Source organism: Python bivittatus, unplaced genomic scaffold, assembly GCF_059951505.1.
Source record: "Python bivittatus isolate LINGU-HERP-01145 unplaced genomic scaffold, Pbiv_v1 ctg000290_np1212, whole genome shotgun sequence".
NCBI classification, from domain to species: Eukaryota; Metazoa; Chordata; class Lepidosauria; order Squamata; family Pythonidae; genus Python; species Python bivittatus.
The window spans coordinates 400062-532112 of NW_028277068.1; the positions used below are offsets into that span (position 1 = coordinate 400062).

Consider the following 132051-nt stretch of genomic DNA (forward strand, 5'->3'; position numbering starts at 1 on the left):
AACCCAAGAAACTATATTAATAAAATATTTCAGGTTGCATTTCAAAGGCAGTTTCACAGTTTATGAGATGAAAAGAATATTTGGAGGGGAGAAACACTTCATCCCCTTTTGGGATGGATTGCTTCCTCTCTCGTTAGAAGGGTGGGAGAGATCCCCAGAGATCTCAGAATTGTTGAATGGTGAACTTGGAAAGGATCCCATAGGCCACACTCACTTCCTCACACAAAATGAACAGCTATTACTATTAACAAAGCCAGTAAGTTTTCAATTTCTGGATATGTTTACATTTTTAAGTCCCTTGTCCAAAATATCCTGAAAGAAGATTTAACTTACCTCATTTATAATGCAGGGGGGAAAATGCAACATTCCTGCGTTTTCTGTCCCTGATGAACCGTATGAGGGGCAGAAAGGAGGAACCACCCTCTCTTCTCTATCCACCCCCTGTCTCTGCTCTGTTATTCAACATCAAGCAGAATAAATAATCCCTGCTGTCTGTCCAGGAGAACTGTAACTATAAATTTCCAGGGAGGGTCATCAGCTGCGTGGTGTGAAATTGTTTCCCAAGTTGAAAATTGGACAGAAATGGAGAAAGAAGTAGCAGATCAAGAGGAGAATGCTTGTTAAGATCGGAGGGCTGGACTTTAGAAATCAGTCAGAAAGGGAGTTTTACCATGCAGAGCAGAAAGATGGACTTACTTGATCACTTGGGTTGAAGGAGTTGTGTTGAAGCTCAGTGGCTGAAAATAAACCTTTGCTGCAGAGACAATGCCGCCAATGAGAAGCTCTCCTGGCCTGTAATGGTTCTGTGAGTCCACCTCATCCCTCTTCAGAGTCAGGGGGCATTTGCTTTGAGCCTCCCAGAGGCTCCCTGGGGCCACAGAAGCAGCCCAAGCAGCAACATGACCTGTGTTCCTGATGGCGCCTCCAGCCCTGTGTCTATTTGGAAGAAAAGGCTTGAAGAATAGATGGAGGAAAGCAAAGCCCTCTTCCGAAACAGAAGCCTCAAAGATTTCCTAATCCAGACAGTGTCCAGACGAGGTTTCACATCTGAAGGGGAGGGGAGTAGACCCAGCACCTGCCTGCCCTAAACACCTCCCCAGGCTCTCTCTTTCTCCAGACCTCCATTTATCCACCCCATATTTTCCTGTGCCATGACATCAGCCAGCAAGGCCCTAGTGTGATGTGTTTGTGTCAAATCTTCTGAAAGTTTCCAGAATAGTCTCTAGAGATTTAGCAGCAAGAGAACCAGGAAATCACTGTGATTTGGCTAATGGCAAGGAGGAGAGAGATCACCTCTCTGAACTCTGAATGAGTCAACAGGCAGATGCCTAAAGGAGGAACTCACAGATGGGCTCAAAACTTTCTAGGTGAGCCAATTGGCCCCAAACCTCTCAAAAAGCTTCTGTAGTACCATCTACCAGGCTCTAAGATGGGCCCCATGGCCTTTGCTGCTCCCTCTTCGGAGGGGGAATACTTGGGGTTTGCTGGTAATTGTTAGTTGGGTACTAAAACCAGGACTCTGGGCAGCTCCAGCTGGGCGGCTTGTTCAGCAGCTCCGTCTGCCTTATTATTCCCTTTTGCAATCTGAGGCTCTTCTCTGGAATGACGAGAATGACTGCAATTTCTGTAGCACCTTCTACAGCTGCTGAGTGTCCTAATTTCATTGGCATATTTAACAGAATGTCCTTTAGCAGTTAAAAGACCTCGCTCTTTCCAGAGGGCCCCATGGGTATGTAGAGCTCCCAAAGCATATTTTGAATCAGCATAGATTCTTTGCCTTTCCCAAGTATAGGGCTCTGGTGAGGGCCATCAACTCTGCCTTTTTGGCTGAAGGATTTCAGGGAAGAGGATTTGCCTCTATCATCTCCCCTAATGTCACCACAGCATAGCCTGCCCTCCATTTGCCCTGCTCAATAAAACTACTCCCATCTGTAAGGAATTCCACATCAGCACCCTGGAGAAGTTGGTCCCTTAATCTGGTCTCCTCAAATGCACTTCATCAACCCTTGCAAACAGTCGGGTTTCACCTCCAGTTCGACCTGTGGCAGAAGGGTGGCTGGCTGAGCTTATGACTGGTCACCAAGGTAACATTTGGGGGACCTAACAGTACTGCCTGGTACTCAGCTAATCTACTCCCGGGGAGCCAATGGGCTCCCTTCTCTTCTAAAATGGTAATGACCGAATGGGGCACCTGTATTGCAGAGGCTGTCCCCATGTGAGTTTCTCTGCCTCTTGGACCAGAAGACTGGCAGCGCCCACTGCCCACAGACACACTGGCCATCTCATAGCCACAGAATCAGTTGGTTTACTCAAATAAGCAACTGGCCTTTCCCAAGACCCTAACATTTGAGTCAATTCTCCTGTGGCCTCCCCAGTTCTTTTGTGTACAAACAGAGAAAAAGGTTTACTTAAATTGGGTAGCTCCAAAGCTGGAGCACTAGAAAGTAGCAGTTTTAATTCTTCAAAGGCCTCATGACATTCCTTAGTCCACACAAATTCCTCATAATCACTGCCTTGAATGGCCTCATAGAAGGGCTTGGCTATGAGGCCATAATTTGGGATCCAAATCCTACAAAAGCCAGACATCTCCCCAAATCCCCTTAACTGCTTTCTTGTCCTTGGGGAGGCATACAACAAATCATCTCCACTCTTCCTGGTAGCAACTTTCACTGTTCCTGGGTAAATTCAAACCCCAAATTCTTGACAGTCTTTTGTACCATTTGAGCCTTTTCTTTTGACACTTTATACCCACTTTCTCCCAGGAAATTTAGAAAGTCAGTGGGGTTTAACTTGCACTCTTCAAATGTAGGGCCCCCCAACAACAAGTCATCTACATACTGCAATATTGTGGCTTGGGTGTGTTTGTGGGGCTTCCAGTTTTCTGGAACTTTGCTCAGGGCGACCCCAAATATGGTCGGGCTACTTTTGTGTCCCTGAGGTAAGGCCGTCCAACACATTTGGGTTTCGCTTCCCGTGTCTGGGTCTTCTCACTCAAAAGCACAGATCTTTTGGCTGTCTTCTGCTAAGGGTCTGCAGAAGAAGGACTCCTTTAAGCCTCAGGCAGGAAACCAACAATCCTGAGGCGACAAGAGAGTTAGTAGCGTGAAGGGGTTGGACACAACTGGGTGTAGGGTCACAGTGACTTCATTTACCCTCCTTACATCCGGCAGAAACTGATCGCTCCCATCGGGCTTCTTTACTGGGAGAATGGGTGGGTTGAAAGGGGACTGACCTACTCAGATAAGCCCCTAATTCTGAAATTGATCAATGATTGGTTGCAGGTTTCTTCTGGCCTCCAACTGAATTGGATATTGTCTGAGGGAAGGGACTGAGATATCATCCTTGAATTGGACTTTTATTGAGTCAACATAGTTTGCTCTGCCAGGTGGTCCGGTGGCTCACCCCAGGGCATTCCTGCACCCCCAATTTCCTTTCTTATTGTTTCTTCGCTGCCAGATTGTGGTTCACTTGGCATTGAAGGGAGAATTGTTCTCCATGCCTCATGGTTAGGAATTTTCATGGTTATGCTTCCTGAGTCAAAAGTAATAGTAGCCTGTAATTTACTAAGGAAATCCCTCCCCAATAAAGGAACTGGGCAGTCTGGCAAATATAAAAGTTTATGGACCACATTTTCCCACCTACTTTGCATTCTGCAGGGTCCAGAAAGGGGCGTCCTTGTATTTTCCCAAAGGCTCCAGTTACTGACACTGTCTCAGTAGTTGGGGGTGCTATTTTCCTTTTTACTACTAAATATGATGCTCCTGCATCTATCAGAAAGGTTTCCTTCTGATCCCCTATTTGTATTTCCACCAGGGCCTTGGGGATCGAAGGACTGTTAGGTCCTTTTGACCCTGGACCCCATCGCTCCTCTTCTTCTCTCAGATTTAGTTTGTCCCTACATTTTGTTAAAGGGACACTCATTCTTTCAGTGGCCCAATCCCTTGCAACAGCCACTTTGATTCTCCTGTAGTCCCATCCTCTTAATTGCTACTTTTGCCCTCTCAGACCATAAAACCTCCTCTAAAGCCTCCTCGCCCGCCTCTTCTGCAAAAACCTCTCCCACCCCCTCGATTTTGGTGCAAAGCTTGGGCAAGGAATAGAGCTGGCTCTTTTTCTTCCTTCGGTTTGCTGTTTTCCAAAACTGCATCTCTGTTAGTATAGACCTGATCAGCTACGTCTACTAATTCTCAGATTGGTTTTCCTCCCACTCCTTCCACCTTCTGTAACTTTCTCCTTAGGTCTTCTGCACTTTGGCCAATAAACAGCATGTTTATCATCCTCTGATTAGCTGGTTCTTCAGAATCCATGTCTGTATATTTTCTAAATGCTGCATATATATGTTCCAAAAACAAACTTGGATTCTCAGCTTTTTCCTGTGTAATTTCCTAAATTTTTGCTAACTTCTTTTGTTGGAAAAATTTTGTAAAAACCATGCTACTCTTTCAAGCGCCCCATTTCCTCCGGGGTTAACAGGACATCAAGCATTGTTTGAATGTCAGCCCAGCTCAGATTATGAGTCCAAAAAATGGAGGAATATACAGTAAATTAACTATGTAAGCTGGATCCTCCCTATAGCATGGGGCATTTCTCTTCCAGTTGTATAGATCAGCAGTGGAAAAGGGAGAACAGGTTAGGACCACCTGGGGCTGACCTCCTCCAAGGGGGGAGTCCCTTAATGGGCAAAGGGAGGTTCTGGGGGTTTCTGACTAGCCTCTCAAGTCACAGTGATGAGGAGACTGTCCTTTGGGGCAAGCTGTCTCCTTCCCAGCATGGGTGGGTGGGAGTCCTGTCAAATGAGGCCTTTTGTGATTAGTATCTTGGGGGCCTGCCAGAAGAGGGGGATATAAATGATCAACATATGGAGGTGGTACATAGTCATCTTCTACTTCTGGGATTACTTTCATCCTTCCACGTTCATTCCCACTCTTTTCAACAGTCATTACCATTATTCTACAACTCTTTTGTAAATCAGGTCTCCTATACAATGTCATAAACGGTTCTGCACACATACGCTCTTCCCATTTCTCAGCCTTTCTGCAAAATAACACTAAGTGCAAAATTGTATAATAATCCAAACTCCCTTCATATGGCCGCTTTCTCCCATCCTCTCATGGATAGACAGGGCAATCGTTCTGACAATGTGAAATTAACTGCGACTTACCCAATGGATCTCCTCCCCACAGCATGGCAAAACCTTTCAACACCCCCCCCCCCCCATGGTGTCTTCTGTTTTTGAGGGGTCTTTACATGTCCATTGCATGTGATGAAACATTCCTCCTATATCATGGTATTTCCAATATTTATTACCATAGGATTTGTCCATCTTAGATATTATTGGTGGAGTTGCATACTATCTGTAAAACAGTTTGTACCAATTTTCCTTTTAATTGTAACTTGGTGTAAACATCATAGATTTATTCCAAAGTTCTTCCCATTGTTGTATTGTGACTGTTTGGTTGAAATTTTGCATCCATTTTGTCAGAACTTTTGGCTTGTTCTGTCTCTGTCTCATATCTAAGTGAAAGTTTATAACAGGGCTGAGATCCTGTGGGAGTTCCAGATCCGAATGGACAGGCAGGGACTGGCCAATGAACCAGATATCGTGGTAGCAGACAAGGACCAGAAGATAGAGGTGGTGATAGATGTAGCGGTGCCAAGTGACAGCAACATCAGGAAGAAGGAGTATGACAAGCTGGAGAAGTACCAAGGCCTGAAGGAGGAACTAGTTAGGATGTGAGAAATCAAGGCCAAAGTGGTCCCAGTGGTGGTAGGAGCGCTCGGGGCTGTGACTCCTAAGCTGGGAAAGGGGCTCCAACAGATCCCAGAAACAACATCAGAGCATGCTAGGAACAGCTCAGATCCTGCGCAGAAACCTTGAATTCCGAGGCCGCTGGTAGAGGACCCGAGATTGAGGAAGACACACACCACCCATGAGGGGGAGAGGGGAATTTTTTATTATTATTATTATTATTATTATTATTATTATTATTAGTAGTAGTAAATACATCAACCATGGTCTCTTCTGGCCTCACTGAGTACTTCTTGCTGCCTTTTAAGTCTGTTCATAGAATCTGAGTGGACCAGGTCTGTGTGTGTCATCACATTATTATGCTGTAATTATCTTCAAAATGAAGAACATTTGAAGGAGAAGCGAGAGGTGAAATTGCTGGGCTTATTATTCCCTTTGTGGAATTCCATTCTTTTCTCAAACTCTGTCTAATAATGTGTCCTTTTAAGTTCTTAACCACCTTTGTGTCTCTGAATCATAAGTGTCCATGAAGCTGAGCCATGGCTGAACCAGCTGCTTCCAAAATTGCCTTTCTGCTTTTTGGGAATTTTATCTGCTATTTTATCCATGTTACACAGTTTGAGATTTGGAAGGCAAGACCACCTCTCCTGAATGGGGTCACAAAAAGTCAGACACGACTTAATGACTGAACAACAACCACCTTTCCCACTCCATATAAATTGATGGATGGTTTCTTGCCATTTTTGTTCCTAAAAAGTTCTCTCTGAGATTCTGACTGCTGCCATTTCAAATAAAGAGTTTATCTTGGTTAGTAGATTCATTCTGATGATTGCAGTTGATCCTAACCAGATAACTTTAGGTTCCTCTATCTTTCAAGGTCTCTTTTCATCTCTTGCCATAATTTAACATAGTCCTTTGGATTATTTCCTTGATTGTTTCATGTCTTGAAACCAAGTTATTTCACTTAGTGGGCTCTCTGAGAGCCAGATCCTTCTTGCAAAACTTAATTTCTTCTTGTGTTACAAGTCTAGTGATTGCTTGTTTTTTGAACATATCCAGAATATTCTCCATAATATGAATTGTTTTGATTAACTTGTTTATTTCTTTTTGTGATTCTATGACGGCTAATATTACAACATTTGCATAGCATTTAAGCTTTTATTCCTCTCCGCAGATTTGAAGACCTGTTATTTGTTTATCACCTCAAACGTTTTCTGCCAGTATTTCTAGCACAACCTTAAATAGTAAGGGGGAGAACGGACATCCTTGCCTTGTTCTTTACATTTTGCCATTGATATCTACTTTTAGCCCAAGCTTGAAATTCTTCCGCAGGGTCCATTCCTCCTCCTCCTCCTCCTCCTCCTCCTCCTCCTCCTCCTCCTCCTCCTCCCCCTCCCCTCCCCCTCCTCCTTTTCTCTTATGTTAATTAGAAACCTACTGTTGTCCTTTATGTTTCTTTTTGGGAATAAAAGAACTTTCCTTGATATGTGTAATATCTGCCATCAATCAGCTAATACTGTGAGAGTCCTGTAGTCTATGTTCAGCAAGGAAATTAGCGTATGACTGTGATTTCTCTGAGTTGTTCCCTTCTTTATGAATCACAGTTATATACACCTCTCCCATATTGTTGGTATGCCTTTGGTTCTTTGATTTCATTCATCGTATTTGCCAATCGTTCTAATAATTCTTCTTCCAACTCTTTGTAATTTTGAGATATCCGCCCATCTTGACCTGGTGCTTTTCTTCATTTAATTTGTTTTATGTCTTTTTTCATTTCCTGAACGTTTATACTTATACTTAGGAATTCCCTGTGTTGATCATTTGAGAGGGTTGATATTAAACCGTTTAATAAATGATATATCAATATATTTTTTCAATTTATGCATTCAATATTTAGACTTGAAATGTAGTGTGAAGACATTAAAAATAAGAAAACAACAAAAAAAGAAAAATAAACAGTAAAAATAGGAAAAATGACAAAACCAAAGAAAACAATCTGCACGGTCTGAAGGAGGCCTCGGTCACCCTCGCCAATGCCTGGACGAAGAGCCGGACCTTCAGGGCCCTTTGGGGGTTCTTCAGATCTCAGGGGGATCCTCGTTCCAGAGGGCAGGCACTGGTGAAGAGAATTCACACTTCCGGGGTCCCAATAGATGGCATTTTTAATTGAAGAAACCCGGATTGCACCAACCCTGCCTGATCGGATCAGCTGGGCAGACACTTTGGGAGACAGGTGGTTCCTCAAATAAACATGCCCAAAGCCACATAGGGCATGGAAAGAGTAGAGCAGACGTATTCCCTCCCACCATGTTCCCAGTCCAGACTGGAGGACCTTCTAGTTCATTTTGGCATCAGTGGGCAGAATTCTTCCTGTGTGGTTCTGCAAAACATACTTTTTTTTCTGGTTCTTCCTCCATCAGAAATCAGGACCAACTAAGTTCACATCTTAGTATTGGTGTGTGAATAACTGTTCAAACCATACTAAAAATCTCTTTGATATTGATTATGGTATTTTTTTTACAAAGGTTTGGGGCCAAATTCTCCTGTCTCGCTCCATGGCTCATCTTCAGAGTTTGAAGCCCATCTGTGACTTCTCCCTTTGCGTATCTGCCTGTTGACTCATTCAAAGTTCAGAGAAGTTATCTCTCTCCTCCTTAATATGACCGAAATCATAGTGATTTACTTATTGTCTTGGTGCTTAATCTCTAGGGACTTTTGACAACATGTCTCAATTGTCAGGTTCGGTCAGCACGAGGTTTCAGGGAAGCACGGGGCTGCAGGGAAGCTCGCAACCAGACCACGCGGAATCCACCGGCGGTAGCTAGCGGGGAAAAGAGGAACCGAAAGCGCCGCTAATTAACGAGCCACCTGCGGCCAGCTAAACAGGAAAACCGCAGCGGAAGCTTTTAATTACGAACTGATAACGGCGCGAGCAAGCAAGGAACGGGGCTGCAGGGCAGCGAAACAAGATCGCAACGCAGCACAGAACCTGCGGTCTGCACGTAGCAGGGAGGGGCCAACCCAGCCGGAGGGGGACTGGCAATCAAGGACAATGGACTCTGACCGACCCTGCCATCATGAACGATCAGGGGGGACATTGGGGGGCCTAATAGCCTACAGCCGCAACGCGATCACGAGGCGGGAAAAAGCGCGGGAAGGGGGGAATATAACAAGTGATGCAATTGTACCAAGCCAGTCCTGGCTTTGCTTGTGACTACTACGTTACGCATGAGTAAACCTTCTTTGTGAACCACACGTGTCACGAGAGTTTCTCTGTCGAACGGGGCAAATCTCACATAAAGCCAGGACTCACCGTCAGCGCTACCCGGTACCACCGAGGAGCGTTTTCTTTCTCAATACAGGCATGACCAGCGACGAGGAATCCGTGGGTCAGCTGGAGCGCGAGGGATCCAGGCTCGCGGAAGGGCGGTCGGAGCCGCCCGGGAGCGACGGGGCAGCGGCCAGGGCCGGGCGCACTCCATCCGAGCGGTGGTCGATGGGCGTGAATCAAGGACCAGACGATTCGGGCGTTACGATGACCCGGGGTTCGGGGTTCCGGAACCGTGAGTGGAGCGAGAAATTCGCCCGACTAGAGGAGAGAGTCGAGCGACGCCTAGACGCCGTGGAGGCGATGCTCCAGACCCTACTACAGAGAGTGGGGCCACCGGCGGTGAACGAGGAGGCGAGCGACAGGGGGGCGGTCCGACACCCCCGCCGGCACCACCCACGGCGCCCCGGTCGGAGGACCAACGGGCGGCAGACGCCCTGAGACTTCGAGGTATCACTGGGAAGTTCTCAGGGGACCCCGAACAGCTGCCGCACTTTCTGACGCACGTCAGGGGGTTCATGCAGAGGGGTGGTCACCTATTCGCTAGAGACGAGGACAGGGTATCCTACGTGGCCGAGCTGCTAGATGGCCAAGCCGCCAGCTGGGTGATCGGGCTGTACGATGCCAACGCGGCGGAACTACGGAGTTTCCCGGACTTCATGCAGGCGCTCCGGGACAGATTCGAGGACACATTGAGCGCCAAGCGGGCGGAGGACGACATCCTACAATTCAGGCAGCGGGGCAAATCGGTATCGGAATATGCCCTGGAGTTCCGGAGGTTGGCCGAGAAGCTCGCGGACTGGCCGGAGTCCCTGAAGGTGAAGTATTTTAAGAGGGGACTCAACCCAGAGATCCTGGAACGGGCACTGGGGCGGGACGACCCGGCCACAGTGAAGGATTGGATCTGGCTGGCCGGAACGGCGGAATCGGCGTGGCGGCAGATCCAACAGAGCACAAGACGACGGGACCAGACGAGGGACCGGCCGAGGGAGAGGACCCCGAGGAGAGACGGAGCGGTCGACGGCAGTCCACCGGGAGGCGAGAGGCGACCAGAGCCCCGAATCTGTGTTTCCGATGCGGAGGCAGAGGCCACCGAGCGGCGCAGTGCCCGACGGAGCGGGAAGGCGCCCCACCACGGCCCGAGGTCAAAACCCCGCGTGCGAACGGGAAAAGGACCGGTGACCGACCGCGGAAGGGGGCAGTGGCGGCGGTGACCGAGAAAGGACGCGGGTGGTGGTCGACCCCGTAGACAGCATCCTCCGGAGAGGACGCGGAGCCGTCGGGAAACGAGGCGCGCTCGCACTGAACGGCGTCCCAGTGCGAGCAGGTGAGTCGAGGCGCGCGGACCCAATAGGAGACGAGGACTGCCCACCGTTCCGGGTGAGGATACACGTACGGGGGTGAGATCCGGAGGGAGGCGCAGCTACGGGCGCTACTGGACTCGGGCTGCACCCACTGCTTGATGCACCCAGCGGTGGTCTCGGGGCTCGGGCTACAGCTGAGGCGCCTCCGGGAGCCCATTTCATTCAGCCAGTTAGATGGCACGCTGGCAGGGGGAGGACCAGCTCAGTATTACACCGAGCCGGTCCAGATGACGATCGGGAGTCACCGGGAAGAACTGAGGTTCGTGGTGGTCCCGGTGGCCGACTACGCGGTGGTACTCGGCTTGGCGTGGCTGCGGCGGCGGAACCCACGAGTCGACTGGACGGCGGAGGCAGTGCGGTTCGGGGTCGACAGACCGGCGAGGGGCGAGAGCAGAGGGGACCGAGCCGTGGAGACGGAGGCAGCCGCAACCACCGGCGGACAAGCGGCGGGTCCGGGACACCGGGAGACGGGGCGAGAGCAGATGGGGCCCGAGACCCGGGCGGCAACAGCAACAGCAGCAGCAGCAGCGCCGGGACCCCGGAGACCCGCCACGATCCCGAGGCGAGGGGAGGCAGCGGCGACTGGCGAGGCAACCGCAAAGCGAGGGGCCGGACCCGGGGAACCCCCGACGGGCGGCGGAATCCCGAGGCAGTATCGAGACCTGGCGGCAGCGTTCGGGGAGAAGGAGTCTGACCAGCTCCCACCACACCGGCCCAGTGATTGCGCCATCGAGCTAGAGCCAGGAGCGACCCTGCCTAAGCCAAAAATGTACTCCCTGTCGAGGAGGGAGATGGGAGCCCTGCGCGAGTTCATAGACAAGAACCTAGCACGGGGATTCATCCAACCCGCGAAGTCACCATTAGCGGCCCCGGTGTTATTCCGGGAGAAGAAGGACGGCTCGCTCCGTATGTGCGTAGACTACCGGGGGCTGAACGCAATCAGCACGGAGTACAAATACCCCTCCCCCTGATGAAGGACTTGATGTCGCATCTGTCGAAGGGGAGGGTGTTCACAAAACTGGACTTGCGCGAAGCCTACTTCAGAGTTAGGATCCGCGCAAAAGATGAGTGGAAGACGGCGTTCAACACCCCGCTCGGAAGCTACCAGTTTTCCGTGATGCCGTTCGGATTAAAAGGGGCCCCGGGGTATTTATGCAGCTAATTAATGAGGTGCTGCACGACCTACTCTACCAGGGCGTCCTGGTCTACCTGGACGACATCCTCATCTACACCGAGACCCTGGCGGAGCACGTGAGCCTGGTGCGCACGGTGCTCCAGAGACTGCTGAAGGCACAGCTGTACGCAAAGCTCTCGAAATGCGAGTTCCATCGAGAGCAACTAGACTACCTCGGCTACCGAATATCCAGCCGGGGAATTGAGATGGACCCGGCGAAAGTAAGGGATGTCCTGGGCTGGGAAGCGCCGCGAACCCGGAGGCAACTCCAAAGCTTCCTAGGGTTTGCGAACTTCTATCGTCAGTTCATCCCGAACTTCGCCCAAATCGCCCTTCCCCTAACCGACCTGCTAAAAACCAAGGGCACTGGGAAACCCCCCAAGCCCAGCATGGAACTCGCGTGGACTGCAGAATGCCAGGGGGCGTTTGAGGAACTAAAGCAGCGGTTCACCGCGGAGCCGATCCTGCGCCATCCCGACCCAGACCGGCGGTTTATAATCCAAGTGGATGCATCAGACGTGGCAACGGGAGCAGTCCTGCTCCAACCCAGCCCGGAGGGGGCCATCCACCCGTGCGCCTACGCCTCCCGCAAATTCACCGAGACGGAGAGGAGGTGGATGGTGTGGGAGAAAGAGGCGTACGCGGTCAAGTGGGCGCTGGCCACGTGGAGGCATCTACTGGAGGGGGCAACTGAACCGTTCGAGGTGTGGACGGACCATAAGAACCTCGAGGCCCTGAAGACCCCGCGTAAGCTATCCCCCAAACAGGCACGGTGGTCCCAATACTTCGGGAGGTTCAGGTTCACACTGAAACACATCCCCGGGAAGCGCAACTTCTTAGCGGATGGACTGTCTCGCATGCCCCAGCACGCCAGCCTACGGGAGGAGATCGTGGACTCCGTCATCCCCGCCAGCAGGCTGGCTGCAAAGGCGGTGACCCGAAGCCAGACCAAGGGGGAGCGACGGGACGCGGCGTCTGAAGTAAGGCAAGGGTTCGCGGAGGCAGCGGAGCGGGACGGTTGGCTCAAGCAGAACCGAGAGGCGCTAACCGGCCAAGAGGGGTTGTGGTGGCACGAAGGAAAGCTGTACGTGCCCGAGGGTTGCCGACGGGAGGTCATGGAGAGAGCCCACGACAGCCGGAGCGCGGGGCATTACGGCTTCGTAAAGACACTCCACTTAATCCGGCGGCAGTTTTGGTGGCCCACGCTCCGGAAGGACGTGGAGGCGTACTCGGGGGTTGCCCGGTGTGCGCAACAGCGAAAGGAGCCAAAGGCAAACCTAGAGGCCTACTCCAGCCGGTAGCGGAACCCGACGGCCCTTGGCAAGAGGTCGCCATGGACTTCATAGTGGAGCTCCCGGAGAGTAAGGGGAAGACCGCCATTTGGGTGGTCACGGACTTATTCTCCAAACAAGCGCACTTTGTAGCGTGCCGGCGAGTCCCCACGGCCGAGGGGCTGGCGAAACTGTTCGTGCAACATGTCTACCGACTCCACGGCGCACCTCGACGTATCGTCAGCGATCGGGGCGGCAACTTCATCGCGCGGTTCTGGCGGGAGTTCCTGAAGCGGGTGGGGACGAAACAAGCCCTATCCTCCGCGGCGCACCCGCAGACGGACGGAGCCACGGAACGCCTGAACGGGGGGCTCGAACAGTACCTGCGCTGCTACGTGGGGCACCAACAGGACGATTGGGCGGAGCTACTACCATTCGCGGAGGTGGCATACAACAACGCCGTCCACAAGAGCACCGGGTTCTCTCCGTTCAAAGTAGCCACCGGGAGAGAATTCGTCCCCATGCCGGAGCTGCCTCAGCCGGAATCCCAGATCAACTCCCTGGACGCCTGGTTCGCCCAAATCGACGAGACCCGGCGAGCGGCGCACGCGGCATTGCAAAGAGCCAAAGCCGACTACAAGAAGCACGCGGACCGCAAGAGGCTCCCCGAGGAAAAGTGGAAAGTGGGGGACCAGGTGTATCTGTCAACCAAAAACCTAAAGACGCACCAGGCATCGAAAAAACTCAGCCCGAGGTTTGTGGGGCCGTTCCCCATTTCGGAGATCATCAATCCGGTGACCGTCAGGCTGACGCTCCCGAAAAGCCTCGGGAAGATCCACCCGGTGTTCCATTGCAGCCTGCTAAAGTTGCACCAGCCGGGGAACGCCTGGCACAAGGCGGAGGGAGTACCACCACCCATCATGGTCGGTGGGGAGCAGCATTTCGAAATCAACCGGATACTGGACGCCCGGAGGCACAAGGGGCAGACCCAGCTCCTAGTGCAATGGAAACATTTCCCCAAGTCCCACAGCGAATGGGTGAGTAAAACCCACATAAGGGCGCCGGACCTAGTGCGGGACTTTTACAGTAAATACCCCGGGAAGCCGAAATAGGACCGAGGGGGGGAGTTGTCGTCAGGGGGGCGGCATGTCAGGTTCGGTCAGCACGAGGTTTCAGGGAAGCACGGGGCTGCAGGGAAGCTCGCAACCAGACCACGCGGAATCCACCGGCGGTAGCTAGCGGGGAAAAGAGGAACCGAAAGCGCCGCTAATTAACGAGCCACCTGCGGCCAGCTAAACAGGAAAACCGCAGCGGAAGCTTTTAATTACGAACTGATAACGGCGCGAGCAAGCAAGGAATGGGGCCGCAGGGCAGCGAAACAAGATCGCAACGCAGCACAGAACCTGCGGTCTGCACGTAGCAGGGAGGGGCCAACCCAGCCGGAGGGGGACTGGCAATCAAGGACAATGGACTCTGACCGACCCTGCCATCATGAACGATCAGGGGGGACATTGGGGGGCCTAATAGCCTACAGCCGCAACGCGATCACGAGGCGGGAAAAAGCGCGGGAAGGGGGGAATATAACAAGTGATGCAATTGTACCAAGCCAGTCCTGGCTTTGCTTGTGACTACTACGTTACGCATGAGTAAACCTTCTTTGTGAACCACACGTGTCACGAGAGTTTCTCTGTCGAACGGGGCAAATCTCACATCAATAACATGTTTTCACCTGAATGCCAGACTAAAGCCTTGTTGGCTGATGTCATGGCATTGGAAAGTTGTGGGGGCATAAACGCTTCTGGAGAGCAAGGGGAGCATTATGTGGCAATCAGGGGCTGTATTTACTCCTCTCCCCACCAAATGTGCATCCTTCTAGGAAAGCCCCAGAAGCTTCTATGTCATCTTCATCTTTATTCAGAGCAGACACAGAGCTGGAGGCTGAGTCAGGAACACAAGTCATGTTGCTGCTTCTGCTGCTTCTGTGGCCCCAGGGAGTCTGTATGAAGCTCAAGGCCAAATGCCTCCTGACTCCGAAGAGGGGTGGGGTGGACCCACAGAATCGTTACAGGACAGGACAGCTTTCCATTGGTGGGATAATCTCGGCAACAAAGGCTAAGTTTCAACTATTAAGCTTCAACACAACTCCTTCAAATGAATTTTTGTGGTAAGTGAACCTGCCTGCATTTCATGAAAGCCACCCTCCAGTCTTACATGGAACTGTCCTCTTGATCTCCCACATGTGCTATCTCTCACCTCACTTTCCTTGACATCCTTTGAGTAGAACAAGACTGCGGGTGGAGAAGAGAGGGTGGTTGTTCCCTTCTCTTCCTCCCTTGCCCCCAAAATTGGACAACATAGTCCCCAAAAGGCAGGAATGCTTTCTTTGTTCCCTGCATTGAAAATTCACCTTATTTTTTCTGGAGTAAAATTGACTCTGAATATGAAGGAATCACAGATGAAAATGTGTTTAGTCATTGAATTTCCAAATGTCTTGGAGTCCCATTATGAATTGATACAAGGTATTGTAAATTCATCATGATTTCAATATAAGTTAAGTCTCCACTCAAGATCTTTGAAATCTAAACTTGCCCAGAGATTGATAACATATTGGCTTTGTTAACAGTTACAGCTGCTCCTTGTATGTGTTCGTTTGTATGTGTCTGAGTGTGCAGATGGTGCTCTAAGTGGCCTTTCCAATTTTAGGATTAATGATTCCATGTTTTATATAGAGGCATAGATCAAACTTCCAACTATTAAGTATTGCAGAAGGTAACTTCCATCATAAAGTGGCATCTTGTCTTTGAAATTGATCTAATATCTTTTATTAATGTACTTTAATTTTTTATTTTCTTTAGTTAATATTTTTAAAAATAATGTAATCCATCCAGAGGAATTCTTGGCTTTGGGTGGATTAGAAAAATTATATTTTATACAGAAGGATAAGTAAAAGATTATATTTTGCAGAAGGTAAGTTCTTTTCCACTCACAAACTGGGATCATGTCTTTGAAACCAATCTAATTATATCTATTAATATGGTGTAATGTTCTAATTGTTTCTATGTTATTATTTTTAGGAATATTGTAATCCATTCAGAGGGACTCTTGAACTTGGGTAGATTAGAAATATCATCCTAGAAAAAGGTTAAATAAAATGCTCTTTTTATTGACTATGTTCTAATATATTGATACTTGCAGGAGAGTGTTTCCGGAATCCTGGAAAATGCTCTCCTTCCTTTTGGCCATCCAAGAGATCAACCAGGATTCCCACCTCTTATCCAACATCACCTTGGGTTACAACATTTATGAAAGCTACTTCAGTGGACAAATGACTTCAGATGCTTTGCTGGACCTGCTTTCTGATGGGGAGGCCAATGTTCCCAACTACAGCTGTGGAAGGCCAAGAAATACAGTGGCTCTTCTTGAAGGGGCTGAGATTGACACCTCCATCCAGATTTCAACCATATCAGGCATCTACAAAGTCCCTCAGGTGTGTCTTTGCTGGGAAGGGAATTTTTAGTTGTGTAACTTTCAGCCAGAGTTCCTCTACTGCAAGTGGAGAAAAGAGTTACGTTACGGTAATGGGAGGCATTCAGGATGAAGGTTCAGGTTATACAACAGGAGGGAAGAATTAGAGCAGACATATTCCCTCCCAGTGTGGTCCCAAGTCCAGATTGAGGGATCTTCCATTTGCAACAGTTTGAAAAATTCTCCACAGAGGAAGCAAAAGTGAAGGGAAGCAATTGCGAAAGCAACAGGTGAGTAGATAAGCCTTCTTGGCTAGGAGTGGAATTATGTCTTCATTAAGGCCAGAACTGTTATCTTTAACTGGGGATGCTATGGGCATCAGATAAAACGACATCTTTCCTTGCTTTTCAGATCAGCTACACTTTTGTTTCCCAGACTTCCAGTGAAAAGACTCAGTCCACTTTCTTCTACTCAGTGCTCCCTGCTGAAGGAGTCCAGTACCCAGGGATGGTCAAGGTGCTCCTCCATTTAAGGTGGACCTTGGTGGGTCTGATAGCTCCAGAAACTGACCAGGGGGAGAGGTTCCTGAGGACCCTGACTTCTATGTTGTTCAGGAATGGCATTTGTCCAGTTATCTCACAAACCTTTTCCAAAACCATCTATCATGTTTCCATAAGTGATCATCCATATCGGAAGTGGAGACAAGTGAATGTCTTTCTTTATGGTGCTGAGGATTATTCATTCAATATAGGGATAAATATTATACAAGTTGTATTTGAAACTTTTAAGGAGCCTGTTACAGGAAAAATCCTGATCACAACAATCCGATGGGATTTCACCATTTTTTTGACAGGTGATAACTTTCCTATTCAATTTATCCACAGCATTTTTTCCTTTCTGATGAAGAGAAACCGCATGGCAAAATATGGTGGGTTTATGCATTTTTACCTGACCTTACAATACCTTGCACAGACATCTTTTAGATGCTCCTACACCAAGGATGCCTTTTCTGTGAAAGTCTGGAGACGGTGCAGAGAGAGAGAAGAGCTGGAGGCTCTGCCTCAGCAGATAACAGATCAGATCCTGTGTCTGGACAACTATTTCATTTACAACACCATCTGGGCTGTAGCACGGGCCTTACATGCAGCCTATTTATCCAGATCCAAGAGGACAAGGATCAGCGGTGGGAAGAACTTGGAGCCTCCACAGCTGAAGGCTTGGAAGGTATTTCTTTTCTGCTGTGCATCTCTCTTCTGCAGCTTAGAATCAGTTTTACAAATGTAAGACTTAGGCTCATATCCTCAAAATAAAATAAAAAGTAAATTCAAAGACAAACATGACATTGAATCCCAACTTTCCATTCCTCTCTCTTTTGAATCCCCTTCACTTTTTCCCTTTCTTTGCCAATAGAGTCTCCTTTTAAACTTCATTTAGAAGAAATTATTTGGAATTCTGCATTGTTTAGCCATCCTTTCCCTCGTCCATCCAAAAATCATTTTGTTGTTGTTGTTATTGTTCAGTTGTTAAGTCGTGTCCAACTCTTCGTGACCCCATGAACCATATTGCGCCAGGCCTTCCTGTCCTTCACTGCCTCCCTGAGTTTGCTCAGTTTCATGCTCATTGCTTCAGTGATGCTATCTAACCATCTCATCCTCTGCCGTCCTCTTCTCCTTTTGCCTTCAATCTTTCCCAGCATCAGGGTCTTTTCCAAAGAGTCCTCTCTTCGCATTAGGTGACCAATGTGTTACTGCTTCCATTTCTCCGCCTTCTATTTGCCAGCAATGGTTTCTTGGTTAATCTATTGTTTGCTTGTGTGTCTCCCTTCTCTGATTTTTCTCCTGGCAAGCAGGAGCACCACCATCTCCCACCCAATCCTTTCCCCTCCATTCTAGTGATCTGGGGGCTATATTAGACAGTATCACCCTTCTGACCCCTTCCCTGCCATGCTGCCCCTCTGCTCCAGGACTGCCTTGGTCCAGACACAGTCCCCATTTCTTGGTTAAAAAGTTTTATTGCTTTGCCACCCTGTTCAGTTTTCAGGAGAATTGGGGAAACAAAATGGAGAAGAGTCTCAGCAAGTTGCCAACCTTTTCCAGACTGATGAACTGTGTAGGCTGAGACTCAAGGCAAGCCAAGATTCCTCTCTTACTGAGCTTCCCATTCACCTGGAAACCTCTAGATAAATGGAGCAGTGTTGTGTCTCCATAAAGAGATTTGTGTTTCATTTTGGCTTCATTGGGAAGAATTTTTGCAGTGTGGTTGTGCACAACATACTTTTTCTTCAGGTTCATGGTACGGTGTCCTTCAGTCTGCCTTAAAGTCCTGGGAGACAAAACAAAGAGAAGGAAAAGTTTCTGCTTTGCTTCCACAAGGTTCTTAGGATTTGACCTTCACCTTTTCTCCAGACTCAAGGTGGGATCTGGATCACTAACTCCTCCAACTTTTTTCCCACAACAACCCTGAAGACAAATGGGCTGACTCAGAGTAAGCAATTGGCCTGACCTCCACCAGGGAGCTTCCATGGCTGAGGGGGGCTCTTAATCCTTGGTCTCCCCAGTCCATGAACCTCTACACAACCTTGGTGAACGTTGAAAAGGAACTTGCTAGCACATTCAGCAGTTGGATTTCTTCTTCTTAAGGGCAGATTTGAATTGCTTCTTTATGAACTCCATATAATGCCTTTTCTGCCTGTATGGGGTGTGTGCCTGAATCTGTATTCCTGCTTGGGAGTTTATCAGCTGAGAGAGATTCTGCAAATGCCAGGATCATTCCTTTCCCCATTTCTCCACTATCTTCAACTCTCAGCTCTTGAAGCTTATTTTGCATCTTTTTCTGAAAAAGACTTGCATCTTTTTCTGAAAAAGATACTTTCATACTGAGAGAAGATTTATCCTACCACACCTTCTTCCAGCTACAGTAAAGGCAAGAAAAGCTGAGAGTAAGAACTGGTTGCAGTGCCTTCTGAGCGAGAGAGGACACTTATTATTATACAGAAGTATAATAGAGGAACATCATCAGGATCACCTAGAAAAAGAAGATTATAGTTCAGAAAGAGCAAATTAAATGGAATCAGAGACATTCTCTAATAGCTTCTTGCTTTGTTCAACAATGGATCTCATTTGAACAGCTTTTGAGAAGTGTTTTCATGGTCGTTATTAAGATCTGGATCCTCTAAGAACACAGTTCTGTTTGGAAGATAATTTTCTATGTTATTCCATGGGCTTGTGCATTGAAGAAGACCAAACCAAAATAATAATTAATAACCAATCAGTGCTATTTATTCAATCAGGTAGAGATAGTTAATCCTTTATGAGAATTTACCCCATTATTCACTTCAAGGAGAGAAAGCATGGAATTGAGAGGACATGGGAGATTTTTCAAGAATGATCATTGGACACTATGTTCAGCTATATGAGCAGGCAGAAAGGGGAAAATAGGGACTCTTGGCGCAAGACAGCCCACCAGACGTTTGGAAGCTGTCTGGAGAAGCAAAGAGGACAATCGGACTGCAAGATGCAGCATTCACCCTGAAGACATATGGAGACACACACATCAGCTATGAGGGAGTAGTTTCTTAACAAGCAGAGTACTTCGGTAGTACTAATGGAACAGAGAGAATGTTTCTGGATTGGAGAGAGAGGGAGAGGGAGAGGGAGAGGGAGAGGGAGAGGGAGAGGGAGAGGGAGAGGGAGAGGGAGAGGGAGAGGGAGAGGGAGGGGGGAAGGAGTCACCTTTCCCTGCAGTCCTGGGCTGCTTCTGGGCTACAAGTTTTGGTTATATTCAGCGGATGGAACAATGGGAAAACACGTGGCTGAAAGGATTGAAATTTACATTCTTTTGTAATCTTAAAGAGAATTTTTATCAAATCATGTATCATTGGTATATGTCACTGGAGAAATTGTCTAGAATGGGTAAAGGCACTTCAAATTTTGGTTGGAAATATGAACAAAAAGATGGATCATTTTTATCATGTTCAGTGGACATGTAAAGAAGCTTGAAAATTCTGGATTCAAATACATACACTAATTCAGAGGATTTTAAAGATCAATATACAATTGAAAGCAGAGATTTTTGTTTTCCAATTGATGGACAAACATCTGCAAAAAAGTCATGGAACTTTCTTTTTGTACCTGATCACTGCAGCGAAATTATTGTGCGCACAAAGACGGAGAAATTTGGCAGTACCCAGAATGCAGGAACGGTTGGTAAAGATGCTGGAACTTGCTGAGATGACTAATGTGGCTTGTTGAATCAGAGAACAAACAATATCTATGTTAATTGCTGACTGAAAACCTCTTATAGATTTTTCCCATGAAACCAAAAAAAAAAATGAACTTATGATTTATGGTTTTGACAATCAGACAAAACAGTTTTTAATTTAATAGAGTTATGTTGTAAACATAGAGTAAGAGGTAAATTTGTAATTGTACTTAAAACTGCTGTGAAGATCGGAAGGTCCTTTTTTGTAACTTTTTTCTTTCTTTTCTATATTTTCTTTACTTTTTTCTTCTCTTGCACTTTTAGCTTTCTCTTTGATTTCTTTTTCTTTTCTTTTTCTAACTTTATATTAGTTTGTACTTTTTTTAACCCCCTTTTTAAAAATCTTTAATTTAAAAAAATGTAGGAACAAAAAACAAAGGTCCTTTTGACGTGTCTTTTTTTATCTGTTGCCACTTGACAGGTAGATTGTAAAGGAACTGAGAGGGATGAAGGTAAGGAATAAACCATCAAGGAGGAACTGGTAGGTGATTACATAGTCCAGAAGAAGATTTGGGAAATAAACCCAAATAACCCTTGCCTGACTTTGTTTAAAGTAAATTGGGAGAGGGAGAAACTTGGGCAGCCTGTCAAGGCTGATGTCACCCCTCCAGGTAGGACAGGTCAAGAAACAGACACTGCAGAGATTCCAGGAATGCAATTTTATTGTTATTGGGCATAATAGAATCTTGAAAGCCTGTCCAAGTTTCTCTCTCGGCCATCTCAATGTTTGTCCAGTTCTTATATAATTAAAGTAAGTTTTACAATTCAATTATTTATAGATTGTGTCTGGAAGAACTTGGAAATGAATCTGATATATTCATTTTGTATATCGACAGAGAAATCTTCAGTTCATCCCCAGCACAAGTGAAAGGGTCCTGGGTGCCCTGTCTAAAAATACTCTTTTTTCTTCTCCATTCCAGCTTCATTCCTTCCTTCAAAATTCTCAGTTTTACAATAATGCCATAGAAGGGGTGTATTTGGATGAAAATGGAGAGCTGGCATCAGACCTGGACATTGTGAACTGGGTGATTTTCTCCAATATGACTGTTAGCAAAGTGAAGTTTGGGAGTCTTGAACGACAGGGATCCCAGGATTTCACGTTCATGATGAACCCGAATGGGATTGCAGAGATGGAAGGGCTGAACAAGGTGAGAAAATGTTTATTTCATTCTCATCAAAGCTCTTACCAACAGGGTTGCATTGTTTGGGCAGAAAGCGGTTTTGAAGGTCATCAAAGTTCTCCAAGAGAATTCCCTGTTTAGATTTTGAGGCTTCTATGAGAAATATAATATTGAATGTTTTAGTAAACTATTTATTAGTCCTGTGCAAATATAGGTAGATTTGATCCATGGGGCAGCAGGATTAATTCTGCCAAAGCAAAATATCCATCCAATCATTTCTGGAGTAATTTAGTATATAAATTTAGATTCTGAAACTATAAATTGTGGTGTGTGAAAAATTAGAAGAAAAGATAACACAGAAGCAACAAGCAGCTGAATCTATCTGATGAACTCCAATTTTTTATAGGCTTGAAACTAAGTAAAGCTCAGTCTTGAATTTCAGACCACTAAGTCATTCCTCCTTTGCATCCTTTTGTGAAATAAATTCACTTCCTGGGTGTTTTTCCTCTCTCTGCTCAGCCCCTGCCTCCTTCCAGGTGTGTGGAAAGCTGTCGTCCCGGATTCATGAAGGTGGCTCAGGAAGGAAGGCCCAACTGCTGCTACGACTGTCTTCCTTGTGCTGAAGGAACCATCTCCACCATGGAAGGTGGGTGAGATCAAAGGAAATGGAAAGGCTCTTTACTGAGACATTTTCTGTGCAAGGGAGTTTTGAAAAGCATTTCTCAGCTTTGGTGCCTCTTCTTTTTTTGAAATCTTCCTTGCTGTGTTCATGAAACCTTGAGTACAGCACTCCCCAAACTGAGCCCTGCACTGAACAGGGATGGTAGACCTGATGGTCTCCCTGGCCGTTCCAACTTCTGGATTCTCACTAAGAGGAGGCAAGATGAAAACAACAACAACAACAGGATCACACACACTCCCTTAATTTTCCTTGTTCCAGTTGAAAGTAGAGGGGTTTTTTTTTAAAAAAAAAAAAACCCCTTCTGCTGAGATAACTTGTATATGCTTTCTGGGAGATCTTACTCTTGCTTTTTTCAGATGCAGAAAAATGCAACAAATGTCCAGAAGATCAATATCCAAACATCCACCGAGATCACTGTATACACAAGATTATGACCTTCCTATCCTATCAAGAAAATCTGGGGATCATCCTGGCTTCCCTTGCCTTGTTCCTCTCATCAATCACAGGCTTTGTCTTGGGAATCTTCATTAAATTCCAAGACACCCCGATCATCAAAGCCAACAACCGGGACCTCTCTTACACCCTCCTTGTATCTCTTCTGCTTTCCTTCTTGACCTCCTTCCTCTTCATTGGCCGACCAAGGAGAGCCACCTGCCTTCTTCGTCAAACAGCCTTCAGCATTATTTTCTCAGTGGCTGTCTCTTCCGTCTTGGCCAAAACAGTCACAGTGGTATTAGTGTTCTTGGCCACAAAGCCAGGGAATAAAGTGCAGAGATGGCTGGGGAAGAGCTTGGCCAACTCCATCGTCCTTTCTTGCTCTGGTCTCCAAGTTGTCCTCTGCAGCATCTGGTTGGGGACTTCTCCTCCCTTCCCTGAGTTTGACATGAACTCGCAGTCTGGAGAGATCATCTTGAGATGCAATGAAGGTTCTGTTCCCCTGTTTTATGGTGCCCTCGGCTACATGGGCTTCCTGTCTGCTGTCTGCTTCTTAGTGGCCTTTCTGGCCCGGAACCTCCCTGGGGCCTTCAATGAAGCCAAGCTGATCACCTTCAGCATGCTGGTTTTCTGCAGTGTCTGGATCTCCTTTGTGCCCAGTTATCTGAGCACGAAGGGCAAGTACATGGTGGCTGTGCAGATCTTCTCCATCTTGGCCTCCAGTGCTGGGCTTCTGGGCTTCATCTTTTTCCCCAAATGCTACATTCTCTTTCTAAGACCAGATCTGAATACAAAAGAACATTTGATGTCAAAATAAAATAGTACTGTGAGTGTGGGTATGTGGCTCCCAAAAAAACTAGTTAACAGTTCCAACAAACTCTATTTAGCACTTTAATGTTCTTTTAATTAAAAAAAAACACCCAAACCCCTACCCACCAAGTCCTGTTTTTTCAAATCTATAATGTTGTGATGGAAAAATAATAAAATAAAGCTGGAAACTGTCCCCCTTCCTCCTCCTGCAACCTCTTTTCTCCACTCCCTTCTGCCATTCTTTGCTCATGCAGAACAGGATCAGCTCCAAGCCATTGCAGGACCCAAGAGTGGCCATGTTCCACTGACATAAATAGCCCTCTTAACACTTTCATACTGAAACAATGGGAGGGCCATCACCTGTCTGTTCTTATCTCACAATTGAAAAACCATTTCTCCCCCATTTAACGTCTATCTAAACCTATCCTCCAATCAGATCCCTCAGATTTCCTGCCTCTTAGCCTCAAAAGTTTATAAATGCTATGCTTTTCTCTTGTCCAGGATCCCTCTTTCTTGAAAGCAGGCACCCGATGATCATTGCAATAAATGGGAGAATGTGAGAAGACTAAGGAGGCAGAGGGGTGAGAGGAGGAGAAGGAAAAAGGGTAAAAGCAAGTTTTGGCGTGCGTGGGCTTAGTCTTGGCAATGCTTTGGATCTGTACACTGATTCTCAATAAATGAACTTTCTTCTGAATCATGAATGGTTGCCGGGAGAGTTACTGTAATTGAGAGCTGAAGGGGTCAGGTCGTTACAGTTTGTGAGGGATTAGTGCATCTTGTCTTATCTCGTGTCAGAAATGCAGGAACTAGAAAAGGGAAAATTATTAATCTAAATTTTAAAAAATCGAAAACTTTAATAAAAGTATAGAGTTATATAATTTTTGTCCAAGGCCAGGCCACACTGATAGCAAAAATATTTCCCACCAGCAAGTCATTCTGTGTGCATGTTGGTCCCAAGGGACAGTGTGAAACATATGTGTCAAACTCAGGCCCGCAGGCCACATCCGGCCCGGCGTGTAATTATATCCGGCCCACGAGATCATTTTATATATTATTGTTATTAATGGCCCGGCAATATGAAGCGCTGGTAACACAATAAACTACAGATCCCATAATGCAGCGCTTCAGCTGCCTTGCCAAACGCTTCCCGTGTTAATCAAGTCTAACTTATGATGCTGCAAGTTATTCCGAAGCTAGCCCTCACGATGCCGAAGAGAAAAGTTGATTCTGAAAACAGAGCCTTTAAAAACTGATGGGAGGCTGAGTATATGTTTACTGACATTGCCGGTAAACCCGTGTGTCTCATTTGTGGAGCTAATGTGGCTGTAATTAAAGAATTTAATCTAAGACGGCACTATGAGACAAAACATCAGGATAACCTGAAAGACCTGAATGCAGAGCAGAAGATACAGAAAGCAGAAGAGTTAAAGAAGAATCTGACACTTCAGCAGACGTTTTTTACCCGTGCAAAATCACAAAGTGAAGCTGCTGTGAAAGCAAGTTTTATCGTGGCAGAGGAGATCGCCAAATCAGCCAGGCCATTTACCGAGGGAGAATTTCTGAAGAGCTGCATGATCAAGGTGTTTGACGTCTTATGTCCAGACAAAAAGCAGATGCTGGCAAATGTAAGCCTGAGTAGAAATACGATTGCTGATCGAGTTTGTGAGATGGCCACTGATTTAAGAACACAGTTGAGTGAAAGAAGCAAAGACTTTATTGCATACTCTCTTGCTGTGGATGAAAGTACTGACATGACTGATACTGCACAGCTGGCCATCTTCATCCATGGAGTGGACTCCAATTTGCGCGTTACAGAGGAAATAATGGACATTAAATCGATGCACGGGACAACGACTGGAAAAGACATTTTTGAAAATGTATGTCAAAGTATAACCAACATGAAACTGCCCTGGGACAAACTTATTGCACTTACAACTGATGGAGCACCATCTATGTGTGGTGAAAAAAGTGGACTAGTGGGAAGGATGCAAGTAAAGATGCAGGAGGAGAACTGTACTGGTGAGTTAACGGCATATCACTGCATCATACACCAGGAAGCACTATGTGGCAAAGTCCTGAAGATGGACAATGTAATGAGCCCTGTAACACAAACCATAAACTTTATCCGAGCTAAAGGTTTAAATCACCGGCAATTTCAGTCCTTTATGCAGGAGATAGATTCAGAGTTTGCTGACATTCCTTATCATACAGAGGTGCGTTGGCTAAGTCGGGGAAAATTTCTCAACAGAGTTTTTGAGCTCAGCAACAAAATCTGTCAGTTCATGGACAGTAAAGGAAAAGACTCCACTAATTTTAGGGATGAAAAGTGGAAATGCGAGTTGGCATTTCTGGTTGACATAACAGCTCATCTCAACGCCTTAAACCTCCAGCTCCAGGGACGTGACCGCATGATCACTGACATGTATGATGCAGTGAAGGCATTTCAAGTGAAGCTGCTTTTATGGGAGACACAAATGCACCAGTGCAACTTGCCCCACTTTCCCTGTTGCCAAGTAATGTTGAACCAAGTCGGCACAACGGTGTTCCCAAATACGCACTTTGCTGATAAACTGAGCGCACTGCGCACTGAGTTCGCACGGCGCTTTGGTGACTTTGAAGGACAAATAAAGAATTTTGAGTTGCTTCGCAACCCATTTGCCATCGATGTGGAAACCGCACCTGTGCAGATTCAGATGGAGCTGATTGAGCTGCAGTGTAATGGCACACTGAAGGCAAAGTACGACACTGCATGGCCCGCACAGTTTATTCACTCCGTTCCCGCAGAAATGCCCCAGCTCTGTCTACATGCGGCTCGAACCTTGTGCATGTTTGGTAGCACACATCTATGTGAGAAGCTCTTCTCAGTGATGAAGACTAACAAAACAGCACACAGGAGTCGTCTCACTGATGAGCACTTGCAGTCCATCCTGAGAATCTCCACAACACAGAACCTCACACCAAATATAAACGAACTTGTTGCCAAAAAAAGATGCCAGGCGTCCAGCTCCGATAAAATGACATAAGAGCAAAGACAACTGAATGATTTGATTTGTTATTGCTGAAAAACACAAATTTTATTTATATTTCCAGGTTTTGTTATGCAGCATGTTTTGAATTTGTATAATTTTAACAGGATATATTTTTATGGAGAGCAAAATCTTTTGGGATATTTAAAATTTAAGTTTATTGTTTATATAAAATGACATAAGAGTAAAGAAATTTGAATGTTTGTTCTTTTAACGTTTACTTTATTTCTAACTTGTATAATTTAGACAGGATATGTTTTGGAGAGCAAAATATCATAAATTATTTAAGGTTTGAGTTGATTTATTCCGGAATAATATTCCTGTCTGTTTTTATTCATATTTATGTTCAAAAAAGTTAAGTTTTAAAAGTTTTAAAGTTTTAAAAGTTTAGTTTTAGTGGGTTCAATAAATGTTTATCCTGTTCGGCCCATGACCTAAAGTGTGTTTTGGATTTTGGCCCCCTGTGCAATTGAGTTTGACACCCCTGATGTAAAAGATGGATAGTTGTTTGAATAGCACCACATCCGCAGTAAATAAATAGTGCATTGGGAATGGGGAAGATGAAGGTGGGTGTGTGTTCACTGGCAATTCTGTCTGAGGGGCTGATCTCAAGGTGGGAAGGCAGTTGATCTAAATGCAGAGTTGCAAAAAGCAGCTATAAGCTATTTGAATGGCCCACCAGAAGCGCTACCAAAAATTGGCCCAGGAAGAAGTGAAGGAGTGCATGTTCTTCTGTTTTATTTTCTTTCTTTCTTTCTTTCTTTCTTTCTTTCTTTCTTTCTTTCTTTCTTTCTTTCTTTCTTTCTTTCTTTTGGGTGCAGGAAAACATCTGGCCAGAAGTGAAGGTAGGAGTAAAAGTCTGAAGGCTCAAATACTACTGTAATGGCAAACATCTTTGCAACACGCTCCAACTGTTGGCAAAATTTGAGAGTTCCTGATTCTCCCCAGTTAGGATTCAGTCCAGCAGAAGATCAGACACGAAAACACCAGCTGAGATTTTAAAGTTTTATTGAAAGCAAGCCAATAGAGTCAGCTGGGGTCTCCCCTTAAGGCAGAGAAGCACCCCGGTAACACTCAAAGAAGATTTTATACATGTTTCTTACACAGAGATACAGCAATTGACAATTGATTGACTAAAATTGGCATAAATTCGGGATCCTCCTTATTACTGGGGGAAACGTATCTCCTCGATGACCATTGGTTGCCAGTCAAAGTTCGGGGCACCCCCTTTGATCTTCTGATGTTTATTGTTTCATGGAATGCAGAGGCATCCCCAGAGCAGCTGAAGGGTGTTCTGGAGGCTATCAACTGGGGTCAGTTCCTCCCATATCTTTATGGCCTCGACACTTAAGGAGACAGGATGTCTGCCCAATGTCTTTCAACAATAACAGAAATGAGAGGAATGTGTGAAGGTTCATGAACATTAGTTTCCTTGTCCTCCCTTGGCTCCCCAAATGTAAGGAAAAAAAGATGAGAGAAACTGAGAGCCCCTTTTCATAAGGTTTCACAACGATCATTGCAATAAACGTGGTTCTTCTGCTCAGAGTTGTGCTCTTGGGCAAAAATTCCATGACAGTTCCCAGATAATTCAGCAGGGCAGATATAACCGCCTTCAGTCTGGCTTTTAAGGGGGCCTGAATGCCAACAAATATTGCACATTAGCAAATGTATAGAAAGGGAGGAGTGAGAAATCAATAGGTTTTTTTCTTTATTATTATGATCTTTTTCTCCCTATTTTATAGGCATTTGAACTTTTAAGTATTTTAACTTGTGTTAAAGTTGCTTTGTTTATTTTATTTTTCCTTTTATCAACATACCAATATATATATCTATATATACCAACACACACACACACAAACACACACACACACACACTAAGTAACAATGCAATGGAGACCTTAGTATTAAGTAATATATCAAATATCAATATCAACATCAAAACATATATATCAATATATCAATATCAAAATATATATCTATGTATACCAACACACACCCACACAAACACACACACAGACTAAGTAACAATGTAATGGAGATCTAAGTATTAAGTAATTGGTTCAGGACTGAAACTCTTATCCCACCACGAATACTCTGATGTGAAGAGCAGCGGCCCTCTGTTCTTTATCATTTCTTCTTCTTTGGGTGAACAGTTGAACTGTCTCATGCTTGTAACACTGACCTCCTAAATGGAAGTTAATATGGATAGAATTTTTACTTTTCTCTTTTTCAATACTTTAAGCTTTGAAAGAATAGAATGTTAATCATTTTTGCTCATATTACTGCAATGAAATCTGCATGGAAAAACTGCAGGGCACCATGATTTACTGCGCTCCTGATGGCCTTTGCTGGCTCTCGCTGGGCAGAAGAGGGGCTCCAAAACTGAGGGCAAGGAGGGAAACCAGGGCTAGCGATCAGAACCAGCCAAGGCCGAGTCTGCAGTTAGATTGGTGAACTATTGTGGCCTTACGACAGAAGCACCCGAAAACCACACCTCCCAGGTTATTATAATTAGATTATGCTTGCACCCCAATTGTATATTATGGGAAAGGCAAGGTGTTATGCCCATGTGCAATTTGTATCAGATTTTGACCAATCATATTCTTTCTCCCTGTTTGAATCCTGTATAAAAAGGCTAATGTGACAAGTGCTGAGTGCGCTCCCTGCGTAGGGACCCTTGGATGCGTCCTCCTTTCTTGCTGCAGTAATAAACAAGTTGGGTTGGGTTTCTCTTATCCTGCGTGTTATTTGGAGACCCTCACGCCAGATCCTCGAACCTACTCTACACCGGTTTTCCAGCCAAAAGTTTTGGTGAGCCAGCCAGGATATCCTCATCTGGTTTTCTCTGGAAGCGGCCTACTTCTGTTTAGGATTGAACAAGGTGCACCCCGGGCAACTTTGATAACTTGGTTGGCAGAAGTGTAAATGGTCTCTCCTGTTGGTCTTTGTCCCGCTGTCAACCAGGACTGAGCATGAGGCTGGTTTCAGCTGCCCTTTGGCCCTTGCGGGGCTATCTGGCTGTTGACCAAGGGTGTCTGAATTGCGAGGGAGGCCAGTGGAACTCTCTGTCCCCACAGGCTGCATTAGGAAGTGAGTTGGACTATAAGCCAAGTTGGGCCTGCTGTTTGTCTTATTCAATTCCGATGGTGAGACTCCATAAAAAGAGAGAAATCCATGGAATTGTGGTCCGATTGCGGTCTTTGTCATGGATTTTCTTTCCATCATTGGTGGATCATTGCAAATTGGTGAGGGTTAATCTCAGTAAATTCTCCAAGGAAAGGAGGTCACTCCTTCAGAAGTCAGGGAGGCCGAGGAAAATCGGAGTGGCCCTGAGAAGTAGGGAGGCCAGCAAAGTCCGGAGTGGCTCCACGAAAGGAGTATGGGTTGTGGCCAGAGTAAAAAACCAAAACAGAAGACACCTTTGGGGGGAGGGTGTTGAAATGTTTTGCCATACTGTGGGAGGAGATCCATTGAGTAAGTCGCAGTTAATTTCACATTGTCAGAACGATTGCCCTGTCTATCCATGAGAGGATGGGAGAAAACGGCCATACCAAGGGAGTTTGGATTATTATAAAATTTTGCAGTTAATGTTATTTTGCAGAAAGGCTGAGAAATGGGAAGAACATATGTATGCAGAACTGTTTATCACATTGTATAGGAGACCTGATTTACAAAAGTGTTGTGGGATAATGGTAATGACTGTTGAAAAGAATGGGAATGGATGTAAGAGAGAGTGTGGAAGAATGAAAGTAATCCCAGAAGTAGAAGAGGACAGTGTTGTTGTTGTTGTTTAGTCGTTAAGTCGTGTCCGACTCTTCGTGACCCCATGAACCATATTGCGCCAGGCCTTCCTGTCCTTCACTGCCTCCCTGAGTTTGCTCAGTTTCATGCTCATTGTTTCAGTGATGCTATCTAACCATCTCATCCTCTGCCGTCCTCTTCTCCTTTTGCCTTCAATCTTTCCCAGCATCAGGGTCTTCTCCAAAGAGATCTCTCTTCGCATTAGGTGACCAAAATATCTGAGCTTGAGCTTCATTATCGATCCTTCCAATGAGCAGTCAGGGTTGATTTCCTTTAAGATTGACTGGTTTGACTTCCTAGCAGGAGGACAGTGTACCACTTCCATATGTTGGTCATTTATATCCCCCTCTTCTGGTAACCCCCAAGATACTAGAGATACTGGAGGCCAGAAGAGGCCTGCAACCAGTCATTGATCAATTTCAGAAGTAAGGGCTCATCCAAGTAGGTCAGTCCCCTTTCAACCCACCCATTCTCCCAGTAAAGAAGCCCGATGGGAGCGATCAGTTTCCGCAGGATGTAAGGAGGGTAAATAAAGTCACTGTGACCCTACACCCAGTTGTGCCCAACCCCTTCACGCTGCTGACTCTCTTGTCGCCTCAGGATTGCTGGTTTAGTGTGTGGAGCTTAAAGGAGGCCTTCTTCTGCAGACCCTTAGCAGAAGACAGCCAAAAGATCTGTGCTTTTGAGTGGGAAGACCCAGACACAGGAAGCGAAACCCAGATGTGTTGGATGGCCTTACCACAGGGACACAAAAGTAGCCCAACCATATCTGGGGTCGCCTTGAGCAAAGTTCTGGAAAACTGGAAGCCCCACAAAGAGACCCAAGCCACAATATCACAGTACATAATTTGTTGTTTGGGGCCCCGACGTTTGAAGAGTGCAAGTTAAACCCCATTGACCTACTAAATTTCCTGGGAGAAAGTGGGGGTAACGTGTCAAGAGAAAAGGCTCAAATGGTACAAAAGACTGTCAAGTATTTGGGGTTTGATATCATCCAGGGACAGCGAAAGTTACTACCAGGAAGAGTGGAGATATTTGTCGTATGGCTTCCCAAGGACAAGAAAGCAGTTAAGGGGATTTTGGGGGATGTCTGGCTTTCATAGGATTTGGATCCCAAATTATGGCCTCACAGCCAAGCCCTTCTACGAGGCCATTCAAGGCAGTGATTACGAGGAATTTGTGTGGATTATGGAATGTCAGGAGGCCTTTGAAAAATTAAAACAGCTACTTTCTAGTGCTCCAGCTTTGGGGCTACCCAATTTAAATAAACCTGTTCATCAGTTTCTGCATGAAAGAACTGGGGTGGCCACAGGAGAATTGACTCAAACGTTAGGGTCTTGGGAAAGGGCAGTTGCTTATTTTAGTAAACCAACTGATTCTGTGGCTATCAGATGGCCAGTGTGTCTGTGGGCAGCGGCCACCGCTAGTTTTCTGGTCCAAGAGGCAGAGAAACTCACATGGGGACAGCCACTGCAATACAGGTGCCCCGTTCGGTCATTGCCATTTTAGAAAATAAGGGAGCCCGTTGGCTCCCCAGGAGTAGATTAGCTGAGTACCAGGCAGTACTGTTAGACCCCCCAAATGTTACCTTGGTGACCAGTCATAAGCTCAGCCAGCCACCCTTCTGCCACAGGTCGAACAGGGGGTGAAACCTGACTGTTTGCAAGGATTGATGAAGTGCATTTGAGGACACCAGATTTAAGGGACCAACCTCTCTGGGATGCTGATGTGGAATTCCTTACAGATGGGAGTAGTTTTATTGAGCAGGGCAAACGGAGGGCAGGCTATGCTGTGGTGACATTACGGGAGACAATAGAGGCAAATCCTCTTCCCCAAAATCCTTCAGCCCAAAAGGCGGAGCTGATGGCCCTCACCAGAGCCCTAGAATTGGGAAAGGCCAAGAGTCTATACTGATTCACAATATGCTTTGGGGGCTCTACATACCATGGGGCCCTCTGGAAGGAGAGAGGCCTTTTACCTGCAAAAGGAACTTCTGTTAAATATGCCAGTGGAACTAGGGCACTCAGCAGCTGTAGAAGGTGCTACAGAAATTGCAGTCATTCTCGTCATTCCAGAGAAGAGCCTCAGATTGCAAAAGGGAATAATAAGGCAGACGGAGCTGCTGAACAAGCTGCCCAGCTGGAGCTGTCCAGAGTCCTGGTTTTCGTACCAAACTGTCAATTACCAGCAAACCCCAAGTATTCCCCCTCCGAAGAGGGAGGAGCAAAGGCCATGGGAGCCATCTTAGAGCCCTATGAATGGTACTTCAGAAGATTTTTGAGAGGTTTGGGGCCAATTGGCTCACCTAGAAAGTTTTGAGCCCATCTGTGAGTTCCCCCTTTGGGCATCTGCCTGTTGACTCATTCAGAGTTGATCTCTCTCCTCCTTGCCATTAGCCAAATCACAGTGATTTCCTGGTTCTCTTGCTGCTAAATCTCTAGAGACTATTCTGGAAACTTTCAGAAGATTTGACACAAACACATCACACTAGGGCCTTGCTGGCTGATGTCATGGCACAGGAAAATATGGGGTGGATAAATGGAGGTCTGGAGAAAGAGAGAGCCTGGGGAGGTGTTTAGGGCAGGCAGGTGCTGGGTCTACTCCCCTCCCCTTCAGATGTGAAACCTCGTCTGGACACTGTCTGGATTAGGAAATCTTTGAGGCTTCTGTTTCGGAAGAGGGCTTTGCTTTCCTCCATCTATTCTTCAAGCTGGTGTGGGTCTTCTGGGCTGTGTGGCCGTGGTCTTGAAGTTTTGTTTCCTAACGTTTCTCCAGCACCTGTGACCGGCATCTTCAGAGAGCAGGAGCACAGACAGGAGCAGTTCTCTCTGTGCCCAGGGTGAAGTGACCCTTCTGTGGGTATTTGTAGAGATCTGGGGGGGGGGGGGGATGGGTGTGTGTGGGTGGGGCTGGGTTACTGAGTGGCTGTTTGTTTTGGTGTCAGCATCTGTGTGTATTTTCCTGGGGATTAGGTAGGATTTTTTCTTCTACTGAATTGTTAACGAGGGGCTGCTGGGGGTGATTAGCAAGTTCATTGTGTGAACTGTTCACATGTCCTGGTGGTTGAGCTGAGTTCGTTGACCTTTTGCAGGCGGTATTTTTCAGGATTGGTAGCCAGGTTTTGTTGATTTTTAGACTCTCCTCTTTTTTATTGAAACTGTGCTGGTGTTTGTGAATCTCAATGGCTTCCCGGTATAGCCTGGTATAGTGGCTGTTGGTGTTGTCCATTATCTCTGTGTTTTCAAATAGGATTTTGTGTCCAGTGTGCTTGAGAGCATGTTCAGCTACTGCAGATTTTTCTGGTTGCTGTAGTCTGCAGTGTCTTTCGTGTTCTTTTATCCTGGTATGGATGCTGCGTTTTGTGGTCCCGATGTATACTTGCCCGCAACTGCATGGTATGCGGTATACTCCTGCAGCGGTGAGGGGATCCCTTTTGTCTTTTGCTGATTTTAGCACTTCTTGTACTTTTCTGGTGGGTCTGAAGATTGTTTGGAACTTGTGCTTTTCCATGAGTTTTCCCATGCGGTCTGTGACCCCTTTGATATAGGGCAGAAATACTTTATTGGTGGGTGGCTGTTTTAATCACCCCCAGCAGCCCCTCGTTAACAATTCAGTAGAAGAAAAAACCCTACCTAATCCCCAGGAAAATACACACAGATGCTGACACCAAAACAAGCAGCCACTCAGTAACCCAGCCCCACCCACACACACCCATCCCCCCCCCCCCCCAGATCTCTACAAATACCCACAGAAGGGTCACTTCACCCTGGGCACAGAGAGAACTGCTCCTGTCTGTGCTTCTGGTCTCTGAAGATGCCGGTCACAGGTGCTGGCGAAACATTAGGAAACAAAACTTCAAGACCACGGCCACACAGCCCAGAAGACCCACACCAGCCATCATATGCCGGCCGTGAAAGCCTTCGACAATACATATTCTTCAAGCCTTTTCTTCCAAATAGACACAGGGCTGGTGGCTCATGTTGCTGCTTGGGCTGCTTCTGTGGCCCCAGGGAGTCTATATGAAGCTCAAGGCCAAATGCCCCCTGACTCTGAAGAGGGATGAGTTTGGCCCACAGAACCATTACAGGCCAGGAGAGCTTCTCATTGGTGGCATTGTCTCTGCAACAAAGGCTTATTTTCAGCCACTAAGCTTCAACACAACTCCTTCAACACAAGTAAGCAAGTAAGTCCATCTTCCTGCTCTGCATTGCAGCACTTCCTTTCTGAATGACTTCTAACGTTCCAGCCCCCCTATCTTCCCAGGCATTGTCCTCTTGATCTGCTACTTTTTTCTCCATTTCTGTCCAATTTTAAACTTGGGTAACCATTTCACACCACACAGTTGACGACCCTCCCTGGAAATTCACAATTACAGACATCCTGCACAGACAGTAGGGATTCTCTGTTGTGCTTGATTTTGAAGAACACACATCCACTTTGCTTGAGCAGAGATAGGGGGTGGAGAGAAAAGAGAGGGTGATTTCTTCCTTCTGCCCCACATATGGTTCATCAGGGACAGAAAAACACAAGAATGCTGAATTTCCCCCCCCCCCCGCATTGTAAATGAGGTAGGTTAAATCTCCTTTTAGAATATTTTGGATAATGGACTTGAAAATCTAAGCGGTTAATAATCACAGCTGTTCATTTTGTGTGAGAAAGTGAGCGTGACCTATATGATCCTTTCCAAGTTCACCATTCAACAATTCTAAGATGTCTGGGGATCCCTCCAACCCTTCTTAGCAATCCATCCCAAAAGGGGATGAGGTGTGTCCCCCCTCCAAATATTCTTTTCATGTCATAAACTGTGATAGTGCCTTTGAAATATAATCTGAAAAATTTTGTTAATGTAGTTTCTTGCGTTTTAAAATGTGTTTGTTGTTAATGTTTTTAGGAATCCTTTATGGCATTCAGAGGAAGTCTTCAACTTGGATGGATTAGAACTGCTTTTCTAATAAAAAAAGGTTAAATAAAATCTTTTAATTAATTATGTTCTAATACATTTGTACTTCCAGAAAATTCTCGACAGAAGAATGGAAAATCCTATCCTTCCTTTTTGCCATCCAGGAGATCAACCAGGATTCCCATCTCTTACCCAACATCACTCTGGGATACAATGTTTAAAAATTATTTTCATGCAGGAAAAACTTCAGATGCTCTGCTGGACCTGCTTTCAGATGGGGAGGCCAATGTCCCCAACTACACCTGTGGACGGCAGAGACACACAGTAGCGCTTCTCGAAGGGGCTGAGACTGACATCTCCATGTCAGGATCTACGCAAACCAGATTCTTCAATTGTTTTAATATGCTTTAATTACTAATTATACTTTTGCTTAATTGCTAAACATAGATCAAGAGTGTAATGCTGGGAATGTTATTCTAACCGTTTGCTTGACCTGCCATAAAGGGGGGGAAGGAGGAGGCCAGGTGCCGTTATCTCTATCTTGAGCCAGACATCCAAGGCCAGGACGTGTGAGAACTGGAGGAAGGTGCAAAGAGCTGCAAGTGGGAATAGAAACCTAGAAGGGGGGGAAGTTGGGCTTAAAAAGACAAGGCTTTGCTATGTTGAGGCAGACTCAACAAACTATGGTGCTGTGCGCTTCTCCTAAATAAAGAAATCTGTAATGGAACTCTTTGGACTCCAGAGGATTTACTGAACTTTGGGATTGAGTGTGCAGACTCTGACACTCCATCCAGATTTCAACCATGTTGGGCACCTACAAAATCCCACAGGTGTGTCTTTGCTGGAGAGACAGTTTTCAGTCACATAACTTTCAAACAGAAGTCCTCAGTTGTAAATCAAGAGCCACATTTTATTATGAAAATGATAGACATTAAATTTTGGATGTTAAACTTAAAATACCGCCATCTTTCATTCTTTTCAGATCAGTTACAATTTTGTTTCCCAAATTCTGATTGATAAAACTCAGTTTCCTTAATTCTACCCAATGCTCCCTGCTGAAGGATTCCAGTATTCAGGGATGGTCAAGCTGCTCCTCCATTTCAGGTGGACCTTCGTGGGTCTGATTGCTTCAGACACTGACCAGGGGCAGAAATTCATGAGGACGATGACCTCCATGCTGATAAGGAATGGCATTTGTCCTGTTTTATCACAAATCCTTTCCGTAATGACCTATCAAGGGAAGATATATGCAAGTCCATATCACAGCCGGAAACAAGTGAATGTCTTTCTTTATTGTGCAGAGAGAGATTTCATCTCTGGGGGAATATTCTTTCTACATTTCGTATTTCGATCCTTTGATCAACCCATTAGAGGAAAAGTAGTGCTCACAACGTTCTGCTGCATCTGTGAGCGGCATCTATTTATAGAGATCAGCAAGGGTGCCTTTGCTGACACCAAAACAAGCAGCCACTCGTTAACCCAACCGCCCCAACCCCCCAACCCCCGCAATCACCCCCCCCCCAGGCACCCTCGCTGATCTCTATAAATACCCATTAGGGTCACATCATACTGGGCACAGAGAGAACTGCTCCTTTCTGTGCTCCTGCCCTCTGAAGATGCTGGTCACAGATGCTGGCGAAACGTTAGGAAACAAAACTTCGAGAACATGGCCACACAGCCCGGAAGACCCACACCAGCCATCGAACGTACATGGGCATTAAAAGGTACTGGACCAAGGAGGGCTTAACATGATAAAGAAGATGGCTTGCCTTTCTCTTCAATTTCAAAGCATACCTTTCAATTTTTAGTTCACTATTCACCCCCTTCCTCATGACAGAGAGATTTTCCAGGGTTCCAGGGCATGAGGACATTGGGATAAGAAAAGAGGAGTCTTAGTCAGGGTTGATCCATGCTTCCTATTTGGCCTGAATTGATTGTTTAGGATTCCACCTTCCCACCATCTCCAGCCCAGCCTGAATTACTTTGCCTCAACTTCTTCCCATTGTAGGGAGTGTCACCTGACATCCATGCTGCAGATTCAGCTTTTTTTCTGTGTGAAAGTGGAAAAAGTTAAGCTAATTTCCCCTTATGGCTTAAGTGACAAGAATAATGCTTAACCTGTTTCCTCCCTCCTTCCCTCCCTCCCTCCCTCGCTTCCTTCTTTCCTTCCTGAGAACATTTTTCATTTCTTCCCTTTCTGGCTTGAGTGAAAGGAAGAAGCATCGAGTACTAGTTGGTTTGTCTCATCAGTCCTCCAAAGACATGCCCAAGGAAAAGGAAGTGATTGGTCCTTCCTGTCAAAGCATGGGTGGGAGGGGCAAAGGAGCAGAGGAAACTACCAATCAGGGTAACCACTGACCAGACAGAAACACGGACCATCTCCAGGACCAAAGCAGGAAATGACATTTTAAAACCTGGCTTAAACCACCTCTTTTATACAAGAGAGACAAGTGGCTGAGTTCATTAGAGATAGAGATGCCCTTTCAGACGAGTCAGACCTGGGAGGGCCATTAAGTCCATGAGACAATACTTTGCTCATTTCAGGAACAAAAATTAAAGCATTTAATAGATGGCAGCCAAGCCTCCACTTGAATGGTGGAGGGGAGCCCCGCTCCCTTTGGGGTTACTTCTTACTATATCCATGTACAGTCATTCACACAAAGCCCAATTTCACCCAAACGAGGCATTAGATTGAACTCACTCATTTATGGGAGATCTTATTCTTGCTCTTTTCAGATGCAGAAAAATGCACCAAATGTCCAGAAGGTCACCATCCAAACATCGATCAAGATCACTGCATCCCCAAGATTAAAATTTTCCTTTCTTATCAAGATAATGTGGGGATCATCCTGGCTTCTCTTGCCTTGCTCCTCTCTTTAATGTCAGATTTTGTCTTGGGAATACTCATTCAATTCCAGGAAACTCCAATTGTCAAAGCCAACAATTGGGACCTCTCCTACATTCTCCTCATCTCCCTCCTGCTTTCCTTCTTGACCTCCTTCCTCTTCATCAGCCAGCCAAGGAGAGCCACCTGCCTTCTTTGACAAGCAGCCTTCAGCGTCATTTTCTCACTTGCTGTCTCTTCTGTCTTGGCCAAAACAGTCACAGTGGTGTTAGCCTTCTTGGCCACAAAACTAGGGAATAAAGTGCAAAGATGGCTGGGAAAGAGCCTGGCTAACTCCATCATCCTTTCTTGCTCTGGTCTCCAAGTTGTGCTCTGCAGCATCTGGTTGGGCACTTCTCCCCCATTCCCTGACTCTGACCTGCACTCCCTACCTAGAGAGATCATCCTGCAATGTAACAAAGGTTCTGTCTCCATGGTTTATGGAGCCCTTGGTTACATGGGCTTCTTGGCTGCTGTCTGCTTCATGGTGGCTTTCCTGGCCAGGAACCTGCCTGCCTGGGGCCTTCAACAAAGCCAAGATGATCACCTTCAGCATGCTGGTCTTCTGCAGCGTCTGGATCTCCTTTGTACCCACCTACCTGAGCACCAAAGGCAAGTACATGGTAGCTGTGCAGGTCTTCTCCATCTTGGCCTCCAGTGCTGGTCTGCTGGTCTGCATCTTCATCCCCAAGTGCTACATTATTCTGTTGAAGCTGGATCTCAATATGAAACAGCATTTGATGTCAAAATTGCATTGAATACTGGGTTTGGGATGAAGTATTTTCCGTACTGGTCACTTATTTTCAACAAACATCTTTTGATCTTTTAATGATCCTGATACAAAAAACAAAAGATCAAGTCCTGTTTTTCATCACCTGATAGAAACTGACCATCACTCTTTAATAAATATGATTTCCTCCTTTTATTTTGCTCTTGAGTGTATATTAAGCTGAGGTGGGTGGGTGTATGAATGCTTTAGGTGAGTGTAAGATAATTTTCTGAAGGATGCTATTGGACTAGAGACTGGGGCCCAATTACTTTGGAATAGAAATTGGTGTTATTGACTGCACTGCAGATAAGAGAGGCCAAAAGAAGGGAGGGTTTATAATCAATTTAATGAACTGGTGCAAATTAGAGGATATATTTGAGTGTCTACAGAAATATCATTGGGTGTAGACAAGAGGAAGTATTGGGTATTTCTCATCCTGTATCTAGTGGGGTCACTAAAGCAAATGGGCTGCATTTAGTAGGCAACTGGAAGGTATACAAGACAATGGAAGGCTTGAAAGAATAAACAAGGATTATGGATAGAATTTCTTGCTAGAAAGTTACTGCTATCAGATTTATCAAGCTGTCCTTGATTCCCAGAGTCTAGGGTCATCTTCTGCGACCTTTTCCCAGTCTCTCAGCTTTCCTTGGCCTTCTGAATGTTTTATGTCTGAGCTGAGAGCTTTTTTGTTATGTGTAAATAATGTACAGGAGAGGATGAATGACCTTGTGCCACTTCCTCTGCAGACAGACAACCAGCCCCAGACTTGGTACTTCCTAGGTGAGAAGCTGAAGGAGGACATCCCATTGCAGGAGAAAAAGGAGCCAGATGCAGAGTGTTTATATTCTGAGAGAAGATTGACTTCAGCTCCTTTAGGTAGTCCAGGCCAGAAAATCACCTGCACAGGAAGACGAGAACTCTATTTTATTCAGATAAGCTATAATAACAGAATCTTGCAAGCCTGATGATGCTTTACGTCCTCCCCTCTGATTCCCCAGTGAATCAGGGATGAGCCTTCCTGAGCTGCTTCCGAACCCTTTCTTGCTTCCCAGAACGTAAAGAATGTTTCAGTTTTCAGCACTTTTTGCTTCTCTAACATTTCTTGCAACTTGAATACTGTTCTCGAAATGTAATATACACATTTGGCAAATAGTTGCTTTTTTAAAAATGCAGCAGAGACTTACCCATTGCAGATAACAGACAAATGGTTGTTTTTTGTCTGTAGTTATCCCTGTAGAATTGGTATCCATATGCTCTTCATCACCACTTACATCTCTAAGCAGTACTGTCAACATAGACTCTATTTGTCAGCTGGATGATCTGGATCACAGAGGCCCTGTCTAAAAAAAACACATCAGACTGTGCCGGCCTTGCAAGGCAAACAGAGATGTTCCAAGGAACCCCTTTCTGCATTACAGTGCAGTCTCCAGAGAAGAAATACTAACTGTCCTTCAAGGATCTGGTGGGATTTCACCAACCATGGCAGACTCCATCTACACCTCTCCTGCCCCAGCCTTATCCCCTTGCCACCAATCCAGTGTGCACCATGGACACAGTGTCCAGAGCAACAGAAAAACTTCAGACTTTCTGAAAACATTTTTGGGCCTCAACATCACTATGATATGTTGTTCCCTGTTCATTTCTGCTTCTTGGCCATCCGATCCCATCACATTTTCCTCCTCGATATTTCCAACTTTGGCCTTCCACTCTCCATCCACAACCAGCACTTCTTGCTTGCATGTTCTGTTCATTTCAGATTCAGCTTGACCTACAAGTCATCAACTTCCCTTCTTTGAATCAGCAGTTGGAGCATAAACTTGGATAATCATCAGGCTAAAGGATTGTCCGCAGTCTAATGGATATTGTTTGATTTCTGGCTGAACTGTATCCAAGTCCTCTCCTTGTTCTGACCCTCCTGAGTAGGAAAACTGTGTCCTTTGTGGAAGGAAAGACTCAAGGTTGCTGGTGTGAGTGTCCTTCCTTGGCTTTGTGTACCCTGGGGCTTTCAGAGAGCACAGATAGCTTGCATATAAGGGCTTCCGGTGGAGGACAAAATGGTGGAAGGTCCCTCTGGCTGCAGTTCCTCTGAAGCTGGAGCGTTACATGTGGTTAATTCGGTGTCTCATGAATTTTTTCTGAGACACGAACCATTCTCCAGGAAGGGGAAGCCATCGAATCGGATCACATGTCTTCCGGACAGCTATAGCTTATCGACCAAATGCGGGTCACGAATGAATGGTGAGCAATCAGCTGGGAAGTGGGCAGATCAGCTTGTAGGCACTGCATTTGAAGCCTCTTAAAGAGACACTACTTCCAACCACCCCACCTCTAACATCACTTTTGATGTAAGTTATTTAAGGAATTTAAAGAGGCTATCTCCACTACAGAAATATTTCTTCTCTTGGTTGGACTTTCGTTATTTTCTGGGACCTTTAAAGTGCATTGTACTGGATTTGAAGGATTGAAATAAGAACATGCAATCTGGAAGTTGTAATGTTTTTAAAGAAGTTTTCTACCCTTTTAGGAGACTTATCTATATTTTACTTTTGCTTTTAAAAAGGAAGAATTTTATATAAGTTTTTTTTCCCTCTCTTTCTTTTTTTCTTTGTGGAATTGAGAGAGATTTATTCTTAAATGCTGTGGGAAAGTTTTGGTTTGGCGATTTTCACAAGCTATGATTGGCTGCAGATTTGACCTTCTTTTGTTTTGTTGCTAGTTTGTGAGAAAGCAAAATCTGCCTATTTTTCTAAACCAGGATTAGCTGCTGATTCCCCCCCCCCCCCCCCCCGCCCATCTTGCTGCTTGTTGTGGCTATCCAGTTACGTTTGCATTTAGGAATTATCACTTTTGGCCACAAGAAGGAGCGAAAACATTAAATTGGACATTATTGAAAGTAAGAAACAGCTTTCCTTTTTTCCTTTCTTTAATTTTTAACTAATGGTGGAAAGAAGAAGAAACAGAAATAATGGCCACCAGAAAGCATATAAGGCATGGATTTGGTGAACCTGACTGGATGAAAGGCACGTTTGAAGAATATACTCTCAAAATCACACAAACCATTACTCAAAGTGTTAACCAAATATTTGATCTAAGATTTGCTGATCTTGATAAAAAGCTTGACCTAAAACTGGACAAAATTGAAAGGGAATTGGAAGAAGGAAATAAAAAAGTTAATGACATAGTTAACTTGTTGGAAAGTGAGAGGGACAAAGAGTTGGATAAAGCTGTACCACTAGAACTGAGAGATAAAGAACTTTGTTTAAGGTCCAGGGAAAATTTTGAGATTAAGGGAGAAAATTTAATAAATATGATGGACGAAATAGGGAAATTCTTTGTATAAATTCTAAGTATGCAACCGTATATGCTAAACCAAGAGATGTGTTGGTCTTTCAGATACACTTTGATTTTAAATTTAATACTGAAAACGTGGATATAACTAGGCCTAAAGAAATATCAGAAAGGATTTTAAGGAAGGGAAAGGATTATGCTATTTTGATAGATACTTTGAAAAAGAATAAAATCCTCTCTTGCTGGGAAAAATTAGAAGGGATAGGGTGAATTAAATTTTAAAATAAAAGAATAGCTAGAGATAGAAGGCTTTATATCTTATTCATTTACTTATATGCAACTGTTTACATGTTTTTGTATAAATGATGAAAATGTTATTGTTAAAATGCATAAGATGTTATTATAGATGAATCTGGAAGATGAACAAGCCAAGAAAGATGGAAGATCCCACAAATACCTACAGCAGAATGGATTATCTAATGGACTTGGTTTAAATAGCAAAATGAATAGTATTAATAAGAGATACCCCTTCATGGATCACTGCCTTGTCGTGGCGAAGGGGCTTACATAACTCAGTGAAGCCATGAGCTATACCGTGCAGGGCCACCCAAGACGGACAGGTCATGACAGAGAGTTCTGACAAAATGTGGTCCACTGGAGAAGGAAATGGCAACCCACTCCAGTAACCTTGCCAAGAAAACCCCATGGACAATGTTAAAAGGCTAAAAGATATGACACCAGAAGATCAGCCCCTCAGGTCGGAAGGTGTCCAATATGCTACTGGGGAAGAGCGGAGGGCATTTCCAAGTAGCTCCAGAAAGAGTGAAGCGGCTGGGCCAAAGCCGAAAGGACGTTCAGCTGTGGATGTATCTGGAAGCGAAAAGAAGGTCCGATGCTGTAAAGAACAATATTGTATAGGTACCTGGAATATAAGATCTATGAACCAAGGCAAGCTGGATGTGGTCAAACATGAGATGACAAGATTGAACGTCGACATCTTGGGAATCAGCGAATTGAAATGGACAGGAATGGGTGAATTTAATTCAGGTGACCATTATATCTACTACTGTGGCCAAGAAATCCTTAGAAGAAATGGAATTGCACTCATAGTCAATAAGAGAGTGGGAAAGGCAGTAATGGGGTACAACCTCAAAAACAACAGAATGATCTCAGTGCGTATCCAAGGCAAACCATTCAACATCACAGTAATCCAAGTCTATGCCCCAACCACTGATGCCGAAGAAGCTGAAGTTGACCGCTTCTATGAAGACCTACAACACCTTCTAGAACTAGCACCAAAAAAAGATGTCCTTTTCATCATAGGGGATTGGAATGCTAAAGTAGGAAGTCAAGGAGTAATCGGAATAACAGGCAAGTTTGGCCTTGGAGCACAAAATGAAGCAGGGCAAATGCTAATAGAATTCTGTCAAGAGAACAAGCTAGTCATAGCAAACACTCTTTTCCAACAACACAAGAGACGACTCTACACATGGACATCACCAGATGATCAATACCGAAACCAGATTGATTACATACTTTGCAGCCAAAGATGGAGAAGCTCTATACAGACAGCAAAAACAAGACCAGGAGCTGACTGTGGCTCAGATCATGAGCTTCTTACTGCAAAATTTAGGCTTAAATTGAAGAATGTAGGGAAAACCACTAGACCACTCAGGTATGACTTAGATCATATTCCTTGTGAGTACACAGTGAAGGTGATGAATAGATTTAGAGGATTAGATTTGGTAGACAGAGTGCCTGAAGAACTATGGACGGAGGTCCATAACATTGTACAGGAGGCAGCAACTAAAACCATCCCAAGGAAAAAGAAATGCAAGAAAGCAAAATGGCTATCTGATGAGGCATTACAAATAGCTGTGGAAAGAAGGAATGTGAAAAGCAAGGGTGAAAGGGAAAGATATAAGCAACTGAATGCAGATTTCCAGAGAATAGCAAGGAGAGATAAGAAGGCCTTCTTAAATGAACAATGCAAAGAAATTGAGGAAAACAATAGAATGGGGAAGACTAGAGATCTCTTCAAGAAAATTGGAGATATCAAAGGAACGTTTAGTGCAAAGATGGGCATGATAAAGGACAAAAAAGGCAGGGACCTAACAGAAGCAGAAGAGATTAAGAAGCGGTGGCAAGAATACACAGAAGAACTATACGAGAAAGATCTTAATGTCCCTGATGTCCATGCTGGTGTGGTCACTGACCTTGAGCCAGACATCCTAGAGCGTGAAGTCAAGTGGGCCTTAGGAAGCATTGCTAACAACAAAGCTAGTGGAGATGACAGTATTCCAGCTGAGTTATTTAAAATACTAAAAGATGATGCTGTTAAAGTGCTGCACTCAATATGCCAGCAAGTTTGGAAAATGAAACAGTGGCCACGGGATTGGAAAAGGTCAGTTTACGTTCCAATTCCAAAGAAGGGCAATGCCAAAGAATGCTCAAACTATCGCACAATTGCACTCATTTCACATGCTAGCAAGGTTATGCTCAAAATCCTACAAGCTAGGCTTCAGCAGTATGCGAACCGAGAACTACTGGATGTACAAGCTGGGTTTCGAAGAGGCAGAGGAACTACAGATCAAATTGCCAACATTCGCTGGATCGTGGAGAAAGCACGAGAGTTCCAGAAAAACATCTACTTCTGCTTCATTGACTATGCAAAAGCCTTCAGTTGTGTGGATCACAACAAACTCTGGCAAATTCTTAAAGAGATGGGGGTACCAGACCATCTTACCTGTCTCCTGAGAAATCTATATGCAAGCCAAGAAGCAACAGTTAGAACCAGTCACGGAACAACCGATTGGTTCAAAATAGGGAAAGGAATACGACAAGGCTGTATACTGTCACCCTGCTTATTTAACCTATATGCAGAGTACATCATGAGAAATGCCAGGCTGGAAGAATCACAAGCCGGAATTAAGATTGCAGGGAGAATCATTAATAACCTCAGATATGCAGACGATACCACCCTAATGGCAGAAAGTGAAGAAGAACTAAAGAGCCTCTTGATGAGGGTGAAAGAGGAGAGTGCGAAAGCTGGCTTGAAACTCAACATTAAAAAAACTAAGATCATGGCATCTGGACCCATCAATTCCTGGCAAATAGAAGGGGTAGAAATGGAAGCAATAACAGACTTCATTTATTTGGGCTCCAAGATCACCGCCGACGGAGACTGCAGCCATGAAATTAAAAGACGCTTGCTCCTTGGGAGGAAAGCTATGGCAAGCCTAGATAGCATATTAAAAAGCAGAGACGTCACCTTGCCGACAAAGATCCGCATAGTCAAAGCTATGGTTTTTCCAGTAGTAATGTATGGCTGTGAGAGCTGGACCATAAGGAAGGCTGAGCGCCGAAGAATTGATGCCTTTGAACTGTGGTGTTGGAGAAGACTCTTAAGAGTCCCCTGGACTGCTAGGAGGTCAAACCAGTCAATCTTAAAGGAAATCAACCCTGATTGCTCATTGGAAGGAGTGATAATGAAGCTCAACCTCAGATACTTTGGTCACCTAATACGAAGAGAGGAGTCTTTGGAAAAGACCCTGATGCTGGGAAAGATTGAAGGCAAAAGGAGAAGAGGACGGCAGAGGATGAGATGGTTAGATAGCATCACTGAAGCAATGAGCATGAAACTGAGCAAACTCAGGGAGGCAGTGAAGGACAGGAAGGCTTGGCGCAATATGGGTCATGGGGTCACAAAGAGTCGGACACGACTTAATGACTGAACAACAACAAATAAGAGATAATATTGTTTTTTAAATTTGTCTCCTTATGGTAACCCTTCTTAGATTATATGCTGGGGGGGGGTAAACGGAAGTGTTGATTGTGGGTTTTAATAATTAGGTGGTTTGTGTTGATAGAAATAATGTGAATTTGGATTAACTAGTGGTAAGAGATTAACTTTTTTTAAAATTTGTATTTATTTCTGTAGGAGATAGTTGGAAGTCGCTTTCCGTTCTATTCTATCTATCTTCACTATTTTAGTTTTTGTCTTTTTCTTTTAGTTCTATTTTCTATCTTTACTGTATTCTCTTTTTTGTTTTTAATTGTATTCTTAATATAATATAATATAATATAATAAAGTTCTTATAAAAAATGATAGCTTGCATATAATAGGCTTAACACCCAAGGAGAGTATCATTTTTATAACAAAACGTCCTCTTGTGAATATGAGAGGAGAAGCAATCAGCCTCTGGATCTGTGGTTTGTATGATCCCTTAACTTGACCCTGCCACACTCTAGTATCTAAATTATCATCTGTGCCATCTGGCTGGGAGTTTCTGTCCCATACTCTGACCAGCACTGCCAGCCTGGAGAGATCTTCCTGCAATACAATGAAGGCTCTCTCCCATATTTTATGGTGCCCTCAACCACATGGGCTTCCTGGCTGCCGTCTGCTTCACGGTTGCTTTCCTGGCCAGGAATCTGCCTGGGGCCTTCAACAAAACCAAGCTGATCACCTTCAGCATGCTGGTCTTCTGCAGCATTTGGGTATCCTTCCAGGGCTGTCCTCCTGGGCTCCATCTTTCTCCCCAAGTGCTACATTTCTTTTTTCTCAAATCATGATACAGATTGAGTACCACTTTTTAATAAAATTATTTCCCATTTTCTCTCTGTTGCTCAGTCTATAGAACACAGTGCAAGTGTGTATGAGTGTGTGCAAAGGTACTTAAGTTGAACAGGTTGTGTCAGGAGTTATCCAGTGCTATTCATACTCCAAAATTTTCGCTAATAAATGTGACACTGAGGTTAAAACATGTTTGTAGCTCTCCCATGAAAGAAATATTCAAAGCCTTGCAGGAAATGAAATATTTTGGCTGCTTCCAGTTGGAATTTGGGCCTAGTTTTAGCACTGAGACTGTCTTGTTTCCCTCGTGAATGGTCTTGGCAGGGTCAGGATGGGGGAGTGTGACCAGGTAGTTGTTTCTTGGTCCTTCAGAGGCTTTCAGTATCATCACTCATGGCTTCTTCCAGCACTGCCTCTGAAGACCTGTGTGGACAATGACGGTTCTCCTCCTTCTTGAGGGGATGGTTCCAGTAGTTGGTTGTATGGAGGAAGAGGCCACACCAAAGCCCCTCAAGTATGATATGCCATGGGGCTCAACATTCTCTCCGGTCCTCTTCAATGTGGTGGAGATTATCTACTGGCATGGGCTTAAGGCTCGAGTATGCTGATGATTGAGTTTTGATTGAGTGTTATTGTGAAAGATTGGGGGTTTGTTTTGTCTTTAGTGTTTTGCCTGCTACCCAGGATTGTTGCTAAAATACGGGCAGCTAATCAAAGGTGGCTTAGGAGTTCATGGCCACAGCCGCAACCATATATGTGATGCAGATTATTGGAGGCTACTCATAGGAAGTTGGGGGTGGATGTCACACACTAGATCTGATTTTGATTAAGGGCAGGGGCAAAATGATCTGGTATTTCAGGATATTGAAATCAGTCCCTTTTCATGGACAGAACATTCCCTCCTCACTTCAGAGTTCCCAGTCACTCCCTTTCCTCCCTCTCCATTCCTATTTGACATAGATATGAGCCTCTTATGAGGTCATCTGTCAACTTGGGATGAGCTATCTTCATTTTGGTCATGATGCTCAGTTGAACACTTCTGCCCTGGGCTGTACAAGTAATGCTGTAGAGGTGCTTACAAATTGCCTGGAAATTGTAAAGGTCTGGATGGAGATTGCAGGTTGTTATTGAACCCTAGGAAGAACTGTTTGTGTCTGGGTTTGGGAGCACCCTGATTCTGGAGCAGTTCCATCAATAACTATGGATAGGATAGTATCCTGCAGGGAATGAATTGGTGCACAATCTGGACTCAAGACTCCTGCTTAAGGAGGAACTGGAAGCCCTGGCTAGGAAGGCCTTTTCAAAAATCCATCTTAGGAGCCAGTTTTGCCCTTTCCTGAATCAGGAGGTTCTGCTCATAGTCATTCACATGTTAGCCTTTTCCTTTCTGGATTATTGCAACAAACTCTACAAGGGGGTGCACTTGAAAAGCAGTTGTAAGATTCAACAGGTCCAGAAAGCAGTTGAGTGTGTAGTATTAGGTATACCAATATTCACCTTTGTAATGTCTCTGCTGTGTGATTTGCACTGGCTTCCACTAGGTTTCTAGGTGCAGTTCAAGGTGCTGCTTATCCTCTTTTAAGACTTTGAGTTATTGTCCACCATCTCACTATGGATATCATGAACATTACTGTGGGCCTGCTCATGTGTCGGTGTGAGTGTAATGATTCTATGGAGGGATATTGAAATCAAATTATAGATTTGAAAAAATAGGACTTGGGGGGGTTGTAGCTGTTTTTTTTTTTAATTAAAAGAACATTAAAGTGTCAAATAGAGTTTGCTGGGATTGTTAAGTAATTTTTTGGGGAGCCACCTAACCAAAATTCACAGTACTATTTTATTTTGACATCAAATGTTCTTTTGTATTCAGATCTGCCCTTAGGAAAATAATGTAGCATTTGGGGGAAAAAACGAAGCCCAGAAGGCCAGCACTGGAGGCCAAGATGGAGAAGATCTGCACAGCCACCATGTACTTGCCCTTCGTGCTCAGATAACTGGGCACAAAGGAGACCCAGACACTGCAGAAAACCAACATGCTGAAGGTGATCAGCTTGGCTTCGTTGAAGGCTCCAGGGAGGTTCCGGGCCAGAAAGGCCACTAAGAAGCAGACAGCAGACAGGAAGCCCATGTAGCCGAGGGCACCATAAAACATGGGAACAGAACCTTCATTGCATTGCAAGATGATCTCTCCAAACTCCAAGTTCATGTCAGATTCAGGGAAGGGAGGAGAGGTCCCCAACCAGATGCTGCAGAGGACAACTTGGAGACCAGAGCAAGAAAGGACGATGGAGTTGGCCAAGCTCTTCCCCAGCCATCTCTGCACTTTATTCCCTGGCTTTGTGGCCAAGAACACTAATACCACCATGACTGTTTTGGCCAAGACGGAAGAGACAGCCACTGAGAAAATGACACTGAAAGCTGTTTGTCGCAGAAGGCAGGTGGCTCTCCTTGGTCGGCCAATGAAGAGGAAGGAGGTCAAGAAGGAAAGCAGAAGTGATACAAGGAGGGTGTAAGAGAGGTCCCGGTTGTTGGCTTTGATGATCGGAGTGTCTTGGAATTTAATGAAGATTCCCAAGACAAAACCTGTGATTAATGAGAGGAACAAGGCAAGGGAAGCCAGGATGTTCCCCAGATTTTCTTGATAGGATAGGAAGATCATAATCTTGGGTATACAGTGATCTCGGTGGATGTTTGGATATTGATCTTCTGAACATTTGTTGCATTTTTCTGCATCTGAAAAAAGCAAGAGTAAGATTTCCCAGAAAGCATATACAAGTTATCCCAGCGGAAAGGGGGGAAAAAACTCTACTTTTGACTGGAAGAAGAAAAATTAAGGGAGCGGGGGTGACCCTGAGTTGTTGTCGTTGTTCTTATTTTCATCTTGCCTCCCCTCAGTGAGAATCCAGAAGTTGGAAGTGCCATTTAAACCATCAGGTCTACCATCCCTGTTCAGTGCAGGGACTCAGTTTGGGGAGTGCTGTATTCAAGATTTCATGTACATAGCAAGGGAGAGTTGAAAACAGAAGAGGCACCCAAAATCAGAAATGCTTTTCAAAAACCCCTTGCACAGAAAATGTCTAAGTAAAGAACCTCAACCTTTACTCAGGTCTCACCCACCTTCCATGGTGGAGATGGTTCCTTCAGCACAAGGAAGACAGTCGTAGCAGCAGATGGGCCTCCCTTCCTGAGCCACCTTCATGAATCCGGGACAACAGCTTTCCACACACCTGGAAGGTGGCAGGGGCTGACCAGAGAGAAAGAACACCCAGGAAATGAATTTATTTCATCAAAGGATGCAAAGGAGGAAGGACTTAGTGGTCCGAAATTCAAGACTGAGCTTTACTCAGTTTGAAGCCTATAAAAAATGGGAGTTCATCAAACAGATTCAGCTGCCTGTTACTTCTATGTTATCTTCTCTTCTAGTTTTTCGCACACCACAATTTGTAGATTCAGTATCTAAATTTATGTACTAAATTACTCAAGAAAAGTTTGGAAGGATACTATGCTTCGGCAAAATTAATCCTGTTGCTTCATGGATGAAATCTACCTACTTTTTCAGAGGACTAATAAATAGTTGTGATGGAATGGAATTATGAAGGCCAGGCTCAGGCAGAGAAACATTTTCTTAGCTCGCCGGAGGAGCATGGGAGATACAAGAGGATGAGACTGGCACCTCCCTGAGGAATTCACAATGTTGTGGCTGGCTGACTTGGGAACTGGGGTTTCAGTCTGGGAAGATTCTTGCTAGAGATTGTAGCTAATAAACATAGCTGAACTGAATTTGCATGGTCTCTTGGAGTTCCTTGGGCTAGGCCTGACATCAAAAATGTTTTTCTCCCTCAGCCTGGCCTTCATAATTCCATTCCATCACATAGTTTACTTAAACATTTAAGGTTACATTTCTCATAGAAACCTTGACATCTGAACAGGGAATTGAGAATGAAATAAAATTTTCCCCACCTTGTTCTGCCTTTCCATCTCTGCAGTCACATTTGGGTTGATCGTAAAAGTGAAATCCTGGGATCCCTGTCGTTCCAGACTCCCAAACGTCACTTTTCTAACAGTCATATTGGAGAAAATCACCCAGTTCACAATGTCCAGGTCTGATGCCAGCTCTCCATTTTCATCCAAATAGACCCCTTCTATGGCATTATTGTAAAACTGAGAATTTTGAAGGAAAGAATGAAGCTGGAATGGAAGAGAAAATGGGTATTTTTAGACAGGGCACCCAACATTCTATGGTAGGGTCACTTGGGCTCCAGAGGAACTGAAGATGTATCTGTCCATATACAAAATGAACATAGATTCATTTTCCAAGTTCTTTAGTAGTTGATCTACAACCTGCTAACTTACACTTTAATTATATATGAACTGGACAAACACTGAGATGGGTGAGAGAGAAACGTGGACTGGCTTTCAAGATTCTTATATGCCCAATAACAGTAAAATCGCATTCCTGGAATCCCTGCAGTGTCTCTTTCTTGACCTGTCCTACCTGGAGGGGGTGACATCAATCTTGAGAGCCTGCCCAAGTTTCTCCCTCTCCCAATTTACATTAAACAAAGTCAGGCAAGGGTGATTTGGGGTTTCCTCCCCAAATCTCCTTCTGTCTCTGGACTATGTAATCACCTGCCAGTTCCTCCTGGATGGTTTATTCCTCACCTTCATCCCTCTCAATTTCTTTACAATCTACCTGTCAAGTGGCAACAGAAAGTAAAAAACACATTAAAAGGACCTTTCTTTTCCTTTTACTTTTTTTTATTACAGATGTTTTAAAAAGAAGAGAAAAGTAGTATAAAGTAATATCAAGTGAGAAAAAGAAAAGAGAAGGAAAGAAATCCTAAAAGTGCTAAAAAGGAAAAAAGAAAAAGAAAAATAGAAAAGAAAGAAAAAAGATACAAAGAAGTAGCTTCCGATCTTCTTTACAGCAGTTAGAAGTACAAGTATAAATTTACCTCTTACTCTCTCCTTACTACGTAACTCTATTAAATTAAAATATATTTTGTCTAATCATCAAAACCATAATCAGAAGTTCATTTTTTAATGTTTCACAGAAAAAGTCTATAGCGGGTTTCCAGTCAGCAATCAACATAGATATTGTCTTCTTTCTGATCAAAGAAGACAAATATTCATCCCAGCAAGTTCCAGCATCTTCACCCACCGTTCCTCCATTCTGGGTACTCCCAAATCTCTCCATCTTTGTGCATGTAAGAATCTTGTTGCAGTTATCATGTACAAAAAGAAAGTTCCATGACTTTTTCCAGCTGTTTGTCCATGAATCCCAAAGAAAAACCTCTGGTTTCAGCTGTATGTTAATCTTTAAAATCCTCGGAATTAGTGTGTATATTTGAATCCAGAAATTTCTAGCTTTTTTACACATCCACCAAACATGATAAAAATTACCCTTCTTTATGTTCACATTTCCAACATAAATTTGAAGTGCCTTTATACATTCTAGACAATTTCTCCCATGAAATATACCAGCAATACATCATTTGATAAAAATTCTCTTTAAGATTACACCATAATGAAAATTTCAATCATTTCAGCCACATGTTTTCCCATTGTTCCATCTGTATATTATAACCAAACATTGTACCCCCCTTTATCATGCGTTCTTTCATTTGCTCTTCTTTTGTTCTAAATTTCAATAAATGTTTATACATTTTAGCAATTACATGTTCTTCATTTCTACACAATTCTATTTCAAACTCAATCTTCAAAAGTATAAATTATTTTATCTACTTTAAATCTTTCTAATAATTGTAAATAAAAGAAGCATTGACAACTATATCCCTCTGCCATGAGTTCTTCTCTTGATTTTATTTTACTTTCCCTTTGACAAAATTCTAATATCTCATGATAAATTAACCATTTATGTTTGCCTATTATTTCACATTTATAAAATGCTTCTTGTTCTCGCAATTCTTGAGTTTATTCTATATACTTTATCAATTTTGGCCTCTGTATCCTTGTATTCCCAATCCAAAAAAAATTGCCAAGACTTTATCTTTTCTGTAATATCTTAACCAGAGTCCCCTGGGGTTGCTCTCAATCTCAAACAAAATTCCTTCTCTCTCAGTTCCAAAACAGCCAGATTATCTATTTCTCTTTCCAACTCTCTATCTATAACTTCTGTCTTACTCTCTAAAATTTCCGCTTTGTCATTAATTTGTTTTATCCCTCCAGACACTTCTTTTACAGAGCTTTCCATCTTCTTAACTTCTCCTTTCATCTCCTCTTTCATCTTTTCAAGTTTTCATCCATTCCTTTCCCCAAAGCTGTCAATTTATATCAAGTGATTCTAAATTATTGCCCATTTGTTCAAATAATTTCTGAAGCATATCTGCTCTTTCCAAACAAAAATAGTGCAGACATCTCCTTCAACTCTTCCCATTTACACAGCTAATTGCTGCATTTGGTAAAGCAGTAACCATGTGGCAATGGTTATCTGCATAAAGGCCGTTCCCCAAGCCATGAACTCTTCCTGGACCATCCCTTTCGTTACTCAAAGCAAAGCACCAGGAGATGAACATCCACCCTCTCAACTGGTTTGAGTCCTCTGCTGTCTCAAAACAGAGGTTTTAGAAAGTCAAGAAACACACACTGAAGAGACCCAGGGAAAGAGCACTGACATGAAGCCACAATTAGAGAAGCCCTCTCTTCACTCCCCTGTGAGTGTTGGTGGAACCATCACTGATCCTTTAGGACCAGACTTGTCAGCTGAAGCAATCCAGCACTGCAAGGAAAGGTGACTCTTTTCTCCAATTCTCTCTCCAATCCAGAAACATTTTCTCTGTTTCATAAGTACCACCCAAGTAGCTCTGCCTGTTAAGAAACTACTCCCTCATAGCTGATGTGCGTGTCTGCATATGTCTTGAGGGTGAATGCTATATCTTGCAGACAGATTGTCCTCATTGCTTCTCCAGACAGCTTCCAAAACTCTGGTGGGCTGTCTTGTGCCAAGAGTCTCTATTTTCCTCTTTCCACCTTCTCCTATAGTTGAACATAGTATCTCCTTGCTTCTCCAGACAGCTTCCAAAACTCTGGTGGGTGCCAAGAGTCTCTATTTTCCTCTCTCCGCCTTCTCCTATACTTGAACATAGTATCTAATGATCATTCTTGAAAAATCCCCCATGTCCTCTCAATTCCATGCTTTCTCTCCTTGAATTGAATAATGGGGTAAATTTTCATAAATAATTAATTATCTCTACCTGATTGCCTTATACATGAGTCTCAAATATTCTTTGTCATAAACTTCCCAAAACCTCCAATTATGTTATTCTTTGACTGCACTCTATATCATTAGCTTCAAATATTAATGAATAAATAGCACTGATTGGTTATTAATTATTATTTTGGTTTGGTCTTCTTCAAAGCACAAGCCCATGGAATAATGTAGAAAATTATCTTCCAAACAGAACTGTGTTCTTAGAGGATCCAGATCTTAATAACCACCATGAAAACACTTCTGAAAAGCTGTTCAAGTGAGATCCATTCTTCAACAAGGCAAGAAGCTATTGGAGAATCTTCTTTTTCTAGGTGATCCTGATGATGTTCCTCTATTATACTTCTGTATAATAACAAGTGTCCTCTCTCACACAGAAAGGACTGCAAACACTTCTTACTCTCAGCTTTTCTTGCCTTTACCATAGCTGGAAGAAAGTGTGGTAGGATAAATCTTCTCTCACTATGAAAGTATCTTTTTCAGAAAAAGATGCAAGTCATTTCATGGGTAAAATAAGCTTCAAGAGCTGAGAGTTGAAGATAGTGAAGAAACGGGGAAAGAAATGATCCTAGCATTTGCAGAACCTCTCTCAGCTGATAAACTCCCAAGCAGGAATACAGATTCGGTTACACACCCCATACAGGCAGAAAAGGCATTATATGGAGTTCATAAAGAAGCAATTCAAATCTACCCTTAAGAAGAAGAAATACAATTACTGAATGTGCTAGCAAGTTCCTTTTCAACCTTCACCAAGGCTGTGTAGAGGTTCATGGACTGGGGAGACCAAGGATTAAGAGCCCCCCTCAACCATGGAAGCTCCCTGGTGGAGGTCAGGCCAATTGCTTACTCTGAGTCAGCCCATTTGTCTTCAGGGTTGTTGTGGGAAAGAAGTTGGAGGAGTTAGTGATCCAGATCCCACCTTGAGTCTGGAGAAAAGGTGAAGGTCAGAACCTAAGAATCTTGTGGAAGGAAAGCAGAAGCTTTTCCTTCCTTTGTTTTCTCTCCCAGGACTTTAAGGCAGACTGAAGGACATTGTACCACAAACCTGAACAAAAAGGATGTTGTGCACAACCACACTGGAAAAACTAGTCCTGGAGCAGAGGGGTAGCCTGGAAGAGGAGGGGTCAGCAGGATGACACTGTTTAATACAGCCCCCAGATCACTTGAATGGAGGCGACAGGATGGGGTGGGAGATGGTGGTGCTCCCGCTTGCCAGGAGAAAAGTCAGAGAAGGGAGACACACAAGAAAAACAATAGATTAACCAAGGAAACCTTATTGCCAGGATATGAAATGATATTTGATTGAATTAGGGAAAGGATGGCTAAAAAGTGAACAAGTCCAAATTATTTCTTCCAAATGAAGTTTAAAAGGAGACTCTGTTGGGAAAGAAAGGAAAAAAGTGAAGGGAATTCAAAAGAGAGAGGAATGGAAAGTTAGGATTCAATTTCATGTTTGTCTTTGTCTTTGAATTTTATTTTTTATTTTATTTTGTAAATAGGAACCTGATTCTTACATTTGTAAAACTGATTCTTAGCTGCTGGAGAGAGATGTGCAGCAGAAAAGTTATACCTGCCAAGCCTTCAGCCTTGGAGTCTCCACATTCTTCCCACCTTTGGTCCTTGTCCTCTTTGATCTGGAGAAATAGGCTGTGTGTAAGGCCCGTGCCACAGCCCAGATGGTGTTGTAAATGAAGTAGTTGTCCCAAGAGAGGATCTGATCAATCTTCTCCTGGGGCAGAGCCTCCAGCTCTTCTCTCTCTCTGCACCGTCTCCAGACTTTCACAGAAAAGGCATCCTTGGTGTAGGAGCATCTGAAAGATGTTTGTGCAAGGTAATGCATAGTATGGTAAAGATTCATAAACCCACTGTATTTTGCCATAGGTTTTCTCTTCATCAGAAAGGAAAAAATGCTATGAAGGAATTGAATGGGAAAGTCATGTGTTGAAAAAATGGTGAAGTCCCATCGGATTGCTGTGATCAGGACTTTTCCTGTAACTGGTTCCTTAAAACTTTCAAAGACTAGTTGTATAATTTTTAGCCCTGTATTGAATGAATACGCTTCAGCACCATAAAGAAAGACATTCACTTGTCTCCAATTGCGGTATAGATGATCACTTATGAACAAGTGATAGACAGAGTAGGAAAAGGTTTGTGAGAAAACTGGACAAATGCCATTCTTTACCAGCATGGAAGTCAACGTCTTCATGAACCTCTCTCCCTGGTCAGTGTCTGGAGCAAGCAGACCCACCAAGGTCCACCTGAAATGAAGGAGCACCTTGACCATCCCTGGGTACTGGACTCCTTCAGCAGGGAGCATCGGGTAGAAGAAAGGAGACTGAGTTTTATCGCTCGAAGTCTGGGAAACAAAAATGTAGCTGATCTGAAAAGTAATGAAATATGTGTTATTTGATGCCCATAACATCCCCAATTAAGGATAACAATTCTGCTTAAGGAACCCATAATTCTACTCCCAGCCAAGAAGGCTTATCTAATCCCCCATTGCTTTCTGAATTGCTTCCCTTCCCTTTTGCTTCCTCCATGGAGAATTTTTCAAACTCTTGCAAATGGAAGATCCCCCCATCCCCATGGACTTGGGACCATGCTGGGAGGGAATATGCCTGCTCTAATCCTTTCCTCCCTTTGCATAACCTGCACTTTCTTCCTGAATGCCTCCCATCTCCATAACGTCACTGTTTTCTTTACCTGCAATAGAGAACCTCTGACTGAAAGTTGCATGGATCAAAATTCCCTTCCCAGCAAAGACACACCTGTGGGACTTTGTAGATGCCTGATATGCTCGAAATCTGGATGGAGGTGTCAATCTCAGCCCCTTCCAGAAGAGCCACTGTATTTCTCGGCCTTTCACAGCTGTAGTTGGGAACACTGGCCTCCCCATCAGAAAGCAGGTCCAGCAAAGCATCCAAAGTCAATTTTGCACTGAAATAGCTTTCATAAATGTTGTAACCCAGGGTGATATTGGGTAAGAGGCAGGAATCCTGGTTGATTTCTTGGATGGCGAAAAGGAAGGATAGTATTTTCCAGTATTCTGATGATGCTCTTCTGCATGTATAAATGTATTAGAATATATTTTATTTAATCTCCTTTTGAAAAATACCTCTAAGCCAGCCAAGGCGAAGAGCTGCTGTGAAGGAATTACAGCAATTCTAAAATTATTAAGGTAGTTTTTTGCATATTTTCTTGTTGTGTAATGTTTTTGTTTACTTTTGTTTTTGTGCATGGTAAAATGTTTATTTTCATTTTACATTAATTTATGTTTGAAAATGGATTAATCAAAACTATCGGGTAAAAACCAATCAAATACATTAATAGAAGATGATATTACAAAAACAGTCTCCCCATTTCTGAGCAGAACAGAGCAGCTGAGCAGGGTCTGAGCATTTCATCACCTGTTTGGATGGACCTCTGGGATTCTTTCAATTTATATTTCATTTTAACATACTGAATGCATCTTACGTGTATTTATTGTTAGTGTTGTCAGTATCCTTGCAGTTGGACTGAGATTTCAGAGTGACTTTAAATGTTCTCTCTCTGTCTGTCTTTCTGTCCCTCTGTCTACTTATCTGCTCCAACATGTTAGAGTTGAAAGTTCCACCAATAATCCACATTAAATATTTAATCATTAAATCATGAAGTTATAAACAGAAATTTAGGCCATCACACTTATACATACACACACTGAGCTGTTGTGACTGTTAAAAAATGAGTAAGTTATCAATTTCTGGACGTTTTTAGATTGGAAGTCCATTGTCAGGAGTCTCAAATGGAGACTTAACATGCCTTTAAAACACATAGGATTAGGTACCTGACATCAATTCTGAATGGGAATCCTGGACATTTGGAAACTCAGGGACTAAATATATTCTGATCTGGGAATCATTCATATTATGTGTGAATTTTGATCCGGGGGAAATATGTAGAGGGTATCCCAACTACAATGTGGAGAAAGATACAGCATTCTTCCACTTTATACCCTTGTTGACCCCTTATGGGGCAAGGGAGGGGAGAAAGGAGGAACCACCCTCCAATCTCTATCCACCATCTTGCTCAGCTCAGACAATGTGCAGGAAACTGGATGTTTATTCTTCAAAGTCAAGAAAAACGGGATCCCTAATTGGTGATTCTACTTGGGAATTTTAAGGGAGGCTCATCGGCTGCAGGGTGTAAAATGGATCCTGAAAGATGAAATGGGACAGAAAGACAGAAAAACTTGGAGATCAAGGGGACGATGCCTGTAAGATAGGAGGGCTGGACATTATGAAATAAGCCAAAAATAGAGCCAGTCAGTCTTTCTGCACCATCTAACCCTGCTCAGATGATCTCAAAGAGGGTGAATGTTTATTCTTCAAGGTAAAACAAAAACCAAATCCCTACTTGATGACTATCGCTGGGAATTTGAAAGGAGACTCATCAGCTGCAGGGTGGAAAATGGATCTCCAAGGACAAAGCAGAATGGAAAAAGAGAAAAACTAATGCCTGGTAAAATAGGAGGGCTGGAAATTATGAAATCAGTCAGAAATGGAGTGGTTGTGATGCAGTGCAGGAAGATGGGCTTACATAGAAAATTGAGTTGAGGGAGTTGTAGTGAAGCTGAATGGTTGAAACAAAGCCCTGGTTGCAGAAATTATGCCACCAATGAGAAGCTCTCCTGGCCTGTAATGGTTCCGTGGGTCCACCTCATCCCTCTTCAGAGTCAGGGGACATTTGGCTTTGAGCCTCCCACAGACCCCCTGGGGCCCAAAAAGCAGCACCAAGAGAAGCAGCAGCCACATGATGTGTCTTTCTGTCTCTTTTGAACAGCAGTCAAGAAGAAGAGATGGAAAAAAGCAAAACCCTCTTCCAAGACAGAAGTTTCGGTGGCTTTCCTAACCCAGACAAAGTCCACCCAAGGCTTCACTTCTGAAGAGGAGAGAAGTCAACACAGCCCCTACCTGTCCTAGAAGCCTCCCCAGGCTCTCTCTTTCTCCAGGTCCATTTATGCACCCAAGACTCTCCAATGCCATGACATCAGCCAACAGGGATTTAGCATGATATGGTACTAAAAGCATGTTATTGACATGTTTGTGTCAAATCTGGAAATTTGTAAGAAGGCTCTAGTGATTTTGCATCAAGACAACAAATCACCATGATTTGCTTAATTGTAAAGAGGAGGGACATCACCTCTCTGAACTCTGAATGAGTCAACAGACAGGTGCACAAGGGGAGAAGTCACAGATGGGGACCAAACTTGGAAGCTGAGCCTATCAGTGAGACTGGAGAACATGGCCCTAAACCTTTCTAAGAAAAAGGTTTTATACAATCCACTATCAATAGAGGTTTTTAGCATGAGTGTGAACAGTCACACACCAATATGGATCTGGTTGGTCTTGATCTGTGATGGACTTTGGATACATTTTCCAAATTAGCCCAGCCTCTGCTGAGATGGGTGGCTGTTCTTCTTTTGAACTCAGCCAAAAATGGGGACTAGAGAAACGATTCCTGTTTACTTGTCTATTTCTTGTTGCTTGCCAAACTAAAGCAAAAGTCCTAAGAACAATAACTTTTGTGTACTATTAGGCTCATCGACAGTGTGGCTTCAGATTCTATTATTGGGCTATTTCCATTTTTTAACAAAGCAACTATAGGACAATACCCATCTATCAAGGAATGGCTTAAAATTGCCTATAGCCTGCTCCCTGAGAGCAAGTCAAATGCTTTCAAAAATCAACAAACGTGGCATAAAATTAAGGATGTGATGGCTTGGTGTATTTTCCCGCATTAAATGGGAACATCAGGCTGGGATCAATTGTTGCTCTACTCCTCGGAAGCCTTCGTATTTGGGATCTATAATGCTCTCCTCAATAGCCCACAGGTTTCATTTAATGCAGAGGTACCACGCATCTAACTTGCTAATTTTACTTAGAAGGTTAAAAGATCCATAGCTGTCCAGATTATCCCTATCACCCTTTTTAGGTAAGAGTTCAACTAGGGCTACCCCCCCCCCCCATCATCCAGAATCCTGGCTTTAGGATTAATGCAGGTAAATAAGGAACTAGTCCTGGGGCCACCACTTTAAGCTAGATTGGATGCACTCTGGTGGCATCTTGCCATTTCCTGGGCCTTTGCCAGTTTTCAGCTGCCCTTTCAGGGGGGAAACTCTTTGCTCCTTCCAGGAGGCCAGTTGGGGAGCTCAGCCTGGAAAACCCCTAAGGGAAGGTCCCCCCTAACTGGGTCTACAGCTGGATCTGCAGAAGGTCTTTGAAGCTTTTTCCCAAAGCCCAGCTGCAATTCCCCACCAGAGGCGCGAAGGGCTTGCTGCCATTTTGGCTTTTGCACCTGGCATTTCTCTGCCTTCAAGAAGGCTTTGCTGACAATGCTGGTTTTAGTTCTGGCTTCTTCTTTTTAACATTAAGCAACCAGCTGGTTGTACTCTCTAGCTCAGATCATGCATGCGCCGCCAGTAATGCCTCTCGTGACACAGACGCTGTCGAAGCGTCCTTCTGATTGAGCCCTTGGCTTCCCATGGTTGGCATCTTTCTGGCTCAGCGTGGCTTGTAGCCTCAGTAAGTGAGGAGCTCTCTGGACACCAACATCTAACCAGTGGTAGAGACCCTGAGCCCTGAGCAAAAGGTCTCTTGGCCAGGAAAAGCACTCCGGACCAGCTGGAGACTGGCCAAGTTAGTTTGCTACATCTTTTTCCTCTCTCCCTCCATGTTAATACTGAGATTCAGGAGAAGAAATTAGTCTATCCTAATATTCGCAAATGCTTATATCCTGCCGAGAACTATCAGTCCCCAAACCAGGATTGGTGGACATATTGGACAATGCAGTTGATACCTTAGAAGATAAAGGCGGGAGGGTGGAGTGTCCGAAGAACAGTGGAAGAAAGATTACAAGAGGCGATTTGCTCCCTAGCCCATTCCATCCCATTTCCTGCCAATTTTGGACCTAGGGGCACTGCATCCTGGCCCCATCTCAGCAAAAGGAGTTGAATCTTGGATACTGGCCTTTCCTTCAGGCAAACCCCCAAAAGATTGATTATAAAGGTAAAGAGAGGGATAAGTTGGAGACCACCAGCACCAACCTGCCTGGTCGAGCATGGTGATGGTGGTGAGGAGCCTATTGAGTCCAGAGGAGAAAGTGGTGGGAGGATGTTTATGAGGCTCCCCAGGAGCGCAGCAGCTCCAATCTCTTCAGCTCCAATCTCTTCCTGTCCAGGGTGCTTTGGAGTCCCAGGGTAAGGGATGAGGCAGGGGATTACGGGGCTCCCTCTGTGGGGAGAGGCAGATGGGGTGAAGCCCAGCCAACTGGAAGATGAGTGAGAGGGTGTTGGAGGGCTTTGAGGCTCTAGTTCTGTGACATAGGAAGGGTGTCAACATTGGTGCATGTGATCCAGCCCCACCTCTGTGACCTATTTCATGCATCATATTAAAACAGGGTTATTTTACCATGATTTATTGAATAAAGATGAACTGCTAGGTTATGATGTGGTTTTCTTAATTTTGGTTGAAAATATTATTTGAACTCAGTCACCGGATCCAGTGCTTGGGCATCTCCTACAGTGGGTCATTTCAAGTGACATCAAATTTGAGTTGGGCACACTGTCTCTGTTCCAGGCCTTCCATAAAAATCTCCTCTGGGCCAAGCTTGGCTTGTGGCAACTCCATGGACCCAACCACGTAGCATTCTTGGCCAGAGGGCAAAATCTAGGAGATTTTTCCCAACACTCCAGCCTAGCCTAAAGTTCTGACATTTTCTGATTGTCTCCCATCCTGTCCAAATAGTATCCTGGCCTGTCTCTGCTTACTCTCAGATCCCAAGAAGGTCAGTCATTCACGTGTTAAAAAGTGTTGTGCAAAATGAATGGTTTTATTCAGAGAGTCTGGTGGACTCCAAAGGGACATCATTTCTCCCTCAAATCAGTAAATTAACCTTTCCCAATACAGATGAGGCTTAGCTGTGGCTCTAAATCCCAAGGGAATTGCAGTAAACAGCAGACAGGCTGAGCCTCTCCTGCTTCCCCTGACTGCCAGAGGCCCTAAAGCTCAGTCTTCCTTCCCAGGAGCTCAAAAAGGAATTTCCCTTTTATGCAGTTGTTGAATTCAACGTTTGTGGCTTTGGGGGGCTCAGAGACAATCTTAGTCAAAAGGAAGAGTCAGGCACCAGCAGAAAGAGAAATCAGCTGCTGTGCCTGGGATAATGACAGGGCCAAAGAGCCTCTCCTGGTCTTCAGGTGGCTCCAAGCACAGCTGCATCCCTAGGGGGCAATCAAGGATAATGACCCACTTGAGTCCATTCCCGGCAGCTGCTCCTTCTTCTGATGACAAGCAATTTCCTGCAGAAACACCAAGAGAAGCCAGAAACAAGGAACAGATGTGGGGCTTTCATGCCTCTCCCAATCCAGGGCCCTCCCAGAATCCCTCAGACAATATGGTGTGTCTCTGATGCATCACAGAAGATGGACAATTCTTTCTTGGATTACATGAGCACAGAAAACTCCCTGGGTTATTTTTCTGGGGTCAGAAAACACAGCCCCTCTGTACCCATTTTGTCTGCTCTGATGAATCAGCAGGGACTCCCCAAAATCTCAGCTGAGCAGGATCTTCTGGGCCTTAGGCTCACTCTCTCATTTCCATCCATATGCAGGCTTGGAGGCTGATTTCTCCAGCCAACTTTGCTGCTGGGAAATCTGTAAAGAACCTGTAATTCCCACTTTCCCGTAAAAGATATCGATTGGATCCATTGGTTCATTAAGCCAGAGTTGGCTCTCCTGAATAAGCCATTTGTGGATTCCCAACTAAGCCAGGATTCATATCAGAGAAAAGCCACTGCCTTCAGGAAACCACTCATTAGCTTGACTCTTGAAGTGGGAGAGCTCCTGGGGAAGCCTGAAAAAAGTTGGGTTGCTTTAATGAACAGTAAAGAGGTGCTGCGCTCACCTGTGGTCCCAGGCGTTTCTTCCTGATCATTCTGCAAGCATGCAGGTTTTTCTCTCAATAGCTCCTGACCATACTGGCCTCCAATAATGGAAGGAATTGGGGCAGCACAACTGCATTCCCATCCTGCATCTGGACATCCCCAGGTGTATCTGCTGGGTCGATGTGAAATATATGCAGGGAAGTCTTAGAGATTGAGATACGGAGTGCCCTTTGGGGAGAAAGGAGTATCAACATCAAACTCATATGCCTATGTTGAATATCTCCTTTCTTTGCAGGAAGGAAAAAGTTATCCCTGAGAATCAGGCATTGGATCTAGTCTCAGGAGCCAAGCAATTTGGTTTTGAGAGCTTTCTGGAAATCTCTTACACTGAGTTACATCAGTAGTTCTCCAGCTGGGTCCCAGCACCTGGGCTCACCCCGAGTGGAGGATTTTGCAAAGATCCTATTTCTCCATATAATTATTAGAATGATAGTGATTTCTTTCTTGCCTTCAGGTCAGATGTCATGGGATTCTTTTTTTCCCCTGGAAATTCTCTGGAAGAGATCAACAGACTCAGGAGCAGCATGTAGTAATGTCTACATCAGGAAAGTTAAGTGCATAAATTGTCTTGTGCCCCTGGGAAGCTGGACTGAGCTTCACAGCCAGCCAGGAGCTGTGCCTCTGTGTTGGCCCATGTCTCCGTCATTTGGGAAGTCCTCTCTGGACTTAATATTGTATTAGAAAAGCCACCCAAACCCACTCTTGTTACAATCCGCTTTCAACTTCTCCAAACTCTTCTGCTCTACTAAGTCTAAGATCGGGTGCAAGGTGGGAGATTCACTCAGTTAAACCAGAGATGGACCTGCTGCTTCTGCTTCTCATGCAGCTTTTGTTGCCCCAGGCAGCCTATGGCATGCTCAGCACCAGGTGCTCTTTGACTTTGGAGAGGGATGCGGTAGACCCTTTCAATCAGCACAGGACAGGAGACCATCTGATCAGTGGAATCTTCTCTGCAACGAATGCTCACAGATTTGAGCTGTACAATTTCAGGTTGAGTCCTTCTACAAAGGCTTACGAGTAAGTCACAGAATGTTGAACGATGTAATATTATGTTGCCTTTGAGGAAAAGTTGGGGCAAGTTACATTTTATGTCTAGATGCACAGAACAGTTTTGAGACCACCTTGAGTTATATGTATACTGAAGTGAAAGACATTCAGCAGATAAAACACTATCAAGCTTTAATCCTCAGCCCCCTTATATCCAACGGATCCCTATATGGACAACTTGCTTTGATCTTTCAAGGTGATTAGCTTGGGAGATTACAATCATGGTTTCAGCAAAGAGAAGGACAGGAAGCTCTAACTGGTCAGACCCAGGTGAGAGAAAATGCTGATTTCCTTTCTGAGTCTTTCCTAGGAGACAGTTCAGTATCTTTAAGAAGGAGAGTATCCACAAGTCCAAAGACATTAGCAGTCACCTCTGGTGCCTCCAGCCTTTTTTCCAGATAGTCTCTCAGTCATGGGTTTCCTCAATTTCCCCAAACTCCCCACTCTCAGATCAACCAGTTGTTGCTTCCCAGATGTGAGCATGGGCATCTTCAGATGTTCCTTCTTGACTCACCTCTGGTTCCACTGATACCAAAGTGTTTTAAGCAGAGTCCTTTGTCCTCTCCCTCAAGCAATCAAGGATCAAGACCATTCACTCAAGAGAAAACTGGAGAAGCTGGTGCTTCTCTTCAATTCTTAAGTGGTTTCCTTTCTGCCCATTCTTCACACACACTATGGGTGTACACGTTTGTTTTGTCCTTTGAGTCAATCTTGACTCCTGGTTACTACATGGACAGGGCCATGCAGGATTCTTGGCAACCCTTTCAGAAGTGATTTGCCAATACCTTTTTCTGGTATGTTTTTTTTTTTTTTTTATAATGTTTTTTTTATTTTTACAACAAACACAAGACAAACATGAGCAAACAAAAACATAAAAAGGCATAAAAAAGCATCTTCCATTTTATACCGTGTGTCAACCAGTTAAACTCGTTGGTGCCCCTTTCATAATCTTAAATTCTCATATCATCTATTCAAAATATACTTGTATACTTATCAATTAACAATTATTAATCATTCATAGCTAATCTATAAAATCATATATTACAAAAAATTTTAACTTTCAATAGGATTAGTAATACATCTCCATCTATCTATTATATGTGTATATATATAATAATTAATATCAAATTTCTATTATAAAATTTCCTAATCTATTACATTACTATATTTTCTCATCTAATCATTAATAAAAACAAATCCCGTGTCATATAAAATTGCTTATCTTCTTACTCTAATTTCAAATCTCAATTTAACTCATCTCTGCACATTCCATAATTTTGAATAACTTCCTCCTGCATAAGTACTTTTTAATTTTTCCAATTCTTAAGAGTTACAATTCTAACCAATATCAGTTACAGTATCAATTACAATTCTAACCAAGTTACAGTTCTAACCAGATTTCACTACATGTTATACAATTTTTAACTATATATCTCAAATTTATACTTTATTCCAGCGCTTGCATAATTTTGAGTTCACCCTTTTCATTCAATATCCCAAAATATCTGGCTGTTCATTCCTTTTTTCTATATTATTGGATAAGAGAAAGCAATAATAAGTGTCCTTTTGAACATTCTGCTTTTGGAAGCTTCTGTCAGTTCCATCATTGTTGTATTCCCCTGATTTTCTCTTTAAACATCTGCAATAGTTTCTTTCAATATTGTTTTACTTCTTCTTTTGTACATTCTCTTAGTACGATTTTCCATTATAATCTTGTATAATCTTTTTCTCACCCTCAGTGCCAAGAACAAATCTGTCTCTCTTCATTTATCAGTTGATTAACCCTTTTAATTCTCAGTTTATAGGCCTCACAATAATTCCGTTTAATGTTTCTGATTTCTTGTACTATTTCTTCCTTTTCCAATGATCCCGTTTTATGTTTAATTAAGTCCATTTTAGCTTTAATATCTTTTTTCTTTTTCTTTTTTTTTTTTTTTGAGAATTTCTGCAGCTCTTCTTCCAATTTTTTATAGTCATCCTCAATAGTTTAAAGATCTTTTTCTGCATTGTGTTTCTCGTATAGTCTATTATCTTGATAAACCTTCATTGAGTCAAAGGATTCTTTATCTTTGTTCTTGCCAAAAATAAGAGAAAAAAAGAAGCAAAAGGAGAGAAAAAAAAAAGAAGGAAAAATAAAAAGAAAAGGAAAAGAAGGAAAAGGCTAAGCCTCTTTAAAAAAAAAATCCATCTGGGGGAATAGAGAGCAAAGCAGAGCTTCTAGCAGAAAAAAGAGCTACTGCCACTAATCAAGGCTCTTGTGACTGGCTCAAACTTTCCATCTTAATGTTTTCAAAGTCGCTTTCAACTCCACTTTCTTGTTTATAGTTACGGATGGCACCTGTATAAACATGCACATCCCACTATCTTTTTAGAAAGCACAGGGTCTTTGAGCGTGCGTCACAATGAAAAAAAAAAGCACTAAGTCGCGCCTCTAAATGGCAGTGCAACTTTCTTTCATTTACTTTCTCTTAACTCCACTTTCCCCATTTCAAAGTCAAAAAGATATAAATTTCTTATAACAATAAAGAAATCTTAGTAAAAAAAAAGGCTTAAAATAAAGAGTTATTGAGTATTAAAAAGAGAAAGCCAATCCAGTTAAAAATATTTTTTTTTAAAAGAAAAACATCTTGTCAATTCCACTAAAAAGGGAAAGTTGAAAAGAAAAATTTTCTCCCCCTTCTTTTTTTTAATAGGGTTCAATCTCGCCGCTTAATCCACTTTTCTTCACTTTTAAAAATCTCTTTAAGTTACTTAAGGTGTTCTCTAAGAATAGTTGAATAGTAAAAGTCCATCTCACCCAGTTGACACCCTTCTCTTCCATCTTCCTTTGGAGCTGTCCCGGCTTTCGCAGCCATTTTTGGCTGCCTCTCCTCCGCCGGCTTCAAGAGCTTCTCCCCGGATCGATCTGGGACTTGCGGCGTCCCTGAGATCCGCGGGATGCGCCCTTTGCGTTCGCCATCTCTACGGGACGGCTTAGGTCCATCGGGACCGTCCGGGAGAGGAGATATCGGCTGCCATCCTGGGAGCCCAGGATCGCCCGCCGTATCGCCGCGACGCCAGCTCCGCCCTCTCCTTTCTGGTATGTTTTTTGACTTCTCAGTCTGGGGCTGAGAGAGCAAGAGAGCAAGTGACAATAATGCACAGATTGTCTGGAGATTTACTGTTTTGGTTTTCAATCAGCATAAACAGAGATGCAGAGATGAGGAACTTTGGGGACAAAGACCTGTGCAGTCACTGAATGCAGCATCATCATATATTGCATGTATCTTTTCAGGAAAGGCAATGTGATGTACTGGAAAATTCTGTCCTTCCTTTTTGCCATTGAGGAGATCAATAAGGATCCCCACCTCTTATCCAACATCACCCTGGGCTACAACCTCCATGACAATTTTTCTAGCAGAAGAATGACTTTGGATGCTCTGGTGGACCTGCTTTCGCCTGGAGAGGCCAATGTTCCAAACTATAGCTGTGGAAGGAAGAAAAACATGCTCGTTCTCCTGGAAGAGGCCAACTCTGACATATCCATCCTCACTGCTGCCATGTTGAGCATCTACAAAATCCCACAGGTATAGAGCAGGTGAATGTAGCACAGGTTAAGATGAACAATCCATCTTTGTTTCATCTTTCAGTCTCCCAAAAAGACAAGGGCAAGCACAGGGACAACTACAGTTAACAGTTACAAGTGAGCAAAAATGGTCATTCATAATGTATACCTGCTCAGATCACAAACTATTCAGGCTCTTTGGAAGTGTGGACTTTCCAGAAGAGGAGATCTGGATTGCCTCTATCGTTAGCCATCCATTGATGACCGTTGCTTGTTTACATTCTCTGCATTTCTGCTTTCCCATTAAGTCCACCACGTTAGGCTGGAATATTCCAACCACTACCTAACCTCTGACTCTATCTTTTCAGGATCTAATAGCTGGGGTTTTCACGGACACAAAATAACACACAAACCTCCTTTTTTTTCTTTTCAGATCAGCTACACTTTTATTTCACCATTCCTAAGTGATAAAACTCAGTTACCTTTTTTCTACCAGACCGTCCCCAAAGAAGGTGCTCAGAACCTGGGGATTGTTAAATTGCTTCCGTATTTTAGGTGGACATTCATTGGAGTCTTTGCTGCCGCCACTGATAATGGGGAGCGTTTCATTAGGACTTTCCCTCCTGTGCTGACTCAGAACGGTATTTGTGTTGTTTTTGCACAAATCACATCGCTGAATATCAAGAACATCAACTATCTGATTTCTGTTTTCTACAAGTGGAGCCAAATCAATGTATTTGTTTACTATGCAGAGTTTACATCCTTCTTAGATGGAGAATGTATTCTAGAAAGGGTATTCAGGTTCTTCAGAAAACCTGTTGTAGGGAAAGTTTGGATCACAACACCTTTGTGGGACCTCACCATGGAGTTATCATACAGTAATCTCCCTTTCAGATACACCCATAGCATACTCTCTTTTGTTATCCAGACAAACAAAAGGACCAAATATGATGATTTTAATTATTTCTTCTTTCTTATGGAGCAGCTCACTCTTAAACATTTTCACTGTTCATATGCAAAGCCTGCCTTGTCTGTGAAAGGCTGGACAAGGTGTTCAGAGAAAGAGAACTTGGAGACTCTACCTCAACAGGAGATTGAGCAGATCTTCTCTCTAGACAACTCCTTAACTTACAACGCCATCCGGACTGTGGCTTATGCGTTAAATGCGGCCTATTCATCCAAATCCTGGAGGACAATAATGGGGAGAAAAGACAGGTTGGAAGTTCAAAAGATCCAGCCCTGGCAGGTAGTCCCTTTCCCATTCCATGCATAATGCTATGCATGAAATATGTGTTGAAAATGACAAAACAGCAAAAGCTCTGAGAAAATGTCAATGTATTGAGAAAACTACTTTTTATGAAACATTTCCTTTAATAAAATTCTTTGTTCTTTTGTCCACTTATATTTGGCCTCCATCAAATGCTGAATGGCAAATTGTATCTTGGCTGTATTGTCACACACCACTACAACTCTCCTATCTCATGTGCTTTCAGCTCATCTTTCTTCAGTTTCTGGAACTGGATGCTTGTGGAAAGGGATTTGGAGTCTCTCCAAATATATTACAGTCTAACACAACATTGTATTTCATTGCATAATTGTCAGTGTATATCCTTTGAGTGGCACCCAAAGAGTGCCAGAATCAATAGGTCAGATGCTCCTTACTTGGTGGTGTTTCTTCAGATAACAAGGACATGGAACAGTTGATTACAACTATTGACATTTGCTTCCCAAATTCCTAAAGCCAATTAATATTTCCGGGACTGAAATGTCCAAACTGATACTGCATCTTCTACATTGTTCCATCTTCTCTGTGTAGCTTCACCCTTTCCTAAAGAAAACCCAGATTTACAATGACACCATGGATGGAATGTATTTGGATGGGAATGGAGATTTGATGGCCGACTTTGACATCATGAGCTGGGTGTTGTTTCCTAATAAGTCAGCCACCAGAGTGAAATTTGGGAGTCTAGCAAGAGAAGGATCTGCAGGAGTCAAATTCAGCATCAACAAGGAAATCATCGTGTGGCCCCAATGGCTCAACAGGTGGGGAAAAAGATTTCCCCTTTCTTTATATTTTGTTCTCGAGTGGAAATGCTCCCTTCTGCACAGGGGATGCAGTCATAGCAGCAACATGGTTTTCCCTCCTGGACCACCTTGAAGTATCTGGGCTGACAAGCCTCCACACACTGGTAGCAAGGCAAGGGCTGAAAGGGAAGAAAATCGGCATTCAGAATCATCTGCACAACTGATCAGCTACCAAATGAGACACAGAGTTGGAAGGAGGTCAACAAAATAGGTCCATGCAAAATGGACTAGAAATGGAATGTTCTGTTTTTCCTCCAGACTAAGTTGTGGTGGCCATTTCAGGGGTAGTCCAACAATTTTGGGTGTCCCCTCCCTTTCCAAACTACGTATCAGAATGACTGCCTTCAAATGCAGGCTTTGGACTTGTGTTCTTTTAATTCAGCACTAGGAAAATGGACAAGGTGTTTTGTGGCATATTGAAGGCATCTGCCCCAAGGACACAGAGAGGAATGGCATGGTGGTGAAGGGAAACGGGAGCAGCATTTAGGAGGAGGGAAGAAATAAAACCACTTAAGAGAAAACATATTCATTTGGACATGAATAAATTCAAGAAGTTGATGCTATGGCCAGACATTTGGTAGTACCGATGTGCAAAACCAGAATTCCAGGAGAATTGCTATTTCTCCTCAGGATCATACCGATGTGGTTGTTCCAGAGTTGCTTGGGCAATTTTCAAGTCAGTCCCCCAAAATGGAAGTATCTCTGACTATCACAAACTGCTTCCAGTTTCAAGAATAACTTTCTAGAAAATTATTGGACTACCCCTGAAATGGCCACCACAACGTAGTCTGGAGGAAAAACGGAACATTCCATTTCTAGTCCATTTTGCATGGACCTATTTTGTTCACCTCCTTCCAACTCTGTGTCTCATTTGGTAGCTGATCAGTTGTGCAGATTATTCTGAATGCCGATTTTCTTCCCTTTCAGCCCTTGCCTCGCTCCCAGTGTGTGGAGGCTTGTCAGCCCGGATACTTCAAGGTGGTCCAGGAGGGAAAACCATGTTGCTGCTATGACTGCATCCCCTGTGCAGAAGGGAGCATTTCCACTCGAGAAGGTGGGTGAGAAGAGTTAAGGCAGTCCTTGGGAAGGCAGCAAAGGTTCCTGCAGACCTTTTCTATGTAGATGTTTTAAATTTGGATAATTGGGGGGGGGGATATTTATCTAATAACCAGAAATTATTTCACAAAGTGGATAACAAAAACATGACCTAGGAGAATCCACTGCAATGAGATTTTGAGATGTAAAGGAAACCTGGCAGCTAACTAGAAGCTTCTCCAGCTTTGTGAAGGGCCAGTTGAAGTGACACAAAGTGGGCTATTGCTCTGAAGTGCTTCACCATGACAGAGAACACAGCATTGCTTCTACAATATGAAGCTCTCTGTCAAGGTGAATTAAAGCCACCTCAGTAAGACCTAGTCTGTCATCCTGGGATCTTCTTGGTTCCAGTATGGACTCAGGATATCCATACTCTGCCTCTCCATCTTCCTCCAAAATATCCAAGGAGTAAGCAAGCATGGTGTTTCCTGTGGAACATCTATTTGGGGGAATAAACTGGTAGTCCACTGGAGACCTTCCCAAATGATATTCTCAACTTTTGCTCCTTATGGTGTCCAGAGATGCAAAACAGCAGGAGAAAAATGTGAACCATCTCTCCCCTCAAACTTTGCCCCTTCTCTCAACTACATTTTCTCCTTTTATCAACTTTGGACACTTAATAGTGCACATACAGTACTGTGCAAAAGTTTTAGGCAGGTGTGAAAAAATGCTGTAAAGTAAAAATGCTTTCAAACATATATATTGTAATTGTTTATAACTGTTATAACTGTTTGTTATAATTGTTTGTAATTGTTACAAAATGCAAAGTGAGCGAACAGAAGAAAAACCCAAATCAATATTTGGTGTGACCACCCCTTTGCCTTCAAAACAGCATCAATTCTTCTAGGTACACTTGCACACAGTTTTTGAAGGAACTCAGCAGGTAGGTTGTTCCAAACAACTTGGAGAACTAACCACAGATCTCCTGTGGATGTAAGCTGCCTCAAATCCTTCTGTCTCTTCATGTAATCCCAGACAGACTCGATGATGTTGAGATCAGGGCCCTGTGGGGGCCAAACCATCACTTCCAGGACTCCTTGTTCTTTTTTACACTGAAGATAGTTCTTAATGACATTGGCTGTATGTTTGGGGTCGTCTTGCTGCAGAATAAATTTGGGGCCAATCCGACGCCTCCCTGATGGTATGGCATGATGGAATACATCTACATACAGAAATACATCTGCCTGTATTTCTCAGCATTGAGGACGCCATTGATCCTGACCAAATCAACTCCATTTGCAGAAATGCAGTCTCAAACTTGCAGGGAACCCCCACCATGCTTCACTGTTGCCTGCAGACACTCATTATTGTACCGCTTTCCAGCCCTTCGGCGAACAAACTGCCTCCTGCTACAGCCAAATATTTCACATTTTGACTCACCAGTCCAGAGCACCTGCTGCCATTTTTCTGCACCCCAGTTCCTGTGTTCTTGTGCATAGTTGCATCGCTTAGCCTTGTTTCCACGTTAGAGGTACGGCTTTTTGGCCGCAATTCTTCCACGAAGACTGGTTCTGGCCAGACTTCTCCAGACAGTAGAAGGGTGTACCTGGGTCCCACTGCTTTCTGCCAGTTCTGTGCTGATGGCACTGCTGGACATCTTCCAATGTCGAAGGGAAGTAAGCATGATGTCTCTTCCATCTGCTGCATTAAGTTTCTTTGGCCGACCACTGCGTCTGTGGTCCTTAACGTTGCCCATTTCTTTGTGCTTCTTCAAAAGAGCTTGAACAGTACATCTTGAAACTCCAGTCTGCTTTGAAATTTTTGCCTGGGACAGACCTTGCTGATGTAGTATAACTGCCTTGTGTCTTGCTGCTGTGCTGAGTCTTGCTATGATGTATGACCTGTGACATGAAACTCTCTTCCACAACCTCACCTTAGTAGCAGAGTTTGGCTGTTCCTCACCCAGTTCTAAGCCTCCCTCACAGCTGTTTCTGTTTCAGTTAATGACTGTGTTTCAACCTACATATGAAATTGATTATCATTATCACCTGCTTGGTATAATTGGTTAATCATACACCTGACTCTAATCCTACAAGATCCCTGACTTTGTACAAGTGTACAAAGTGTGCAAGTGTAAGAATTCATGCTGGTTTGAAGCCAAAGGGTAGTCACACCAAATATTGATTTGGTTTAGATTTCTCTTCTATTCCTCACTTTACATTTTGTAAATTGATAAACATAAACAATTACAATATATATTTTTGAAAGCATTCTTACTTTACAGCATTTTTTCACACCTGCCTAAAACTTTTGCACAGTACTATATGTACATAACCACAATACTCCTAGGTTTATCACTGCCCCCAACACACAAATTAGGTTCATGTTTTCTTATTTCAAAGTATAACGCCCATCCTATAAATTATAACACCCATCTTATACTTTTGTGGAAGATGCTACACTTGTCCTTTGCAGATGCAAACCACTGCACCAGATGTCCACAAGATCAGCATCAGAACAAGCACCAAGATCAATGTATCCCCAAAATTGTCATCTTTTTGTCCTATCAAGAGAATTTGGGGATCATCCTTACTTCCTTTGCCTTATTCTTAATCTTAACCTCAGGATTTGTTTTAGGAATCTTCATTAAATACTGAGAAACTCCCATTGTCAAGGCCAACAACCGGGAGCTCTCCTACGTCCTCCTCATATCCCTCCTGCTTTCCTTCTTGACCTCTTTCCTCTTCATTGGCCGGCCAAGGAGAGCCACCTGCCTTCTCCAACAAACAGTCTTCAGCATCATCTTCTCGATTGCTGTGTCTTCTGTCTTGGCCAAAACAATCATGGTGGTGCTGGCCTTCCTGGCCACAAAGCCAGGGAAAAGGGTGAGGAACTGGCTGGGGAAGACTTTGGCCAACTCCATCAACTTTTCTTGTTCTAGCATCCAGGTTGTAATTTGTTTCATCTGGTTAGGCGTCTTTCCACCATTCCCTGATTCTGACATGCATTCCCAGCCTAGAGAGATCATTCTGCAGTGCAATGAAGGACCCTCTCTCATGTTTTACATTGCCCTCAGCTACATGGGTTTCCTGGCTGCCGTCTCCTTCATGGTGGCTTTCCTGGCCAGGAACCTGCCTGGGACCTTCAACGAAGCCAAGCTGATCACCTTCAGTATGCTGGTCTTCTGCAGCGTCTGGATCTCCTTTGTGCCCACCTACCTGAGCACTAAACGGAAGTACATGGTGGCTGTGCAGGTCTTCTCCATCTTGGCCTCCAGTGCAGGGCTTCTTAGCTGCATCTTCACCCCTAAGTGTTACATTATTTTGCTGAGGCCAGATCTGAATACGAAAGAGCAACTGATGCTGAAAAGTGAAGTAGAAAACTGATTCTGATGGACATTCTTGGGGTATGATTCCCACCCAATATTTTAATTCATCATTAGCTACTTTTCAGGGGAAAACACTAATTCTCTGGCTGCTTTTTAAAGTGATCTCCTTCTGCTAAAGCCCAGTTTCTATCTCTTTATGTTTCTGTGTCTGATAGGAGAAAGAAGGCTGCAATGCAAAACGGGCATCTTGTTATAAACTGAAGGACTATTTTCTCTCTCCTATCATTATTTACATGTTCTCCCCTGAAGAGGCCAAACCAATTGCAGATAGCTTGCTCAAGTGTGTCACTCTTAGCCACAGCTCCTAGCACTGGGAACTCATCTGCTGACCATTTCTTTCAATACCTTTCACTCCGAAAGGCTACAGTGGACCCACCAACATGTGAGGTCTTGTGCTCAGAGAAAACCTGCATTGAAAATATTGGGAGAACCTCAGAGATTGACACCTTTCTCCTGGGGCTTACTTAAACCTGAGATCATTCACACAACATCCTGCTGGTGGAGCTGGTCCTTTAAATCCTCCCTGACTTATGAAAATGTAGAGTAGCAATTAGATTACCTCAGAGAAACACTCTCATTACCACAGTTGTTTCCTCCAGCTCATGGTGATGGAGCTACACCCACTTCCAGGTGTGGCGCTTGTAATGAGAGTCATATCCTGGCTTGGTTCCCAAGGTCAATGAATGAGGCATCTTTACTTTAAGAAACAGTGGACCCTGCTTTGTAAGCATGGTGGTATTACAAAAGAGGAACATATTCTAATCTTGAATACAAGAAGAGAAGTTGCTGAGATGTCCAATATGCAAAAGGCCATTTCTTTCAAATTAACAAGAAAAGTCTTCGTATCAACATCAGTGGGAAATGACTTTCAAGGCTGTCCCATGGAAGAAGTGGGGGACCTGTTCTCTGTTGAAACCAATAGCAGGACAAGGCCAAAAGCTTGACGTTCAAGAAAGGAGATTTCAGGTGTATCTTAGGAGGCCTTTCCTGATGGGAAGAGCTGTTAAGCAGTGGAACCATCTGCAGAGAACAATAATGGGCTCCTTCCTAGAAGGGATGATCTACTGGACTCCTGCACTGAACAGAGGGCTAGACTAGATGATCTAGAAAGCCCCCTTCCAAGTCATCCATGTTTTAGTTCTCTTTTTGTAAAATAAAATGAGATCAGATATAGATGTCTTTGTCAATAGAGCTTCATGTGCAACCTGGACACTGCACAATTCCTAGGTAAGACTAATCCTTCTAAATCTGTCACCTCTACCTGCTTCCTCATTAAAATTGGAACTCAGTCTAAATTCACTGGCCTCAGTGTCGAAGTAGCTTCCTTCAATTTTTTCCACAGTTTGCTTTATATCCAGCCCAGTAGAGAATTTGAAATCTTGGAACTGTTGTTTCTCTTGATTTGGAGAGTGTAATGAATTGTATCTTGTCCAGATCAAAGTGGTGGGGAATGTCTGTGGTTATAGCAGCCCTGGAAAGTGAGGAGGTGGTTCAGAGAAGGATCATTGGGTCTAGAAATGGATCCCCCCAAACATGCTAGAGTAATTCAATCTCAATGAGGGTGGACCCCTGTGGTTGTGTGTTCAGCAATTGGATCTGGTGGCAAAACATAGAGGGTTAGGAAGATCTAGCTGGAGATCTAGATTGGCACTCAAACATTTCTGGGGACCCTGGAATATAACCTACCTAGCTGCAAGGTTTGGAGCACCTAATAAATTGTATCTTATCCAGATGTGGGATGTTGTGGGAAAGGTCTAAAGCAACCATGGAAGTCAGGAGGAAGTTCAGAGGAGGAGCATGGGGCCACTAATGCATCTCCTCAAACCACCACACAGAGCTGTTGGCAAATGGCTTTAGGAACAGTTTTTTTTAAAGAATATAGATATAGATGTATAATAAAAACACTAAGGCAACCTCGGTCTGCACTAGCATGAATATCAGCTGGTCACTGTTTCTCAAGAGCAGGAACGCACAAGATAGTCCTCTACCTGCCCCCAGCCTACAAGGAAGACTATCTCCACCCATCTTTTCCTGCTAAACTTCAAAAGTAGCATTTTTTATTTGTGCTGACAGAAACTGTGCTGTCCCCTTTGCCAGCTGCCCTTCATTCATTGTTGGCCAAGGTCTCCACTCCAAATGGCTGCTAGTCATTCTCCTCCACAGCCATTTTGTCCTAGGCTCCTGGACTGCCTGCCACTTCTGAAGGGACCTTGACCAGTGAAGCTGGGCTTCTTCCTTCAGTGCACCGGCAGATGGTGAAGCCTGCACCTTTCTCCTCTCTTTCTACATCCACCTCTGTTCCTTCTTCTGCTTTGTTCAGCCGCCTTTTCAGCTGAATCCCTAGCAATAAATTATGGCCTTGGGTGGAAAAGGAGCCAAGGAGCCAAAAGAAGGGAGCTGGACTGCTGAATCTGGGAAATGCCAGGGTGTTCTGGGTGCAAACTGAACTGGAAATCGCCCACAGTAGTTCAACCACAGCAAGGTCTTTGGGACAGAGTTCCCTGTCCTCTGCTCTGCAGTTGCCCATCCAGAGGAGACCCAGCTGCCTCCATCCATGCTTTCACCTTCTGCAAGGTTCACCATTCATCTTCTCTTCTGTTGGCTTCTTCTCAAGGCCTCTGATGCACCATCCTTCTTCCAGCCCTCATCCTCTTTTTTGTCATCCAAACACTCTCTCCTTACCTCTGCTGAAGCCGACACAAACAATTCCTGCTATGCAGTCAGAAGAATAAAACAGAGCTGCTGTTATTATAAAGGTTCTCATCATTAATTAGATTTATAAGGCCACCAAATCAGAGGGACTCCAGGAACTCCAGGAAGTTCTCCAGGAAACTCTCTCCTCTGACAGATGCCTCAGTGCAAAGTTATTGCTCTGCAGACAGAAACCAGTTCACGCCCTGCAGCTTGTCAGGCTTCGTTAAAGAATTAGCCACAGTTTAGAAGTAGTGGAACAAATTGAGACAGCCTCAGTCATCTTGGTGATTGACTAGATCGGGGACATACAGTATATCTTTGCTGATTCTGCTGCATTTCTCAGCTGCTTTCAGTTCCATTGATCCTGGTATTTTTCTAGATGGATCCCTTATAGGGATGGATCTTGAAGGCAGGGGCCTGCGGTGGTTGCAGTCCTTCCTGGAGAACCACTCTCAGAAGACAGCGCACCCTGTAACTGGGAGAGGCAGTCCCTCAAATAACCTGGCCCCATGCCATCTATGGTTTTAAAGCTCATCGCCAGCACCTGAATTGGACCAGGAGTCAAACAGGCAGCCAACGCAGCTCACGGACCTGAAGTGTAAATGTGCAACTTCTTGGGGCACACGTGACTTCCTGCGCAACTGCATTTTGCACATCCTGAAGCTTCCAGATTACTCATCAAGGGCAGCCCCATGTAAAGCGTGTTAGAGTAGTCCATTTGGGAGGTGACTAGGGCACGAATGACTGATAGTTAAGCCTCCCAATACAGGATTGGGTGCAACTGGTATACAACATGAAGCTGTGCAAAGGCCCTCCTGGCCACAACTGCCACCTGCTCTTTGAGCAGGAGTTGTGAGTCCAGAAGGACCCCCAGATTGTGCACCGGGTCTGTTTGGGGCAGTAGAACCCCATCTAGCATCAAAGATGGTATATCCCCAGATACAGAAGGTCCCAAAACGCAAAGCTACTCAGTCTTGCCAGGGCTCAGCTGAAGCCTGTTGTTCCCCATCCAGATACCCACAGCCGAGAAAGGACATTAACAGCATCATTTAGCTCACCAGGGGCAGAGATGTACATCACCATACTGATGGTACCTCACCCCATCCCGATGGATGATCTCAACCAGCAGCTTCATGTAAAAGTTAAATAGGAGCCAAGAGAGAATTGAGCCCTGTGGTACTCCACATAGTAGGAGCCGAGAGCCAGAACTCTTACTCCAAATCAACACCAACTGGAACCAGCCTTGGAGGAAGGAAGTGAACCAGCACAATACCATGCCACCCATTCCCAATCCCCAAAGGTCAATGGTATCCGCCCCCAATCCAGAAGGATACCATGGTCAATGGTATTGAAGGCCATTGAGAGGTCAAGAAGAGCAAGGATGGATGCATTACCACCATCCCGCTCCCACCAGAGATCATCCAAAAATGAGACCAATGCTATTTCTGTCCCATATCAGGGCCTGAATCCTGACTGAAAGGGGTCCAGATAACCCGCTTAATCCAGGATCCTCTGAAGCTCTTCTGCAACCACCTTCTCTACAACCTTCCCTAAAAAGGGGAGGTTGGGTACTGGATAAAAATTGTCCAGGATGGTGGGATCCAGCGAGGGCTTCTTGAGGAGGGGGCAGACTAACACCTATTTAAGAGGTGGAGGAACAACCCCCTCCCTCAAGATAGTCATCACTGCCAGAACCCACCCACATGTCACCTTCTGGGTGGCCTTGGTCAGCCAGGAAGGGCGTGGACCTATTTTTAAAAAACAATTGTTACTGAAGTTTATATAAACCAGATAAAACTAATACAAAAATCAAATACAAAACTCATTTTGACTGGGAGCACCTTTGCACAGAGGCACTTTGTGCACCAGTTGCACCTGTTCCTAGACAAGAAGGTCTCAGTCACTGTCACTCACACTTTGGTCACCTCCTGTCTGATTATTGCAATGCACTCTCCATGAGACTGCCCTTGAAGACCTCTTGAAAGCTGTAGCTGATCCACAATGCAATAGTGCAGTTCGTTATGACCATGACTCAATATGCCTGCTATTCTGTGAGCTGCATGACTCCCAATGGGCCTCCAGGTGCAATTCAAGGTGCTAGTTATTACCAAAAATCCATTCATAGGGCCAGATAACCTCCCTCTGCCAACAGAGTTGGCATGTTCCATGTCCCTTTTATTCAACAGGATCATCTAATAGGACCCAGGAAGCGTGCCTTCTCTGTCATAGCACCTGCCCTATGGAAAATCAGATCCCACAAGATTCAGTTTGGCTGGCCCTGACCTTGCTGGCCTTTCATAACAAAGACCCCGTGCAGATGTTGCACAGCACCAAGTGTCTTTCCAAGTCTCTTCTTCCAACAGTCAAATCCGTCATTCGCTGCAAACAGAGATCTATCTTTTAAAAACTGGATTGGAATTGATCTCAAGATCCTTCTTTTGAAGTCAAGTCTTCAAAAGTCAAGTGAAGGGACTCCATATTGGAGCCAATCTTCTCACAGCCACCTTAACCAAAGAGTTAAGAGTGACAGTTATTCTCACACAGATCACCTTATTGCTTTGTACAGTCCAAAGGGGAGTATTTTAGGATGGCACTCAGATCCCTTTGGAGATTAAGATCCCAGATTCAGCATTTCAGCATTTCCTTGACCATCTCTGAACTTAAAGAAGTCATAAACTCTACCTCTGTAGTAAAGATAAACCACTCTGTCAAAAGGATCTTAATAGACTTGAACATTGGGCCCTATCCAACAACATATGGTTTAGTAATGAGAATTGTAAGGTTATACGCTTAGGTTGGAAAACCAGATGCCCAGATACAAGATAGGCAATACCCAGCTTGATAGTTGTACTTGTGAAGAGCATCTGGGCATCCTGCTAGCCCACAGATTAAGCAAGAGCCAACAGTGTTCTGGAGCTGCCAAAAGAACCAATGCAATCTTGGGTTGCATCAACAGAGGTATAATGTTGAGATCAGAGGAGAAGGTAGTATGGCTCTATGCTGCACTGGTCAGACTGCACCTGGACTATTGTGGTCCAGGTTTGATCACCACAATGTAAGAAGGACACTGAGGACCTTGAAAGAGTTCATAGGAAAAAAAAATAACAAAGATGGTCTTTGCTTGGGCTAGGTATGTTTAACCAGAGGAAGAGAAGCATGAAGGAATGTGTGACAGCAATCTTCTCATATTTAAAGGGCAAGTCACAGGGAAGAGTTATGGATTTATTCTCCACCCAGACAAAAATCATCAGGTGGAAACTTACAAAGGAGATCCAAACTTGAATTTAGAGGAATTTCTTGATTGTGAGAGCTATTAAGCAGCGGAACAGCTTGTCTCCAGAAGTCACGGGGACTCCATCACTGGAGGTCTTCAAGCAAAGGTTGGACAGTCATTGTCTGGGATGGTTGAGGATTCCTGCCCCGGGCAGGAGGTTAGATTTAAATACTTCCAAGGTCCCATCCAACCCTAGGAGTCTATAATTCAGTCCATGTTGCCTCTGGATTTCAGATGCAGGCTCACTTGGAACTCCAGAACTCTGAATAGGCTGGTGTTTTTTATTCCAGCGTACCAGCAGTGGATGGAGGCAAAACGCACATTACATTTCCTTTCCCTGAACAAGGCTGGTTTTAATTTTGTCTTGACAAACTCTGACGACCTGGATCCTAGTTTGGGGGAACTTATTTCATGAACAAAGATCCTGACCCTTATTAATCCATGTCAAGCCTAACAGAGTTGCATCACTGAGCTCTTGCAAACATGTTTTTCTCCAGATGTACCTGTGATCATGGAGTGACAGAGAGAGATGTCACCAAGGAGAAACTTCTCCTGGTAATTATCAAAAGCATAGCAATTGTTCTTTCTCCTGCTCCTCACCAACCCTCCAGAGCTTTCCCAGAAGAGCTTGGCATCTACAAGCTGAACCTCAGACTCCAAAGCAATCCACGTGACAATTTGCATCAACCTGGAAAGCAAGGGAATAAATGCCTCCCATCCCATCTGAGAGCTGGGATCGAGTTTTTCAAAGACAGAGCTGACTTTCTCTCAAACCCTTAGTTATGAGGAAGCCATGGCTGGCTCCATCTGCACTGAGAAAGGCACTGAACTGCCTTGGTCTTACACAGGGACTCTGGTTGCCTCCAACTCTCCTTCTGACTGATTGAGAAGAGGGGTTGCAAGGTCACAGAAAGAATGGTCCTGCTACATCTGTTTCTGATGCTAACTCTTCCCCACACAGCCTGTGGGATGCAGAGGGTCAAATGCCCTCTGACTTTGGAGCAGGACGGAGTAGTCCAATTGAATCACTACAGACCAGGGGATTATCTCATTGGGGGCATCCTGCCTCTAAGAAAATCTCAGCTCCGACTGTACAGTTTCAATGACCCTCCCTCGAATAGGCATCTTGTGTAAGTGTCCCCTGGTACTACTGGTTTCAGATAGCTCTGGTCCTGCCTTATCATCAGGAATTGTCCCCATGATTCTGTGCCTGCCTTAGGTAGCAAAGTCCTCTGTTGACTTTAGGGAAATTTTAAGCCATGAATGCAGCATGCAGAAAGAAGGATTAATTAAACCCTGAAGTACAGTGAGATCTTTCTGCTCTTAATCTGATTAGGATCCTCATTCCCTGAATCCATCAGAGTTTCCAGTGTTAGACTGGGGGGGGGGGGGGGGCATGCTTTGCAGAATGGTTGAAAAAGAAATGGTTAGTGTAGAAATGAAAAAGACCTGCCCGTCTCCAGTGGTCATCCAGGAGATGGAGCTAATTTTTGCTCTGTTGCTCCAAAAGGCAGAGCAAGATCCAACAGGGAGAAATATAAAGAAGCAGATTTCTGCAAAACATTCAGAGTTCCTTCATCATGGTGGGAGTTCAGATAAGCCTAGCAGATGCTTAAAATGATATTGCCCACCATTTCTTCCCATGGGTGAATGTGTCTCAGGCTAATACAAGCTGACATTTGACATGGTTAGGGAACATCAGATGGTTTTCCACTAAGTATGAGAATTGAGGCATTGGAACAGACCTTCAGGAGGAGGAGGAAGGGGGGTAATTGTGGGCTCTCCCTCTTGCTATTTTTAGAAAGACTGGCCTGATAGTTTTATTGCAAGAATTGGGGGCAAAGCACAGAATCTAGAAACTGGGATGGGAACTTTCAGCTTTCTTTTATTACGAAGTTCATTAAGGTAGAATCTTATTGAACATTGTGAATCTCGTCTTCCCAGGCCCTTGGCAGCCTGAACTGAGATGCCATTTAGGAAATACTTTTCTGACAACCTCCTTCCTACCGCTTGGTTGTCGATGACTAATATCCCTCCTGTTATTTTCCCAGCCTCCCCATAATCTCTCAGATGGATTAGGAGTAGGGATATCAGGGTCAAGTCCACCCATCACCCTGGAAGCTCAGTGGATGACTTGGGCTAATCCTTAACTCTGCCTAACCTACTTAGCAAGGCTGTTGTTGTGAGATAATGCTATATATGTCATCCTGGGCTTCTGGGGGAAGGGTGGTGTAGTGGTTAAGGTGTTGGACTGACACAGGAATGAAAGAGTCAGGTTCTAGTCTCCCCGCAACTATGGACCTAATTCCTTTGGGCCAGCCCTTCTCTCTCAGCCCAACCTATCTTGCAGGCTTATTTGTGGTGGGGATGAATTGGAGGAGGCAGCAGTATGTATGAAATAAGCAAGAATTTAAGATTCTCTTTTCACTGTACTGGAGGACCATGAGATGAACATTATTTTGCAGGAGTGAAGCCATGTTTCACGGGAACTTCCTATCCCTCTTGTTTGCCCTGCGAGATGTCAACCAGGATTCCCAGATCTTGCCCAATGTCACCCTGGGCTACAATCTTCATGAAAACTATTTTGATACAAGAATAACCACAGATGCTTTGTTCAGTCTTCTCTCAGCTGGACAGGCAAACATCCCAAATTACAAATGTGAAAGAAGCCAGAGTCATCTTCTGGCTGTCCTTGAAGGAACTGACTCTGATATCTCCATCCAGGTTTCAACCGTGCTGAGCATCTACAAAATCCCACAGGTATTGGGCGGGGGGGATGGGAAGGGTGGCATTTGCAAACTAATTCCAGTCCTCATTAGGCATCTCCTTGTGTCCCTGCCTCACCAAAGGTTCAGGGCCCTCCTCCAAACCCCTTCCAGCCTGTCAATATCCTACTGGAGATGTCATGCCCAGAATCTTACACAGTACTGCAGGTTCATCCAGGCATGGATATACATGTTCCAAGAGTGGGGCACCACTCTACCTTCTCTCAGGGTAAGACTTGAAGTCTTGCTAGGATAAAGTCTAATAAATAGCTGCATTGAAGAAAACGGGAAAGAAGGATGAGATTATGGAAATTTATTCCATTACAGAGACAAAACAAGATTCTGCAGTTTGCACATCTTTTTTTATTCAGCGTTCCAACAGTTTAAATCTTGAAGTTTGTTATCAAATGAAAGCAGTTAACTGTTATGAAGTATAAGCCAGTCGTCTTTTGGAAATAAGTGAAGAATCATAGAGTCATATGATTGCAAGAAATTTTCAAAATCTTCTAATGCAACTCCCCCTCCCCATCCATGGAAGGAATCTTCATCCCATTCCAGACAAATGGTTTTGTTTGAAAAGCTCCAGTGATGTAATCCCATGGCTGGGGGAGACAGGCTATTCCACTGCTGAAGAGCTCTCACAGTCCTCCTTATTTCAAGTCCGACTCCTTCTGTAAAGCTTCCATCTGTTGGTTTTTGTCTAAACCTCAAGCACTATGGAGAATAATTCCATACCTCTTCCCTGTGACATCCCTTCAAGACTGTTATCATGTCTCCCCTTAGCTTTCTCTTCTTAAGGCTGAACATACCCAGTTCTTTTATTTATTTATTTAATATCCAATTTGTCACCACCCATCTTGTTAAAAAGTGACTCCAGGTGGTTTACAGAGAAGATCAATGAAAATACAATATAAAAGCACTCTTAAATAAATAATGAATACATTCCAAGAATTGATGGAATTGGTGAGTAGGTCAGGGGGTGTCTTTTAACCATTTTTCATAGAAATATGCTTCCAAGCCACCTACCATCTTCCTCGCCCTTCTCTGTGGTTTTTCTAGTTCCTCAGCATCCTTTTTGTATTTTGCTGACCAGACCTGGACACCGTATTCCATATGTGATCTGACCAGTGCAGCTACGAAGAGAACAATCATATCTTGTAACCACAACACAAAACCCCAAATTCCATTGGCTGTTTTGGCAGTTGCAGCCCACTGCTGGTTCATGCTGAATCTGTGATCTACTTGGTCACACCCAGAAGTATGAATGAAACATGGAGGATGCTTTTTGATTTTTCATTTATGCCAGTTGGAAGGGGATGAGGAGTGTCACTGGGATGAGAAGGGAAGGAGCATTCTCAGCCAAGGGAAGAAGCATTCCCCACAAAAGGAAAAATGTTCCCCTCCAAAGATCTTCCTGGCAATGGAAGCAGCTTTCCACCTTCATAAAGGTCATCATTTTTCTACCTCACAGTTTGACATAATTCATAGGTCAAATAATTGAAATAATCTTTCCCTTTCTTTGCCAGGTGACTTATGCTTTTGTTTCTCAAGTTCTGAGTGATAAAAGCCAGTTCCCCTTTTTCTACCAGACAGTTCCTGAAGAAGGATCCCAATATTGGGGGATTGTCAAATTGCTCCAGCATTTCAGGTGGACATTAACTGGACTCATCGCCACTGATACAGACAATGGAGAGAGGTTCATCAAGTCCTTCTCAGCTCTACTTGCCAGGTCTGGGGTTTGTGTTATTTTCTCCAAAAGATTCTCAGTACTGAATAAGAACATTGTGGTCCAGAACCATCCCACTCTGTTTCATAAGTGGAGGCAAGTCAATGTATTGATTCATTACACTGAAACGTATAACTTCTATGATGGACTACTGATGATTCAACAGCTGAATGCTGACTTGGTAAAACCCGTAGTAGGTAAAGTGTGGATCACTACAGCTTTGTGGGATCTGACCTTGGACTTGACTCATATTGCTCTTATTGCGTTTTCGCTTTTCCAACACATCCATGGTATTTTTTCCTTCTTCATCCAGACAAAGCAAAGGACAACATATGACAATTTTTTAACCTTCTATTGTTCTTTTAATCAGTTTGCATCTTATGCATTCCATTGCTCAAATACAAAGCACCCTCGGTCTGTGAAAGCTTACCCAAGGTGCACAGAGAAAGAACTGGAGACTCTCCCTCAAGCAGAGATAGAAAAGATCCACTCCTTAGACAGCAATCGCATTTACAATTCCATCTGGACTGTGGCAAGGGTCTTCAATGCAGCCTATTCCTCTCTCTCCAAGAGGATGGTCAAGGAGAGTGGAGACAGGCAGAAAGTTCGAAGGATGCACCCATGGCAGGTATTCCCCTTCTCAGCACAGAGTCCTCCAGGGAACAAAGAAACAAATAGATGATTCTACAACTGTGGCCTGAAAAACCTAATCAACTATAGTTTTCAGGTCCAGCCCAATCACTGGGCAGACTAAGAACTTCCTTTCCAGCCCTCCTCAGATTGGACTGAAAGAAAGTCTTTAAAGAGAGAAAAATGGAAGGTATTACATTTAGGAAGAAAAAAATTCAGGACACACATAGAACGGGATTCGTGGCTTGGAAACACTGCATCTGAGAAAAACTTGGGTGTTCTCATTTACAAGCCCAACCATGAGTCAGCAGTACAAGACAGCTGCTAAAAGAGCTAACACGGTTCTGGGCTGCCTGAGAAGAAGCATTGTATAAAACACCCTTAAAGTCTTCATCCCCCTCTACTCAGCACGAGTGAGATCATGTCTGGAGTACTGTGCACAGTTGTGGGCACTGTATTTCCAGAGGATCTTGACAGGAGACTTGACTCTTTGAATTAGAAGCTTGCATCAAATTTGAACAAACTCATTGTTACCTCTGGGTTGAAAGCAGCTGCAAGAGAACAAGGAAGGGAGACGGCTGTGTCTTCATCTTCTTGACAGCCCCCACTCCCCACAAAGCAATTTGACTGGCCAGAGGAAGAAACAAAATGCCAGATTATGATCCAGTAGAACTGTTCTTGGGTTCTTCTTAGAAAGAGACTTAGAAAAGACCAAAAACTCCCTTCTTCACACAGCACATAATAAATCAAGCTGTGGAACTGATTCACCCAGGATGTGGTGTTGGCCACTATCTTGGAGGCTTTAAAGTGGATTGGGTCAATTTATAGGGATAGGAGACATCTATCGAGGGCTATTTGTCTTGAAGACTTGAGGTCACCTCACAGCTGGGGGCACTATACCTCCAAATACCAATCCAGGCAACAATAATTGTGGGAGAGGTATTTCTCCGTCTCCTACTTGCTCACTTGTTTGTTGATTTGTTGGTTTGTTCAATTCACATGTCCACCCACTGGCTAGTTTTAACTGAAAGTGTGGCCACTTGAGGCAGAACAGATTCCCTTTATGTCATGCAGATCAAACCAGAAATTTCATCAGAGCTTCACTGAGTGGACATATGGTCTAGAAAAATAGACCCCCAGGAGCAAAAGTAGATCTTTCACTTGGGGGAGGGGAAAGATGGAGCTTCTTGATTCTGGTAGGGGCCCTGAACCATCCAAGATCCCAAAGTGGCATCTGCAGAAATAAAATGTCAAGTTTGCTTAGCTATTTGTTCCAACCGTCTGTTTTCTCTACCTTTCTAGCTTCACCCATTCCTGCAAAATTCCCAATTTTACAACATTTCCACGGATGGACTGTACTTGGACAGAAATGGAGAGCTGGCAGCTGATTTTGACATTGTGAACTGGGTGATGTTTCCCAATAAGTCAGTCATTCGAGTGAAATTTGGGAGTCTACAAAGACAGGAATCCCCAAGACTCAAGTTCACCATCAATGAGGATGACATTGTGTGGCCAAACTGGTTTAACCAGGTGAGGGAAAATTATTCCAGGTCATTTCCATGCATTGATTGTATCTGAAGGGTACAAAATTGCAATCCACTTTCTGTGGAGCAGTTCTGCTCTGCTAGTTTGTTATGGAGGACCTTAAAGTCTCATATGGCTATTGAAGGAACCAGTACTGAGCAATGGTCAGACCAGAGAGAATGGGTGAATTGCATGGAGTGGATATCTCCTAATCTCAAGACTGGGAGAAAACAGGCAAGAATCTGATGAATGGAACAGATGGGAGAGAAAGCCTTAAGAAATCCTACGGTTGACAGAGATAAGATGAGAGAGAGAGAGATGAGAGATGAGAGATGAGAGATGAGAGAGAGAGAGAGAGAGAGAGAGAGAGAGAGAGAGAGAGATTTGCAATATATCACTTGTTTATTTAATCAGTGGATAAGCCACCCTCAATCATCATAGCAACTCTTGGTGACATATAATAGCATAATGACTACAAATATAAACAGGAGCAAATAGAGAAGAATAACACCAATAAAAATATCAAGAACCGACATCAGGGAAACTACACACCAGTTCACAACCTGGACATGTTGGTCAATCACAGTCACATCAATACCCAAAGTGGGATCACAGATCCCCTTGCCCCAGGGCCTGCTGAAAAAGCTGGGTCTTCAGGATTTTCCTCAAGGGCCGTATGTTGAGGCCGTGGGGATGTTGGGGAAATGCTGCTCCAGAGGACAAGGGCAGTCATTGTCAAGGCTGAAATCCCATAAAATGGCATTGTTTTAATGATGGGTGTGCAGCATGCTGGCCTACTCAGTCTTACCAGACAGAGACAATTAGAGAGATTTTCTTTCGACAACTGAGAGCCACTTTGGTGCAGTGTGATATAGCCTGTGCCAACACCATAAGGCAGCTGACCAACCACAGCTGTCCAGGTTCTCCAATTCCAAACATAAAGGGATATAACAGCAAAATAGTCCCAATATGGTGCAGAAGTATGGGGATATATCAAAGTCCCCTTACTGGAACAGATACAGGCCACTTTCTTGAAATGCATCTCGGGGGTGGACAAATCTACTCCAACTCCAGCAGTAAGGGCAGAGCTGGGGATACCCCCCATACAAAGCCATTTAGCAATTATTCAACTGTTGGCTGGAGATCTTATCTATGGACCCAGATAGACTACCCAAGCTTTGTCTCGAAGAGCAGCTGTATAATATGCCTTCTCGCACTTGGGCTGTCCACCTCTCAAATGCCATCTCACCGTATGCATCCTCCATCCAATTCCCAGTCCAATCAGATCTGAAGGCCAAGAACAGTTTCAAACAAAGGGTCATGGATATGGCTGTCCAAGAGGAAATTGCGTCCCTTAAACACGTTCAGTGCTTGAAGTGGCTGGCTCAGCACGAATCAGCCTCCCAGCTAGAAAAGTACTAACAGCTTATATGCTCCACCATCTTAGAAGAGCTTTTTCAAGACCTCGTTTTGAACAACTAGACTCCATGGTAAGATATGGGAGGTTCCATGGGGTTCCATTTGGAGAAAGCCTGTGCATCTGTGGTGCACCAGCTGTTGAAGACATTGCACATGTCCTCTTTGATTGCAAACTATATTCTGCAGAAAGGACTGTATACTTAGATTTCTACTTAAAAACGGAAAAATACTGGGGTACCCAAGAGAAATTGTCTTACTTTGGCATGGCATATCACTAGTAAGACTGCACTTTTCATATCAAAGGCGATTTTGAAGAGGACAGACTACTTAGATCAGATTGGGGTTAACTGCAGGGGTGATGAACTGCTTTTAAAACCTTTGCAAGGCAAATATCCACTAAACACTGTCTTATCCTGCCAAAATTTATTGAGAGACACTGTGCCTGCAATTACCAGAATTGTTGCTAAATTCTTGGAGGAAGTACTCAAAAGTAAACACAAACAATTTCCACAATGAATGTGGCTACCCCTTTGATTAATTTTCAATATGTAACTGTGCTTTTATACTTCTTTTTTTATCCTTTTAATGCCATTAAAGGATTGATTGATTGATTGACTGATTGATTGATTGATTGATTTGTCAGCATCAGCTCTGCTGAGTTTTCACTGCTATCTAATTCCTGAATGTGGGCTTGTTTCCAGGGACAAAATATTTCTAGCTGTGCCAGGGTTGAGCTCTGATAATGGTCCCAGAGCTTTGATTGCTCACAGTCCACTTCATCAGTGTTCACAAGAGTGGTGGGCATCTACACAAGGCTGTAGAAACTGCAAACTCTCCCTGCGTCCGACTGAATACACCTGAAGGAGAAGTTATCTTTACTTGTACCTCAAAACTACATTGGGGGATGGGGGCCTATAAAAGGGAAAAGCACCAAGATGGGGTGCATGTGAAAATTTGCAAGATGATAGGCATGGCCTTGTAATCCAAGCCCCGCCCCTTTTGTAAGTTTCGGTGTCACATGCATGTCCAAAAGAAGTGGAGCTTGGACTTCAGTGCCACAACTGCCATTTTACTGATTTTGACCCTTTCTATGGATGACCGTTGCAAGCTTGAAGGGCACATAGTTCAAAATCCTGCACTGATTTCTATTAAGATTGACCCCATCCTTCACTTGCACCTTTCCAGAGGTCCTGGCATTCATCCTATTCTGATAAAACAAACACAAAACATATATGCTAATGAGCTCGCCAGCGCAAGAATGTTTATTTCACACCTGAGAACTCTTTTGGGAATGAGGTGTACCAAGAAGTCCACCATGGTCTCCACATTCCGTTTTTCATTCCCTCTCACTTCCCTCTCACATTCCTTCCTCAACCACCTTTACTTCAGAAGTGGGGACCTCTCCACATTTGTAGAAGCTCCTCTTCTTGTAGAAAGCGGACAGGCCCCCGCCCACTTTGCCGGTGAGAAGCAGAGAACCCCTTCTCTTTGCAACACTGCTTCGATCTCTGGGAGAGAAAAGGTTTCCTCAATTCGGTGAGCAGCTGAAGGAAAGACTGAGGCCACCTTGGTCCTCAGTGTGGTAATTAAGTGACCGAGAACTGGGAATGTGTCTGGCATTTTCCAAAAGATGAAAGGCCAGCTCTCTGCACGGGTGAGTTTCCTATCTCAAATCTGATACAGGAAAGAACCAAAAAAGGGAAGGGGAGTGGAGGAAGGGAAACAAGAGATGCAATGTTTATTCTTTCCATTGCATAGATGTGGATCTTACGGTTGGCTTGGCTAAGCTCCAAGGCCCAAGATTGGCCAACTTCATTCCTATGTCTCATTTCCTTAGCTAAACCTGTCCCATACTTTTTTCTTTTTCTTTTTAATAAACATTTGTTCTTTTAGAGTCTGCCTCCTTCCCGGTGTGTGGACAGCTGCCGTGCAGGATTTGTCAAGGTGATTCAGGAAGGCGAACCCGTTTGCTGCTACGACTGTGTTTCTTGTATGGAAGGGACCATCTCTACTCAGGAAGGTAGGTGGCTCTGCAGAGAAAGGCAACCTCTGGAGAAGTTGGTAGAAAATCACCACAAAGTGTTAGGTTTTCCTAAACCTGAGTCCTCTCTTGTTTGGCTTCTTTTTAATCATCAAATTAAACTGCCGTCAGCCAGGGGAATTAGCTGCCCCATGAAGTGATGAGCTCTCATTCATGAGGTCATCAAATAGAGGCTGGAAGGTCATCTGCCCAAGGTGCTCTAGTGGATCCTAGGTTGGACTAGGTAACTTCTAAGGTCCCTTCCAACTCTATGATTTCTAGGGAGCCATGGAGTTGACCTTGGAGAAGGCATCTGAAAGCCATTAGGACAACAACAGGTGCAGAAGGAGCACATGTTGTCCAGGGAGGCAGAAGAGTATTAGAAAAAGGCTACCAACTCCCTGGAGAATAAGGGACGGGGAGTGAAAACGCAAGCAGACTTGCAAGATTCTGCTATCTCAATAAACTATCATTCTAGTCTTCTTCTGGAGTCAGTTTCCTGATCTGGTCTACCTCATCGGGCTGACAATTCTATGATTCTAAGCATCAAGAAAGGGCTTGGAGGATGAACAGGGTAGGAGGTTTAGGAGGCAATGGATGGGGCACAATTTGGCATCGACTCAGCATATTTTAAATACACCCCCTCTACATTTAAGATTCCTCCAAATCTTGAGGGGATAGATGAAACTGTGAGATTTGCCCCGTTCGACAGAGAAACTCTCGTGACACGTGTGGTTCACAAAGAAGGTTTACTCATGCGTAACGTAGTAGTCACAAGCAAAGCCAGGACTGGCTTGGTACAATTGCATCACTTGTTATATTCCCCCCTTCCCGCGCTTTTTCCCGCCTCGTGATCGCGTTGCAGCTGTGGGCTATTAGGCCCCCCAATGTCCCCCCTGATCGTTCATGATGGCAGGGTCGGTCAGAGTCCATTGTCCTTGATTGCCAGTCCCCCTCCGGCTGGGTTGGTCCCTCCCTGCTACGTGCAGACCCGCGGGTTCTGTGCTGCGTTGCGATCTTGTTTCGCTGCCCTGCGGCCCCGTTCCTTGCTTGCTCGCGCCGTTATCAGTTCATAATTAAAAGCTTCCGCTGCGGTTTTCCTGTTTAGCTGGCCGCAGGTGGCTCGTTAATTAGCGGCGCTTTCGGTTCCTCTTTTCCCCGCTAGCTACCGCCGGTGGGTTCCGCGTGGTCTGGTTGCGAGCTTCCCTGCAACCCCGTGCTTCCCTGAAACCTCGTGCTGACCGAACCTGACATGCCGCCCCCCTGACGACAACTCCCCCCCTCGGTCCTATTTCGGCTTCCCGGGGTATTTACTGTAAAAGTCCCGTACTAGGTCCGGCGCCCTTATGTGGGTTTTACTCACCCATTCGCTGTGGGACTTGGGGAAATGTTTCCATTGCACTAGGAGCTGGGTCTGCCCCTTGTGCCTCCGGGCGTCCAGTATCCGGTTGATTTCGAAATGCTGCTCCCCCCCGACCATGATGGGTGGTGGTACTCCCTCCGCCTTGTGCCAGGCGTTCCCCGGCTGGTGCAACTTTAGCAGGCTGCAATGGAACACCGGGTGGATCTTCCCGAGGCTTTTCGGGAGCGTCAGCCTGACGGTCACCGGATTGATGACCTCCGAAATGGGGAACGGCCCCACAAACCTCGGGCTGAGTTTTTTCGATGCCTGGTGCGTCTTTAGGTTTTTGGTTGACAGATACACCTGGTCCCCCACTTCCCACTTTTCCTCGGGGAGCCTCTTGCGGTCCGCGTGCTTCTTGTAGTCGGCTTTGGCTCTCTGCAATGCCGCGTGCGCCGCTCGCCGGGTCTCGTCGATTTGGGCGAACCAGGCGTCCAGGGAGTTGATCTGGGATTCCGGCTGAGGCAGCTCCGGCATGGGGACGAAATCTCTCCCGGTGGCTACTTTGAACGGAGAGAACCCGGTGCTCTTGTGGACGGCGTTGTTGTATGCCACCTCCGCGAATGGTAGTAGCTCCGCCCAATCGTCCTGTTGGTGCCCCACGTAGCAGCGCAGGTACTGTTCGAGCCCCCCGTTCAGGCGTTCCGTGGCTCCGTCCGTCTGCGGGTGCGCCGCGGAGGATAGGGCTTGTTTCGTCCCCACCCGCTTCAGGAACTCCCGCCAGAACCGCGCGATGAAGTTGCCGCCCCGATCGCTGACGATACGTCGAGGTGCGCCGTGGAGTCGGTAGACATGTTGCACGAACAGTCTCGCCAGCCCCTCGGCCGTGGGGACTCGCCGGCACGCTACAAAGTGCGCTTGTTTGGAGAATAAGTCCGTGACCACCCAAATGGCGGTCTTCCCCTTACTCTCCGGGAGCTCCACTATGAAGTCCATGGCGACCTCTTGCCAAGGGCCGTCGGGTTCCGCTACCGGCTGGAGTAGGCCTCTAGGTTTGCCTTTGGCTCCTTTCGCTGTTGCGCACACCGGGCAACCCCCGAGTACGCCTCCACGTCCTTCCGGAGCGTGGGCCACCAAAACTGCCGCCGGATTAAGTGGAGTGTCTTTACGAAGCCGTAATGCCCCGCGCTCCGGCTGTCGTGGGCTCTCTCCATGACCTCCCGTCGGCAACCCTCGGGCACGTACAGCTTTCCTTCGTGCCACCACAACCCCTCTTGGCCGGTTAGCGCCTCTCGGTTCTGCTTGAGCCAATCGTCCCGCTCCGCCGCCTCCGCGAACCCTTGCCTTACTTCAGACGCCGCGTCCCGTCGCTCCCCCTTGGTCTGGCTCCGGGTCACCGCCTTTGCAGCCAGCCTGCTGGCGGGGATGACGGAGTCCACGATCTCCTCCCGTAGGCTGGCGTGTTGGGGCATGCGAGACAGTCCATCCGCTAAGAAGTTGCGCTTCCCGGGGATGTGTTTCAGTGTGAACCTGAACCTTCCGAAGTATTGGGACCACCGTGCCTGTTTGGGGGATAGCTTACGCGGGGTCTTCAGGGCCTCGAGGTTCTTATGGTCCGTCCACACCTCGAACGGTTCAGTTGCCCCCTCCAGTAGATGCCTCCACGTGGCCAGCGCCCACTTGACCGCGTACGCCTCTTTCTCCCACACCATCCACCTCCTCTCCGTCTCGGTGAATTTGCGGGAGGCGTAGGCGCACGGGTGGATGGCCCCCTCCGGGCTGGGTTGGAGCAGGACTGCTCCCGTTGCCACGTCTGATGCATCCACTTGGATTATAAACCGCCGGTCTGGGTCGGGATGGCGCAGGATCGGCTCCGCGGTGAACCGCTGTTTTAGTTCCTCAAACGCCCCCTGGCATTCTGCAGTCCACGCGAGTGCCATGCTGGGCTTGGGGGGTTTCCCAGTGCCCTTGGTTTTTAGCAGGTCGGTTAGGGGAAGGGCGATTTGGGCGAAGTTCGGGATGAACTGACGATAGAAGTTCGCAAACCCTAGGAAGCTTTGGAGTTGCCTCCGGGTTCGCGGCGCTTCCCAGCCCAGGACATCCCTTACTTTCGCCGGGTCCATCTCAATTCCCCGGCTGGATATTCGGTAGCCGAGGTAGTCTAGTTGCTCTCGATGGAACTCGCATTTCGAGAGCTTTGCGTACAGCTGTGCCTTCAGCAGTCTCTGGAGCACCGTGCGCACCAGGCTCACGTGCTCCGCCAGGGTCTCGGTGTAGATGAGGATGTCGTCCAGGTAGACCAGGACGCCCCGGTAGAGTAGGTCGTGCAGCACCTCATTAATTAGCTGCATAAATACCCCGGGGCCCCTTTTAATCCGAACGGCATCACGGAAAACTGGTAGCTTCCGAGCGGGGTGTTGAACGCCGTCTTCCACTCATCTTTTGCGCGGATCCTAACTCTGAAGTAAGCTTCGCGCAAGTCCAGTTTTGTGAACACCCTCCCCTTCGACAGATGCGACATCAAGTCCTTCATCAGGGGGAGGGGGTATTTGTACTCCGTGCTGATTGCGTTCAGCCCCCGGTAGTCTACGCACATACGGAGCGAGCCGTCCTTCTTCTCCCGGAATAACACCGGGGCCGCTAATGGTGACTTCGCGGGTTGGATGAATCCCCGCGCTAGGTTCTTGTCTATGAACTCGCGCAGGGCTCCCATCTCCCTCCTCGACAGGGAGTACATTTTCGGCTTAGGCAGGGTCGCTCCTGGCTCTAGCTCGATGGCGCAATCACTGGGCCGGTGTGGTGGGAGCTGGTCAGACTCCTTCTCCCCGAACGCTGCCGCCAGGTCTCGATACTGCCTCGGGATTCCGCCGCCCGTCGGGGGTTCCCCGGGTCCGGCCCCTCGCTTTGCGGTCGCCTCGCCAGTCGCCGCTGCCTCCCCTCGCCTCGGGATCGTGGCGGGTCTCCGGGGTCCCGGCGCTGCTGCTGCTGCTGTTGCTGTTGCCGCCCGGGTCTCGGGCCCCATCTGCTCTCGCCCCGTCTCCCGGTGTCCCGGACCCTCCGCTTGTCCGCCGGTGGTTGCGGCTGCCTCCGTCTCCACGGCTCGGTCCCCTCTGCTCTCGCCCCTCGCCGGTCTGTCGACCCCGAACCGCACTGCCTCCGCCGTCCAGTCGACTCGTGGGTTCCGCCGCCGCAGCCACACCAAGCCGAGTACCACCGCGTAGTCGGCCACCGGGACCACCACGAACCTCAGTTCTTCCCGGTGACTCCCGATCGTCATCTGGACCGGCTCGGTGTAATACTGAGCTGGCCCCCCCCCTGCCAGCGTGCCATCTAACTGGCTGAATGAAATGGGCTCCCGGAGGCGCCTCAGCTGTAGCCCGAGCCCCGAGACCACCGCTGGGTGCATCAAGCAGTGGGTGCAGCCCGAGTCCAGTAGCGCCCGTAGCTGCGCCTCCCCTCCGGATCTCACCCCCCGGACGTGTATCCTCACCCGGAACGGTGGGCAGTCCTCGTCTCCTATTGGGTCCGCGCGCCTCGACTCCCCTGCTCGCACTGGGACGCCGTTCAGTGCGAGCGCGCCTCGTTTCCCGCCGGCTCCGAGTCCTCTCCGGAGGATGCTGTCTCCGGGGTCGACCACCCCCCACGTCCTTTCTCGGTCACCGCCGCCACTGCCCCCTTCCGCGGTCGATCACCGGTCCTTTTCCCGTTCGCACGCGGGGTTTTGACTTCGGGCCGTGGTGGGGCGCCTTCCCGCTCCGTCGGGCACTGCGCCGCTCGGTGGCCTCTGCCTCCGCATCGGAAGCACAGATTCGGGGCTCTGGTCGCCTCTCGCCTCCCGGTGGACTGCCGTCGACCGCTCCGTCTCTCCTCGGGGGTCCTCTCCCTCGGCCGGTCCCTCGCCTGGTCCCGTCGTCTTGTGCTCTGTTGGATCTGCCGCCACGCCAATTCCGCCGTTCCGGCCAGCCAGATCCAATCCTTCACTGTGGACGGGTCGTCCCGCCCCAGTGCCCGTTCCAGGATCTCTGGGTTGAGTCCCCTCTTAAAATACTTCACCTTCAGGGACTCCGGCCAGTCCGCGAGCTTCTCGGCCAACCTCCGGAACTCCAGGGCATATTCCGATACCGATTTGCCCCGCTGTCTGAACTGTAGGATGTCGTCCTCCGCCCGCTTGGCGCTCAATGTGTCCTCGAATCTGTCCCGGAGCGCCTGCATGAAGTCCGGGAAACTCCGTAGTTCCGCCGCGTTGGCATCGTACAGCCCGATCACCCAGCTGGCTGCTTGGCCATCTAGCAGCTCGGCCACGTAGGATACCCTGTCCTCGTCTCTAGCGAATAGGTGACCACCCCTCTGCATGAACCCCCTGACGTGCGTCAGAAAGTGCGGCAGCTGTTCGGGGTCCCCTGAGAACTTCCCAGTGATACCTCGAAGTCTCAGGGCGTCTGCCGCCCGTTGGTCCTCCGACCGGGGCGCCGTGGGTGGTGCCGGCGGGGGTGTCGGACCGCCCCCTGTCGCTCGCCTCCTCGTTCACCGCCGGTGGCCCCACTCTCTGTAGTAGGGTCTGGAGCATCGCCTCCACGGCGTCTAGGCGTCGCTCGACTCTCTCCTCTAGTCGGGCGAATTTCTCGCTCCACTCACGGTTCCGGAACCCCGAACCCCGGGTCATCGTAACGCCTGAATCGTCTGGTCCTTGGTTCACGCCCATCGACCACCGCTCGGATGGAGTGCGCCCGGCCCTGGCCGCTGCCCCGTCGCTCCCGGGCGGCTCCGACCGCCCTTCCGCGAGCCTGGATCCCTCGCGCTCCAGCTGACCCACGGATTCCTCGTCGCTGGTCATGCCTGTATTGAGAAAGAAAACGCTCCTCGGTGGTACCGGGTAGCGCTGACGGTGAGTCCTGGCTTTATGTGAGATTTGCCCCGTTCGACAGAGAAACTCTCGTGACACGTGTGGTTCACAAAGAAGGTTTACTCATGCGTAACGTAGTAGTCACAAGCAAAGCCAGGACTGGCTTGGTACAATTGCATCACTTGTTATATTCCCCCTTCCCGCGCTTTTTCCCGCCTCGTGATCGCGTTGCAGCTGTGGGCTATTAGGCCCCCCAATGTCCCCCCTGATCGTTCATGATGGCAGGGTCGGTCAGAGTCCATTGTCCTTGATTGCCAGTCCCCCTCCGGCTGGGTTGGTCCCTCCCTGCTACGTGCAGACCCGCGGGTTCTGTGCTGCGTTGCGATCTTGTTTCGCTGCCCTGCGGCCCCGTTCCTTGCTTGCTCGCGCCGTTATCAGTTCATAATTAAAAGCTTCCGCTGCAGTTTTCCTGTTTAGCTGGCCGCAGGTGGCTCGTTAATTAGCGGCGCTTTCGGTTCCTCTTTTCCCCGCTAGCTACCGCCGGTGGGTTCCGCGTGGTCTGGTTGCGAGCTTCCCTGCAACCCCGTGCTTCCCTGAAGCCTCGTGCTGACCGAACCTGACAGAAACATCCTACAGATACAGCATATACTTAGTACTGGAGATCCTTTGGAATGAGGCTTACTGGAGCTTTGCAATATGTGATACAATGCAGTATGGAAGTACTATAGATGTAATGGAATTCTCTGGAAAGAAGGCATTTGCAAAACTTTGCAGAACAAGAACTGACAGAATTTGTTTTCATATCTCCTAAATTGGTAGTTGGCTCTCCCTTAAATCAAGAAGTCAGAAAGAAGATCAAAGGCATCAAGAAGAATCCATCTTAATATACTTGCTGATAAAAGGGGGGATAAAATACACACATGAGAGCCAGTTTGGGGTAGTGGTTAAAGTCATTGGGCTAGAGACCATCCGTTCTAGTTGCCAAAACAAGAGGAGAGTCTTTTGCATTCAAAGTGGTCTGGATAATGCACTTAAATTTATATTAAACTCCATTGTAGATAAATTTTTGCATCCATTTAAGTTACTGCTCATTTCTGACCTTTCCTGCACTCCATTCTTGGCTGTTCTGGCTCCTTCATTTCAAAAAGTATCCTTCCGATGATGTAAAAGAATTGGGAATGGGGTGGAATAAGAAAAAGATTACATTGGTTCTTTGCAGATGCTGAGCGTTGCACCAGATGTCCAGAAGACCAGTACCCAAACCAGGATCAAGATGAGTGCATTCCAAAGATTATAACCTTCCTCTCCTATAATGAACCTTTGGGAATCCTCCTGGCTTCCTTGGCCCTTTTCTTCTCCTTCACCACACTCTTTGTCTTAGGAATCTTCACCAAATTCTTAGAAACTCCCATAGTCAGGGCTAACAACCGGGACCTCTCCTACATCCTTCTCATTTCCCTCCTGGTTTCCTTCTTGACCCCCTTCCTCTTCATTGGCCGGCCAAGGAGAGCCACCTGCCTTCTCCGACAGATAACCTTCAGCATCATCTTCTCAGTGGCTGTTTCCTCTCTCTTGGCCAAAACAATCACAGTGGTCTTGGCCTTCTTGGCCACAAAACCAGGGAATTCAGTGAGGAGATGGTTGGGAAAGACTTTAACCAACTCCATTGTCTTGTCTTGTTCTGGTGTCCAAGTGATCATCTGTACACTTTGGTTGGGAATCTCTCTTCCATTCCCTGATTCTGACATGAACTCCCAGCCTGGAGAGATCATTCTACAATGCAATGATGGACAGATCACCGTATTTTACACTGCCCTTGGCTACATGGGCTTCCTGGCTGCCATCTGCTCCATGGTGGCTTTCCTGTCCAGGAATCTGCCTGGGGCCTTCAATGAAGCCAAACTGATCACTTTCAGCATGCTAATCTTCTGCAGTGTCTGGGTGTCCTTTGTGCCCACCTATCTGAGCACCAAGGGGAAATACACTGTGGCTGTGCAGGTCTTCTCCATTTTGGCCTCCAGTGCTGGCCTGCTGGGCTGCATCTTCATTCCTAAGTGTTACATTATTATCCTGAGGCCTGATCTCAATATGAAGGAGAAGCTAACAATGAAAAATAAAATAGAAACCTAATTGGCATAATATTGTTTCTCACAAGCTTAATTTTCACCCAAAATTTTAAACCATAGGTAACCATTCCTAAAGGGAAAGTCCTGTCTCCTGCCCAGTTTTCTGCAATACACTTGATATGTCCATACAGAACATAAATTTGCCTTTATTTGGTCTCTCCCATTTTTTCCTTAGCAGCCTTACAAAATACCATGTTCGCCTGCCAAATAAATGCAATTCACTGATTGGGGGATTTATACGCCCTGTCCTTACTCATGATGCAAGTTGGGCTGCCATTTGATGTCAAAATAAAATAGAAATGTGATTTCTATGGAGCTGTTTCTCAAAGTGATATTTAGTAAGTCCAACTGCCACTTTGACCATTTAATGTTGCTCCAAAAAATGAAACAATAGACAACATTCTATTTTTTTCCAAGTCAAGATAGAAATGGACTACCACTTGTTAATAAATATGAGTTTCCCTCTTCGGTTTGCTGTTGAGTATATAGAAGGCGGGGGCGGGGGGGCAGCTGCGAAGTGGTTCAACTCAGTAATTCAATTTTTTATGGAACAACCCAACTGCACTTGCAGAACCTGAAGTCGAAATGGGGATGCAAAACCTCGCTTCTCAGGCATTTTGCAAGCTAAAAGAAACAAGAGGTAATCAAGTCAACAGGAAATGTTCTGGCCGTTCCCCACCGTTCTCTGCATCCAGAAGAGAAGCAGTGGCCTGCCTCAGCTGAGGATTGCCCTCAGCTAACTGGACACTTAAAGTCACAGTCCATCAGGAATCAAGACCAACTAAATCCATATTGATGTGTGACCATTCATACCCCTGTTAAAAACCTCTCTTGATGCTGGATGGCATAGAGGCATTTTACTAGAGAAGTGTGAGCCCAAGTTCTCCTGCCTCACTCACTGGCCCGTCTTCAAAGTTTGGAGCCACATCTGTGAGCTCTCCCTTTGTGTGCCTGCCTGTGGAGTCCTTCAGAGTTCAGATGGTTCTCTTGGTGCTCTTCCCTGCTATTATCCAAATGACAGTGATTTACTTGCTGTCTTTATCTTAAATCCCTAGAGGTGTTTCTGCAAACTTTCAGAATATTTAACACAAACATGTCAGAAACACATTTTGATGTCAACATCAGACTGAAAAACAAAGTTGAGGGATGTCTACATCAGAAATGCTGATTGCATAAGACACTCTGGAGAGACAGAGAAAGAATCTGGGGAGGATTTTAGGGCAGGTGGGGGTTGTGTTTGCTCTCCTCCCTTTCAGATGTGAAGATGTGGCTGGACTCTGTCTGAATCAGGAAAGCCACCGAAGCGTCTGTCTTGTAAGAGGGCTTTGGTTCTTCCACCTTTCTTCTCCTTCCTTGAAAGAAGCCGTTGCAATGCAGGAGGCGAAATCAGGCCAGCAGGGCACAATCCTGATACTTCTACTTGTGCTGCTTTTGTGGCCCCCAGCAGTCTCTGGGAAGCAGGAAGCCAAATGCTTCCTGACCCTGGGGCAAGATGAAACAGATCCACAGAATCATGTCAGGCCAGGAGAGCTTTTCATTGCTGGCATAGTCTCTGCAACCAAGGCTCGGTTTCTGGCACTAAGCTTCAGCACAGCTCCTTTGACTCAGATTTCCGTGTAAGTCAATCTTCCTGCATTGAATCATAACAATTCCATTTCCGTTTCCTAGAATTCCAGCCTTCTTAAATTACCAGGCATGTACCCTTTGACCGGGTACTTTTCTGTCTTATTTTACCTTTGGGGAACTATGAGGCTCCTTTGCAACAGTCAAGTGCAAGATTGAATGTGCAGAATAAACATTCACTTTCCTTTAGAGAATCTGAGCAGAACTAGGCCACACATAAAAAGGGATAGGGTGAAACTTGCCTTCTACCTGATGGCTCCCGTACCCCATAAAGGAAAGATTTCCTCAAGCTGAATTTTGACTACTAAGCTAACATGGACAAAAGAATGCAAAAATGATACATGTTCTCCCTACATGATAGATTAGAGAACCTCATAATATTTTTTCCACAACAAAATTCTCTGACAGTATGAAGGACTCCAAGACAGGACTTGATTGGTTGATTGATTGATTCATCCATTCATTCACCTTACAAATATCTATGGTTCCCATTCATGAATTCATGCCAGGTACTTCACCTACCCAAACGCTGAGAGACATTTTTGTGTTTCATGCTCTCAGAAATGAGTGTCCAGTGGGAAAGGCAGCAGGGATGGACTGAAGCATGTTATGAAACATGTTATGAAACAGCTGCCTTGGAGAAGTCATGAATTATATTCATATTATATAAATATGAAAAATAAATGAGTTACTCTTGAAAGAAGCTGATCATATTCTTTAGTATTAACTATTCTGATGTTGTTATCTGAATAATATGCAAAGCTATTGGTGTCATATTTTGATTATGGGGAGGGTATGATGTCCTCGAGCCAGTTCAACATTTTTGATTGGTAAAATGGAGACAGCGTTTGTCCTGGAGAATAATGTAACAATAAAATATTCTTTACTTAACTCTCCACCTTTGACAGTTTGACAAACTGATAAAAACGGTCATAGTTTCCTGTGTGTGTCTATGTGTCTATGCGTCAGTGTAATTCACTGAAGGAGGGATAAGACTGGATGGCATTTACAATTTTAATTTTTTTTTTTTGAAAGCATCCCTGAGTTGAATTGAAAGGCGTTGACCACTGGTGATGTCTCCCACATTTGTTAGGGGAATGGAAACAACCCATCCAAATAAGTGGCAAAGTCGTAAAGCAGCTTTCTCTTCCTGTAACCAGCTGGGATAGTTCCTTTGAAATATAAGCCAACGTATTTTAACATACTTTTTTTTTTTACTATTTTCTATTTTAATATTTTGGGGAAACTTGAGAGGCAGACAGAGGGAGAGAGAGAGAATTTATATGCTGACAAATGCTTCATAGTGATCCTTTTGGCAGGTAACAAGAACAGAAAACACGACATCAGGATCAAAACCTCCACAATAATCAAGAAAGCAACCGGACCCACCCTACAAAACAATCATATGAAAACCAAATTAAATAGTAAACTGAACCTGTTAGCACAGTAACCCAGCCCCCTGGATGTTGTAATCCAGTCATAGAAATTTTTCTTTTTAACCAAATTAGAAGTATAATACTGAATAATTTTAAGTAAAACTTTTTTTTCACTGATTTTAAGATATATTTATACTTGCAGGACAGCATCCACAAAATACTGGAAAATGCTATCCTACCTTTTTGCTGTCCAGGAGATCAACCAGGATCCTCATCTCCTACCTAATTTCACACTGGGTTATAATACGTACGAAGGTTATTTCAATGCCCGAACGACTTCGGATGCTTTGCTGGACCTGCTTTCAGCTGGGGAGGCCAATGTTCCCAATTACAGCTGCGGAAGGCAGAAAACCCCATTGATAGTTCTCGAAGGGGCTGAGACGGATATCTCCATCCAGATTTCAACCATGCTGGGCAGCTACAAAATCCCCCAGGTGTGTCTTTGCTGGGAAGACCATTTTCAGTCATGCAGCTTTCAATCGGAGCTCCTCTGTTCTAAATGAAGAGCAGGGTTTGATCGTGGACGTGATAGGCATTCAGGATGAGGGTTCGGGCTTCTCAAAGGGAGGGAAGGATTAGTGCAGATGCATTTTCTGCCACCCAGGTCCCAATCCAGACCGAGTGGCCCTTGTGGCGCTTTGTGAGAGCAAAATGCCGGATTCAAAAAGCAGTGAGAAGGGAAGCAACGTACAAGCCAAAGCAGCAGAGAAGTCCCCACCCAAGGGTCTTCGCTGCAAGAGGTGGTCCTTCCTCTTCATATGGATAAGCATCTTTATCTTCAGATTGGGCCTGCATGGATCCCAAATTATAACCTACTTATTTTCTCTCCTTTTCAGATCAGTTACACATTTGCTTCACCGATTCTGAGTGACAAGACTCAATTTCCTTTTTTCTACCCAATGGTCCCCACTGAAGGAGTCCAGTATCCAGGGATTGTCAAACTTCTCCTCTATTTCAGGTGGACGCTGGTTGGTTTGGTTGCTCCAGACACCAGCAACAGCCAGAGGTTCATGAAGATGTTGACTTCTATGCTGACAAGGAAAGGCATTTGTGCTGTTATATCACAAAGCTTCACAGTGACCGCCAGTGATATGATAGTAAAATTTGGTCAATACAAGAAGTGGAGACAAGTCAATGTCTTTGTTTACCATGCAGAAATCAGCTCTTTCCTAGAAGGCATAGCAGTTATAGAAAAGGTGCTTGCCAGCTTTAAGACACCCGTTGTAGGAAAAGTCTGGATCACAACGGCTCGCTGGGACTTCAGTTTAGGTCTGAAGGTTTCTATCTCTTACTTCCACAGCATCCACGCCATTTTTTCCTTTCCTATGAAAACAAAGAAAGTGGCAAACTATGACAATTTTAAGCTCTTTTACTCTTTCATGGAACACTTTCTAGAGGAAGCCTTCAAATGTTCATATGCAAAGGCTGCCTCATCCGTGAAAGTCTGGAGACAATGCAGGGAGAGAGAGGAACTGGAGCCTCTGCCCCGAGAGGAGACAGAACGGATCCTGGCTCTAGACAGCTACTTCATTTATAACACTATCTGGGCTGTGGCACGGGCCTTGAATTCAGCCAATTTATCCCAATCTAAGAGAGCAGTGAGAAAAATTGGCAAGTGGTTGGAAGCTCAAAGCCTGAAGCCTTGGCAGGTATTTCTTCTCCATGATACACACCCCCTCTGTGCAATTATTTTGAAAAATTAATTTATTCTGAAGAAAAAAAATGAATCTATGTTGAGAATATGTTGTCCTCACTACCAGGCCATCTTTATTCCTCATTTCATAAAATAACATCTGCTTCTTGACAGATACACTGCATTATCTCCATTCCTCTCTCCTTTCTGACTTTTCTCTTTGCACACAATAGCACGACTGTGTCCTGTCCAATTCAGGGCTCTCCCCACTGATGGTGTGTGCATGTCTGCTAGGGAGTAGAACCTCTCCAGCTCCACTACTTGCTGAACTGCCCTTCTGCTCATCTCCATTGGCCCAGAACCTGTCTCAATCCTTGGCTACAATCAGTTCTTTTACTCTAAGCCTGATTGGAGACAACCCATGAGGAAGGGTCTGAACAAGTGTCAGCACAGAACCAACTTCTCCAAGTAGGATCTGGCTGGTTCATTTTTGGAAGGGAGATACTCAATGGTGAAGGATAAACTGGGCATAGCTTCATATAGAATTTTACAGATTTCAAACAGGATGCGGGTGTAAGACTTCATACTCAGAATGGGGAAATGAGACCAGCTTGCTCTCTGTTGCACTGTGAGGAAGCTGTGAGAAATCATGGATTCAAAGTAGACCAACGCAGACCAGGATGAGCTGGATTCAAGGTGGACCAGCTGAGTTAAAGCTGAAGGAGTCATTATTTCATTTTCCTTTTTTTATTGTCTTCTGCTCTCAATTAGCTCCTTCATCTTCATCTATATGCAAACCATTTGTGTCTTCTTCTGAAATCCATAATCATATTCTCACAAGAAATTTAACCTGCCATGAATCCCAGCAACTCTGCTCACTACAGAAAAGTCAAGAAAGCTCGAGAGTAGGAAGTTCTTCTACTCTCCTGAATGAAGATGGAGAGAGGAGTCTTCTTTGCAAAACAGAGTATTATGGTGGTGGCCAAACAGGGTCTCCATAGGCATGTGGGAGGTTTCAGCAAGAGAGACTCTGGGGAAGGGCTGAGGGACTTCTGCTTGAGGGAGCCAGAAGGGCCATAGGTTTACCTCCTATACAAAAGTATGTATATGAAGAACATCCAGACCACTTAGATCAATTTGTAGATTATAAATTCAAGGTTAGATTCAAAGTGTACAATTTTCCACTAGTGTCTTCCTTTGTTCAACAATAACACTCTCACAAACAGTTCTTAATAAGAGTTTTATGGTACAAGTCAATCCAATAAGAAGGAGTTAATAACCTATGAGAATTTAATAGATTGTTCAGTTCAGTGAAAGAAAGGCAAGGAATTCAGAAATTGGCAGAGAAAATGGCAGAAGTTTCTAAACAGTTTCATAATGTTCTCTGAGATTACATACTTAGTTTGCTCTCTATGCTGCTTTTTTTCCTGAGCTGCAGCACTCAATTCATCTTCTATATATGGAGTCATTCTCTCTTCTCCCAAAACGTCTTTAATAAAAGCCAAACTACAATAACCTGGAAGAGGGATCTCATCAAAGGAGGTGACACCATGACACTACAAATTCTTTCCAACTTCCTTCAAAATCCCCTTGAAATAAAGAAGTGCAAATTGAAGCAGTGAGGTAGAGGGCTACAGCATAAATGGAGGAAATGTTGACTTCTTTCTAAGCCCTGTTTTCTCTTTTCCATCCCAGCTTCACGGCTTCCTTCAGAACCCCCAGTTTTATAATAATTCCATGGAAGGGGTATACTTGGATGAGAAAGGAGACCTGGTGGCTGACTTAGATATCATGACCTCTGTTGTTTCTGCCTACAAAGCCATAACTAGAATGACATTGGGGCATCTAGAAAGAAAGGGATCCCAGGATTTGAGATTCACAATCAACCGAAATAGTTCTGCATGGATGGAAATGATGAGCAAGGTGAGGAAAAGTGTTGGTTTCCTTTCACACCTTCTGATGCTTTTAATAATATAGTTACTCTTGCTTTGGGAAGGGGGGTTGGATGTTTGTCAATTTTATTTCATCGGTTCTTGAAGGTAAATAACATATTCTTTGGCCTTTTACCCAAGTCTCCATGAGAAATTTACCCTAGCAATACTAGTTCAAGGAAAGTGTTTAAGCAAAGTAGATTTGAACCACAAAGGCAACATGATTCACTTTCCCAAAACAAACATTCCATCCAACCTTCTCTTAAAGAATGTAGCATTAATGTAGAACCTAAATCTAGAAACTGTAGTGTGAAATTTCAGAGGAGAAGATACCCTGGTAAGCAACATATAACTGAATCAGTGAGGTGACCACCATGTTTTAGATAGGCTTCAAATTGAGCAAAGCTAAGCCTTATACTGAAGGTCACTAACCATTTCCTACTTTGCTCCCTTTCTGGAAATAAATTAATTTTTTTAATGTTCTTCTTCTCTCTGCTTAGCCACTGCCTCCTTCCAGGTGTGTGGAAAGCTGTCATCCTGGATTTGTGAAGGTGGCTCAGGAAGGAGAACCCATTTGCTGCTATGATTGTCTTCCTTGTGCAGAAGGAACCATCTCCACCATGGAAGGTGGGTGACACCAGAGGAAACAGGAAAATCTTGGGGAAAGCCATTCACCAACATTTGCTATGGAAGGGCTATACAAAGGCCATTCTAAGCTTAGTTCTTTCCTTGTCCATTTTTTAAAATAATATGCAGAATTTATTTCACAGTTTTGGAGACCAAAAAGATAGGAAATAACCTTAGAAATTAAACTTGGGCAGCACATAAAAATATAGTGGATCAATGAGGGCCTGGCATTATGAGAGAGGAGGCATTTCTTCCTTTCACCTTTTGTTATTTAGCCAGTTGCTCTGAGTAGTCAGAATTTGGAAGAAAGGATTAAATCTTTGGGTTTCTCCACACTGCCTAGTTACTCCATCATCTCAGTGGGACAGCAGCCATGTTTTGAAGGACAAAAGCACATTCTGCCAGCCTTCATTTGCTTTCCCTCTCATCACACTGTCAACATTTTCCTTCTGCAGTGTGACCTCCTTCATCACCTCAAGTACTGATGTCGGTTTGGGCAGAAACACTTATTTTGCTACAGGCTAGCTCCAGGGAGTCATCGGTTCCTTCTCAGAGGAAGAAACACTCCCTCCACTTGAGGCAATCATTGCCTTCATCTCTAAGAGCTTCTAAGCCCTTCTTCTTCCCATCGGTATTCAAATAGTGAAGCAAAAGTGATCTGGCCCCATTTCTGCAAAACTTTCTAATTTTTGTGCTAGAATTTGCAATGCAAAACCCTTCCTCTCCTTCCCCTCGAGGCTTTTTCTTTTTATATATATAATTTTTATTGAAGACATTTTTAACAAAATAAAAATCACCAAAAAAACCCACGAGAAATAGCAAATAGTGAAAAAAGAAAATAGAAAAAGAGGTAGAAAAAAGAAAGAAAAGAAAAGAAAAAGATCTTATATCCTATCTTCTTGACAGCAGTTATAGATACTGTGGAGTCCTTGGTGTTCTCTGAGCTTGGTTGTTTTCTTGCAGACGTTTCGCTACCCAACTTGGTAACATCTTCAGTGCTAGAAGGGGGTGGGATTTGCTCTGTGTTTATCTATAGTCGCTTGCCCTGCCAGTGTTGGGGAGGGGTCTCCTTGGTAGTCTTTTCATCCTTATGCTTATAATAATCTCGCTGCAGTTACCATGTACAAAAACAATCTTCCTTAAGTCTTTTCTAGTTGCCTATCCATTAATCCCAGCAAGAAAAGTTCTGGTTTCAGTTGAATATGAATCTTGTATCGCTGAGTATATTTAAACCCAAAATTTTCCAGCTTTTTTACAAGTCCACCAAGCATGATAAAATGATCCTTCTTGTTTTCCACATTTGCAACATAGCTTTGAAGTATTTTTATACATTCTAGAAAGTTTTTCTAGTGTCATGCATCAACGGTACATCATTTTGTAAAAAAAAAATAAATTATAACATAATTGCATCCCAGTCTGCTTCCGGGTCCAATTCAAAATGTTGGTTATTACCTTTAAAGCTCTACATGGCATGGGTCCAGGTTACCTGAGAGACCATCTCACCCCAATCACATAAACTCATCCCACCTGGTCAGGCGGAGAGGGCATGTTGTGGACCCCCTCAGCAAGAGAATGTTGGCTAGTGGGTCGCAGGAGGAGAGCCTTCTCTGCCGTTGCCCCCGCCCTTTGGAATATTCTCCCCCCAGAAGTGTGGCAGGCTCCTACCCTCCCAGCTTTCCAGAAAGGATTAAAGACCTGGCTTTGCCAGCTTGCATGGGGTAATAACAATCTTACCCAATCCTGGGGGTGGCTGGTGCCTTGATGACACTCCCTGAGTGACTGCCAATTTTATTTATTTATTTATTTATTTATTTATTTATCATATTTATATAGCTGCCCATCTCACACAAAGTGACTCTAGGTGGCGTACAACAATGAAAAAGAATAAATACATAAAAATAATTACAAATTTTAAAAACTATAAAATTGTATATCTATTCTTGGATCCATTTATTTTCTATTTAATAAGAGTATTGTATATTGTAATTTTAATTGATTTTAACTGTTTTGTAAACCTCCCAGAGTTGTTTCAATGAGATGGAAAGTGACAAATTTGATATATAAATAAACAAATAAATAATGTGAATTTCAGTCCTTTCAACCACATATTTTCCTATTGATCCATCTATATGTTATAACCAAAGTTCTTAGCCCATTTTATCATATGCTGTTTAACTTGTTCTTCTTCCATTTCAAATTTCAGTAAAAGCTTATTGTTAACATAGATGATGATGCAGTTGAGGTCTTGTCTAGATGGGAAGGAACAGGTTCAGACTCAACCCTAGCCAGACCAAGTGGCTGTGAATACTTGGCCCTGCCAATTCTGGGGATCTTGCACTGTCCCACTCAGGACTGGTGAATAATCTGGGAGTCTTCCTGGACTCTCAGCTCTTGCTTGAGTAGCAGGTGACAGAAGGCCATTGCACAGGTTCAACTTGTGTTTCAGAGACTCCTATTTTTCAGTCAAGAGGGCCCTGTTACAGTCTTATGCCTTGATCACCTCATGAGTGGATTAGTGCAATGGGCTCTACATGGGGCTGTCCTTGAAGACCACTCCACAGCTACAGTTGGTCCAGAATATGGCAGCACTAACAGTGATGGGGGAGGCTCTTCTGCTATATGTATTGGTTGCCAGTTGGCTTCTGGGTGCAATGCAAATTGTTGGTTATTACCTATAAAGCCCGACATAGCATAGGGCCCAATTATCTGAGGGACTGCTTTGGGCTAGGGTGTGGACAGCCCCCTTGACATGGGGTGAGGAGGATAGAGATTATCTTGTCCATCAGTTGTTGCGATGTTGGCTGTTCTTTATACATTCGTGTTCTTTTAACTTGTGAACCCAAATTTACTCTGGAGTTGGGTAGCCTAGAATAATTAATAATTATTATTGTGTGCTTTTATAGTTCTTTCTTTGTAATCGTTTTTATGTATTTACTTTTTTAATTGTTGTATACTGCCCAGAGTCACTTTGTGTGAGATGGGCAGCAATATAAATATGATAAATAAATAAATAGTAATAATAGAATAGAATATGGTACATTCCTCCCTTCATCTGGATAGCTCTGTTTTCAATAGTTTCCAGAAGGCCCAAACCATAGGTTTAAGTAGAAGGCTGTTCCAAATTATAGGCAATGCCGTAGGAAAACAGTGCCTAGGAGCTGCCATGATAGCTCCCTTGTGGAAATAAGGGAGTACCAGCCTTTTCCCTTGGGACAAACAAGTCAGGTTAGAGTCCTGAAGATAATTCAGTGCCAAGGCATATCAGCGTTTATAGGTAATGACCAGACCTCAAATTTCACTTGGAAGCTGATTAGAAGCCACTGCAGCGCTCAGAGCACTGAGGTGTAATATTTTCATGATGATGAGTGCCAGCCAATAAAAATGCCCATTGTGTTCTAGACCATGTGAAATTTTTGGTGGTCTTCAAGGGCAGCCCCATGTGGTGCACATTACTCTAGTGGTCATGAGGACATGAATTACTGTTGCAAAGGCATCTCAGCCCAAATGTGGCCACAACTGAATTCACCAACAGAAGAACATGGTAGCCTTCAGTCACAAAATCTAGGTCACAGCACCCTTGTCTTAAATTGGGATCCCCCCAGCACAAGGCTCTTTCCAAAAAGCTCTTTCCAGTTCTAGGACTCCTTCCAAGGGGACAGGGAAGAGAGGAAGCACATCTCAGTTCCCTTCACCTTCCAGGTTCATCACCATCCAAATTTTCCTTTTGCTTCCTTAACAGAGATATTTTTAAGGCCTTCCTCCACATATATTAATTCACATTATCACTTCTGTCTTTCCAGCCTCTCAACATCATCTATCATCCAAACAATGGATTTCATATAACAATCTTTATTTTCTTTCTTTACTTTACTCTTGCTCTCTATAGATGCAGAAACTTGCACCAAATGTCCAGAAGATCAGCATCCAAACATAAACCAAGATCGCTGCATCCCCAAGGTCATAACCTTCTTATCCTATAAAGACTCCTTGGGAATTGTCCTAGCAACCGTTGCCCTCTTCTTCTCATTAATTACAGGCTTTGTTTTGGGAATCTTCATTAAATTCTTAGAAACTCCCATTGTCAAAGCCAACAACCGGGACCTCTCCTACATCCTCCTGATCTCCCTCCTGCTTTCCTTCTTGACCCCCTTTCTGTTCATCGGTCAGCCAACCACACCGACCTGCCTCCTGCGACAAACAGTCTTCAGCATCATTTTCTCGACTGCCATCTCTTCTGTCCTAGCAAAGACAATCACAGTTGTGGTGGCCTTCTTGGCCACAAAACCGGGGAATAAACTAAAGAGATGGCTGGGAAAGAGCTTGGCCAACTCCATCATTCTTTGTTGTTCCAGTGTCCAAGTTTTCATTTGCACTATATGGCTGGGCACTTCTCCCCCATTCCCTGATTCCAATATACACTCACAGCCTGGAGAGATTGTTCTGCAATGCAATGAAGGCAGTGTCACCATGTTTTACATTGCCCTGGGCTACATGGGCTTCCTGGCTACCATCTGTTTCACAGTGGCTTTCCTCGCCAGGAACCTCCCTGGGGCCTTCAATGAAGCCAAGCTGATCACCTTCAGCATGCTGGTCTTCTGCAGCGTCTGGGTGTCTTTTGTGCCCACCTACCTGAGCACCAAAGGGAAGTACCTGGTGGCCATGCAGGTCTTCTCCATCTTGGCCTCCAGTGCTGGACTTCTGAGCTGCATCTTCATCCCTAAGTGCTATATTATCATTCTGAAGCCAGATCTGAACACAAAAGAACATTTGAAGTTAAAATAAAATGGCAATTGTTATGAAGTTACTTCTTAACAATGTCATTTGATAAATCCAAATAATCTTATTTGGCTAAAAGTATATAAATAAGGGAAAACAAATACTTTATGTTTTTTTCATGCCAGAAATGGAGGACCACATTTGAGTCCATAGGATTTCTCCATGTATTTTTGCAGCTGAATGTTTAGAATTACTGTGTGTTTCTACATCTCAATGCATACATTTCTTTAATTTAAGGGTCACTCATCTTTCAGAATTGTCATTATAGGCACTGTCTTTAATGAATGCCTTATTAATACAAGAAATACGCTATCCAGGTTACTTCCAGCTTCATAAAGAGCCGCCATTTTCTTAAGCCAGGAACAGGTTATTCATTGTTGCTTTTTATGGAAAGAGCCAAATTGCACTTGGACCACCTGAAGCCAACCCTGAGGCATCCCACACCAAGCAAACCCTCTCTTTCTCTTGAGTTTTGCTGAATGGTAAGAAGAAAAAAAGTAATAAAATCAACCTGAAATGTGTTTGCTCTTCCCCATATTAGTCAGCATTCAAAACAGCAGCCACTGCCTGTCTCAGCTATGGAACCTCCTCTGCTAATTAGACCAATAGAGCTCAAATCCCCTGCAAATCACAACCCACTAAATGAAAAGAGAGCTCCGAGACTCACTAGAGGGCAGGGAAGGTCATAAGGAAATCTCAGACAATTAAGAACAACAAGCAGAGGGATGGTTCAAGTTTGGCCTTAGCTGAGAAAAGGGCAGTTTGTCCTCCAGTTTCACAGTCTGGGAAAAAGAGGTTCAAACAACTCAGAGAGAATCTGCCTTCATGAATGCCCTAATGAAGGACAGGAGTTTTCCTTACTCAGTTTCCAAGATTCTATCTCACAACCCCTTATTTCTTGATAGTAAAACCAGTTAAAGAGACTATGCTTGAATCTTTCTTTTTCAACTGGACTCTGCTGTTATGGGCAGGACATAAGCCTACATTGATGTGAATCTGTTCATGTTTGTGGCCATGCTAAAAGTTTGGGGCCAAACTCCCCTGTCTCCCTCACTGGCTCATCTTCCAAGTCTGAAGCCACATCTGTGACTTCTCCCTTTGGGCACCCGCCTGTTGAATCATTCAGAGTTTCTAGAGGTGATTTTCCCTTCCTTACAATTATCCAAATCATAGAGAATCATCTGTTGCTTTTCTATTAACTCTCTAGAGACCTTTCTGGAATTATTGAGAAGATTGCTCAATAAGCACATCAAAAACATGTTTTGATGTCAAACCAGGTGCCAGAGTAATTCTGCATCACTTCTTGGCAAGAGAAAGGCTGGTTGATAAATGGTTCTGGAGAAAAAGAGAGCCTGGGGAGACTTTTAGGGCAGGCAGGGGCCATCTCCTTCAGATGTGAAACCTTGGCTGGTCTCTGTCTGAATTAGGAAAGCCAGTCAAGCTTCTGTTTTGGAAGAGACCTTTGATTTCTTCTACCTTCCTTTTCATTCCCTGATCAAAGCAGTTGCAATGCACAAGGGTGAACCAAGCCAGGAAGTCATCTTGCTGCTGCTTCTCCTTGCGCTGCTGTTGTGGCCCCAGGGAGCTTCTCAGATGCGCAAAGCCAAATGCCTTCTGACTCCAGAGCAGGAAGAAGTTGATTCACGGAATTATTACAAGCCAGGAGATTATTTCATTAGTGGGATAGTCTCTGCAACCCAGGCTAGAGCTCTACCCTTAAGCTTCAGCACAACTCCATCCATTCAATTACACTTGTAAGTCAGATCCAGCTCCCTGAAATGACCAGCCATTGTCCTCTTGATCTGCTGCTTTTGCTCTCTTTCTGTCCTATTTTATCTTGGGGATCCGTTTTACACCCTGCCGCTGATGAGGCTCCTCAGCACCTATCAAGAAAGACGATCAAGTAGAGATCTTTGCTGTCATTTCAACATGCAGAATGAACGTTCCCTTTCTTCATATCATTTAGCAGACCTAGATTGTGGCTATGAAACAGGGGGTGGTCCCTCTCTTCCTCCTCACCCCTCTCTCCCCCATGAGGAAAACCATCCTCAAACTGAGTGTGACTCCTGAAGATGACATGGCTGCAAGCTCCCAGAAGTACTTTATTTTTTCCTTGGACTGGTGATGGGATAACCTTCACAATCCCTTTTCTACACTAAGATTTGCTAATGGGATGAAAGAGTCACAGTTAAGGATTTACTTATTCACTGATGTTGCAAAAGTTTATGATTCCCATTTATGAATTTATGCCAAGTATTTAATGCCCCCAAGCTTAACAAAAATGAAAATATTCTAAAGGATTGACCTAATACGAGGATCCTGCTGATCACCATGGTATGCTGTGCTTCTGTATACATCAAGGAAGTTAGACAGTAAAGCTGATCTCCCAAATGGCCCTTTCCAGCTTTCTGATTCTGTACTTGATATTGAAGAATAAGTAAAACTTCCAAATATTAAATGATGGGGAAGATGATTTTACTAAGAGAGAGAGGAAGAGAGAATATGTATTAAACTAGTTTGAGCTCCTGGTCCAACTTCAAAAATATTTATAACACAAGAAGGCCAATAATCAATAGATTTGTTCAGACCTCACAGGAATTTAGTGTGTCAAGAATTGCATTCCAATATGTGAGATATCTGAGGATATCAGCCACCCTTATGAGAGATTAAACGATCCCGCCCAAAATAGGACAAAATGTCATTAACCTGCTCCTAAGGTTGACTTTCTGTTCCTGAAACAAATGGAATGGTAACTTTGAAATAGGATCTAAAAACTTTTAATAACCCAATTTACTATTTGTTACTATTTTTCTATATTAATATTTTAGGAATGTTTCAATTCTCTCATAAGGACTCTCATTGCTGGGTGAAGCAGAAGTATAAGACTGAATAATATTTCAGTAAAATATTCTTTTGATTTATTTTCTAATGTATTTATACTTGTAGGGGACAATACACAAAGTATTGGAAAACGCTATCCTTCCTGTCTGCTGTGCACAACTTCAACCAGGATTCCAGTCTCTTACCTAACACTACCCTGGGTTACAATATCTATGAAAACTATTTCAGTGCACAAATGACTTCAGATGCTTTGCTGGACCTGCTTTCAGACGGGGAGGCCAATGTTCCCAACTACAGGTGTGGGAGGCAGAGAAACACAGTGGCCGTTCTTGAAGGGGCCAGTACCGACATCTCCATCCTCATTTCGAACATGTTGGGCATCTACAAAATCCCACAGGTATTTCTTTGCTGAGAAGACAATATTCAGTCATGGAAATGGAAATCCAAGAGCAGAGTTTTATCATGGGCATTGTGGATGAGGGATCACGATTCCTAAAGGGAGAAAAGAGTTAGAGCAGACATCTTCCCTCCTGCCATCATCCTCATCCAGATCGAGGAACCTTTTTGGCTCCTTGGAACAGCAAAATGCTGCTTTTAGGGAGCCAGTAGAAGAGAAGCAATGGATGAGCAGAGACGTAAAATCCTCACCCAAGGATCTACATTTCAGGGGCATTCAGTGGGGAGAGAATGGCTATTTGGGGGCTTTATGGGTCATAGAATAAATTCATTTTTCTCTTTCAGATCAGCTACAGTTTTGTTTCCCAGCCTTTGAGTGATAAAACACAGTCTCCTTTCTTCTACCCAATGCTCCCTGCTGAAGGACTCCAGTACCCAGGGATGGTCAAGCTGCTCCTCCATTTCAGGTGGACCTTGGTGGGTCTGCTTGCTCCAGACACAGACCAGGGAGAGAGGTTCATGAAGACCTTGACTTCCATGCTGATAAGGAAAGGCATTTGTCCAGTTATATCACAAATGTTTTCCATAACTATCAGCAACTTGGTGATTAAGCCTGAGCCATTTTCCAAGTGGAGACAAGTGAATGTCTTTCTTTATGGTGCAGAGACTAGTTCATTCCAGGTTGGCATATTGATTATACACCTAGTGGTTAAGGACCTTAAGGAATCTGCTTCAGGAAAAGTCCTGATCACAACAGCCTGCTGGGATCTTACATGGGATTTCATGGAAAGTAATTTCTTTGCCTTCCAAAACATCCTTGGCTTTTTTTCCTTTCTTGTGCAGACAAATCAAATGGTGACCTATGAAGCTTTTAAGCAAGTTCACTCCTCCATGAGACACTTTGTAGAGAAATCCTTTATGTGCTCCTACATCAAGGATGCCTTGTCTGTGAAAGTCTGGAGGCAGTGCCGGGAGAGAGAACTGGAACTTCCGCCCCAGGAAGAGATCAGACAGATCCTGTCTGTTGACAGCTATTTCACTTACAACATAATCTGGGCTGTGGGGCTGGCCTTGCATTCAGCCTATTTCTCCAGATCCAAGAGGTCAGCTCCAAGGCTGAAGGCTTGGCAGGTATTTGGTCTCCACGGGGCACAACTCAATGCCAGACCATAAGCGGGGAGGGGTCTGCATCCAGGTGGCCAAAAGAGTTTTCTGTCTGGAGTAAGCCAAAGGCTGGAAAGTGAAGGAGAAAACACATGACTGGACTGGCTGTACCTCCTTGAGTTTCCCTGAGTAGCTTCAGCCACTAACGGAGAGAAAAAATCCAAGTGAGGGTTGTTTCCCCTCACCCCCCTTCTCTACTGATAGAATTTTTTGGCTATAAGGCCGGAAAATTGCTAGTCCAGAGATTCCAGCCTGGAAATAAAAAAGAGGGGGGAAAGGTAGTCAAGACTAACAACAAAGAGAAGAAAGACAGAAAGACAGAAAGAAAGACAGAAAGAGAGAAAGAAAAGGAAATAGTTGGGCTGGGTCACCAGGTTGAGCTACTGGCTTTTCTCCTGGCCTGAACAAAAGAGTTGCCAAAAGATTGATGACCCTGAAGAGGTTTTCTAGATTTGTTTCAAAATAAAAAAAAAGAAGTTCCAAAGAAGAGCCAAGGAGTCACAAAAAGGATTTGGTTATATTGACCACCAGGAGACAACACGTGACCAATTTTATTTTTATCAGGAATCATCAGAGCTGCATAGCCAGTTCTTACGTTATGGGGTTCAAACCCTTTGGGGGAACTGAGCTCCTGGACCATTGCATTTTAGTTGACTACATGTAAGTCCTCAGAGCGAGAGACAAATGCAATGTTATGCATGGCACGGTGAGAGCTTACGGCAAGGTGGACTATATATACTATTCTGGTGAATTCTATATATCTTCCTGAAACACCTTGTGGAATAACCTCATAGAAGAAGATCTGGCTACATATATCTGAGGGTTTCCAGTAAGGATGCTGCTGATCACATACGGCATCCTGGTAGTGAATATAAGTGAAAGCCCCACATAGGATATGACGGATGATGATCACGTGCCATCAGGTTGCTTTGGACTCCTGGCGACCACATAGATTTTCTCCATGAGGCTCTATCCCTTACCTGTCGTCTTGGTCTCCCAGCTGTGCATTTATCACCACTGGCACTGAGTCCCTCCACTTTGCCACGGGTCTTCCTCTTCTTCTCGTTCCTTCCGCTTACCCCAGCATCACAGCCTTTTCCAGACCGTCTTTGCATAATGTGTCCAATGTAGGATAATTTGAGCCTAGTCATTTGTGCCTCAAGTGAGAACTCTGGGTTGATTTGTTCAATGGCCCATGTAAAAAATAGAGGAATCCTCCCACCCCAAAAGGGCAGACAGAGATCATGTAAAACCCTTGTACACGGGGCATGGCATAATGTAACATCTGATTAGCTCTCTTGCTAAGAGAGGGTGGAGTATATATACCATTTTCATGGATTTTATATCTATAGCTATATTCTCTATCTCTACCTCTATCTCTGTCCATGACACACCATTAAGATAGAAAAGGATTTGCTACCTGCTTTGACTAAAAAATTGACTTCTGATTTCCTTTCTAAACTTTCCCCTTTTCTTGTCTTTCCAGTTTCATACCTTCCTTCAAAACTCCAAGTTTTACAATAATTCCATTGATGGAGTATATTTGGATGAGAAGGGAGACCCAGCTGCTGACTTGGACATTGTGAACTGGCTGGTTTACACCAACAAGTCTGTCACCAGGATGAAATCTGGGCACCTAGAAAGACAGGGATCCCGAGGTTCTAAACTGGTGATCCTCCAGGACAATATTGCACACATGGAAAAGCTGAACAAGGTGGGGAACCTCTTTATTTCACTCTGTCTGTAACTCTCATGATGGGTAATTGTGGCTTTGAATGACTGTCAGTTTCACACCAGAACGTTTGCCTTTCTTCTCACCTTTCCTTGAGGAAGTCAGTGTATAAACTTAAGATCTAACTCTAAAACGTGAAACTTCAGAAGAGAAGAGAAGCTAGCAAGCAGCCTGAAGCTTCGTCATTTAGATGAGGCTGTGGATCCTTTCTTATTTTTCTCAAAATAAATTCATATTCTGGATGTTCTTCCTCTCTCTGCTCAGCCCCTGCCTCCTTCCAGGTGTGTGGAAAGCTGTCGTCCTGGATTCTGGAAGGTGGCTCAGGAAGGGAAGCCTGTCTGCTGCTACGACTGTCATTCTTGTGCAGAAGGAACCATCTCCACCATGGAAGGTGGGTGACCGGAGGAAAGGGGCAGACTTTCAGAAAAAAATGTATGTCCAGGCATTTTCCATGAAATGGGCTTTTGAAAATAATTTCTAGAGATGCCTCTTTTCTCATTCATAGTTTCTAAAGTAAAATGCATACTTTTATTTAATTATTAAGTCTAATTTCTTCATGGGGACCAGTTTTACAGTTGCAATACAATACAGTTTAAATATTATAATGTATTCATTTATTCATACTATCAGTGCATTATTATGGTTGGTCGCACAGTCATCCAGATGTTTAGAATGGATTTGGCATTTTGATCCACCTACTGAGTCCTTCCCAAGGACCTGGGATAGGCAGATGTTGTTGTTTGATGATGGTAAAGGTATCGTTGTAGGATATTAGCTGTTCCAAGTAAAGCTGCCTTTTGCAATGGACTGATAGTGATTTTGTCAATGCCGATGGTCTTCAGGTGGTGCTCCAGATGTTTTGGGATTGCACCCAAGGCACCTATTACTATTGGTACTACCTTTGCTTTCGTTTGCCATAGTCATTCTACTTCTATTTGCAGGTCTTTGTATGTTGTGATTTTCTCCAGTTCTTTCTCTTCTGTTTTGCTGTCTCCAGGTATTGCAATGTCCACTACCCAGATGTTTTTGTCTCGCTTATCAACAATTGTTAAGTCTGGGGTGTTGTGTCGTAGATGCTTGTCTGTTTGAATTCTAAAGTCCCAGAGCACTTTAGCTTCTTCATTTTCTATGACTTTGGCTGTCTGGTGGTCCCACCAGTTCTTGCTTGCAGGCAAATGGTATTTCTTGCAGATATTCCAATGCACCATTGTTGTTACTTTGTCATACCATTGTTTGTAGTCAGTCGGTGCGATCTTCTTGCAGCAGCTAACGAGGTGGTCCACTGTCTCTTCAGCTTCTTTGCAGAGGCGGCATTTGCCATCTGTTGCTGTCTTCTCAGTTCTGGCTTTCTATGTATTTGTTCTTAAGGCTTGGGGTCATGCAGCCCGAATTAGCTCCTGTCTCTTTCTTCAACTTTCCTGCTCGTAGCCATTACCAGGTCTTCTTGTTATCTGCTTTGCCTGCTCATTTTTGGTGTGTGCATGTGTGTACTGGCCATGCAAATGGCCTTGCCATTCCTCTTTTCTATTCTTCATTTGGTCTTTCTTGTAGGCCAGTTTGGTCTCTTCAGTATTCAGTAAGCCTTCATGGTGTACTAGCTTCAGTGTATCTTCTTCGCTGTCCTTCAGATATTCTTCCAATGCCCTTTTTTCCTCTTCAACTGTCTGGTGTACTTGTAACATCCCATGCCCTCTTGTGCTCCTTGGTAAGTAAGTCTGTCAACGTCGCTGCATGGATGAAGGGCATGATTCATTGCCATTATTTTCCTGGTTTTCCTATCCAGGGCTTCTAGTTCTGCTTGAGTCCAGTCCATTGTTCCAGCTGTGTATCTATTGTTATGCCATTAAATTTTAGGTCCTATTCTTCATTTCACTGTGAGTAAGAAATTACCCAGAGGCACAATATTAAAGGATATTGGATTAGCCAGTATTTGGCATGAGCAGAGAGAACATCTCTCGCTCTTCACCTTCTGCACACACCTTCCATTGCTAAGACTGGTATTCATCTACTCTCTCTGAAAAGCAAGAATGTACAGGGCTCCAGGGCATAACAAGATGGAGTAGGTCTCTGGAAAAGAATGCAGTGAGTCTTCCTGCAGTTGTCCAAATCTGGATGGAACCATTCCAAGAGGCAGCTGAAGTTCATGATTTCAGATTTCATAGAATCATGGAGTCACAGGATTGGAAGGGACCTTAGGAGTCATCCAGTCCAACCCCCTGCCTGGTCCCATTTTCTCAGAAGCTCAAAGACTGGCAAATGTTTAGGCAGCTTCCAGAGCCCAACAACCCCTTGCTGGCAACTCACATTATCTACTCTGCTTTATTTGGCTTTACGATAGTGACTGGTAATTAACCTTTTGAGCTGGGAATGAGGGGAGAGAATGCTAGAAGTCTTGATTTAGTGGTATACATTTTTGTTAATGATTTGTCTGGGTTTGCTTTTGCGTATGATTGTTATTTTAGTAGGTATTGTAGTTAAGCTCTGAGCTAGGGTTAAGCTATTAGGAGTTGAGAACAGGAGGATAATGGAGAAGAGAACACAGAGAAGAAGGCTGAAAGAGACAGCAGCCAAGTAGAAGTACTGATAATCAAAAGGAAATTGGAATTGAGGCCAACCTGGCTGGTTTATGCCTGGTCCTGAGCTTAGTGGAGAAGGTTCGACAACAAGGAAGTTGGTGCCAGTGGACCTAGGAACTGAAGACTTGGCAATGGTAGTTTTAGCAATTTTAATCAGGATATTTAGCTCCAATATGAAGGCTTGTCAGAGAACACTCAAAATCCCAGGCTACAGCAAGAGTTGTAGAATTTGTTGTCAGGAGATTTCAGGTTTCCATCTAGGTCAGTGTCAAGAGGGCAGGGTGGCACACTGTGTGAGTGTCTACCCTTCAAGGTAGATCAAATTAGGTATCCAATGTCATGTAGGTCAGTGCTACTTTTATTGTAAAGGTATAATCGCAGAATGTATTTATTTATTTAATTTCTATAGCATTTTGCAGGTCTGAATGCACTTCCCCCCTTGCTCCCTTTATCTTCATGAGAAGGGAGGGTCTCGTCTGAGGCATTTACTTAGAGGAAGAAAGAGGGGACCTTGAGTGGGCTTGGTGGCAGAACCTGGCCTCAAAGACCACCAGCCAATCACAGAGAGATGCAAGGACGGGACTTGCATCTTGGAATCAACTGAAATTGGGGGTCCTATAATGCAGTGGAACTTGCTGGAGCTGCTGGATGCATGTTAGAAAACCTGGATGAATAGGAAAGTCAACTTCTGGACTTTCTTGGTGGACTTTTGTGGAGAAGGACTGGATACTGACCATCGTTCTCTGCAAGCCTCCTCTGAAAACACCCATTGAAGGGGACTCCACCACCTCTTCTGGTAATTTAGTCATAGGGTTGTGCATGCTTTGGATTCAATCTCCAAAAAGTCGTTTGGTGTATGTGAAAGTACAAAAGTAGGCAACACCTTAGAATAGTCACAGCTCTTTCTGAGAATAGGTTGCAGTGATTCATCTTTATCTTTGGCAAATCGTGTTCTAGTTTATTCTACTTAAGACTCTCCAGAGTTTGCTACATGGGAAATACATTATCTGATACCGAACATCCTGCATCTTCATTCTTACTGCTTACCTCCCTATATTCATTCCTTACTAATTTTATGCAAATAGTAGTTTCAATAAAAGACAAAAGAACCAGCTTTAAGGTAGACATTACTCTTGCTTTTTTCAGATGCAGAAAAATACATCGCTTGTTCAGAAGATCAGCATCCAAATATCAGTCAAGATCATTATATTCCAAAGATTAAAACCTTCCTATACTATAAAGACTACTTGGGGAGAATCCTAATTTCCGTTGCCTTGTTCCTGTCCTTATCAACAGCCTTTGTCTTGGGAATCTTCATTAAATTCCAAGACACTCCAATCGTCAAAGCCAACAACAGGGACCTCTCCTACATCCTCCTTGTCTCCCTCTTGCTTTCCTTCTTCACCTCCTTCCTCTTCATTGGCCAACCGAGGAGAGCCACCTGCCTTCTCCGACAGACAACCTTTAGCATCATCTTCTCAGTTGCCATTTCTTCTGTCTTGGCCAAAACGATCATGGTGGTGCTGGTCTTCTTGGCCACAAAACCAGGGAGTAAAGTACAGAGATGGCTGGGGAAGAGCTTGGCCAACTCTATTGTTCTTTCCTGCTCTGGTCTTCAAGTTGTCATTTGCAGCAGTTGGCTTGGCACTTCTCCCCCATTTCCTGACTTTGACCTGCATTCTCAGCCTGGAGAGATCACCCTACAATGCAATGAAGGATCCGTCACCATGTTTTACTCTGCTCTTGGCAACATGGGCTTCCTGGCTGCCGTCTGCTTCCTGGTGGCTTTCCTGGCTAGGACCCTCCCTGGGACCTTCAACGAAGCCAAGCTGATCACCTTCAGCATGCTGGTCTTCTGCAGTGTTTGGGTGTCCTTTGTGCCCACTTATCTGAGCACCAAAGGGAAGTACATGGTGGCTGTGCAGATCACCTCCATCTTGGCCTCCAGTGCTGGGCTGCTGGGCTGCATCTTTTTCCCCAAATGCTACATTATTATTTTGAGGCCAGACCTCAATACTAAGGAGCAACTAATCATGACAGCTAAAAGAGAAAATGATTCTAATAAGTGCTTCTGATGTCATCAGCAGCAGAAGAACCCTTTGTCTTCCCCTTGTTCTTTCCCCTGTCCCCATTCTATGGTTTGGATCTCATCACGAAATCCTCAGGTTGTTTTTTTTAATCTTGTATGCTTTTCTTCCTAATTGAAAGACATCTAAAATTGTTTTAATTCCTTTGTTTTCCTAGCCATTACTAAGCATTTTAGTAATTAAATATTGAGTTTAATTATAAAATGATGACAGATTGATAATAGGTACAGTAAATAGACAGATGGACTTCTCAAGAACTTAAAATCCTGTTTACCATTTCATGAACTTTCTTTTCATGTTGATGTTTTAGTCATGATCCAGCACAGTTACCTGAGGTTCTAAATTGGCTTTAAGTATCACATAATCCAGGAAGTCCCTATGAACTGTGAATGGGAAGGGTTCAGGTCAAACTCTACAGGAAAATAAACCAAGGACAAGGACTCTTAGATCCAGGTGGAGCATTCTTCCACTCCATTTCTTCCTATTCATTCTCTTCATGGGACAATCACTGTACATGTATTTCTGTACAGCTGTCTTCCTGTTGATAGGAATGCAGAAGGTATTCTGGAGGTAGTGCAGTAGTACCTCTACAAAGTTCTGAAGAACTTCTTAGTCACTGGCAGGTTCCCAAATATGTGGGATGATCTGCTAATGGTTAGAAAAGTGAGCCCCAAAAATGCACGTTAAAAAGTTGCAGGCATGTCAAAAAAAAGTGGGCTGATGATGACCCCTCTGCCATCTGGAGTCTGCTAGAACAACTTTGTTGCATTCTTGATTAGGGCCAAAAGCCAGCAACATAAAGCGTCGTAGAACACTAGAATCTCCAAACGGTAGCACAATACTGCAATGAATCATTCATTTGTTTAACAGTTGTGAGAGGAAAAATGCTAGTGGCCTGAAACCTATTTTAATATAGAAATATGTTGCTTAATCACATTTAATAATAAAGCAAGGGCTAGCTTGGAGATGACCTTTGGGGCAATGACAGGAAATAAAACTTGCAAAACTAGAGCAAACTGTTAAATAAGCAAACTTGCTGATGGGAACAGACGTGACAGGGACAAAGGGAACAGGAAAGTGTGGTGAAATTAGCTCTGGGAACGTTATGAAAATCCTAAGAGTCATGGTTCTGGTTTGCGGTTTTAAAGGATAAAAAGGATTGCAATTTGGGGGTCTGGACCCACATGGTCAAGCTGTCTCAGTGACGGCTTGCTCCTGTCGGTCCACATTGCAATGTATATCTAAGTAAGCACCTTGTATGTTATCGATTGCACTTTACTTTCTTGCTGAACTAACTTTAATAAAGCTCTTAGAAGAACTTAGAACTTTGAGGTGACTTGTTTTATGGTGTGTCTGTCTCTCGTATTTAATGAGGTTTTTTTCCCTGACACAGTATCTGTAGTTCACCCCAGTCCTCATTAATTGAGCAAACAGGGTGTGTATTGTACATTCTCTTGTCCATTTACTCGCTTAGTTAAAAGTGAGGGAAGAAATACAACCCAGAAATTGCTGAGCTGTTGAGAAGCCTGAGCTCCTAGGCATTTTCCCAACCCAGTCAAGCAAAGAAACCAGAAGCTAGAACGGAACTGGGAGATGAGCAACAGAGCAGTGTGAGATTTGGGGAAAAGACAGCAGCAAAATGTAGAAGAAACAGTGCTGTAACTTAAGAGCAAACTTTGGAAATAGAAAACCAATACAGGAATAGAAATGCATAGGGTCACTGTACATTAAGTCCCCAGAGCTCTGTGGCCCAAAGGCCCATGATCTTTCCATCTTGTCAGAGTTGAGCTTGAGCCTGTTACTCCCCATCCAGGCCTGCCCAGTCCTCAGATACTGGGGGAAGAATGTTCCAGAGCTTGGGGGCTAAGCACCTGGGGCCCCCAGCTTGGCCCTACCCTAATGAACCCTTAAAGCTTGACTCTTCCCCAGGCCTTGGGCTAGTGTGGATGGGGGACCTGCTGGAGGACCAAATGGTAGCTGTGGCCAGGATCCCCTTTGCATAAAATCATGTAGCACACCACTTGTGTCCACACCTTGTCCAGGAGGCCCTTAATACAGCCACTCATGCTTTGCTCATTTCATGTTGGACTATTATAATGCACTTTACATCCGGCTGCCCTTGAAGATCACTCAGAAGCTGCATTTAGTACAAACCGATATGGGTATATCATGGTACGTTCACACAACACTTCTGCTTCCTGAGTTGCACAGGTTACCAGTAGGCTTCCTGGTGCAATTCATGGGGACAGTTAGCACCGACAAAGCCCTTCAGGGCACAGGGCCTGGTAATTTGAGGGACCATCTGCCTTCTTTAGTTTCTGTCTGTCCTATACAATTGGACACAGTTGGCGTGCTTCAGGTCGCATTGACTAAACAGTGTTACCTGATGGGACCGAGAAAGTGGGGCCTCTCTCTCGCAGTCCCTGTCCTCTGAAATTACATTCCTACCACCACCAGGTTTTGTATGGCTCCCACCCTGGCCCTCTTCAAATGAACCCTTAAAACCTGCCTCTTCCCCAAACCTTGGGGTAGGGTGGATGGGAGGCCCCTTGTGAGAAGTTTGTGTTCTTTTTCTGGATGTTGCTTTTGTATGATTTTGGATTACTTGGTTATAATTGTTTCATGTCCTGCCAGAGTCATGATGGAGTCAGAAGGCCTATCGATTGAACAAATAAAGCAATGGTCATGCATTCTAACAACAAACTTTGTTAGAGACTATGCTTAGCTGCTGCTGCCATTGGAGGTCCACAGCTTGCTAAGAAACACTGTTGCCCATGGACAGCAAGAGCTCAGATCCATGGCTCAGCAGCTTTTGCAGTAGGATTCAGATTGAATGCCACAATTGTTGAAGGAGCCATTGGACAAAAGTTAAGTTCTTCCGAAGATTGAGGATTGCCAGTCCAAGCTAGCCTGAATCTCCATCTTGGGTAGATCTGCTTAATCACGAGATCTGATTCAGGACTCAAGGTAAACATTGAAGAGACAAGAGGCTGGTAGAATCTCCCCCTGCTTAGTTCCTCACTGAGTTTAAACACATTTTGTAAATTGGGCCAATTTGGTGAGGAATCTGCTAGCATCTCAGGGTTGATGGCTTTGGAGCAACCAGTACTGAATTTTGCTTTAGGTGAGAAAGTACCTGTGCTGCCTATATGCCTTTCTCCGAAAATAACTATTAAAAATCCGATTAGCAACCACTCAGTATTTGCATTTTGCTTGGTGTTTGCTTCATTTCAGGAACTTTCCTGAACACACCCATTTTCTGCCCTTTCTCTAACTGGCCCCTTTTAGCAATCTCAGACACAGGACAGGAAGCCCTTTCTTTCTTTGCTGTCTAATAAACTGAAGAGTAAGAATTGGAAAAACCCAGTCACAGCATGAGATGAGTCCGTTCTCTCCAGCAATAAGGACATCCTTCACATGTGTCCGTACTTAATCACAGTGATGCCTAAAGGTCCACTCTCTCATACTTAATTCACGAGGTCACACACGTGCGTAAGAAGCAGAGTCTACATTTCAACTTAGCCACACACATTTTGTCACTTGCTCCCACTTGTCCCCCATCCTGATCAGAACTACTCCAAAGCATGGGAATATATGGAGGTAAGTTCAAGATGAAGGATCATGTCTCTAGTCCTAGACAAGATTCAGGACTAGCTTTGGAGAAGGTCCCTGCAGGACTAAGAAACCGGTCATGCCCTCTCGGTCCTGGCTCTTTTGAAAGAGTTTCAGCAGAAACAGTTGGCCCAAACTTATCAGCCTCCCTCCTTGAGTCATAGTAAGAGTTGCATCAGTAGTTCTCCAGCTGGTCCCAGCACATGGGCTCTCCAAGAGTTGACAATTTCACAAAGGTGATGCTTCTCCTCATAATTATTAGGATGAGAGTGAAAATTCATGCCAGATCTCAAGGGTCTCTCTTTCCCCTGTGGAAATTGGTCCTGAAATAAACAACAGAGTCAGGAGCAACATGTAGTAATATCTGCCATCAGAAAAGTTGGGTGCGTAAATATATCTTGTGCCCCTGGGAAGCTGTACTGAGCTTTGCAGCCAGCAGGAGCTGTGCTGCTGTGTTGACCCTTGCTCTCTCACTGGGAAGTCCTTGCTGGGCTGAACCTGCACTAGAAAACCCACTGAAATTCAATCCTGTTCCAAAAGACTTTGGGCTTCTCCTAAGGCAGCTGATATAATCCATCAGATCAGAAATGGTCCTGCTGCTCCTGCTTCTCATGATGCTCTTCCTGTTGCCACAGGCTACCTACAGAATGCTCAGTGCCAAGTGCCTCTTAACTATGGGGAGGGATGGAGTCGACAGGCCAGGAGACTACCTCATTAGTGGAGTCTTCTCTGCAACCAACGTGCCTCACGTTCAGTCATATAGTTTCAACATGAGTCCCTCTACAAATTTTGATGGGTGAGTCATTCCATAGATGATGGAGTTCCATCATGGTCTGTGCCTTTTATCTGACACTGTTGGTAAATTAATATTTTGTGCGTAAATCAACCTCTGGTGTGAAACTAGCTTTCTTTTAAATCCAATTATTTACTAAATAACAGGTGAGCCAAACCTTTCAGCAGAGAGTGACTCGTTGTGCAATGACTATACTTTTCGATTTCTATATGTTTCAATTTTGTAAGTTTGCTCTTAAGTTACAGCAAGGTTTCTTTGTGGTTCTTCATTCTGTCACTCTCCTTTCCCCAAATCTTACACTGCTCTGTTGCTTATCCCCCACCCCCTGTCTAGCTTTGGAGAAAACTCTTGGAGAGCTTTCTTTGCTCAGCTGGCCTGGGAAGGTCCATAAGAGATCAGGCTTCTCAATAGCTCAGCAGTTTCTGGGTTATATTTCTCCCCCCACTTTTAACTCAGCAAACAAATAGACAAGAGAATTGCACAGTGTGGCACACACCCTGTTTGCTCAATTAACCCATTGCCTGGGATTATCCAATACACTCAGCTAACTTAATACGCAATACGCAAGCTAACTTAAGGGGCCAGCTCCATCCCATACACTAAGCAACACAAAAATGAGGTAAGGTTCACCCGCAGAAAGCTTAGCAAGTTGTCTGAATGCCATTTGAGAAACACAGACAAAGCAAGATAAAAACACAGTGTGAAATAGATACACAAGGTCGATAGGAAAGATGGGCAAGAATGCATCCAGCCACTTCATAAAATGCATATACAAATATGCAAAAACACGTCCCACAAAGGACCCTGGGAACAATGATTATTCTTAGGGAATTCAAATCAAGGGAGCAGGCAGGAACGTCAAGAAACGTGGAAGAGATCAAAGCCATTCCCTTGAGGGAAAAGAAGAGGAACGAGTGGTTCACCTCATTCTTCATGCAGTGTCTCTTCTGTTCTCTCTCATACAGACACACTCCCACACAACCCATTCATACGTTCAGCAATAAATTGCAAACTTCCCAAGCAGTGCCTGAACTGCTAGACAGAGGTCTCATAAGAGCCAGGAAGCATTTTTTGAGTAGGGCACAATCCTTGATGTACAGATTGTCTGGGGTGCTTCAGTTCTGGTTTTAATTCAGTGAAAGCAAAGGAGATGCAGAGATCTCCAATTAGGCAGAGACACTTAATTCAGCAATATTACTTTTCTTCAATGCAGAATGATGACATAATGCACATATATTTTCAGGGAAGGAGATGTGATGTACTGGAAAATTCTGTCCTTCCTTTTTGCCATTCAGGAGATCAACAAAGATTCCCACCTCTTACCCAACATCACTCTGGGATACAACCTCCATGACGACTTTCGAGACAGAAGAATGACTTTGGATGCTCTGTTGGACCTGGTTTCGACTGGAGAGGCCAATGTTCCCAACTACACCTGTGGAAGGAAGAAAAACATGCTGGTTCTCCTGGAAGAGGCTGACTCTGACATATCCATCCAGATCGCAGCCACATTGGGCATCTACAAAATACCACAGGTATGCGAGTGGACGGGTGGCTCAGAGTTTTCCCCAGATGAGACTTTTTCTCGGAAATGTCTCACAAATACTGGTATTTGTGGATCAACATTCCTGAACTCAAGATATCGACCGATTGATTGATTGAGTGATGATGTGACATCAAGTAGTTCTAGACTTCTAGTGACCGTATCGATAGATTTTCTCCATGACAATCTATTCCTAACCTGATCTTTCAGGTCTTCCGACAGCGCATTGATTGATCAGTTCATTGATGCTGTAACTGAGGCCATCCACTTTTCTGCTGGTCGTCCACTTCTTCTCATTCCTTCCATCCACCTTTCCCAGCATTAGAGCACTCAGGAGACTGGTGGGAAGAGGTGCAATATCCGAGCAGAGTGAGCCGAGAACCAGTGTTTCACTAAGAGAACTTCCTTGAAAACCAAGGTCCTCTCTTTCATACTAACAACCATGATGTTGACCCTAATTGTCAGGCTGCCCTAAAGGCTAAAAGAGCTAGAACAGGATCTTATTGTGCACCAGAAATCAGTGCCTCTAATAACTATTTGACTGACTGAGTGACTATAGTACAATAACATAGAATTTATTCCTGGCCAGATCTCAAACGATCCATGCTGACATGCACTCTCACCTCTCATAAGAGGAGGCTTGGATTTCCTCTGATTTTTAGCCCTCATAATCTCCATGGATGAGATGCTTGTTTACATTCTCTGCATTTCTGCTATCCCATTAAGTCCAGCAAGTTAAGTTGGAATCATCCAGCCATTCTCTGAGCTGGAATGCTAATATTTCAGTACCTTATAGTTTGGCACTGTTCTCTTTTGCTTTCTTTTCAGATCAGCTACACTTTTACTTCACCATCCGTGAGTGATAAAACTCAGTTGCCTTTTGTCTACCGGACCATCCCCAAAGAAGGTGCCCAGTACTTGGGGATTGTTAAATTGCTCCAACACTTTCGGTGGACATTCACTGGGGTCTTTGCTGCAGCCACTGATAATGGAGAACATTTCATTAGGACCTTCACTCCTGTGCTGACACAGAATGGCATTTGTGTTGTTTTTGCACAAACCACATTACTGAATATTAAGAATGTCAAATATCTGGTTTCTGTTTTCCACAAGTGGGGACAAATCAATGTATTTGTTTACTATGCAGAGTTTACATCTTTTCTAGAGGGAGTAGTTTTTGCAGATTATATATTTAATGCCTTCAGAAAACCTATTCTAGGGAAAGTCTGGTTCACAACAGCTTTGTGAGACCTCACTATGGAGTTATCGTACAGTAATTTGCCTTTCAAATATACCCAAAGTATTTTTTCTTTTCTTATCCAGACAAAGACAAGGACCAAATATGATGGTTTTAAATATTTCTACTTTCTTATGGAGCAACTCACTCTTAAACATTTTCACTGTTCATATGCAAAGCCTCCCTTGTCTGTGAAAGGCTGGACAAGGTGTTCAGAGAAAGAGAACTCAGAGACTCTACCTCAACAGGAGATTGAGAGGATCTTCTCTCTAGACAACTCCTTAACTTACAACGCCATCCGGACTGTGGCTTATGCCTTAAATGCGGCCCATTCATCCCGATCCCAGAGGACAATAATGGAGAGAAAAGATAGGTTGGAAGTTCAAAAGCTCCAGCCCTGGCAGGTAGTCCCTTTCCCTTTCCATGTATAGGGGTGAAATGGATATGTGTTGAACCTGACAAAATGTTTAGCAGTTCCAAAATCCATTCTTTGCATCTCTCCCTGAGAAATGCCACATGCATTGCAGCAATTACAGTTTATGACGCTTGGTGATTTTCTTTTCTTAGTTTCAAGAATTTGATATTTGAGGAAAAGAATACATATACCTCTCCCATCATATTTCCTACATTACCACTATATTTAATTGCATCATTTTAATGGTGCCCAACAGGTCCCAGAATCAATAAGCCAGCCATGAAAAAAAGACCAAGCTGTGATGGACTGGAATGGTGGAAGGGGAGTAAAGAATGTGCTCTCATCTCCAGAGGAGCGAGGAAAAGATAAGCGGAGGAGACTGGCACCTCCCTAAGAAATTCCATTGGTGTGAACTGACTGAGCCTGGGAACTGGTTTGATTCTGGGAAGATTGATGTCGGTCCTAGCCCAAGGAACTCCAGGAGACCATGCAGAATCAATCCAGCAAGGTTTATTCCCTTAACAAGAATCTTCCCAGAATGAAACCAGTTCCCAGGCTCAGTCAGTTCACACCAATGGAATTTCTTAGGGAGGTGCCAGTCTCCTCTGCTTATCTCTTCCTCGCTCCTCTGGAGATGAGAGCAGATTCTTTACTCCCCTCCCACCATTCCAGTCCATCACACAAGCTCACTTGTGGGATTTTCCTTCACATAAGAAGGAACTACAGATTGATTACATCTATTGATATTTGCTCCCCAAATTCTGAAGGCAAAGAAATGCATTTAGAATGAAACCATTTCTCCTGTACACAAATCTACTCAAAGGGATCCTACACCATCCGAGATTCCAATGTGGTATTTTCAGGACTAAGGTAAGAAAAGTGATACCATGTCTTCCACCTTGTTCCATCTTCTGTCTGTAGCTTCACCTTTTCCTGAAAAAAAACCCAGTCTACAATAACACCATGGAAGGAATGTATGTGGATGAGAACGGAGATTTGATGGCCGACTTTGACATTGTGAGCTGGGTGTTATTTCCTAATAAGTCAGCCATCAGAGTGAAGTTCGGGACTTTTGCAAGGGCAGGATTTACAGGAGTCAAATTCAGCATCAGTAAGGAAGCCATTGTGTGGCCCCAATGGATCAACCAGGTGGGGAAAAAGATCTCCCATTTCTTTATGTTTTAACATCTCTCTGGGTGTCTTCTCCCTTCTCAAACTATGTATTAGACTGACTGCCTTCAAATACAGGCTTTGGACTTGTGTTCCTTTAATTCAGCACTGGCAAAATGGACAAGATGTCTTGCAGAGTTTAGAAGGTTTCCGTCCCAGGAACACAGGGGAAAATAACATGGGGGTGGAGGGAAACGGAGACAGGCTTTAAGAGGAAGGGAGAAGTAAAGACATTTACTCACTGCCTTCTAATACAGGTTTTGAACTTTGATTGATTAATGATTGATGATTCTGTGCCATCAAGTCAGTGTCAACTCTTACTGACCACATACTGTAGATAATTTTCTCCATATCCCTAACATGGTCCTTCAAGTCTTCCAACGGTGTACTCCCTACCACTGTAACTGCATCTACCTTGTTGCTGGTCGTCCTCTTCTTCTCTTTCCTTCCACCTTTCCCAGCATTCAAGTCTTCTCTAGAGAGCTGGGTCTTCACATAATGTGTGCAAAGTAAGATAATTTGAGTCTAGTCATCTATGCCTCGAGCAAGAACTCTGGGTTAATTTGTTTGATGATCCATTTTTCTTAAATTTTCTTGGCTGCCCATAGTATTCTCAGGAGTCTCCTTCAAGACCAACATTCAGAGATATCAATACCCTTCCTATCCTGCTTCTTTAAAGTCCAACTTTCACTTGCAGAGTGTCACAGGCATTGCCTGCACTATTCTGATCCTCTGAATCTCTTTTCCAAGGCCTTCATGGCTGCTATACCAAGTGCTAGTCTACAGGTATTTCTTGACTGCTGATTCCTTTACTGTTGATGGTTGATCCTAAAAGGCGGAAGCTACGCAGCACTTCGATATCTTCATTTACTTCATTTACATTGTCAGTTCTAAGGCTGGTTGCTCTATCTGTTGTCATTAGTTTGGTCGCCTTTCTATTTAATTCTAGTATTGTTTTTTCACATGCTCCTTGACATTTATTACTAGCGGTGCAGAGTAATGTCATCTCCCATAGTGCAGGTTATTGATATTTCTTCCCCCAATTTTAAAATCACACTCCTCTTCTTCCAATCCAGCTTCTCACAATGTATAGGTTGAATAAACAAGGGGAGAGGATGCAGCCTTTTCTCACTCCTATGCCAACCTGGAACCAGTCTGTTTCTCCAAGTTCTCTCTGTACTGTGGCTTCCTGACCTGTACAGAAGTTTCTCATGAGGACAATGAGATGTTCTGGGATTCCCATTTTTCTGAGCGTATTCCACAGCTTGATGTGACTGACACAACTGAAGGCCTTTCTACAATCGATGAAGCACATGCTGACTTCTTTTTGGTATTCTTCGGCTTTCTCAATTCTCCAGCATGCATCAGCAATAATGAAGTTAGAGTAGTATTTCTTCAATTCTGCACCAACCATTGGCAAGGTGTTTTCTAGAATCTAAAAAGAAAGTTTTCTCTCCCAAAGACACAGGGAGAAACAACATGGGAGTAGAGGGAAATGGAAGCAGGATTTAAGAGGAGGGGAGAAGTAAAGCCATGTGTTTATAAATGTTCATTGGACGTGTACAGTTTCAACAAGTTGAAGCTGTGGCCAGACATTTGGTAGAACAAATGCTGGAGAATTCCAGAATTTCCATTTCTCCTCAGGATCATAATGATGTGGCTGTTCCAGAGTTGGTCTGACAATTTTCCAAAAGTCAATCCTCCAAATGGGAAGCAGGTGGTGCTGTTCCAAACATAGGCCACCCCCCAAATAGGGCTTCTTTGTCAGAATACCATCTCTGGACTATCACAAACGTTTTTCAGGTTCAAGAGTTACTTTCGAGAAAACTATTGGACTGACCATGGAACGGCCAGCATAACGTGATCCAGAGGAGGAATGAACATTCCAGA

At 44.5% G+C, this 132051-nt stretch overlaps 5 protein-coding genes and 2 pseudogenes across 5 annotated transcripts; 6 read left to right on the forward strand and 1 right to left on the reverse strand.

Moving 5' to 3' along the window:
- The first annotated feature begins 22371 nt into the window (after positions 1-22371).
- LOC148215422 (vomeronasal type-2 receptor 26-like) lies at positions 22372-23967 on the forward strand (annotated as a pseudogene).
- Positions 23968-48740: 24773 nt separating this feature from the next.
- Positions 48741-50141, reverse strand: LOC148215423 (vomeronasal type-2 receptor 26-like). Its single transcript, XM_088143619.1, has 2 exons — positions 50021-50141; positions 48741-49636 (listed from the first exon to the last, which is right to left on the reverse strand). The coding sequence occupies exons 1-2, from the start codon at positions 50100-50102 to the stop codon at positions 48741-48743; spliced, it is 978 nt and encodes a 325-aa protein (XP_087999745.1). The 5' UTR covers positions 50103-50141.
- A 17300-nt stretch (positions 50142-67441) lies between these two features.
- Positions 67442-74204, forward strand: LOC148215424 (vomeronasal type-2 receptor 26-like; annotated as a pseudogene).
- An 8445-nt stretch (positions 74205-82649) lies between these two features.
- Positions 82650-98573, forward strand: LOC148215425 (vomeronasal type-2 receptor 26-like). The gene is made up of 4 exons (XM_088143613.1): positions 82650-82934; positions 86598-86825; positions 90132-90258; positions 97663-98573. Exons 1-4 carry the CDS (start codon positions 82650-82652, stop codon positions 98571-98573), a joined length of 1551 nt encoding a protein of 516 aa, XP_087999739.1.
- Positions 98574-101795: 3222 nt separating this feature from the next.
- Positions 101796-106304, forward strand: LOC148215426 (vomeronasal type-2 receptor 26-like). The gene is made up of 4 exons (XM_088143614.1): positions 101796-102062; positions 102465-103277; positions 104957-105184; positions 106275-106304. The coding sequence occupies exons 1-4, from the start codon at positions 101796-101798 to the stop codon at positions 106302-106304; spliced, it is 1338 nt and encodes a 445-aa protein (XP_087999740.1).
- Positions 106305-109290: 2986 nt separating this feature from the next.
- LOC148215427 (vomeronasal type-2 receptor 26-like) lies at positions 109291-110601 on the forward strand. The gene is made up of 2 exons (XM_088143615.1): positions 109291-109360; positions 109706-110601. The coding sequence occupies exons 1-2, from the start codon at positions 109291-109293 to the stop codon at positions 110599-110601; spliced, it is 966 nt and encodes a 321-aa protein (XP_087999741.1).
- A 3070-nt stretch (positions 110602-113671) lies between these two features.
- On the forward strand, positions 113672-121379 carry LOC107326693 (vomeronasal type-2 receptor 26-like). Its single transcript, XM_088143616.1, has 5 exons — positions 113672-113833; positions 114676-114963; positions 116483-116710; positions 118967-119072; positions 120451-121379. Exons 1-5 carry the CDS (start codon positions 113672-113674, stop codon positions 121377-121379), a joined length of 1713 nt encoding a protein of 570 aa, XP_087999742.1.
- The last annotated feature ends 10672 nt before the right edge of the window (positions 121380-132051 follow it).

Bases quoted from the DNA above. Each gene is read 5' to 3' on its own strand.
- LOC148215423 (XM_088143619.1), bottom strand. From the start codon at position 50,102: ATGAAGGTGGCTCAGGAAGGGAGGCCCATCTGCTGCTACGACTGTCTT. The intron at 49,637-50,020 runs GTGGGTGAGACC...TGCTTTTTTCAG, and splicing joins AACCATCTCCACCATGGAAG to ATGCAGAAAAATGCAACAAA.
- LOC148215425 (XM_088143613.1), top strand. From the start codon at position 82,650: ATGTTTCACGGGAACTTCCTATCCCTCTTGTTTGCCCTGCGAGATGTC. The intron at 82,935-86,597 runs GTATTGGGCGGG...CTACCTTTCTAG, and splicing joins GCATCTACAAAATCCCACAG to CTTCACCCATTCCTGCAAAA. The intron at 90,259-97,662 runs GTAGGTGGCTCT...GGTTCTTTGCAG, and splicing joins GACCATCTCTACTCAGGAAG to ATGCTGAGCGTTGCACCAGA.
- LOC148215426 (XM_088143614.1), top strand. From the start codon at position 101,796: ATGCTATCCTACCTTTTTGCTGTCCAGGAGATCAACCAGGATCCTCAT. The intron at 103,278-104,956 runs GTATTTCTTCTC...TTTCCATCCCAG, and splicing joins AAAGCCTGAAGCCTTGGCAG to CTTCACGGCTTCCTTCAGAA. The intron at 105,185-106,274 runs GTGAGGAAAAGT...TTCCTTCTGCAG, and splicing joins GGATGGAAATGATGAGCAAG to TGTGACCTCCTTCATCACCT.
- LOC148215427 (XM_088143615.1), top strand. From the start codon at position 109,291: ATGAATTACTGTTGCAAAGGCATCTCAGCCCAAATGTGGCCACAACTG. The intron at 109,361-109,705 runs GTAGCCTTCAGT...TGCTCTCTATAG, and splicing joins TTCACCAACAGAAGAACATG to ATGCAGAAACTTGCACCAAA.
- LOC107326693 (XM_088143616.1), top strand. From the start codon at position 113,672: ATGACTTCAGATGCTTTGCTGGACCTGCTTTCAGACGGGGAGGCCAAT. The intron at 113,834-114,675 runs GTATTTCTTTGC...TTTCTTGTGCAG, and splicing joins GCATCTACAAAATCCCACAG to ACAAATCAAATGGTGACCTA. The intron at 114,964-116,482 runs GTATTTGGTCTC...TTGTCTTTCCAG, and splicing joins CAAGGCTGAAGGCTTGGCAG to TTTCATACCTTCCTTCAAAA.